The sequence below is a fragment of the Callionymus lyra genome, chromosome 4 (genome assembly GCF_982586985.1).
Source record: "Callionymus lyra chromosome 4, fCalLyr1.hap1.1, whole genome shotgun sequence".
Lineage (NCBI taxonomy): Eukaryota > Metazoa > Chordata > Actinopteri > Syngnathiformes > Callionymidae > Callionymus > Callionymus lyra.
Genome location: NC_141821.1, coordinates 32,052,657 through 32,196,835, shown reverse-complemented (window position 1 = coordinate 32,196,835; position 144,179 = coordinate 32,052,657). Strand labels below are relative to the sequence as shown.

At 39.6% G+C, this 144,179-nt stretch overlaps 8 protein-coding genes, 1 long non-coding RNA gene and 1 pseudogene across 18 annotated transcripts in view; 4 read left to right on the top strand and 6 right to left on the bottom strand.

Annotated features, from left to right (window-relative positions):
* Positions 1-26,954, bottom strand: part of cacnb2a (calcium channel, voltage-dependent, beta 2a) — a 48,390-nt gene extending 21,436 nt beyond the window's left edge. For 2 of the 6 annotated variants that reach the window (XM_087789839.1, XM_087789841.1), the window contains exons 1-2: positions 26,799-26,954; positions 25,328-25,420 (exon numbers count right to left, since the gene is read on the bottom strand). In XM_087789839.1, coding sequence (XP_087645965.1) covers positions 25,328-25,420; positions 26,799-26,879 — 174 coding nt within the window. In that variant the 5' untranslated portion in view covers positions 26,880-26,954. Of the gene's footprint in view, positions 1-4,804; positions 5,161-8,952; positions 9,016-10,191; positions 10,377-12,684; positions 12,751-25,327; positions 25,421-26,798 lie in introns of those variants that run through there. The other 4 variants (XM_087789844.1, XM_087789846.1, XM_087789842.1 and 1 more) reach the window with 4 other exon arrangements.
* A 5,454-nt stretch (positions 26,955-32,408) lies between these two features.
* Positions 32,409-40,465, bottom strand: LOC148082607 (zinc transporter ZIP12-like). Of its 3 annotated transcripts, none has more exons than XM_087788240.1 (12): positions 39,987-40,465; positions 37,924-38,235; positions 37,660-37,867; positions 36,483-36,625; positions 36,242-36,416; positions 35,804-35,976; positions 35,587-35,742; positions 35,435-35,515; positions 34,225-34,297; positions 33,959-34,117; positions 33,687-33,874; positions 32,409-32,896 (listed from the first exon to the last, which is right to left on the bottom strand). In XM_087788240.1, the coding sequence occupies exons 1-12, from the start codon at positions 40,212-40,214 to the stop codon at positions 32,768-32,770; spliced, it is 2,025 nt and encodes a 674-aa protein (XP_087644366.1). In that variant the 5' UTR covers positions 40,215-40,465; the 3' UTR covers positions 32,409-32,767. The 3 variants fall into 3 exon arrangements, with proteins under 3 accessions (XP_087644366.1, XP_087644367.1, XP_087644369.1); XM_087788241.1 differs by having other exon boundaries at positions 36,242-36,413; XM_087788243.1 differs by having other exon boundaries at positions 36,483-36,619.
* An 803-nt stretch (positions 40,466-41,268) lies between these two features.
* Positions 41,269-44,358, bottom strand: LOC148082606 (transmembrane protein 236). Its single transcript, XM_087788239.1, has 4 exons — positions 44,099-44,358; positions 43,939-44,011; positions 42,212-42,335; positions 41,269-41,921 (listed from the first exon to the last, which is right to left on the bottom strand). The coding sequence occupies exons 1-4, from the start codon at positions 44,356-44,358 to the stop codon at positions 41,269-41,271; spliced, it is 1,110 nt and encodes a 369-aa protein (XP_087644365.1).
* Positions 44,359-59,310: 14,952 nt separating this feature from the next.
* Positions 59,311-70,027, bottom strand: LOC148082605 (macrophage mannose receptor 1-like). The gene is made up of 30 exons (XM_087789838.1): positions 69,885-70,027; positions 69,418-69,819; positions 67,983-68,156; positions 67,434-67,589; positions 67,061-67,174; positions 66,853-66,993; positions 66,609-66,791; positions 66,092-66,249; positions 65,912-66,028; positions 65,732-65,847; positions 65,516-65,664; positions 64,858-65,057; positions 64,684-64,796; positions 64,530-64,611; positions 64,318-64,459; positions 64,133-64,171; positions 63,749-63,912; positions 63,382-63,446; positions 63,210-63,310; positions 63,002-63,141; positions 62,428-62,539; positions 62,173-62,342; positions 61,569-61,674; positions 61,154-61,386; positions 60,919-61,084; positions 60,689-60,838; positions 60,498-60,614; positions 59,880-60,038; positions 59,776-59,808; positions 59,311-59,711 (listed from the first exon to the last, which is right to left on the bottom strand). The coding sequence occupies exons 1-30, from the start codon at positions 69,949-69,951 to the stop codon at positions 59,455-59,457; spliced, it is 4,326 nt and encodes a 1,441-aa protein (XP_087645964.1). The 5' UTR covers positions 69,952-70,027; the 3' UTR covers positions 59,311-59,454.
* A 7,083-nt stretch (positions 70,028-77,110) lies between these two features.
* LOC148082604 (very-long-chain (3R)-3-hydroxyacyl-CoA dehydratase 1-like) lies at positions 77,111-84,102 on the bottom strand. Its single transcript, XM_087789837.1, has 7 exons — positions 83,856-84,102; positions 82,263-82,380; positions 81,975-81,993; positions 81,084-81,172; positions 79,664-79,785; positions 78,444-78,622; positions 77,111-77,668 (listed from the first exon to the last, which is right to left on the bottom strand). Exons 1-7 carry the CDS (start codon positions 83,972-83,974, stop codon positions 77,586-77,588), a joined length of 729 nt encoding a protein of 242 aa, XP_087645963.1. The 5' UTR covers positions 83,975-84,102; the 3' UTR covers positions 77,111-77,585.
* Positions 84,103-87,059: 2,957 nt separating this feature from the next.
* Positions 87,060-102,542, top strand: LOC148082602 (macrophage mannose receptor 1-like; annotated as a pseudogene). The gene is made up of 26 exons (XR_015710951.1): positions 87,060-87,190; positions 87,256-87,649; positions 88,978-88,985; positions 94,148-94,321; positions 94,720-94,875; positions 95,135-95,438; positions 95,809-95,966; positions 96,030-96,146; positions 96,211-96,326; positions 96,394-96,542; positions 97,001-97,203; positions 97,265-97,377; positions 97,450-97,531; positions 97,599-97,740; positions 98,175-98,182; positions 98,247-98,311; positions 98,383-98,483; positions 98,565-98,700; positions 99,651-99,762; positions 99,848-100,017; positions 100,547-100,652; positions 100,835-101,067; positions 101,137-101,302; positions 101,383-101,560; positions 102,088-102,285; positions 102,346-102,542. The product of XR_015710951.1 is annotated as a macrophage mannose receptor 1-like (transcript).
* On the top strand, positions 89,314-90,337 carry LOC148082603 (uncharacterized). Its single transcript, XR_015710841.1, has 5 exons — positions 89,314-89,441; positions 89,545-89,613; positions 89,694-89,756; positions 89,846-90,006; positions 90,085-90,337. It is a non-coding gene; the product is annotated as an uncharacterized LOC148082603 (long non-coding RNA).
* A 1,849-nt stretch (positions 102,543-104,391) lies between the features above and the next one.
* On the top strand, positions 104,392-109,651 carry LOC148082601 (very-long-chain (3R)-3-hydroxyacyl-CoA dehydratase 1-like). Its single transcript, XM_087790221.1, has 7 exons — positions 104,392-104,405; positions 104,549-104,666; positions 104,943-104,961; positions 105,757-105,845; positions 107,150-107,271; positions 108,319-108,497; positions 109,521-109,651. Exons 1-7 carry the CDS (start codon positions 104,392-104,394, stop codon positions 109,601-109,603), a joined length of 624 nt encoding a protein of 207 aa, XP_087646347.1. The 3' UTR covers positions 109,604-109,651.
* Positions 109,652-111,578: 1,927 nt separating this feature from the next.
* On the bottom strand, positions 111,579-136,808 carry LOC148082600 (collectin-12-like). Of its 2 annotated transcripts, XM_087789835.1 has the most exons (10): positions 136,513-136,807; positions 135,777-135,827; positions 120,559-120,681; positions 115,226-115,312; positions 114,114-115,157; positions 113,559-114,053; positions 113,337-113,473; positions 113,168-113,277; positions 112,196-112,341; positions 111,579-112,113 (listed from the first exon to the last, which is right to left on the bottom strand). In XM_087789835.1, the coding sequence occupies exons 1-10, from the start codon at positions 136,517-136,519 to the stop codon at positions 112,103-112,105; spliced, it is 2,211 nt and encodes a 736-aa protein (XP_087645961.1). In that variant the 5' UTR covers positions 136,520-136,807; the 3' UTR covers positions 111,579-112,102. The 2 variants fall into 2 exon arrangements, with proteins under 2 accessions (XP_087645961.1, XP_087645962.1); XM_087789836.1 differs by lacking the exons at positions 111,579-112,113; positions 112,196-112,341 and having other exon boundaries at positions 113,164-113,277; positions 136,513-136,808.
* Positions 136,809-139,356: 2,548 nt separating this feature from the next.
* The window catches only part of tyms (thymidylate synthetase), a 7,523-nt gene continuing 2,700 nt past the window's right edge, over positions 139,357-144,179 (top strand). The window contains exons 1-5 of the mRNA XM_087788238.1: positions 139,357-139,602; positions 139,924-139,997; positions 140,590-140,764; positions 140,921-141,022; positions 141,346-141,521. Coding sequence (XP_087644364.1) covers positions 139,395-139,602; positions 139,924-139,997; positions 140,590-140,764; positions 140,921-141,022; positions 141,346-141,521 — 735 coding nt within the window. The 5' untranslated portion in view covers positions 139,357-139,394. The remainder of the gene's footprint in view (positions 139,603-139,923; positions 139,998-140,589; positions 140,765-140,920; positions 141,023-141,345; positions 141,522-144,179) is intronic.

The following is a 144,179-nucleotide window of genomic DNA, read 5'->3' as shown; positions in this document are numbered from 1 at the left end:
TCCACAGACCTCAGAGCCAGAGCTGGGGTGTAAGGCTGGATCAGATCACTGATGTAAGGAGGAGCCTGACCATGAATAGATCTGAAAGTAAGAACCAGAATTTTAAAGTTGATCCTGAAAGAAACTGGAAGCCAGTGAAGAGTTTTAAGGATCGGAGAAATGTGAGTTCTTCTACTTGAGCGGGTTAGAATTCTCGCTGCAGAGTTCTGAATCAACTGCAGGCGAGACAGCTCCTTCTTGTTAAGACATGAAAACAAACTGTTTTACAGACTACAAAATAAACAATAGTCCAGACGAGAAGAAACAAACGCATGGATTACAAGCTCCAGATCATGTTCCGACAACATTTTCCTAAGTTTAGAGATTTTTCTCAGTTGAAGGAAACAGATTCTGGTCAGTTTTCTGCAGTGTTGAACAAGAGACATGTCTTTATCAAATACAACACCCAGGTTTCTCAGGCTCAGTTTGACAGACTGACCTAAGTCACCCAAGTACTGACTCAACCCTGGAACCATATCATCAGGAGCAATAACCAGTGTTTCAGTTTTGTCCACATTTAGCTGTAGAGTGTTTTCACTCAGCCATTGTTTGATTTCTAGCAAACAATTGACTAAGCTGTTCAGCTTTTGGGGCTCAGTTGGAGAAAAAAAAGAGCAGTAGAGCTGGATGTCATCAGCAAAAATGTGATAAGATACAGTTTAAGATACAGTTTAGAGATTATAAAAAATGTGCCAACAAAACCATGACGCCACACTACGCTATTAAGTAACTAAGACTAGTCTCTACAATAATGTATTTAACTTCTGAGTCTGTTGCTATTTTAAAAGCGATCGACAGCTGTGATTGGTTGGCTGGGCGGCAAAGCATTGTGGGTGCTGTTCAGATCAGCGTTGCTGCGGGCACCTCATATGCAAGGTTGAGTTTGCAAATCTTCCTAAATACTTGTTGTTACCCTAAACAAGTGAAAAGTGAGATGGTCACTTCTTCTTGGACTTTGTAAAACACACAAACTTAAGCTGGACTGAGCATCTGGCATCAGAACATTCACTACATAATCCATCAAATGCAAAGGTCTCATATGCTGGGAGAAAAAGTTGAATGTGGAGCGTGGGGGGCTGGACACAGATGCTGAGGATGAGAAGATCAAGATCACACTGACTGGCCTACGTGACCCGCCTCTGACTATACAAGGATACTTAAAGCAGCATCTATGATACTAACTTTCCTTTCATGCGTCTGCACTGAAACTATACATCCTTACAACTACTTTTCATTTCATTACATCAACTATTGTGACCTAAAAGTGTGGCTATACAAAAAAAAAAATCATTCGATCACCTCTTGAAATTTATCCGAAGTAAAACTCTTATTGTAATGGACAGAACAGATGAGAGAGGAGGGTAAAACCGTGGTTGTTCCAAAACCAAATACTGGGAAAACGTTTGGCTCCTATTGGTGTGTTCTGGCCATAACTCAAGTGACGAGATGACTTAACCAGAAACTGAATCTTCATTGCCAGATATTTTCAACAATAACATAATGCATCAGAATAAAACCAGCAGGTTTGTATTATAAAGTATTAAGTCGGAAAATATGGAATGAAATCCTTAAGATTTAGCCTGTCACCATAGTCAGGAAAGACGTTCAATGAGTATTTCTAAGGCTGTAGCATTACCTGAACGCTCGAAGGACAACGCTCGCTCGTAATGTGCGCTGACCTCATTGATTCATTCAGACAGAGTAGCTTTCCGTGGGACCACCAATGACCTCTGCAGGCAGCTGTGACGTTGTGATCATTATATTAGAACGTAACAAATCACTGTGGCTGCAACCGCAGTGAGCTGTGAGTTAGTCACTGTAGCCTTTAATATCTGAAGCAATCACATGCTTCATGAAGGATCCCTGCGTGAGCCCAAGCTTTTCTTGTCCTCTCTTACTCAACCTTGTCTGTGCATATCTACGGTATAAAGTCAGCTTTACAGCATTTCTGAGGAGATACAACCATGTCTTCTACAAAGTGCACTTAAAATCATGCAGACAATCCTACATTAACTTTCCGGCCACAATCCCACTTTATTGTCACCTTTTCCACCCTCTTGCATTCATTCCCTTCCATCACAACCACTTTCGCCTTCCCTCTCATCGGTTGTCTCCTCTGGGAGTTCTGGCAGTGCTCTGCCTCCATGGCTGAGTCGAGGAAGGAAAAGGACAAGGACATGCCTCACTTTCATTTTCTTCAAATTGATCTTCAGCACACAATGTTAGCTTCATTTTTCTTCTTTCACTTCCATCAATATGGACACAATTTTTTAAATAAACGTATAGGGTAACTTACATTAGAATCTCTTTATTGTTCCTTAAGATATATTACAGGTACAATCTGCATTTTCTCTATTTTTAATCCTTGTGTTATCTCTAGGTCAAGGTGACCCGAAGGTCCAAAAACAAATGGGTTTGTGGTATCCCTTGTGTTATCTCTATGTCAAAGTGAACGACCGCCACCACTGCATATTTATTTATGGAGGGGGTCACCTTGATCCAGAGACAACACAAGGGATTCATCAAGCACATTTGTTTTTAGGCCTTCAGGTCAACTTGACCCCGAGATAATACAAGGGTTATCGATTAAATAAAGAAATGCATATTCAACCATTTAATAAATATCACACTGGGCTCTGTTTATTTTTCATTTAAATGGGGACAAAGAAACTGTTAATCCATGATTTAAGGAAATCAAAATATATTGATTTAAGGTTTTTGTATTTTCTAAACCTTTCCTTGAGGTTTTGCGATGACTGCTCTTTAAAACTAAGAAGTGTTAGAAGGTGACTCTGTTTTTTTTTAGGATTCAATTCAAATACAATAAATCACCTTCAGTAAAACGTTGATACCATGGAACCTTTTTCCATTCAGCAATTTGCAATAAACGTATTAACAGAAATCTAAGCAAATGTTGAGAAAACACGATTCGCATGAAAACATACATAAAAATATTTCCCACCACAACTAAGCCTTCACAAGGACAACAGCTAACAAACAATAGCACTCTCATAAAAAGCTAGCATAGATGACTCCAGGACAGAAGCAAATTATGGGTTAATCCCAAACTTGCAGTAAATGTCGCCTGCACCGGCAACAGTGGGACCGAACATGGTGAGAGCTCTCATTACCAGTGATCCTCTCACAGCCAGAGCCCGTTTATCTCACAGCTCATTCCCTCGGAGGGATCTCTAATAGGATGACGGCTGATGAAGGGGATACTGCGAGGGGAGGGGAGGGCCAATGCTATTTTCTGCCTGCGTCATCAATATTCCGCCTTCCTAGAGTATGAAGTCGCACGTGGATGATGGATGAGATCTGGTGCAGAGAGCAGATCGAGCTGCAAACCTTCTTCGGCGGAGCACGTCACACAACTCTATAAATGGGACGGCCGCAGACGAAGCCTCATTTGTACCGTTTGAACACACAGTAGAGCATGATTGCTGTCAAGTCCAATACTATCAATTAAAATCATTTAGGAGAGATGATGGCCTGCAAAGGACCAGTATGGATGACCACATAGCTTTGGTTATTTCTACGAAAACCTTGATGATCGGTTGAAATTTACCCTTACTAATTTCTGAGAGAGTTTTTGTCAGACCAAACTTATAAGCCATGTTTTGGTTTTCATGGCAGCCATGTAGGGATGCTTCTGCTGCTATAGTAGTAAGTACACAAGTTTAAAGTGTGATTTAACAGCTTCAATTACATGTTGCCTTCTTTCTTTTTGAGTTTCAAACTGTATATCAATATCAGGAAAATCTTTTAATGCAGATATATTTTGGTTGTTCATCAGGTGTTTTTTACTTTAAGCATTCAGCTTCTGTTGATCAATTACATCGCTATATAATGTGAACATTAATATTGATTAATTTTATACAATGTTATGCAAAGGTCAAAAAAAGATTAAGGAATTATCGTTATCTTTGCACAGCCATATTATTAACATGGGATTATTTCAATTTATTCAAACTAAAACAGCAGAAGGTCATACATATTGTGCGAATCACCTGGGAAATCAAAAGCAACTTCGGTCAATGTTCAGAACCTGCAACATAGCTAAATCAATAAGTTTATGGAGTGTACAGGCCAGTAACTTGTAGTTGAGTTACATGCACACATACTACATTGTACCTCTCTCTCCAAAATACATTCATTTGTTGCACAGAACCATTGCAAACTGAAACAAAAGACAGCAACAGAAGATACATTTTCCACCGGTTCACAGGTATGTGGTGCTTTAACACACCGGTAAAGCTAAGATGTGTATCACTTTGCGCTAAAGCCAGTAGGTCTTAGTTAATCAGACTAACTTCTTTGGTAGAAACCGTAACACCGTTAAAAGGGTAAGTAAAGACCATCTTATAAACTGTAGTTTAGTCAGGAATACAGACATGCGGTTTTTACACAGGCCAAGTAAAACATTAAAACAAGAGCCATAAAACAAATGACCCAGAAGTTGGTAATAATTAGGCGGTTTTTAGGAAGACAAAACACAGCAAGAAGTTTCGAGAAGTTTAAATTCACAGACAGATTTGAAAAAAAACAACATATTTACTAAAACCTTAGTGAATGTTAAACAATAATAATTGCTAATTGTCTTAATAGCTTAAGTCAACTTATAAACTTTCATTAGGAACTGCATGATTAGTCACATTTAAATCTGCAGCAATAACCTCCCTGCTTGCTCACTCTTTGTCCAGTTTGAGTTACAAACAGGCTCCAAAAAGTCTGACAAAGTTGAAGCATGATTGCTGAAACTTACCAAATCTGACTCCTCACTGCCAGAGTAAAACATTTCTTTTCGAACAGACTTTGCTGTTCTGTCCGGCTCGTAGCAAATATCCTCAGCTGCTGCCCATCTCCGCCCAGAGTACAGGAACCTCTACCACCCAGATGCCTTCACTTCCACAAATCTCTCCTCCGCCGAGGAGTAGATTTGTCCCTCTTGCCAACTCAAGTCAGACTTGAGGACTTTAACCTTCTCTCTGGCCTACTTTTCTTCCGGAGAGGCAAAGAAAAGCCAATCGTCTTTCCCACGCTGGGAAAACACTCCTTCACTCCACAACCGTCCTCCTGCCCCCAAAAAACAAACCCCCCTACCTCCTTCACCCCTCCCACAGACTCTCTCGCTGCCTCACACACACACACACACACACACACACACACACACACACACACACACACACACACACACACACACACACACACACACACACACACACACACACACACACACCCACACACACACACACACACACACACACACACACACACACACACAGTTAGGAAGTACAATCTCTGGCCAACAGGGTTGAACTAGAAATTCCAGAAAGCACCAAAAGCAGCTGCAGAGGCTTTTCATGTCTGTTGAAGAGTGTGTGATCTCGGAAGTTTACATGTGTTCCACTTTGCCATGAAAGGGGTTCTGAGGCGAGGATTGAATCTCGGCGACTCGTCTCGACACATGTTGTATGAGACAGGAGTTACAGGAAGTCATTATCTTGACAACACAATCCTCCTCATACTCAACCATCTAAAGTCAATGAAACTTGAGCCGGCTTTACCCTATGTTTATATTACAAGTGACACCGTTTACGAACCCTGGCGCCGGCTAGTGAACTCTTTCATTTCTAATATAAAAGTCAGTGAACCAATGGAGTGACATGTGTCCATTAGCAGGCAGCACTGGTGTGATGCAGCTGGTATGCATCTGTATAACACAGCCAAGTGGTTACTGTAACGTTGCACATTCACCTCTGAGACATTCATTCATTTCTTCGTGGTCAGAGGGTTAGTCATGACCTTGATGATAACAACAACAACATATGAGTCAAAGAATGACTGAAGGCCTTCATGGTTTCATTAGAATACTCCAAGAAATAATGATCCTCTCATCCTTCAGTTTTCTTTAGACCAGCATAGACTGGATCAATTCCATGAAAGCAGCTTTAATAAATATGTATTTTGTTTAAGAAATCTATACATTTATAACTTTTTATACAGTACATTATTTTTTGTAACAGAACAGCTTGGAGCAGAAATTTACAAAAGTTGAAGAATTAAACTCAAGATTAGCACAATGTGTAATTTAATCTTTTTTGATAGAATTGATGATATTTTAGATACCCAGCCCTAATTGCATGTGCTAATGTAATTTTAATAATATATAACTTCATGATTATTGTTTTTTTTAAACTTATTTCTTCTTTTAAATGTGTTTTTATAATGTATAAAATGGAAATGTTACAATTTACACACAATTACATTACATTAAACGTCTGTCAAAAAGCTAAATTTAAGGGTAGGGAAATAAATGAAGATGTTAACAGACCATTTCCAAGGTCATAAATGCATGATATTAGGCAAAAAATACCTTAGTAAATAAAGATACAATTTTATTCTAGCAAAAAGGTACAGCTTTTATGTATTTTCTATAGTCTGTATAAAAGAATGATTGTCATTATCAGTAAAAGGAAAACTTCTATCTCTAAAGACCACTATGGCAGCAGGTAGGACAACAGAGCAATAAATGCACACGTCCGGTACTACAACCTGACAGCATCACTCATCCCTTTAAAGCCCAGATTTGTATTTTTTCAGAGCGAGAAAATGTTTTCTGGACAGACCATCCTAAATCCTAGATTATATTGTGTTTCATCTGAGTTAACCCGTATCTGAGGATTATAGTCTTGTTCGTGTGCGTGGCACGTGAGGAACTGTAGTAACACTACCTCCGTAGAACACACTTTGCGATGGATGTAAAGGTACTACTGGTTACCTTCAATTTCAATATTCACTGTTTGTTCTTGCTACATTTATTTAGTCGCAAATCACTTTATTTCTCTCATCATCTCTTTATCTGCAACATACAGACACAACTGATGAGAAATGGGAGCCTCTTTATTTCTAATGAAAATGGATAATGGCTTATTGAAAAAAAATACACAATCTTGCTTAACACGTTTTTGATGTTTAAACAGTCAAAGAAATGGTTATTTTTAAGTAATTCAATTGTTGGTTTTGATAAGAACAACTTAAAACAATGGTTCTTCCAATCATACCCTTTTTTTTTGCTTCTCGTTGGTTTCACCGTCTTCATGAATTAAAAGTGAATGAAGCTGAAAGTCAGACTCTAATTAAAGTTCAAGCCCTGGGGAACGAAGCTCTTCCTGCTGAGCCTGATGACTCTCGACTCAGAAGTGAGAGCTGGTGTCTGTGCCCCGATAATATCATTCTATGATTAACAATTTGCATGTATTTATCGTCTCACAAAGCATAAGTGACAAAGTATCCAACATTTTATTATTTATCTACTCAAATGATACTACTTAGAATCAACCATGACATTATAAGCAGCTTCAAAGCTCAACATTTAGACTTAAATACCAAACAAAATCAACTGTTTTCAATTTTATGAATGATATTAAACTTGCATCTATTTTGAGAGGAACGCCTTTCTTATTTAATTGGAATGCCCCGGTTACCTAACAAAATAGTTGAGTAAATAAAAGGTAACAGAACAGAATCCTTCCGTGCCAAATGAGAATCAGTGATTTAATGGTCTGCTATTGTCTTATACCAGATTGAACTGGTACAGGTAGTGGCAGGCTACAAATAAACTACTAATTCACATAGGTAAAAATATACAAAGAAATACTAGAATGCATCTTATTCGTATGCATGTGTTCTAAAAAATATACAACATACTTTTCCAATGCACTTCTAATGTAATTCCAATATCCACATTGCTGTTTGAATGACAATGGTTTGTCCTGTGAAACTGAAGTAAAAAGGTGTGAATAGAAAAAAATATACATATACAACTTGATTTTTGGTAATACTAAGAAGTTTACTCTTTTCTAATACTACAGCTATGTGACTTACTTCATTGCCAACAATATGCTGCAAATGGGCAGCAGGTCTGAATGTGTCCAGATTAGAGACATCGATTTGTAGAGCGAGTGCCTGTGGTGCCTCTGGCTTATCGATTGGAAAACATGTGCAGTGACGTCAGCAGCCATTCACACTGACAGGTCAGCCAGCGCTGCTAACAAAACCAGCACTTAGTAATTGGTACCGCAAGAGGAAATCAATTAAACTTCCCCACGTGTCAACAATTGTTGCTTTCAGGATCAAGACATGGCTAAAAGGTCACCTTGTTCCACTACAAAGGGCTACAATTTAAACAGAGTTCCACCGGACTATTAATCCAGATTCACAGTCAGTTATACAAAGTCAGAAGATGTTTTTCACATAATTTGTAAACCATTGGAATTGGTTCTGACACCGGACAATGCAAGTTAAACAGAAAAACTATTAAATAGAAAGTTGATAACCTTGCAAAAGTATAATATTTGTTTTGGTCCATCCAACATTGAAAAATATTAGCCAGCTCTGTCAGTAACAAATGTATACTTTTAAATAAAAGGACAAACACAGTGGGAAAAAGTTTCAGTATATCACTAAACGCACAAGAGCATTTACATGAGCACACGCCACAGTTAAGATAAGTGCCCTTAAACTTCTTCCGCTATATCAAACATGCAACAATTCATAATCGAATGGATTATATAATCGGTGTATCTGAATGTACATAATTAGTTTAAATATTTAAGACAACGTTAGATGGACCATTTTTAAAAATTGGAAATGAAAAATCTTCTTTTTAAGAGGATGAAAAAACCTACCTCACCAAGCTAGAACACATTGAAGGTGACTATCTGCCCCATAAGCCCAAGGAACATTTAAAAGAGGTAAGAAGTGTTAGATAAGAGCCAGCTGTTCACTGCATGACACCAAAGGGCATTTTGTCAGTTAGTCACCAAAGAGAAACAGGAAACATTCATTGAAACATATTTTAAGAAATACTGTTAATCAGATAAAAATCTTAAAATGTATACTATTGCTCACCCCTCCATTGATGTAAAGAGCTTGTGGAGAGAATTTGTCCAGCAGTCCCATGGGAATAAAGATCATGATTTCGGGGTTAACGCACAACTCACACTTCAGCCGAAGCGCTGAAGTGCACAACAGTGGGTTGGTAGTGTGTGTGTGGTGGCTGATAACTCACTGGCTTCACGCGTTGTGGGCACGTCAACCCCCTCGACTGTCCCACACAGACCGAGAAGATAAACCTCTCAGTCCACAAATAGTGACCAAAACAGTCAATCACAGGGATACACACAGTAAGTCTCTCATCATGACCATGTTTTTAGGGTTATTACTTTATAAAGATCTCCCCCGTCTGAAATCTTGGCGAACGAGAGGTTACGAGAGCGGAGACCATTATGACGTAATAATGGCTTCACTACTCCTTCAGCCAGATGTAATCACAGCCTGCTTTGTTTATACAATGAGTCCCTTGCAGGTGGATTGATGACACGCGGTGACAAACTCTGATTTTTGACCAATTACATCAGAGTGGGTGTGGTTATGGTAAACAAGATGTCATCCTTTAATTTAGTCCATCTCTTTTAGCTGAACATGATTATATCTTAAGTCCTCCTAGAAGTTTATGTTGAGGACTCCAACACTTGGGGGAAAAGACAGCTCTACATGTCTCTGTCAAAGCAGCACATTGTATATAATTTGATTTGGTTGCATGAATAACTATACAACATACAGAAAACAGAAACAGAAAATAAACAAACAATCTGTATGACTCAAATTTTAGCGAGAAATTGATGGTACTATTTGTAAACCCATGTAAAATGTAACGCTAAATCATTGAAAATCAACTTTATTTCCCATCAAGATGTGGGTCGGGTCTAGACAAACAAGAACACCTTCACCATGAAATGAATAACATGAACAACAGCCAAGCTCAGGAACAATGTCTTCCCAGCAGACGTGCTGAAGGATTAGTGAAAGATGAACCAGCCGGCAGATCGTCTTTCACCTCCCGAGCCTTGAAGTCATTCAACCAAATAAAAGTAAATCGAATACATAAAAGAAACCACACTCAGATCTTATTCACAGTGGAAGTGGGTCCAGATGGTGGTAGGCACAAGATAACTGAGTCAAGACTATCATCTTCGACAAGACTTAACTTGTAAAAATGTCCAAAACAAACCACTAAACTGTCTACCACGAGGTGACAAGGAGCAATTAACAAAGAACAATAACAACAGTTTGTCTGTTTTGTTTTACCTTTGGCTTCTTAGGCATGCTCGTCCTCCCACGACACCTGTGAGGCTCGTACTCTCCACTGCCACTGTAATGAATTATTTAAATCCCCAGGTTTTGTTTAGCGGACCATGACCCAAGAGTGCCAGCGACACAGAATAAAAGGGATAAACACTGACTTTCACGCTGCCAGGCAAGTTTCTGTAAAACACAACCACGGCAGGGGGGGTGACATCGGAAGGACTAGAAACTAGATGTGACCATCCTGAAGAGCACTTTCACTGCAAATGTCATGCGACATGTGGAGAGAAGCTGGCGGATCACCCACACTGGCGTGAGAACGTGCTCTCGTAGACACGCAGTGTTTAAGCTGCACAGTTTCGGCATTTTCATGCAGCATAGAAATTAAACTTTCACGTACAACTCTGGCTTGGAAACATCTGTTAACAGCTACATGACAACATTTAAAACATTTTTCTTTCCCCGTGGTTAGTCTAATGTAGCAGTTACGACACTATTCACTGTCACAGACCATGTGACCTCCTGCAGCTTTACGTCCAGACAGTCAGTAGCCGCTCCATCTGGACCTTAATCTGTACGCTGATGATGACCACATCTCTGATTATAATATTCAACTCTTGGCCATTTGGTTTATTGGATTCTCAATAACATACCTGGTTCACAACCTGAGATGTAGCATGAAAAAGAGACATATATGAGACTCGGATTCATCCGACCAAGGATTGGACAGGGTAGAAATGCAACAGGGATCAAAGCCAAAAAAGAAAATACCGGATCTGGTATGTGTAACAGAAACGTGAGGCTGGATCAATCTATTAGCCTGAAAACTTTGTCTGGTAAAAACCCACTCCAAATACAACACTTATTCACAGCCATTACTGACTGTAAATGAGTGTTTATACTAATTCACTATATTTAATAAAACATTTGTTGTTTTCTGTATTAACAGGGATAAACATAAAACATTATTTTGACAACTTATAGCACCAAATTAATTCAAACTTAGACTAACTAGAAAATATATCATCTAATTGAAATAAGCAACGTCTTCTTAAGGAGAATTATCGGTTGCTATTAAAAAGCTTATAATACTCTACTCTATAAGTATTTTAAACACGAGATATTCTCCATCTCTGCATGCACATCAGGTTCAGGGTGAGGATGGCGGCAGCAGCATGACATATGTGCCATATGGCCAGTTTAAGGAGAAGTGGAGCAGCTTTTCCCTCCGGAGGAAATCAGACTATTTATGAACTTGTGCCCGTGTAGAATCTAAAAGTTGGTGAACATTGGTTCTTGTTTAAGGGGATTTGTCCATGAAACATGTTTGTATATATTAGACACCTTTAAATTGATCTATTGTTTGTACAAATACAATGCAAACACATCCATCTAAAAATAAGTACACAGGTGAAATCATTATTTAACTTTCTTTACTCGGTTTTAATTTAAATCATTTCTGAAATTCAAATATAACTGTTAGACCACTTTTGTAAAAAATTGAGGCACTGGGGCCAAAAATCTTGACCCTTGCAATGTGTTTGAATGAGACTTTAAGCAGGTGCTGAGATACTGAGAAATACTGCTTCAAATAATCGTGGCGAGGCTTCAATACAAGATTTTCTTTACAGCCAAACACCACGAAGGGAATTTGGATGTTTTAAGTGTGTCTTTTGGACGAAGATGACGAAGACGAAAATGTAGCTCCAGCTGTTACATTAAAATGAAGATACATTTTTGTCTATAACTCTTAAAAGGAACGGAATACTCTGAAAATAATCACAACCTTTGGGTAAAATGAGGGTGAGGAGAAAATTAGAAATTTGAATGTTGGTTGAACAATCACTTTAGCAGAGTAAAGATAGGATACCCTCCACAAAGTGATGATTTTATAGCAGCGTAATGAATGAGCATATAAAGGATGGACCTGCCATTGGCAAAAGGTTAAAAGTAGAATATTTTGCACACAGTTTACCTAATAAAGCACTATGCAGGGTAGAAAAAATAACTAAATAAATGGGAGGCAGACTCGTAGTAAAAGTCCAACTCCACCCTTCCCCAGCCCCCACCCACAGCTGGGAAGTAGCTGATTTCATCCTCGCAAAGCCACTGTCACGCTAATCTCCCTTGATCCGCCAGCACTGGCAAAGAGTCAGATGTCAAACTCATACAAACCTCACAGTGAACACTGATAGGTCGCTTGATATATTGCTGTTGACATATAGCGTCGTCTTGTGTCTTTCATGCGTCAAAATATTTTCATCTGATTTTACAAATAATTTGGAGCTACAAGAGGAAATAAAGTAGTTTGTTGTTATATAAAAGAAAAAACCACTAAGCCCTGATTAGGATATTCCACCAAACAAGAAAAGTGAAAATTTGAAAAAAAGGAAATACTGCCATCGTCCTCTATGATCTGACAAAAGAGGTGATGTCACCATCAGGGTTACGTCAGCTCTGATGAGTTGTTAGCAAAGTTTGAGGCACAACACTTACCCACGAGACATTTTTGTTCTTGGTGTGTTTCATGGTAGCGACAGTGGACAGGCAACATCCATAGAGACAGAGAGTGAGGAGCCCCCCTCCTCAGTAGGTCTCAACCCTCAGCAGGTCTTGGTGAGTTTAGAAAGGATGTCCAAAGTGTTGCCCTGTAGCAAGTCATAAGCTTGACAGCCCAATCAGCCAGTTCATCTGCCAAGTCCAGCATCGGAAGAAGAGTCTGGTCAGACTTAGGAAGAAGTTCTGACAGTGGTCCAAAGTCAAGAAATGTCAGGAGCAATATCCATCCCAGCGCCAGAGTTTTCCTCCCGACAGGACTCAGTGACCTGATGGACTGATTATGTATTCATGCGTGAGTATGAATATGAAACATCACAGCAGGTTTAACCCCGCCTTGCTGAGCCTCTGCCCGCGCCCAATCATGCAGCAGATCTTTGTGGCCGGGTCCCGAGGGTGAGCTTATAGAAGCGTTGGGATGATTCCCAGGAGGAGAAAGGATCTTCACTAAAACAGCAGGTCAGGTCTCACTCTGAATCTACCAACAAGCCGCAGCCTGAAGAGAATTGAACGCCTCACTTTCCTGACAAGTTCTGTTTCTATGTCCATCTCTGTGGGGACGTGTCCTCTTGCCGGGTTAGTAACGGTCGTTATGGCACCTCTCTGTACCGAGACACACTTCCTCTCTCTGCCACCACCTCTCCGCACTCTGTTTACACCAGTCCGTTTGGATTACACGCAAGTGATCTAAAAGTTGTTTTGCAGCAACCTTTGTTAATTTTAGTGGCTGCGCTCAAACAGAATTGGGCCAAAGATCCAGAGTTCAGCATCTGGTAGGGTATGACTCAAGTCAAAGAAAACAAAAACACACAAAATTGCCAGCGCATTTACTCATCTTGAAAACAAGCTACGTATGAATATGTCAGTTGGATCTGACATTTTGTCGTTCAATAAAGCATGTAAAGGTTATGAACAAAAGATTTATTTTATGTGGGCACTTCCTTATGTTTTTTTTACGATACTACTGGTTTATATATGCGCTTATATACACCTTTTTGATCCAGAATGAGTTATTTCTGCCCTGTTATGATCCAACTTTTATGTGTGTTGCTTGAATTAATTGCGTACTTCCATACGGGCCAGACGCCCTCCTCCGGAGAACTCGGTTGTCTTCCTCCCTTTAGCTGCCAATTAGCCTGCAAGAACATCTGCTTCAGCTTTAAGTGATTCTCTGTTCAAGCTTTCGAGTCCTGCCACTTCACGACGCCTGCACACTATTGTGGCACCATCACGACATGAACTCATTTTCCGGCAGATTTGGAGCCACTAATGTGCCATTCATTTTGGTCTTCTGTGAGGTGAAGAAGCAGGTGTTTGGTACACCATCACGAATGCGTCACTTGTATTGTGTTCAAGTCTTTGCAGAGGTGTGAAATGAAGGCAGTCAAGAGTTGTATTAAATGAGGCTTTAATGAAAAGCATCAGTTAAGTTAACAGTGTGTGCAGTATTTTCTCATCTGCAGCCAAATAAATCAAATTACCAAGTAGATTGTCGGTTTAACAAAATAGAGGAAAGCACTTATAGAGCAGCTGCATTCAACCCGGAGCATAATGATGTGTTGAGGGAGGGAACAGACTTACAGTCTGCAGAATGAACAAATTACTTCATGAGCCTGAAGCAGGTGGTAGTAAAACAACTATTGATTCTTCATACAAATGCATCAGAGGCTATTGATGACATAGTTTTAGTTCTCTATATTATATATTTGACCCCGTTTTAGATGTTTGTTAACTGGCCAATGTCAGAAATATATAGTAAGAAACGCACATAGTATGAAATCAAATGCATTGAAATACTCCCATGATTCAATAATGTTCCTGTCTCACTGAAACTTGATGGTTTATAGCACCGTCTTGACCACTGCCCCACCAGTCACTTGAACTCTGCTACATTCCAGAGTCCCTAAAGCTAAACCAACTCCTAGCAGACTGAGAAACTAGAGACTGAAAATGTCACAGTTTTATCTTTGGCTTTGACTGGTTGAAAGGATGAGGCTTGCTTTATAGCTCTTCCGAAATTAAAGACAGACTTACTTTACTTAATTTTGGAAGACCTGGTTCTTCTCATTCAAGATTTACGTCAGGTGGTCTTTTTTTCCAGACTCCAAGTCCAGTTGAATCTGAACTTTATTCAGTCGGAACCATCTGCACAAACATTTTCTGACATCATTGTTTCCAGTCAAGCGATACTCTACATTGGCTCTCTCTGATATAAATCACACTTTCCAGTCTATGATTGAAGTGGAGGATTATGTAAATCCAGTAAAAGTCCACCTAAATCCAAGACATTCCTAAAAGCCTCTGGTGCTAATTAGCCGCTCCATTTCAGGACATTTCCACATTCCCCGGAAAAGTGAAAGTCCAGTGACTGCTGCCAAAGGAACCCTGCACCAGTCTGCTCAGCATTGGCCAGACACTTCCTCTCCGGGCGTGCGTCCCAAAGCCTGGAAAACTGGGAATGCCATATGTACTTTAGCCAGAGATTAGCTCACACAAACACAGATACGCAGTAATTTCTCAGAAAAGTATTGTGTTCACCTGAATTAGTTCTTACGTTAGTTTATGCTTGTACTCACCGGGAACTAGATTGATCTCAACAACTGAATTCTGTGTTCTATATTGAAACAACAGCACCTGGACTTGTCTTTTATATCATCTACTAAAGACTATGTTGATCCTGAGCCATTACTGTACTATCTCTATTGTGTTTCGAAAAATACTTCTCATTCTCGACTCAAAAATGTAATCATCTATAAAGGATTTTTTTTTTTAAAGCTCATTTTATGACACAAACAATTCTGAATCTTCATCTTAATCATCTACATAAAGAGAATAAGAGTCGTGTGGACATTGTTTTCTTAGCCACAAATATTTTGGAACATAAAACACTGGAAAGGTTGGGTTGCCAATGAAAAAAAGATAAGTCACCATAGCAAATGGAAATTAAATGAATGACAGCATACAAATACAATATTTTAACAAAAAATGGGAAAACCAATATATTAATCCAAACAAACACAGTTTCAAATCATACAATATCAATATGTTTTGCCAGGAAAGATTGATGTGAAAAAATAAAGTCAGGTGATCCTTAAGCACGGAAAAACAGTATGTTACAACAACAACAACAAATATTCTTAGTCACAACATCAGGTCAGTTTTAAATGGACTTATAATCAAATATAATGTGAATAGTGTCAAATAGAAGATAATTTTGACGTTCATGTTTTTTTCAGGATCAACCTTCATTAACATTATACAGGCATCAAATTTCCACCAAAAATAATAAATAGGCTGAAATCTAATATAATTTCCTACATTATTCATACAATTTTTTTTCATCTGTATAATAATGCAAAAAAATAAAAATTGTATTTGTAGATGGGCCTCCTGTTATTGATTAAGAGTTTCCATGACAAGAAGTCTGCCTCCTTAGTTCAGTCCCATCCAGCAGGAACGTCATGCTCCACATTCCTTCTTGAACGGAATGATGCCCCGTCTCCATGCAGACGTAAAAATAAAAACGGAGGAACAGGAAGCAGCTTGGCTCTTACCAGGGTTGTTTTTTACAGGGTCTATTTTCTTTTCTAATTGTGGCTGAACACTGTGGCTAGTGTTCGTGTCAGAGAACAGGTCGATGTCATGTGCACCTTACACATGAGGCGTAAGAGAGGGAAACATTGAGTATCAACAGCTGGCTCCGAACAAATCCACTCATCAGTTAAATTAAAGCTTACTGGCTTGTCCTGTGAATGTTGGTCCAGCTGGCTGCAGACACACATTTAATCCATTTAATTAGAATCAGTGGAAGAGTTCATCTTTTCTTTTGCAAGAATTGGGTGGACAATATCTGACCCCTTCTCTACTGAGCATTTTCAGATGGAAACATTTAAGAACATTTATTTTGGATGAATTAAAACATCATTTGATAATTTCGAAAAGAAAAAAAAAATGATATCCGCATTATTCATTTTCTGGTCCAAACAAACACTTTACTTTATGCTGTCTTGACACTGATCATTCACAAATTCACCAAATATCAAATGTCCCTGAAATGTTTCAATAATCATTTGTCTATTTAAAAAAGTTATTTTAAGTAACTCTGTACCCCAATGTTCCACTCCATAGCGCCATTAAATACCTGCCAAGATTTAAGTATTTCACTCTGCTCTAGAAGAGACAGAAACTCACAAGAAACAAAAAGCTCAGAGTGGCCGAGGGCTGGAATTGGGTAGAAATAAACTGACAAGTTTGAATTTGCTAACTATAATGGGTTACACTAACATGGAGAGAACTCCTGCAGAAGACATAAAGGTTCTGATCACTGGACCAGAAACCTGTTGTGTTCACACCAGCACCGGGATGTGGGGGGATTCATTCTTCTATGATACCCTGAAGCATGAACATCTGGAATAAAACATTAGGAAACTTGTTATGTTGCGTCAATAATATGACTTTGCACGGCAGTCAGTGACACCAATACCTCTAGTTGCTGATCTCCATGACTTCAAAGCTGGGCTTGAAAATGTAATTCAAATAATAAATACAGAGGCTGAAGATTTTTTTTTTCTATTTAGAAAGCATTTTAATAAGTTTATGTTTCAGAAACCACTTTTAACTTAAATAATTGTATGAGGATTTGTTGTCTACATGTTTTGTGGGACAAGAAGAACTGAAATAAGAAGTTTACAAGTATAAGGCGGAATTTAAGGAAATAATATATATAATGTTTGAAAAAAAACCTTGACTTAATATTTTTTCACCGCATAACAGGTTTGTTTTTAAAGTTTATACAACGTATGCATTTGAGACGCTTCCTCAGTATCAAATTCAGTTTACCATGGCCATCTAGTGGTCAAATATGAGGAGATTTTTATCTGCAGTGATGAAGGCTGTTCGATGTATGACTGAAGTGGACTGAAAGACCACAAAGTCCACCTCAGATGAATGAAAGGATGCAAGACTGTGTCTTGAACCGTTTAGATCAGATTGTTAACCAGTGTTTGATGAAGTATTGATCTGATTGTTCCGCTACAAGATGTCAGATCCCATTAATTTATCCACCTTATAAATGTCAACACAGCATGCAGCAACAATGTGGACTGACCACAGCATAAAAACCTCTGTGTGAAGCCCAGATTCAACATGAGCTGTTCTGCAGACCAACTATCAGTGTAACGGCATTAATTCTGATAATGCATGAATTCATGAATTGCTGCAGTGGTGTTAGGAGAGATGCGAAGTGGATGTCAAGTTTGAAGTAGTGCAAAAACATCTGCATGCTGCCATCATCAATGAAAGCATGTTTACTCACATAAGGAAGCTGTGCTCTCCGACGATGGCCCAGCCCACAGCACGGCATGAAGGGGACCAGGGCGAGGAGGGACAGACTGCCGTCTCGCAGACCTACAGTCGGGCATCCACTCAGCCTCGGTCCATCCCTGCACTTTCGGCACTAACTGGTGTAATCACCAAGATATGTTTCAAGACAGGGGGCTTTCAGTGATCCCCTACTTCCACATTCCAAACTACAGAAACTGCAAAGCTCTCATCTTCAGCTCTCTCGCTCACCTCAGTGAATCTGCACACTGTTGCAGGGATATTGGGGGAGAACTCTCCCTTCACTCCACCCAGAATGTCAGCGTGTGGACAGATCCTGTGGGCTTCCAAATTCTCTGCAGTAGTGCTGCGCCATGGCAGAGGTACAGTGGCAGGCTGCCACGCTGGTTCAGCTGCTGGTGAATTTACACACCCTCGTCATCACACACAAGTTGTCAGCACAGGGAGGAGCTGGAGTGTCCTTTATTGACCGCTGTCTCTCTCTTCCTTACGGGGAGCCCCGCCTCTTCACCCCATTTCACTCTGTTCAATCTTCTCGCTGCATGTTTTCACCCCTGCATGGTTATTGCTCACATCCCACATTCATGCATCATCCATGTCTAAGGCACGATTTGCCGTCAGAGGTGCAGTGCTGCTGCTCGGAGGAGATTCGATGCAGAGAGAGCCGTCACTGTGATGCACAGTCACTCTGAGCTACTGAAAACATGATTGTCACTCTCGATTGTCCCCTAGTGTCCTTTCTAAGGCACTCAGGTGATTGAGTCTTGACTGACATCGTCGCATTGTACCTGATGAATAGACATAGAATGCTGACTGTGCACTCGCTCTAGCAGATGACACGCTGCAGGACAACTGAGTTTGTCATATTTTTCAGTGTAAAAAACCCCAATTATATATAGAATATTTAGAAATTCAAAATAGAAAGTATATTTACCTTGAACTGGCATTTCACATTTGACAAGTCCTTACTTAAGAGCATGCATATGTTTAAATAAGGATTTGACATCACAATAAGTGACAATACTTTGCGTTTCTGTTGACTCATAGATATTGTCAAATGCTTTTAATTTGAACAAAAAAGACACAAATAAAAAAATATTAAATCTGCAGTTTACCTCCATCTAGATTTATTTTATCACGACTGTGACTGACCGAATTTATATTTGTAGAGCGCTTTTCCAGACCAGAGTCACAAAGCACTTAAACAATCAAAACAATACTCAATAAAATATATGCTTAAAAGGTAAAGACAACACTGAGACAAATACAGGGGTCTCAGAAAATCAAGGAAAAGCCTGAACAAATAAAAACGTCTTAAGATGTTTCTTGAAGGAGTCAGTAGAGTCCATCAAACACAAAGGGAGAGGACAATCGTTCCAAAGCTTAGGAGCAACAGCCTGGAAGGATTTTTCTCCTCTGGTCCGGAACCATGTACGTGGAACCATGAGTAGATTCTGATCCACAGACCTAAGAGCCCGAACCGAGTGTGTAAGGCTGGATCAGATCAGTGATGTAAGGAGGAGCTTGACCATGAATAGTTATGAAGTAAGAACCAGAATTTTAAAGTTGATCCTGAAACTGGCAGCCAGTGTGAAACCACAATATAGGCAATTTAGTACAAGCTCCAACATAGCCTTGCATAGAAAAACAAAACTGGTAAAAATGATGTATTCCAGAAGAAAACAGTATGTATCAAAAAAAATTAAGCTAAGTAATTTACCTTGTTTAACCAAAATACAGTATATCTAAGTAAAATGGCTATTATTAGATAAACTACAACATGCAATTGCTGTTTTAGTCCACTAGATGGAAGACTAGTGGTGCTGAGACGACTGACTTTCTTTTACAACTGATATGCTGGTTTATTACCTAGACTAATTAAACTACATTCACAGCTTGTTCCAAAAGTAGTTGGGATATATACTACTATCAATATTATATATCATCAGGTTTTCCTAAAAACAGTAAGGAGGCCCGACATCATGTCACCGATCTACAGCATGTAATGGTCAGTGCATGGTCAGATCTGATAAATATCCAATCAAGGGTTTATGGCGTCACCCCTCCTCATTAGCTGGACTTCAGAACTCATTCAGAGAGTGGTCCGCAATCAGGGAGCGCATGAGACACCGTTTCCTGCCCTTGTCTGTCTTTCATCAGCGCTTGTTTTTGAGCAGCAGGAGCAGGACAATCCAAGAGGTACTCCGGTGTTTAGCAGCAGCCGACGAAAGGAATCTGAGCGTGAGTGGGTCTGGTTCTCACACTTATATAAGGAGACGAAGGTTATTGTCAAATCATTCTTTGAGGAAACTAGTCAAAGCAAAACTCATGACATAACAGGACAAAGTGCACCTTCCACCTCCATAAATTTCAAAGAAAGTCTTGGACATGTCACAAACTTGAAGAACTTGAAGATGGATGAAATTGTAACTACGCTTTGAACGTGATTTTTTTTTTTTTTAAGACTTCTATATTCCACTGAGTAACACAGTAACATTTATTCGCACTTGTTATCAACATGCATCTTGACCAACAATACCTGTGCTATTTTATTTCATTATTTTATCCTCAACTGGCACCACAAAAAATCCCTTGTTGTGTTTATAACACTGGCAATAAAAGTTTCTGACTCCGATATTTAGATCAAATTCTTCCCTTCCCAGAACCTGTAAAAACCTTTTATCCTGTAGTTATAATTCAAGACAATTCAAGCTCAATTCTGAAGCATTACCAGATGAAGAGCACCTTATAAGGACTGTTCATGAAAACAGTAACATAAGATTATTTTCAGATTGACACCACACAACATGGCAATACACAAACATAATCTACTCACAGTAGTTCAGGTGGTTTTTATCCAGTCTGGCAACAGTGAGAGGTGTCGAAACACAAGGCTAATATTAATATTGTGAATTAACACCACGTAAACACAACACTGACACTTCAAAAAATGGATTCCACACACAACAATATCGATTTCTCATGTGGCTTGATTAAAAAAGGAACCAACGTTTTTGACAACCATAAAAATTCAATACTCTGGCATAATACTTGACACTCTTGGTCGTGATGAGTCAAATCCTTTTGGGGACACAATGAGGTGGAGTGGTTGAGCAATTCCTCGTTCAAGTGTTTGATGGTGCCGTCTCTCTCAACTGTTTTTAGAAACGTGCTATATAAAGACCGTTTATTATTACTCAGGGTCATGTGGGGCCTTGGATGGTTTCCCAGGATGCATTAGACAGGAGGCAGATAGTCTAAATACAGAGTGTCTACAAAGTGACAAACACATTTACACAGTTACTGACAATATGACCATAATAGTTACATTCTTTGCTGTACAGGAATGGAGGAGCACTTTCTCGGCAGGCCTCAGGATTGGGAAACACATGTGAAGTTTGGATTTTTTTTAATCAAGCTAGGTGGTGTCAGGGGACTGCTGGGCTGAACGATCTTCCTCTCTCACTGTGTTTGATGGATCTACTGATTCCTTCAAGAAACATCTTAATACACTTTTATTTGTGCAGGCTTTTCCTTGTTATTCTGGAACTCCTGTGTTGTTCTGTGTTAACTTGACCTTTTAAGTATATATTTTTTGAGTTTTGTTTTGATTGTTTAAGCGCTTTGTGACCCTGGTCTGGAAAAGCGCTATATAAAAAATAATTACTTACTTATTTACTTACTTAATAACACTCACATACACCTCACTTTCTCTCCCCCCTTACTCTCCTCTGTATCTTGAGTCTATTTACCTGTGTATTATATACATTTGCAATCGGCCTGATCAGTTGTGAAGGAGACTGCCTGCCGGGAGCCTGGTCCTTTCAAGGTTTCTGCCTCCTAGAGGCATTTTTCCCTTGCCACAGTGATGTTGTTATCATAAGCTCTTGGCAGGGAACTAGAGCTGCACTGGTAGCATAGAGCAAGTTTAAACTAACAATGTAAATGATAAACAATGAATTGCACAGATTAAATCTTAGTAAATAATACAAAGATTACTCACTTATAAACATTTAAATGTAGACTGTCCAATATTTAATGAACCACAATAACAACTAAGCTCAAATTTGCTATCTATGAAAAACTGTTGTTGGACAATGGATACCTCACCACAGGATGAACACAATACTATTATACCTTGTGATTGTTATTTTTCTTTCTTATCTGTTTATAACTCATGAAGGTATGCTAATAAAAAATAAATACATTAAAAAAATGAAAAAAATAAAAAAATAATTACTGAAACGTCAATAGCCTGAACCCAGTTTACATACTTTATTTTTTACAGTCTTCTTACTGCATCTTGGTTATGACATACATTAGAAACAAACTGTCCTGTATTGTTACAATGTCTCAATTATATTTAAAAGGATCATAACTGTTGATTGAAGTGTTGAGGTTTGCAAATGTTCATATATATTCAAAGACTATGTAAAAAGCGTTGACGATGCCCTTTCAAAATAGTCTATAAAACCTTTGTGAGACTCATTTACTCCATAATGAACCACATTTAAGAAATGCTAAAAACAACTTGAAATATCAAAGCCTCGTATTCTAGTAAGATGCTCTAATACGACAATATTATTAAATGAACTGGGTTCTTTTGAGCACCTTTGAGCTGGACGTCTCTTTGATGAACGGAGAAAGTTATGTCTGGACTGTAAAAGGAAATGCACACAGAGGCAAAGAGATGATCTAAGGCATGATTGTGATCTCCATTTATATGTGTCTGTGACCTCCATCGGTGAGAACATTTCTTTGCTTGCGCAGCGGACCACCTCCGCACCAACATAAATAAACATCAACCCCGGGTTCAAGTTTCATGACGTGTCCACATCAATTCAGTTCCTGTTGCCTCTCAATGGAGTGGTGAGCTCCATTTGAACAGCGGCTCGCTACTCCCACGGCCGAGCGCCGGGCCGGACCATGGTCCTCCTCCGCACTCCACCTAAGGCACCAGGCCAACGTTTCTCCCACTTTTCTCATTGTCTGCACTCTTAAGCATTTGTCTTCCTGTGAGAGTAACTCCAATGTTTCTAATGCCGACAGAGAAAGCCTATGGAACAAATCATACTTTCTGGAAACAAGATAAATGGAAAAAGGCGAATATATTTAAAATGGTTTGTGAGCTTCGATTGGAAATAGATACTGTATTTAGAGTGCCTTATTCTGATCTTGAATGTTTTATCTTCCATCTTTCGCTTGTTTTGTTTGTCAGTTTGTGATTAGAGAAGGTTTCAATCAACTGGGTCTCTTTATTTCTAAAGCTGGTCAACAAAATAGGCAAATATTAACTGTTATGAACCAATGTCTGTTCTGTTCAACGGTATGTTGCAAATCCCTTGAGTAAAATATCAGAAGATATAAAACTGATGCAACATAGGTCAGATTAACCCTGTAACTTCTTTAAATACACTTGTATACATTATTATTCCAACAAAAGAGTAGACCCTGCAAACTTGGCTATTTCTGGGGCCCCCTTGTGGCAAACATCCCTCGGAGGATATTTCTGTCCTGCATGTTGAGGCCTCAGTGACCCAGAATCCCAACTCTCCTCTGTCTGCTACATGAATGGCTCATATGAATCTTCAGGTCGTGGTGTCGGAGCGTATATATCGTTGTTCTCTCGGGATAATTATCTGCGTGTCTCAGACGACGGGGGAACTCCTCACTCTGGTACTGGACTGTGGGAATGGGAACGGGCTCCCACGGGTGGCTGTAAAACCGGACCCTGTTGCGCTTATTCAGAACTTCTTTGTTGCGACGAGATAAAAGCACGACACAAGCTTTGCTCTGATCTGTTGGCTCCTCTGCTGCCAAACACAAGTCCATTTAGGACTGCTCCAAAAAAGGGAGAAACATTTCAAGCAGGGCGTGCATCCTTTACCCAGCCTGTCTCATCCCATGCAGGTCCTGTGAACAAAGACCAGACTTGGAGAGTGTGTACCTTGCAGTGTCTGCTTTATAACAACGCTACGTTATGGAGGCTCTCACGTGGAGGATGCAGTGCAACTTCTGAAAACGCAAACCCACTCGAGTCTCACTGCCCTGCACGACAAATCCCTGTTGGGTGATGACGATGATGATGATGATGAAGGGACTTTGAATTTACTGTCAGGGATTGACACGCACATTCCTGAGTGACGCAACAGCCAGGAAATGATTCCTCACCGATTCTGGTAACTTCTCAGAGCAGTCCATCAAAGGGTTTGAAGCCAAAGACAATATTTATTAACTTGTCTCAAGACCTATTTATTTATTTGGGAGCCTGAAAAGCCTCACACTGCTGTTGGAGAATGATTTGCGATGAACCTTGGAACATGTGCCAAAGTTAATGGAATTGATAGAACGATGAAATTGAATGTCCTCTCTGATCATGATAGATCATAAGAGAAAGTTGAAGGTGATACCAAATGTCTTGTGCTTTTAAGATTGATCTGTGATAATGAAGGGAAGAGTAAAAATGAATCGTGCCTTTCTCTTCTTTGACATCACATACATGTTCCTCATGAGTCTGACAAGAAGATGGAGAAACAGAGAATGATAGAACAATTGATGGAGACCCGTGTCACTATTACGTCACGACAGCATCAAATACAAATCAAACCAATCAATAGATTGGAATTAAAAACTAAGATGATTCTTTTCAAAATGGAAAAGTACACTGAGAACAGCACAAATCATGAACATGCTTAAAAAAAGACTCAATGAGGTATTAGGATGAACGCGGTAAAACTAAAATGCCAGAAAATAATTGAAACAAAGTTGAAAGAATCCAGTTAAACGATGACATTACATAAAAAGTACCTAAAGCAGGGCTAACACAAGAACCATGCTATGGTACATAGAGGACCTCCACAACTCAGAGCTAAAATCCACTGACATGTGCTAAGTGCAGTCAAAGTTCATACATTCAAGAAAGGTTTTTTGATAAGGAAAAGTTTCCTTAACAACACCTTAACAGCAGTTTCTTTATGAAGTTCAAATGTACCTGAAGTAAGTGTACAAAATATCGATCTACATCAAAGGCTAAATTCAATATTCTAGCAAGGCAAGTAGACATATAAACACTTAAAAACAAATAGCAAATAGTGACATCAAGTTAGTTGTGGAGAAAAAGTATGAGTAAAATATATTTTCTCTAAGTATCTGATGTAAATTAAAATAGACATATGTGTGCCACAGTTTATTTGCCAAAAAAGCAATCATTGAATGCCTCAATAAAACAAGTATAAACACTTACCTGTCGTATTAGACTGTTGGTGGTGGTGTCAGAGGAAGTGCTGCCATCAGAGCCTTTGAACCGGCCTTTCCTACGAGCTCCTCTGCTCTGAGACTATAGAAAATAATCAGTAGTCATAAAGTTCTGAACTTCAAATGAATTAAAGTTAGAGCAAAACTATTAGATGTGAAACTGTTACATCGACAATGATTCAGTTCAATTACATAATTGCAGTGTTGGGTTTGAACTGAGATGTAGTGTCAGGTGTCATGAGGAGAGGACACACATGTGGGTGGTTTCAATATTGCCGGCTGATAAGATGAGGTACAGAGATGTGATGAAAGCTCAAACAGAAACTGTTGCTAATGGCAACAGAGGAAAACATAAAAATGTATTGCATTTATGTTAATGCTTCTTGTATAATACCACAGCAGGATTATAAAGTGCTTCTGCAGATTTAAGTAGTGTAATGGATCTATGTGTGCACACATTTATGTTGTGATTTCCTAACACTTGGATACAAACACTGAATCTACCCTATTTTAAATGTCTATGTTAATAAACTGAATAAAAATAAATCAAATCAAAGAAATCAGGTTTACATAAATTGTCACAGACTAAAATATATGTTAATAATCTGTGTATTTGGACATACTTGGAAGATATTTGGAAAGATTGTAATGATTACAGTGCACACTGTAGATATTCTTCTTTTTTTTTAATCCAACTTGATATTTTTTATGTTTTAATTGAAACTAAATACTTTTTGCTAGAACAAGATTTACAATTTTGAAACAAAGTCAAGCAAGCAAGAAATCTGAGATATTATGTAATAGATATTATTAAGCTTTTTTTTAATATACTTTTTGCAATTGATTATTATGTAACAGAATACATCCCATGATATAAGTATAAAATATAAGACAAAAGAGGTGATTACTGACTTACATACTGAACATAAAAGCAGGTAAATTAAACTGAATTAGGTTAGAAATTTGTGTTGGTTATATTTTGGAACTTCCATTAAATATCATGTGCTCAATAACAAATGTTCCATAAATTAATTGCATTTATTTAAAAAAAACCTTGAACAGAACATGAACCTTGAAATACAACTAATATAATATTTAAATATAATTTAAAATAATATTAAAAATGTGTTAACACAAGGTGCTCAGCATGAAGACTAGAATCTTGGTTGAGTTAAACCTGCTCGTGGAGGTTTAAAAGCAATTCGAGTAAATGGATGTTCAATTAACGCTAGCTTGTTAATAATATTAATAACGCGGAAGAAAAAACAAATAGCACTATTAACAAAACGAATGTATATGATATCAATATTATTAAACAAGTGTTTTAAAGTGCAAAACGTATAACACCTGAAGGTAAAATCCAAACGCAGTTCAATCCAACACGTTGCGTCACGTGACTCCTCACCTGCTAACTTTCTGCTAACTACTCCAGATGCTACTTCATCTCAACACCGACTTACTTGCAACAACGAGTGTTCTAGCGAGTCCATGTGCGCGTCCAGAGGTGCGGCTCTTGTCTCCGGAGAGTTAGTGGAAACCATTACTCCACTTCATGAGAGAGAAGCAATAAAGCTGAGCTCCAAACGCACAGTAGAACAGCTTCAGTCATTGAGGCAGAGAAGCTGCTGCTGCTGCTGCTGCAGGGAAGATAGACTCGAGGAGGAGCTTGATGGAGCACTTTTATGGTTCGGATGTTTATGTTTTCGAGGAAGTTTCGGGCTGTTTCATCACCATCTTCACCAGCATCATCATCATCATCATCATCATCCTCCGTGAACCTTCAGCCCACACTGGCTGAAAGCTCTCCTGGACCAGGCGCTCTCATCCACCGCCAACTCACCTGCCTCCTCACTGCAGGAGGGAAGAGAACCATGTTGTCACGAAGGTGATCACATCAGCACAGGGACCTGGTGTACACAGTCCTCCGCCAAGGATCACACTTTTGAAGAGCGCAGAAGAAATATCTTAAGGATCATTTAATTAATTAATTGACTACCCTTTTATAGGAATGGTTGAGAGAAAAACATTGCAGATTCAGAGAAATATAAATGATTAACTAAATCTCCAGATGAATTTGGGGGGCAAACCCAGTGATGCAGCTGCCCCACTAAGTAGAAGAAATAAGACATTTATTAGTATTCTGAAAAATGCTTTTTGTTATCTTTTGATCAAGGCAACATATTTGATACATTAAAAAAATTGACCTTATTGCAAAGATTATAAAATGATCTTTTATAGCCAAAACTTTGTCAAACTTTTAACCCCTAACTTTTAACTATTTAAGGTTAAAGTTCGTTTCGGACATGAACTTTCAATATGTTTTTCTTTTGTCTAAATAAAATAAAGGAATGCTCTCAATGATTACCCTGCTACACAGTGGTATGGTGGGACGCTCTCTAGTGGCCCATACTGGTATTGCACCTTTAACTTACGTAAGTCTCTTTCCGAAGTTTAAAAACATGTTCAGCTATTAACTACTGAAAATATGTGGACGATAGCAGAACTGCAATAATGTCTCGTTTCTTATGGATACATTATTATATTTTAAAATAGATATAAGAATAATGATAAATATGTCTGTCTTGTTGTTTCCTGTTTCGATTTTAAAAATGGTCGACATTGTTGTGACACTAATCCATTGGAGAAAAACAACACATTTGCTCCAGGGGACGATGATGAGTCACATATTAAAACCCAGATATCTGCTGTAGTCCCTCCAGTCAATGTACTGTGTTAATCATCATCGTTTTGTTTGAAACTTCTTTTCACTGTAGATGCTTAAACAGTGTTTTTGTCTGCAGACAAGAGTATTTCAATTGTTGATTGTTTTTGCAACTGTATTTAATTTTTTTATAATCAAGGAACTTATAAAGACTATCATTTTACGACTATTTTACTATCTGTTTGTATTTCAAGGTTAGCGTCAAGCAGTAGCTTCAATATATCTGCTAATATTTGATATTATTGAACTATAATTGATGTTATTGTGTGCTTTAAATGTAACTAAATGCATTTGTTTCCTGTTCTGTTCATTTGTTTCATTTACAATAATAAAGCACACAGAGTGAACTTCTATCATGTGTCAGTTAAAAGGGTAAAAAGATCAACTCCTTTCTGGAAATACCATGGTTTTCTTTTTATTGAGATTTTTTGAATTATTACCATAAAAAACAACAAATGAAAAAAAAACACAAAGCACTGCACTCTGCATTCTGCATTCAGTACAATAGTAACACACATTCATATATTTTGTTGTCCTTAATTGTTTTTTGTGAGATATTCAAGAAAATCTTTCTTTGCTGGTAGTCACGCAACTTCTATCGGAGCTGCGAAACTTTCGCCCTCCAGAGACTGCAACAAACTTTGACGCAGAGAAGTTGTAGCGGCTCGCCGTGGACACTTCCAGGGATCGTCATCGTTTGGCTAAGTACCAACTTTCTTATATCATTGAATATCAGTACAACCTGTTGTACTCGCTTTTGGTTGTATTTTGATTTCTTTCGGTGACAGAAGTGTGTTCGCTCCCTCTCTCGACATTGTACTCTATATTTATATATCATTGAATATCAGTACAACCTGTTGTACTCGCTTGTGGTTGTATTTTGATTTATTTTGGTGACGGAAGTGTATTCGCTCTCTCTCCCAACATTGTAAACTAAATATTTATATATCAGTACAACCTGTTGTACTCGCTTTTGGTTGTATTTTGATTTCTTTTGGTGACGGCAGTGTTTTCGCTCCCTCTCCCGACATTCATACCGCTGATATACAACTACCGTTTGAGTGCCGGTGCAACCTATTGCACTCTCTTAGTTATTTTTTACATTTGTTGGTCACGGCAGTGTTTTCGCTCCCTCTCCCGACATTTGTAGTGCTGTTTTTCAGCTATTGAAGTGGATTCTTTTCTATTTGTTGGTGACAACTGCGTATTCGCTTCCTCTCCCAGCATTTGTGCTACTTCTATCTAATATGTGTAACACTCGTTGGTGAAGGCTGTGTTTTCGCTCCCTTCAAGTCTGGGACTGGTGAAAGAGAGTTGGGTGATCCTGCTCCTCCTCCAGCCATCTTGGAACCGGAGGAAAATGTAATCTCCATGGCAGCTTAAGCCACTGAGTTCGCGGAATATGGAGAGGAGGTGGTACCACAGCATGTAGCCTCCTACGCCTCCAGCGCCCACGTCCACAGCCTGCTTAGCAGGTGGAACAGACCTTTCGAGCCCCTGAGCTGGCTGAGGTTTGCCTTTCAGGGACGTCATTTTCAGTTCAGGGTGCTCCCGTTCGGCCTCTCCCTTTCACCGCGGGTATTTACCAGGGTTGTGATGGCAGCCCTCTCGCCCCTGCAGTCGCAGGGCATGAAGATCCTGCCCTACCTAGACGATTGGCTCATCTGTGCTTCGTCCCGGTCAACCCTGGACACCACAAGCCTTCTTTCCCATGTGTCTCGACTAGGTCTCAGGGTGAACTCTACAAAGAGTTGCCTAGTTCCCTCACAGAGCACAATTTTTCTCGGGATGACACTCGATACAGTCTCAATGAAGGCCTGGCCTTCACCACAGCGGGTGGACCAAATCCTCTGCCTCCTTCCCCTCTTTTGCAGGGGCATGTGGTTGCATTACGTGGAGTTTCTGCAACTCCTAGGCAAACTGACGGCTGCCGCCACCGTGGTCCCTTTGGGGCTGTTGTCGCTACGCCCCTTCAGAGGTGGCTGAACAACTTTCATTTGGATGTCAGGTGGCACCGGCACAGGAGACTCAAGGTGTCAGACCGTTGCCTCCTAGCTCTGGCTCCGTGGAGAGAGAGACGTTTTCTTCTCCAAGGCATGCAGATGGGTTCGGTTGCATTCCATCGAGAGGCCATCACAACAGACGCCTCCCTCTCAGGGTGGGTTGCAGTGTGGCAAAACCGTACAGCCCAGGGGCTGTGGTCTGCTTGAGACTGCTCGGAGCACATCAATGTTCTAGAGCTACGAGCTGTGTATATGGCCCTGCAGTACTTTCTTCCCTTCCTGAGAGGGCGACATGTGCTTGTGCGGTCAATGTGTCGAACATATCGCATATAAACCAATAGGGGGGGAACCAGGTCTGCACAGCTGTTGCAAGCATCCCTGGACCTCCTGCTGTGGGCGGCTCCACGCCTGGCCAGCCTGAGAGCAATGTATTTGCCCGGGGACCGGAACCCAACCCGCTTCTGACGGAGTGTTCAGATGCTGTCTGCGATACTATATTAAACTCCATTAGGTGTGGTCCTGTTGCCTGACTCTGTTGCTTCCCCTCAATGTATGAGGTATGTACTGGGATTCTTCGTGACCTTGTTGTTATGGGTCATCCAGTGCTTGAAGCACCGCCTCTGGCGGTCAGTAGGGACGAAATAGAACGAATGTTACATATGTAACTACAGTTCTATGAGTCCCGGATGACCGCCAGAGCGTTCTGTCACTCAGAATCCTTGTGACTTCGCGAGAAGATTCTGCAGGAACAGATCCTCTGATGTCACCGGAAGATATACCCTATCCGGGGTCATCAGGGGTCACAGGTGACTTTGTTGGTATTAAACTCACACGGATGGATACATTCAGTGCTTGAAGCATCGCCTCTGGCGGTCATCCGGGACACATAGAACCGTAGTTACATACGTAACTTTCGATTCCTTGCAACCAGCAACCAATACTGGGTCCAGTGCTCCTCTTCCACGTCACTGCGATACATTTTTTTGGCTTGTAATAGGCACAGAACGATAAAAACAATTTCACTCTTTTTTGTGTAGTTTTGTATTTCTGGATACACACCAAGGATACATAATGAAGGGTCACCTTTAATGCTAATATTTAACATTTTCCCCAATTCAGAAACCACTCACTCCAAAATCAGAGAATGTTTGGACACTCCCATACACAATAAAAAAATGTTCATTTTTCTACTTGGCATATATTGCATAGGTCTAGGATATTTTAACTTATTTAGTTTATACTATATGCATTGAAGACATTTCAAAGGATGTTAGCTGATGGTTTATGGGTCATTTTATATGTATTTTCCCAGGTTCTAACAGACACTTCTATTGCTAGATCCTTGTTCTAAGTCCTCAATTTGGTCTCTGCAGATTCTGATGATAACTGTTCATAAAATATTATAGATTTCTTAAATATTTCCTCCTTTTATTGCCATTTCTTCCAAAAAGGATAGTTTAATTTTACTTTTCTGGGTCCAACCTGCTTAAATCGAATAAAATGCACTAACTGTAAATACTTAATTATTGTTGGTGTGGGGTGTGTATCATTTTTAGTTCCATAAATTTTTGAATGTGATCATTTACTGATGCATACTAATCCTTAAATTGACTTATTCCCTTCTCATTCCATGACTTAAATCCCCCATCTTTACAGCCTGGAACAAAGAGATGACTGCCCCAAATTGGGCTATATTGTGACAAATTGGGGGTCGCATTCAGATATTTCTGGACCTTATACCATACATCAATCACATTTTTTACATTTGGATTAATTAATTTCTTTTTCAAACTTTTGGGGCAGTCAGAGTAAATACTATTTATGCTGGCAACTGATATTCAACAGAGTTTGATTCAGTATTTTTAAGTTGGGTTATTACTGGAAGAGAAGTAAAACCTCTTTTTTTTTAGGTGTGTGGCCCATTAATACAGTAACAGTGAACATTTCAGCATACCTATGTTAAATGGCATTGCTGTCTACTTTTAATACTAAAAAATATAAAGAATCATTTCTGGGACATAAAGTGAAAGAAATCCTTGATTTGCCTTCTCTATCAATTTATTAAATGTACATTTAGCTCATCTCCCGATGAGCTGGCTGCATCATCTTCCACCTCCAGGTTCAGTTCCACTGGCTGCCGAAGAGCATGTTTGCTGTGTGGGCGGTTGTTTGACACCATGAACGAGAGTCATCCAGGTTGGTGTATGAGCAGAACAAGTGGCTCCAGTGGGCGAAGAAACCCACTCGTAGTTAGGAGACAAAACTTGAATATCCAAGAACAGAACCTCAGAGACAATAAAAACAATGCCTTGGAAAACAATAAACAGTTTTTCTGAAGCAGTCAGTGAATGTGAAGAAAACAGCCCTTTAATAGAAGAGAATAGAAAGATCAATTGAAAATGTAGAAAACAGATAAAACATCTTGTACATTTGTAGAAGATAGCTGCAGTAGATCACATTTTCTTTATAATTAACCAGTTTTAACAATGATAAACATTCATAAGTATGTTTATATGGCACATGTGAATAGTTTAGTCTAGAGAACTTTTACTGAAGATAATGAATGTTTTAAAATCATCCAGTAATTTACAGCAACACTGTGGATCACTTCAAATGACCAAAAGTGTATCATATAAAATCATGGGCCAGTAAAGGGCATTTTTTTTAAATGCTATTTAAAATAATATTTTTTAATTGGCTTAACTCAGAATTTGAGTTTGTGTTCAAACAATGCCAGCAGTACGAGACAGGCCCAGCCCATCAGCAGGCCCAGGTTCTGCAAGAGGAACATCACACACGGCCGACTGGACTTCACTCGACTCATCTCAGGAAGCTGAAATGAAAAGGTCCACGAATTAAATGACTTAAAAAAAGCTGCCTTCCTTCTGCATTCAAATGTTGATCCTTCAATCTAACATATTTATGATTAAAAGCTTCTCTTATACCAAAATAAAAACACATTTAATACAGTTCATATGCATACAATTATCTGCTTTATTAGCATTTAAATATATATTGAATTCTAATAACAGTTTGCATTTATATAGATGTATTATTTATATTTAATTATATGTTTTTGTTCAGGGGTCCCCAACCTTTTTTGCACCTGGGACCGTTTTAATGTAGGCCTTTTATTCACAGATGGACCTTCATCTATTAAAAACAATTCACACTAGTTTATGGAGTAAACCTGACTGAAACTAGGAAATCTTTTTTCAAAACAGAAAAAACTTTTAATACAGTAATAATCTATAGAACAGAATAGAATAGAATTTCTTTATTTTTCTGCTCCACGGACCAGTGGTTAGGACAAATTTAATGATTTAAAATAGGTGAAAGTAATGATTATGTTTATTTTCATTGAATGGTATTAACACTATATTTCTGGTAAGTTTAAGAAAACATTTCAGTCTCAAAGTGAAAAGCATCTTTAAATGATCAAATATCGACTCTACTAGCTTGTACGGTTCTGTATCAGCTTGAAGAAGTACACAGTTCAGGACGTTCTGTTCCAACAACAGTTACATGGACAATTGTATATCCGTCCTTCACACACAATGTTTTAGTAAACCAGATTCCAGCTATCAAATTCACAGTGACCCGTGCTCTTATCGAGGACTCACCATTTCAACCAGTGAAATGTAAAGGAAAATCCCGGCTGTGACCGTGAAGATCCACTGTTGAACTTCTGCCTCGGCAGAAACAAACAGTCCGATGTAAAGGCCCAGGAAGGCTGTGAGAGCGCTGAGGAAGTTCATCAACATGGCGATTTTAATACTCAGTCCAGAGCTCAGCAGCACAGCAAAGTCTCCTGAGACACACATGAGTACATCAACCACTCATTCATTCATTTATTTTTTTAAATGACTTTGACTTAATCACATGGACCTCTCACCCATCTCGTGTGGTATCTCGTGGCACAGGATAGCCACTGTGGTTGCCATGCCGGTCTCTGCAGAGGAGGAGAAGGCCGCGCCGATGACCAGGCCATCTGCAAAGTTATGAAGGCTGTCGCCTACGATTACCATCACGGCCAGCAAAGGGACGCCTCGTCCTGGGAACGCGACAGAGATGATGAAACAAAGAGCCACTCGCCAAAACGTGACGACTCATTATGATGCTCGTCACATTCCTATGTGTGCGGCGGTTCATTCCACTTACGCTCCTCAGAGCTGCTCTGCGTGTCCGCCGGCTCGGGAGATATTTCTGTACACTCCATCTCGTCCACGGGCCCCTGTAAGATGGTTGATTGGAAATGCAATCATCTCTTTAGATCCTGGTGATCCTCTGTTTTACTGAGAATGAGTGTGTGGATCACAGACTTTGACCTCAATTTGTGAAGAGAATGGTGCCCACCAGAAAACCATCCATTTAGGTAGTCAGTAAACAAGAGCCTGTTATTTTGGGGAGCAGGGACCCCCCCTTTTTCCTTTGGCCTCTACAAAAACTATGGGTTTCTTAAGGTTCCTTTACATCCAAGATGTCTCTGGGCTGTCAACTTCTATAGCGAAACGTTTGTATGTTGAAAACAAACTCAAAACATATTCTGATGAAACAAGAAGGTCCTGGTTTTGTTTGCCTTAATCCGTCTATAGGCACTTTTTCAAAACAGTAAGAAATTGAGTTTCATGGATAGATGATTTAATATTTAATATTAGTGGTGATAAAAAAAAAAAAAAAAGATTAATTTAACCCTAAAGTTAACTTAGTATCTATGGGTCAAGATGACCCAAAGGTCCGAAAACAGGTGAACCACCTAGACCACTGCATATGTATTTCTGGAAGCCAGGGAGGTCGTTCACGTTGACCCAGAGATAACACAAGGGATACCACAAACACATTTGTTGTCTGGCCTTCAGCTCACCTTGACCCTGAGATAACACAAGGGTTAAAATTGCACAGTATATTAAATAAAAACCCAGTCGTGATAACGATATGATAATAGACATGATCAATTCAAAACAAGATATCAGAGTAAAACCTTGTAGGATGTCTTAGATAAAACACATGTTTTAATCCAGGCAAGGGTTGTATCACATTTTATTTTTGAATTCATTCGACGCTGCTCAAAGGTTGCTGGGTAGGATTGGTAGAAAGTTCAGTAAAGCAACAGAGGTCATGTTAATCGTGGCACAGAGGTTAAGATAATGCATTCAACCAATCATTTCTGGGTTTCAATCCCTTAGAAGATCGAATCATTGGATGTGATCAAAGACATGCTCCAAATGAGCTCCCTGGCTGAGGTATGCTATATCTACTATTTCCTTTTCAAAAAATATTATCCTGCTTTTATTTTCATTTAAAATCCTGTCAGTGCTTCAATTTGAAAACTATCAATGCAGCCTTATAGACTCAACGTGATGAGACTCACCAGCTGGACTGTGGAGATGGACTTTCCTCTCTGTGAATGTCTGTTGCCTCTGAGCTCAGAGGGAAGACCTTTGTGGTGACCCTGGTGGAGGACACATGCCACAGTCAGAAACAATAGAAAGCACAAAAGTAGCTCAGCAGGACAGTTCTTACATGTCCGTGACCAGGAACCAAGAAGGAGAAGAATCTCTCGATCAGGAAGAAGCTGTAGATGCCAGCGATGCAGCCCAGAATCTTCCACAAATACTCTTTTCCTTCTGCAGAGTGCTGGTCATGGGGGCTATGAGAGTGATCGTGAAGGCCGAGGATCTTGAACCAAAACAAGCAGGTTTGTTTGTGAAGTCACCGCTGACAGGGGTTGCAGTTCTACCTGAGGTATGAGGTGCAGCAGGGCGTCTCCTGACAGGGTTCCCACCGCTAAACCCACAAACAGCTGCAGGATGAGGGTGTAGGTTTCTCTGCAGGAGTTGAAGCAGATGAGGCAGATGCCCAGCATGGAGCCCAGTGTGACCAGCAGCACCGCGAACGTGCTGTAGCCATACTCTGAGATAGAAATCAAACACGTGAATATTTATGTTCAACAATGGGAACCATAGGAACCACCAGTATTTAAAATTAGATCACATTTACTCTAGCTCCTTACAACTATCAGTTCTTAGTGAGTTGCTTAGAACAAAACAGCTTCTCATGTAGAAACACTTACAAAAGTTACTAAATGTTCTATTTTCATGTTCAAGAATTTCCTGAATTGGCCGCAATCCAGAAGTGAAGAGGATTTTTAGTATTTGAATATTTGAAAATGTCTCACTTTCAAGGTTAGTTGGTTGAACTCCTCCTGTTTTCTCTTCAACCAGCCCACAGGCGTTGCCCAGCAACTGCTGAATGATGGCGGGACAAACTTGTCTGAAGTGTTCTATGGAAATTGGCAAAAGGGGATCCAGCGCAAAAATATCCACAAGCTGATTGGCCGAAAAGCAAACCTGCTTATAGTGAAAAGAATAAATAAAAAAGAATGACTGATGAATTATTGCAAACTTTTTGTGTCATACCTGTGCCCACTCATTGCTCAAAGTTTCCTGGTCCTTTCCGCCCTGGAGAGGATTCAAACTGTCCGTGCTTCTTTTCCTCTTCTTGTGCGAGTGTTCCTCTTCCTCGTGTCCAACTCCCAGCTGATGAAGCAGCTCCTCTAAATCTCAGAGATGTTCCACACGTCATATTAGAACTTCATTCATTTATTCCAAATATTCAATCAATTACTCTTTTTATTTAATTGTGAATCAATTTCATCCAGCCGGTCACCTGCTTCTTGCAATAACTTGTCAATGTTGTTTTTATTATGATGTCACTCTTCTGTCGCTGCTCAAGTTTTGCCATGTTGTCTGAAAGGTTACGCAGCATATTTGATGTTATAAAAACACGTGCGCGTGCACTGTAAACCTGTGTCTCCGGTTAGGAGAAACACAAAATGATTGGTAAGCGCTTTTATGATGGTTGATGGTTTAATATCAGTGTTGTAAAGGAATGCATCAAATCTTCACATGTCCTGTTTAATTGACAGAAGGAATAAAAGGAGGACTGACAAGGAGGAAATACATAAAAAGTTAAAAGAACAGTTGATAAAAGAGTTCTTGGGAATACACTTTTTCAAAAAATTGCAGAAAATAAATAGGAAATATGCATGTCCTTATTTATGTGCACTTTATTTGTGGGTTCATTTCCCCTTAGCTATTTAAATGAGTAAATTTATATCAATTTTAAAGTATTTCCGTATATACCTATACCTTTTTCATGTCTATCTCTCTTGATTTTCAGTGAATTATTTACTACTTCTCACATTCCATGAAACACTTTAGGATCCAGATGGTTCATTAAAAGCTACCGAAATGTACTCCCCTGTTTCTTGACCCGTTATCAGTATTTTATGAACATTTTACTTCAAGGTTATCGAACAGATGAACACAGACAAACACATGACCTTATTGGCAGAGGTACAGATGAAGTTAACATTTACGGTGAATTTTTTACTGAGGAACTGGGAAAACGAAACTTTGAATGCTCATTCCTTAAAAGAACATTATTCTCAATCACATGATTTAAATGTCAAACAAGCGATGGTGACTTCTGCTGCATGTTATCTGTAAAATGTCTGATAAATACATGATATCTGTAAAATGTCTGATAAATAAAGGCAGCAATAATAGAGAGCGATAACGTGGAACAACTTACCGATGATTTGCAGGTTATTGGTTCGGTTGAATGACTGAAAGATGTAGTCGGTGAAGAAAGCTGGGGATGGAAGGTTCCTCCATTTGAAACAGTGACCCTCTAGGATGTGACTGATGACGGCTGTAGCTAGTTTTGGCACAGAGGCCACATCAGCACCAGGCCTCTCTGTCGCACCAACATCTTTGAAGAGGTGGGCAGCATCAACACACTGAGAGAAAAGCATCAGATTAGGCTGAGAGTTAAATGTTGTTTAACGTGTCATACTTCAGAGGACTCTTCTCTGGACGGGTCCTGGTGTCTGTTTACGAGCTGCAGTATCACCTCAGCTTCACCTACAGACAGGAAGTTGTCGTCCTCGTTTGGATGCACACTTGTGAGTGCGGAAAGATAGAACTGATATTTCTTTGTTGGCGATGAGCTAGTGAGGTAGGATGAAGATCCAGGTGAGGCACACAGGTTTTTCCAGTTGATGATGTAGTAGAGCAAGACAGTGGCCACGCGCTGGAAGTTGTCCTCTGAAAGGTACGATTTCCCATCATCCACCAGCACTGAGAGAGCCACCTCCGGTGTCAGGCACTGTCATAGGATCACAGTACCAGAACAAAATTAAAGTGACTCATTGATGAACTTCCTTTAAACAGGCAGATTGCTTTGTGGTTTGTTTTATTTTAGATAAAGTTTATTTTATTGGATACGTCATTTTGTTTATTATTTAAATTCAATTTGCTTTTTAACTATGTATTTTCAGATTTTTTTTTAATTCTCTGCAATAATGGTATAGATTAGAGGTACATCTTCAATAACAGGCAAAATTAAAAACAACAGATGTATCAATAATAACACAGTTTCTATCAAGATAATCTTGTTATTTCTACTAAGGTGGCATGCCTCTCAATCACTTCCAAATATGTGAAGAGTGTTAAAGAGGTTTTTGTGTTATTAATTTCCACTGCAGGCTCGACACACACTCACACACACAAATCAACCAGAACGGTGAAATAGGTCTAGGTCAGTTTATTATGTCAAACAGAGGGACGTCTGAAGGCACTCAGCATGAACTCCTTCATCAAGGTCAAGAACTTAAGCCTCCCTTTTCACCAACATTCCAAACATTGTTGATTGTAGCTGTACGAAGGCAAGTGTTTCCAAAAACAAGGCTAATCTTGCTTCATTTCTTGAGAACTTGTAATTATCAGTTCGCCAGAAAGTGTTGACTTTTTTTGAGGGGGAAACAGTTTATAAATAATCAGTTTGAGTTGTTACTGTATATTTTAGGGTGTGGTTGAACTGCTGACCAGTCCAGGTGTTACAACCAAACACAGCTTAACTGGGCAGAGTTCATTCAAATCAAACAGGTGGACAAATACTTGTTTTCCAAATATGTCAATAAGTATACATTTTCATTATTAATAAATACATTGTAGTCTTCCTTTTCAGTGGATGCCAAATATGAGTATAATTTATCGATATGAATCAATATTCTTTGGAAAACACAACAAGATAACAAGCTTAAAGACACATTTCTACTACGTATATACTACTTAAATATAATATGAAACAATGATTGTGTTTGTTGGGAATGTTCAATTTGATGTTGCATTTATTCTCTAAGCAAAGATTGATCCATGAGAGTTAATGCTTTGTTTTTCTGGAATGGTAGACTCCGAAGAAGGCGGCTTATGAAATTACATTTTCTTTTTTAAAAACATCATCAACCTAACTTATGTGTTTGGCTATTATAATGTTAACTGATCAACTTTTGCAGTGCATTACTGAACTTAAAATAAGTTTGGAATGCTTAGTTTCTGGTCATCTATAAAGACACATTCAACAGAATATCATTGACCATTAATAGTTATTTAGTGGGATGTGCATAGCTGGCAGAACTTTGTTAACAATGAATTCTATTGATTCATTTTCAATCTATGAAGTAATCATTGCCTTTATATTGATATAGACATACATTAAAAAACAGGATTTAGACTGCAATAATGATATTGTCAAGTTCTAAAATGAAACACTAGTATGACACACACATGGTCCACAAGCTTCAAGCCTGCAATGGCATCAGCCTGACCGTGTCTGACTCCAACGAACTAACAAAGGCTGTTGATTTTTCAACCGGGTCAAAATGAGTTCATCCAGGATACACGGACTGATCAAGAATATGGAGTCGTTCAAACACACTTTTTTTAGGCTTGTCATTTTAGAATAGACTTATCTATATTTCTATATTTGACTGCTCAGTTTTAAATTGTTATTTTTGCTGCGATGCATATTTGGAATCAGTATTTGAAAAAACAAAGATTAGCCAGTTAATAACTCACCTTGTCACAGTTTTCTGTCCACTCTCGACAGTGTAGCTGACGGAGCAGTGTAGAGATCAGGACTCCAACGTCGTTCTTCTGAAAATAAGGCTTGTTGTTGCCTGCTGGGAGATCCAAGGCCCTGAGAACATCCTGAATACGTCCTTGTTCGTGCCCTTGTGCCTTTTGGACCCCGAGCAGCAGACAGGGGAGCAACAGAAAAGACGACACGACTCTCCTAGAGCACATGCTTTCAACCTCTGAGAACTTCCAGGACGGGAATAGGAGTGGAATAATTGAGATATGAAAAAGATTAAAACAGTTGAGAGAGAGTTTGGAAAGAAAGTTTGGAGAGTTTTGTGGGCATCAATCCAGCATGAACAAGCCGTTACAGTGCAGTCATCTACAGCCTGGGCCTCTTAGTCCACAACAAAAGGATTAGAGCCGACAAGTGAGAGAGCAGGGGCAGAGTGGAGAGGGGGGTGGAGGGCATTATTAACAGCACAATTAGAGTATGAAGAGAACTATAAGACTCACACACAAACATCCCTGTGGTAACAGTGTCCAGTTGATTCAATATTTCATTCAAAAGTTGTGAAATACAATCCAGGAGATGGATTTTTAAAACTTACAACACAATGTTGAACTTACAAGATAAGAGTAAGAAATGCTGTCGTAAGAACGTCAACATAACATAACATTACAATGAGACAGAACTTTACAATAAGTTAAATAAGTATATTCAACTATTATTAACCACTTTACCTAAATATATATTTGTGATTATAGCAATGACAATATACATTTTCTCAGATGGATGAAGCAGCAATCTTTTTTTAATCAACCACTTTTTTTAGGTTTTTTATTTTTGCAAAATTAGGTCTTTGGTTTACAAACGGACTTCATCACTATAACAGGTTGTCTTGGAAGTAAAGGAACACATTATTCTGTTGACAGTTACAATTTCGTATGAAGAAAATTTGGTCAGTACAAACATTATTTCAGTACTATTACAGGGAAAGAGTCTATAACACTAAGAAAATATATCTTTGTAACATGTTTTTCGTCTTTTTTCCAAATTACAATTTTTACATTTATTTACATTTAACTGGATTCTGCTGTTGGTCAGGTCTCAGTTCTGCAACATTGTCTGTCCATACAATGAGGTCATTTAGGACCATGTGACTGATCTTCCATTTTTTTGTGAGGTCCATGACACCTGGAGAGGTTTTAAGACGTCAGAGTCCAACTAGTTATAATCTTATAGACTTAACCGTAGAAACTTAGAGGGGGAATCTTGGGTTTAAAAGTATAACCTCACTGTATTAAAGACTCTCAGTTTGGTCATGAAGTTGAAGTAGATGAAGGCCAGACACACCAACAGGTTCTTCATCAGGTAGAGGAGGGGTGTGACGTAGCCAAATAAAGCGACAAGGCAAACACGCACGAAGAAGAATGGAAAGTCTTGCAGGGCGACTCCTAATGTGGAGAGCAGTGGACTGTGGGGCATCACCACCACTCGCAGGCAGGACAGGTAGCTCAACACATAAATGGGACAAGCCCACCCGGAGTAACAGATCAAGGGATCTCCTGCCACTCTGGTCATCTCCACAGTGTCCAACCAGAAGATAAAGCCATCTACAAAAGCCTCTGCACGGCTGTCACTGGCACAAAGAAATCTCAGGGGACCCTCGTAAGAAGACGTCTTTTGTTCAGCAGTGTCCATCAAGTTCAGTCCAGATATGCAAAATGGTCTTCCAGTGTTTCCTGGCAGCTGAGCTGCAGTTCCATTAGCCTGTGGTCGGCTGGTTCTGTTCTGGTTTGGATCATTGATCTGGTTTTCTGGTGGAGATGCAGCAACAGGCTGCCCGGGCACAGCAGGCCGGACAGAGGTTACCTGCTCCACATGTGTGAAGCTCGAGGATGGGATGTCAGGATCTCTGCAGCCACCACTAGCTGGAAAGAAACGACAAAAATGTAATATTATTTATGTTTTACACACTCAATCGTACTGCCTAATATGTTTCTGACCCTGAACTTTCATTTTAAAATTGATCCTGAAAAAAACTGGCAGCCAGTGAAGAGTTTTATGGTTCGGGGAAATGTGAGTTCTTCTACTAGAGCAGGTCAGAATTCTCGCTGCAGAGTTCTGTATCAACTGCAGGCGAGACAGTTCCTTCTTTGTTAGACACGAAAATAGACTGTTACAATAGTCTGAAGGATTAAAAGGATTTAAGGTTGCTTACCGTGTCCGGTTAGAGTGCAGTGTCGTATTCTTTCCACCACATCGATACAGATGAGAGAGAAGAGGACAAGGGATACTGGGAGCTCTGTGAATGTGTCGTGCTTCAAGTTGTTATTTATCTGAACCTAAATAAACACACAGGAGTGTACTATTTTAAAATATTAAAACATTTGAAATGTGTCAATGTAAAACTCTTTCTTTAAAAACACACAGAAAGAATGTTATTTGCAAAAAAAAAATGACAGAATGGACTATGTTACATAAAACTGACAATGAGACCTTAACTGATGCTAGTCGGGAAGCTACTCTACACATCATAATGAAGTGAAACTGGAAGCTGGGAATAAAACGTTTTCATAACATTTTTCTTTTGATTTGATTAACAAACTGCTTGATGTATACCGTATAATGAATTCGTGTTTCTATTTACAGATTATATAAAAATTAAATACAATGTATATTTCATTCATTTTTACCATTTAAAATAAAATGCATATGTACAAACTTTTGTCACCCTAAAAGTCAGGCTGATGACTATAAATTGTACTTTAGGCGTGCCCTGCCCTCTACAGGCTGTTGCTATGGGTTACCACCCTGCCTTGTCTCTGAGAAAGACCAGTGCATTTTCCACCCAGCTGGGGGCAGTAGAGTGTCTCTCTCTATACTCGCCGTCAGTATAGCAGACTAAAGTACATCACTTAAAACTCCACAAGGCGGAACAGAAAAAATACATATTGTACTATTGTAAGGAACATTGGCAAAAGCGTTGTTTGGAAGAAGAAATGTGGGTAATCCAAAAACAATTAGGATAAGTGAGAATCACAACAAGAACCAGAAGAGAGTAACCCATTATAGCCATGTTAAGATTTGACACATGGGACTGAACAGCACAATATTAAAAATTAAAGCATGAATCAGAACAGAAACAACTAAAATATGTACTCCTAAAAATGGGTTATTTATGTGTAGCCTTTACCATAGTTTATTTGTGAAACCTATGAGTGAAAATAAAGGGGAAAATTAGGTTCCGATACACATTCCATATCGGTAGATGGCGCTAGAGGAGGAGGAGGAGGACCGAGCCATCTACGAGCCTGAGCCCGCGTCACACTTCGATCCTTCTGACCAGCGTGTCAGTGAGTGGAGGACGAGGAGGGGAAGAGTGAAGATGGGACAGTTTCGGGTCCTCCTCCTCCTCCTACACCTGCTCGCTGTCGAAATGAAAGACCGAGAACTTGCATGGAGTGTTTCTTGTTCCCAACTGTTGAGGTTGAGACACAAACACACAAACTGATCTTTTTTATAGCTACAAACAAAAGCTACACCTACTGTTAACCATGTATAGTGCTCCACATAAAATTATTATAATAATTAATAATAATTTTAGGAAAAATTCACCCAATTTTATAATTTGCCATGCCAAATAATTGAATGAAACACTATCTTTATATCAGTTTCTTATTTATACAGATCTTTTTCAAATTAAAGCACTAACTTTTTTACTAAAGGTGAGAATAAAATGTCTAATCACCATATTCTGTTTACAGTAAATATGAGTTAGACACAAGAAGCAAAGTAAGTAAGTCATTTATATTTGTAGAGGGCTTCTCCAGACCAGGATCACAAAGCGCTTAGTGGTCTATACATTTATATGAACTAAACGTTCTTTGCAGGACGAATCCATTCCTGTATGTTGGTGTAAGTGTGATTGAAATTAATGAAATGTACCTCAGAGCTTGCAATGAGGAAGCTGAAACAGGGCAGCGTAGAGAGGATCACGTACACGAGCGCCACAGGCCTCCTGAATGAAAAGAAACTTGAGAAATGTGTCGACTGCAACGTAGATTCACCTGCTAAAAATCAAACTTGCTCAACGAGGAGATCTCACCATTTTTTTCTTCCAACGAGAAACTTCTTCTTGGCGAACACCATGAACTTGAGGGGCACCCAGACCAGCAGAGCGGTGGTGGTGACGTAGGCAACAGAGGCAGCCACGATCAACCAGTAGGCGGTGTTTCCCTCACCAGCACTTTTCACCTTAGCTACGACGACTGCAAACCTCTGCATGATGATGAGGAGTGGTACACTGAGGCCTGCAAACTGCAGGACCTCACACACGGCGAACTTCAGCGTCCTCCCGGAGCCCATGATGCTGCCATTTGGAAAAACAAAATAACCTGAAGAAGCCCGGTTCTGACTCGCGGTCAGACTGTCCCTCTGAGGCCAGGGCAGGTTTTGAGCGATGTATTGTCTGCTCCCGCTGGCATGTTCTACACACCAGTGCTTACACTGCAGTAGTTATTGTTGTTGTCACGTGTGAAGCCTGAACCTAGGCAACTGATCGTCATCGGTACAATTACAGAGTTTTAGTATCTCTACTAAAATGAAGACAATTGAAAAATGAGGAATGATTCTGGAACTTGTGTTTTCACATTTCTGGGGTCCCCTTGTGGCAAACATCCCTCGGAGGATATTTCTGTCCTGCATGTTGAGGCCTCAGTGACCCAGAATCCCAACTCTCCTCTGTCTGCTACATGAATGGCTCATATGAATCTTCAGGTTGTGGTGTCGGAGCGTATATATCGTTGTTCTCTCGGGATAATTATCTGCGTGTCTCAGACGACGGGGGAACTCCTCACTCTGGTACTGGACTGTGGGAATGGGAACGGGCTCCCACGGGTGGCTGTAAAACCGGACCCTGTTGCGCTTATTCAGAACTTCTTTGTTGCGACGAGATAAAAGCACGACACAAGCTTTGCTCTGATCTGTTGGCTCCTCTGCTGCCAAACACAAGTCCATTTAGGACTGCTCCAAAAAAGGGAGAAACATTTCAAGCAGGGCGTGCATCCTTTACCCAGCCTGTCTCATCCCATGCAGGTCCTGTGAACAAAGACCAGACTTGGAGAGTGTGTACCTTGCAGTGTCTGCTTTATAACAACGCCACGTTATGGAGGCTCTCACGTGGAGGATGCAGTGCAACTTCTGAAACCACAAACCCACTCGAGTCTCACTGCCCTGCACGACAAATCCCTGTTGGGTGATGACGATGATGATGATGAAGGGACTTTGAATCGACTGTCAGGGATTGACACGCACATTCTTGAGTGACTTTACGGGCGAGGAAATTTAATATTGACCTTCATTATTGTTCTCCAGTTCATTGGCTCAACCAAAAATGTTTTTGAAAAACGTTTCCATCTCACTCGCTTTTTCACTATTTAATCTTTTTATCATGATCAGTTCCAGGAGCCCCTTTCTGCCTTACAACTCTTATCAAGTTCTTGCCTCAGACTCAAAGAGTCAGCAGAGCATTACTTTGACTCACATATGTGATTAATTCCAGTAGAACAACTTCACACATATTTCACACAAAAACAGCCTTATTCTGTCGCCTCAATGTCCTCTAGTGATTGATTATGATATCCTGCCAAAGGAGACCTCGAGAGGGATCAATAAAGTCTCTATATAACAATAATCTATCTGTCAGTCCGTCCATCCACCCATTCATCCATCTTATGCAGGAAACAGTTGGCGATTCCGCTTCGCTTTAATTAAAATATTTTCTTTTGAGCTCCATTTGAGACATAATTCAAACATTTATTTGAAAACATTCAAGATACTAAAAACTACAAGTTACATTCATTTTTATGGTTTCTTTCATTTATGTTTTACAGTACAAATAAGCAAATCAAGCATACATTTTGAGTGGGAACCTTCTGTTTGAGTTTGAGCGATGCCATTGGCTCAGACTTTATCAAAATAAATCATATTTGTAATAGTCAATATGAAAGCCAGGCTAGGTGGTATTTAAAACTACAGGAGAGCCCTACATTATGATTTCTGTTTAATAAAGGATACTTTTCAAAGACATACGATTAAATAAAATATTTTGATTTATATGTCAACGCTCATTTTGAGCAGCAGTTTCTAGACATTTGGAAATAATCCATATTTTGATAAAGTAAATATTTATTTTACAATAACATGCATTACACCATTTGGAACATTTAATCAACAGATGTAAATTATAATTTCTAATGCATTTTGGAACATTTGAGTTAATTCATCCTACAAACCAGTTTTTACTTGTAGTCGTGGGTTCAAACTTCTTCATATATTCATTTTAAAAGACTTGTTGTATTTAAGAGAAACTCAAACAAAAATTGTTACAGAGATCACGATACAATCTGATGCTGATATAAAGCTTCTGCAGCAGGGGGCGGTATTGAGTCTGTTTTACGCGACCAGATTCTTTGTTGAAGAGTCAGAGAAGAAAGTTGAGTTGAATTCTATTGGTTATTTGGCTGTATTTGTGTGTGTTCCTGGCAGGTCAAGCGGAGAAGATGCTGCAGAATAAGACCATGGAACTAAATCAGATTGTGGATTCTGGCATGTATGGTGGATTCACTCACTACCGGTAGGAGAATTATGTTGGGCCCAAAACATAAATACTCATAAGCCATTCATTAAAACAAAAAGTGTTTTGTGTGCTGCATAAACAAAGCTTTTACCTAAACATATGATCTGTATGACCTTTATTTGTAACATCTTAAGGTGTTTCCACCAGCCAAGTGAAATCAGTAGAATTCAGTAGTAATATGTCTATTATGTAGGAGTAAGTTAAGATGACTGAATTCTTGCAAGTAGTAAACATATAAATGGTGCAAAGATGATGTTTTTAACATATATACTAATTGAAAATGATTTCCGATTATATGTTCCACATGGAATTAAAAAGAATAAAGATTTCAAGTGAATTCTGTGCTGTTCGCCTTCAACTTCTAGTCATCCGTCTGCTCTGCTGACCCCATGACCCTGCAGCAGAGCACTTCTGTGGACTGGTGAGGATGCCACTGCTTCACACTCACACAGCAGCAGATAAAAAGCATTTCCTTCCTCCAGCCTGACAGCAGCTGCCTTGAAAAGACACACGCTTGCAAGACTTTAATCCGAAAAGCAGATTTACAAGCACAAAGAAAGTTCACAGCTTTCCTGGAAATGCCAGAGTGAGAGGCATTTCCAAAACAACAGAAAAAATGCTAGAATAAGAGAAAAAGTGTTCGACTTCCTTCTTTTGTTTCCAGCCTGCTGGTCAGGCCAGTGTTTTTTGCTGCTGACAGTCAAACAATCCCACAAAGATTCTATTGACTCCTTTAGAAAAATAACTTTATAGATAAAGGCATCTTATTAAACCAATGAATGAGTATTTCATACATTTAAGGTGGTTTCTGAAGTTTCATATGGAGTTAAGATGTTTTTTTTATTGACGATTTGTCAACACAGCACACAATGAAATTGCTAAAACAAATTCCATGTAACAAAATGTGTAGTGATTGTTAAAACATAGTGCTTGACTTACAGGTGAGTTGGGAATACTGCAAAGTTGACGCTGTTTGATGTTCAATCCCTGGTTAAGCTAGTTGTTTTCATTGGTGTGTTCCTTGATTCATGGACATTTTATTTTTGAATTGAGCTTTCTTGAAGGTCATTTATGGCTCCTTGGTGGAGGATTGGGTATTGTGAGTGCCTTTGTAAAAGTGACCATGTTCTCACGGGGGGACATGGTGGTGCAGTGGTAAGCACGATCTCCTCACAGCAAGAAGGTTGCTGGTTCGCTTCTCCCTGTGTTGCGTGGGTTGACTAACGTCCCCAGGTTGATTGGGAACTTAAGGGATTGTCCGTAGGTATGAGTGAGTGTGAATGGTTACACGTCCTGTCCAGGGTGTGACCCGCCTCTTGCCCGAAGAAGCTGGGATAGGTTTATGACCCCCCCCCTGCGATCACCATTAGGGATTAAGCGGTACAATGAATGAATGTTCTCACGCTCGATACAAGGCAGAACCCAAGCACAAATCAGAGTAACCAGCAGAAAAAGTACACTGATGGAATAAATATAATTTAATAAATAGCACAGTTCAATCAATACAATACAATAAAAATATTCCAAACAAACAAAAACAGGGTCAAATAACTAAGGAGACTTGGAAAACAGAAAATAAAAACAAAGGTCAAAATCTTCGCAAAATACAACTTAATGAACTCGCCACCCAGCTGGGTGCAGTCCACTTCCTATAAAGGCTGGAAATACCCGCCGCACTTCCTCCAACTGAAAAGTCAGCGAGAAAGGCGACTGCTTGGCGACGAGGTTAGTGGGCATCGCACCAATTCGTAGAACCTGATGATAACTCAGGGGTTCTACGTCATTTGGTGCTCCGCCCTCTAACCGCTTCGCTATTGGTTTAAACCCAAGGCTACGGGATCAATGTACCCCCAGCTAGACGCCACTCCTGACAACAGCATCACTAGGGCCCCGCCGGCCCAGGATCCAAATCCAATAGGGCCACGGGCCTCGGGGGAATGGAATTGCTCAAAAACAGTATGAGCTACTGATCCTGTCGCCATGTCAAGGACATAGGCTCTAGCGAAGGTGAGGTGAGATGGAAGCCCAAGAAGCGCCCAAGAAAACACCCCACGAAAGAGCCACTGAAGCTTCCTCACCACGGGTGAAATGTGCCCCTAATTCGCTATGAGCAGATCCACCCGCTGCCTGGTAGGCCTGGATAACTGCCGATCTCACCCAATGGAGCCCTCTGAGGGGAGACCGGCTCACCCAGCCAACATCTATCGTGGCAGGTGAACAGGTGAAGACGATCTTGACCCAGGTCAAAGTGGAGTGGCGGTTGGAAGGCCCGCAGCACGAGAGTTGTTGCCCGGAAGGAGGAGTTAAGAACCTTCGGACGACGAAACACTGGGTTCAGACTCAGACTCGCGCCTTAGCACCCGACGTGCCTTGTTGCTATGGCTGATGCAAACACTCAGTGTCGCCACAGTTCGTCCTGTACCCAGCAATGTTGCAGGAAAAACAGGACAGCAGAGACCAATCAGGAGCTGTGGTCAAGGGACCTGTCTGCACACCAGCGAGAGAACATCCTTCATTTGGAGGCATAAAGCATACGTGTAGACGGGTAGCGTGTGTGGAGAATGTCCGGGTCCAGAGTCCCGCTCAGCTCGTCCCGTGAAAGAGCCACACTTTGAGAGGCAGGCCCGACGACGGGGGGGCCGTCAGAGTCCCCCTTGCCCGGGGAGTCTGGCGCCACCACTATTAACCCCAGACTATCCCGCTTCGCTCACCAAACCAAGGGGAGGAGTCGCCGCGGAGGAGGGTAGGCGAACAGTAGCAGGCCGGCCAACTCAAGTTGGCCAAAGTGCCACGCCAAGTGGAGGGCAATCAGAGGCACTGAGGGAGAACCAAAGATGACATTTGAAGTTCTCCTTGTTGGCGTAGAAGACCACATCTTGGCAGCCACGACTCGGACAGACCGCATTCGTCCTGGACAGCCCCCCTTGAAAGTCTGTCTACTACTACATTCAGCGCGCCCGGCACATGCTGAGCCCTGTAAGAGAGCAGGTGACGGTCTGCCCACAGCCAAATCTTCTTTGCCACACTTAGAAGGGCTGGGTATCTGAATCCACTCTGGGGATTCACGTATGCCATCGGTGGAGCTGAGTGACAGTTGGACTGTGACAGTTGGGGATGAGAGGTGAAGCAGGACGTTGTGAATTGCTTTTAACACCAGCCAGTTGATGTGTCTGTACACCAGTCTGTTCCAGACACTGCTGGCGTAGTTCCGACCCGAGGTTTCTCCCCAACCTGTCAGAGATGCGTCTGTGAACACCTGGGTGTAATGAAGGACACAACCTAATGGAACTCTCCGTCTGAGGTTGGCTAGAGAGTTCCAAAAAACGTGATGTCCTGCAAAACCAAAGCAGCAAGGCTCACTTTTCAACCTTGATCCCGCTTAGGGTCTAGCTTGAGATGGCCAAACCATCTCTGGAGCTCCCTCATATGCAGCAAGCCCAGCCGCACTGCCATGTGAGCTGCTGCCATGAGCCTCAGGAGGGACATAACAGCACCTGCTGTCGTCACATGACGCTGAGCTTCCAGTAACTGTGTTTTTAGTCGGAGAATGGGCTGGATACGCGTGTCCGGGAGGCATGCATATCCTTCCTCCCTCTTCAGCAGTAGCCCCAGGTAAACTAACTGCTGGACTGGAGTCAGAGCGCCCTTGCTGAGGTTCACCATGAACCCCAGGGTGGCAATATGGCTCAACACCTTCTGTGTGTAATTGTGACTTTCTGCCTCTGACCTGGCAAGGATCAACCAATCGTCCAAATGCTCTCATTGGTTCCAGTGCTGCCTCCACACACTTGGTGAAGGTCCTGGGTGCCAGAGAGTAGCCGAACCGGAGTCGAGTGTACTGACACACTCGATCATAGAGGGGGAGATGCAAGTACTTCTGATGTCTCTTGACTATAAGAACGCGTCGGTCAGGTCTATAGATGTCATCCAATCTCCTGCACTTACACTTGTCAGCAGTCGTTTTACCGTCAACATACGAAACGGCTGGGTGGCTATATACTTAATAGTTGAGGTCCAGTATGGGCCCCCATCCACCAGAAGACCGGTGGATGGAGGTCCACACTGGACCCCAGGCACAAGGAAGTAACGGGAGTCTTCTGCAGCATAGTAAAGACCTTGTTTCTTAGACAGGATAACTTCTCCTGTTCCACCACATGCGTCCTGAAAATTCCTGAAAAACGCGGGGTTGACGGTCAAACTGGAGCGCATAGCCCCGCCTGATTACTTCTCTCTGCCATCTGGAATGAAATAAAACCCGGCGACTCCAAGCCGAATAATGTTCCGTCAGAACTAAAGCTCTGATGAACGTCGGGTTGTCCCTCGGCCCGCCACCGTGGCTGTCCCGCGACGAACCGATGACAAAGGGCATCACATGAGCCGCGTCTCTATCTCTTGAATCAACAGCATGTACTCGAGCCGGATTCACTAGAACCCCCACTCTCATACATATAATCCAGCTCTGTGGGAGAAACGCGTGAGGAACCTCAGATACACATTGCCCTTGTACCCTATCCCCCCTTGACGCCTCCCCAGCTACCAGAGCACTCCTTAGTGTCACAGGAGCTGAGGAAGCTGGTAAGATAAGTGGAGAAATGTGCTGGAGAATTTTTACGGAGCTGATGCAAGTTGAGAACAGATTGTGCGCGCTCCGGCACCACCTCACCCCGTCTCGTACATTCTGCAGCTCCGCTGGCGGTCCTGACCTGCTCACTTGTGAGATCCAACCGCCACGCACCTCTCCAGCTGCCTGACCAGCAGTGGCAGTAGCTCCTCACCCTCGTCTGGTCTCGGAACGGCGGGAAACCCAGTGCTCAAAGGTTCCATGGTTCGTGAATGTCTTGACAACGCTGTGAGGGAAGGAACAACCTCCGGTCAACATAGACATGTCCGGTCTATTTTCACTTACTTCATCAGCTGTCAAACCCCGTCAGATCAGCGCTCGTCAACACAGAAGTAAAGTAAACACACCTGATTAAGCCTGTCTTGCGTATCTGTATCTTAAAGGGCAATAAAAGACATTGATCTGGGTCAGTCCCTTATCTGTGTGGACAGACCCTATGAAAGAACGGACTACGGTGTTAGACAACACTTTAAGTTATGTGGTGAGAGAAACCTACATTGTAGCTTAGCATTAGCAGACTTCAAAGCATGCGAGTAACTTCTTGTCACAGGCTTGAATCTGCACGCTCTGCCAAAAACACTCTCATAATGAACCACAGAAGAATCATCTGTTTCATGTCCTCTATTGACATAAAGTGTATTTTATAGAAGAAGGAGATCGCTCAGCCACAGTTGCTGCACGATCTGTGAACGCGCTGCCGATGTCTGGGCGTCTGAAACACTCAGCTAAAATGACAGCTGCTGAGCGACATCACTTCAGACGTCCGTGTCCAAGAGATTATGGGAAAACTCCCATACCAGATCTCCTGGGATATTCCTGAAAAAAATTGACAAACTCACCAAAGATGCCAATGTTTCAGCCGAGCAGTGTCCCGGAACCTCCTCCAGGATATTAAAGATGGAACCAAGAGGTTGTCGACTGGAAATTAGTGAACCCAGACCAGGTCAACGGGATGTTTCCCAATCTCATTGCATAAGATGTTTGTCTCTCATTGTGTGTGTGTATTTAGCTTCTCCTGTAGCTGGACAAGCCTCTAGGATGATGTCAGTGATCTTGGACCAATAACCCTTTATCCCACCACATATCCACCCGTTGTTAGTTTCAACTAACACTACTGATAATGTTTTTATTGGTCTTAGATTATATATATGTTATATGACCAAGAGTAACTGTCTGTAGGTTGTAACCTTAAATGTGTGTATGCTCAAAGACTAGCTTTGAGTAGTTTTGTAGATTACCTTTAAATGTGTGTGTATGTTAAAGACTAGCTTTGAGTAGTTTTGTAGATTACCTTTAAATGTGTGTGTATGTTAAAGACTAGCTTTGAGTAGGTTTGTGGATTACTTCTTTTGTGTATACCCCATAGGACCCGTCGCAAGAAAATTTAGTAGGTCACTTCCGGAAGTGCTGAAGACAAAAAATTAATTCCGTGATGTACGACTTAACAAGGAAATGATTAGCAGTTAGCTCATATTTTAGCATATTCAACTTATATATAGCTTGTAATAGTTTTTCAAACACTTGATACACATGATATAACACACGAACGAACACTTGAAATTCAATAGAATAACTGCAGGTACATATAATTCAAGGAATGATGAACATAAACATGAATATTCAAAAACACAGGAACATATACTTGTCATTTCATGGTTCAAATAATGCACAATATCAGTTTCATAATGTCACAACTTTCAGGAATACTTTCATAATGTCACAATTTTCAGGAATACTTTCATTCTGTCACAATGCCATAGCATCATAGCGGGTGTATACTCCACCCTTTTTTCTTTCTTTTTTTTCACAAACACTTAGTATCATCAATCAAGCCTACGATACTTACTACTACTTACATAAGTAACTTAAGCAAGTTGTTCATTCGTCATCATTTGTATCATCCCCGCGTGTCGAGCCCCAGTCACGATGTCTACCCGTTTGCCAATGTTTCTTAACAACAGCCTCCTCATCATGGGTACGAAAAAACAAGCCAAAAAGAAAATAACAATTAGTAATATTGCTGCAGTCATTCCTATTTTAGCAAATAAACCTCCCCATTTGCCTGATCTTTCGTCTAACCAATCCCAGGCCCAACTATCTGCTCCTGCATTCTTCTTTAATTCCTCTTTTAAGTTTTTAATCTTTTTCATGGCTACTGAAAATACACCTCTTGGTGCAGTGTTATTTGGATTGTATGTGCAACACTCTTCCCCAAACATTTGACATACTCCTCCCTTTTCTGCTATCATCCAATCTAAAACATCTCTGTTCTGTCTTGTCATAATGCCAGTCTCATGTAATTTTTCGCAAGTAATTTGAGTGCCTCATGTGTGAAGTTAGTACATCTTTGTACATTGTAGTAGATGCAGTTAATCCTATCGACATTTTTATCAATCTGGACCCACGGTATTATCGACTTGAGCCCTGCTCTTGTCTGGTCTTGTGCTTTGAATTCTTGTGGAACACCCCATGCTAATTCCGCCCAGTTCATATATGCTTCTGGAAGTGTGTTCTCATCAACCTCCCTTTTCTGTCTTGTTAAAGTTTATACTTGGCCAGTTATTTTTATTGCAACCTTATTCCACCATACACAACCTTTGCAGACATTCTGAGTCGAACTAGTGCACATAATCCCACCAAGTAAAGTGGCAACGCATTGAGCAAAATGTTGTCTCCACACATCCAATAACTGTCCGCAATCGCTATCATGAATAATGGTATCGGGTTAATCATTGTTATCTTTTCACCACTTTGGTCTAATTTTGGGCGATTCTCATACCATTCCGGGGTTGCTAAAAGTGTTTGAATGCTCGAACCATGATATTACCCATGTGATTTTACAATGAACCTTTGTGTATCCTACTCTTACTGCACGCTTATCCTTCTCGTATCTTCCACTCGCGTAGCATTCATACTCGAGTAACTCATTTACCTCATCATTTACAGGTGGTTCTTTCTGTGTCTTCTGAATTTTGAATTCCTGGCACTTGTCTCTAATTTCCTCATCTAACTCAAAATACTCAGGACTTCGATCAGATCTGTACAATATTCTACATCTTATTCCACACATTGGAAGTTTCCACATTGAGTGAAGTACTGTGTCTCTCTTGTGTCGGTTTTACGAACAAATTTACCATCCGCACACTGTTGTTGTTGTGTTTTGGCACATTCTTGTGCTGTGTACTTTTCTGGGACTACATCCGGTAGTTTTGTTGGCGCATGTGTACAAATTATGCTTTCTTTGTTTGTCATTTCCTTTACCGTGTACCATGCCCACTTGTACCAACCATTTAGATGTGCCTTTCCCCACAGTTAATCATTAACTGGTCTGATACTTCTTTGTTTTGAAATAAAATGTTTAGTTAGTGTAATGCCTTCCTCTTTTATTTCCTCTTCTGAGTTATCATAGTCGTCATACATGAAATTACATTTTTCCTTATTTACCCTTGTAGTTACTGTTCTTGCTGTTGTCGTTGTGATTGGTTTAGTTATTATCGTTGGTTTTATTTCCTTTATTACAGTTCTTGGTCGTAGAATAGGTACTGTCTTTTTTCCTGCACTTTCCTTCTGTGTTTTTTCTCTCATTGTTTGTGTTTTTGGTTTAATTGTAGTTACCTGTGCTACTTTGGTTGTTGATTCAATCGTTGTTGTAAGTATTGGTTTAGAGGTTGACTTAACTGTTGTTATCAATGTTCTTTTAGTGCTTTGTATAGTCGTTGTTATAAATGCTTCTTTAGTGGTTGACTTAACCTAACTTAACTTGACTGTCGGAGGCGCTAGTATTACCTTAGCTACCGGAGCCATTGTTGTTAGCTTAGCTATCGGTGTTGTATTTATACTGTTAGTATTTTGACTGCTGGAGGTGTCGTTGTTTGTTTCGATATTTCCGTATCTATTTTATTGGTGGACCATAATGGGTCCCAATATGGTACGTCCGTTTTTAACGTCCTGTCTGGATATGTTCTGGTGAAATCAATTGTGTATTGTTTTGATGGACTCAATGCACTCGCCTTAATGCACATTATCCACCCCTTTTGATCGTTATCTAATGTTAACTCACACTGCATGTGTTGTATTTCGAACCTCTTCTCTCTCTCTCCTAACTATGGTGGGATTGGCAGCCCTGCTTTCTGATTGTAACCGGATGGTTATTTTTTGATATTAATATGATAAAGTTTACATTCTCTTGGTTAAGCCACGCCCTTCTCATTACCGGTGGCCTCACCTGTTTACGGAGCGGAGAATATAAAGGGGTGTGTCATTCAGCCTGCCCCTCTCCTGTGCTGTTCCCTGGTATGCGGGCCGTAATTCGCCCTCATAAAATCAGGTAGCGCGACCTAAATGAGTTTATTTTTTTCTCTTTCCTTCACGATTTGGTTCTTTCTTTTTTTCAGGGCTGTACATAAAAGATTTAAAAAGCAGCGACTAGTGGGAGTTGAAGTCCACCGTTACTCCCCGGGCCAGTGTTAAGGAACGGTTACCCCCCCCTCTGTCTCTTGCTTCCACCGCTTGAGTTGCTTGGTGAGATAGGCTGCTGCGTTCTCATCATCTCTGATGGGGTCCCCCTTTAGCTCTTTGGGGTCAATATTTGTGGGATATTCATCCCTCAATGCCTTCAATAGCATTGGTCGGTAGGCATTGAATTCAGTCCCATCTGAAATGGCCTCTACCATCCACTCGTTTCTACTTTGGTACAGAACGTTCTCCATGGCAGGTAGTCCAAAGCTTTGTGCCCAGACTGCTTTTACGTCCCCAATGGAAACCATCTTCCCCACAATTTGTTCTTCAAACTTCTTTATCCACTTTCCTGCTCCTTCGTGGATGTCTGGAAGTCGGTTCACCAACCTAGTCAGATCCTGGGTCTGCCAAGGAATGTAGTGGGCTTTTGATCCCTTAATCAAATTTGGATATTTACCAGGGTCGGTATACCTGTCTGGTGGTTTGATATTGGGTCTATATCTTGGATCAAAGTTTTTCTCCTTCTGACCTAATCTTACCCTTTTTGTTTCTGCCCCATCTCCACCAATTGTCCTCTTGTGTTTTTCGTCTATTTCATCTTCTGGCTCCTCAATGGCTTTCCAGTCAAATCATACGTGTTTTCTTCTCCTACCTTGTCTAGTTTGATCCAGTAGGACTCACCACCTGTTTTTTGATTTATCATTTCGTTTCGTTCGACATAACAATCAAGGATTCTTAACTTTTGGTTTTCACCTCTTTTCCTTCCTGTGCTACAGTAATTCGGACCCGGGTTATGCTCTAGGCTCGGCCTCTTCCCCTTTACACCACCACAAGGAAAGCAAATGCAAGCGTCATCCTGAGGAGAGCAGCTTCTGTAGTTCTCCTCTACCTCATCTGCAGTACACTGTAGAAGTGAGCCTGTCAATTGCACTGCAGGAGGCCATGTTGACTACAAGAGATACTTACCTCAATGGCTCTTGCATACCTCATGGCCAATCTCCATGCAGAAAGCCAGTCGTCGTCCTATTCGCAGTCTGTTCACGATCGAGGGACGACTCAGCATTACTCATCAGGGCCCAACAACCTTTTTCTTCTCATCATATTGGAAAGTGAGCTTGTCAAGTGTACCGCACAGGAATGCCATGTCGTTTGCGAGGGAGAATCTTATTAAACAACATTGCGTTAACCTGTATCGATTATAATCATGATCTCTCATGAGGCGTGGGTCGACAATCCACGATTGTTCCTAACACTGTCAAGAGACGTGGGAAGTGCTCGACAGGCCACACAATAGGTCATTATGTGATTTGGGCTTAGGCAAACGAAGTAGACATGTGTGTCCCCCCATCTCCAGGAAGGCTAAGCACTTCATGCACACACAATTGTCCACTTCAATATTTATGCACCATCATTACATTCCACTGTCAGGAGCTTTCTGCTGAGTTGTAAAGGAGGAAGTGCACCGTGTATTTCCCAACTTTATAGGAAGTGGACTCCACTCAGCTGGGTGGCCAGTTCATTAAGCTTTCTCAGAGACGAGGAAGGGCCTCGAGGTTAAAGCAATAGTGAAGCAGTTAGAGGGTGGAGCACCAAATGATGTAGAACCCAAAACAATAAAACATTACTGAGCAGGATAATCTTCTATCTGGCTCACAGGTCTGGACAGTGTTAGAAGTAGGTTAGGTTCTTGATGACTGATGAGATTCAGCCGCATGCCTTCAGTCAACTCGAAAACAACAGAACAAGATAACAGGAATTGAGAGAATAAAATAACTCCAACAATAAAGTGGAACATGGCCGCTGTATTTCATTTACTTTTGGTTCCATTTTGTTCAGTTAATGATCACGTTTGCTGTCAATTTCTAAACGGACATAATCATCTATTTATGTCAGGCTCCATCAGTCTTGGCAAAAACCCACTCCATAAATGTCATGTGAACACAGAACACTTTTCTGATGACTTTGAAAGGAGAACCAAGGAAGCCGGTGTATGGTTAAAGGTGAACGACACTTGATCAATGAATGTATAACATGCAAAGGTATCCTAAATGATGAAATGTTCTCTCATTGTCCAGAACCACTCACCAGCAGCAGTTCATGGCGCGCTGCTGTCCTCGTGGGCCGACACTGTCCGTGTGACTCACTCGGCTTGGAGGATGAACAGAACAAGAGGCCCAGGTGGGAGGAGAAGCTAAATCACAGTTGAAAATCCAAGCACAGAAACTCACACAGTTGAAAGAAATACAACAACAATAAATATCTATTGCAGAGAAGTGTTGGTCTGACACAAGTAGGAGAAAATTCAAAGAAAAGGGATCTTGAAATGGATTGAAATAGAAGTGTATCCAAGCCAGAAAACGGGGAGGTTAAGAAAGTCAACCCCTCGACTCATGTCGGCCAAGTACCCACCATGAGACACTTCAAACTCCAGGAGAAATAGTGATTGACGTTACCTGAGGCGAGAATATAGGAGAGTGAAAAAAACAGTTGCCCTGTTGCTAGGATTGTTCTTCCTGATTTTATCTGTAATTAAATGTAATAATTTGTACCTTCACCCAGGATTTCCTGTTATTAATCTGTTAAAATCTTTTCATAAAAACATGTGTAAATAAGATTATTAACATACACAAGATTTTCAATACTTCTTTCATTAACAATAAATCTTGAACAGCGAAATATGTAAATAATAAAACAGTTTTGAAGAAAAAAAAAAAAACTATCTGAAGTAAATAAATAAACAATGTCAATTAATAATAGAAATAGTATAAGAATCTAAAAGAACATTTGATTCTATTTTAAAAAAGAGGATATTGACTGCTTATGCGAGACAAGAAGATAAACAACTATATATTTAATTACAAATTGATAAACATAAAATATGAAAATGTTCAGGCAAAGGAGAAATAGTTGAATAAAGTAGGAGAAGTATTTCATTTAATTTTTATTATAGCTCATTTTATGATCAAATGGAGAAAAGAAAATCATTAAATATTTGTAAAAATATTTGCAGAAATATGTGTTGAGATAATAAAGACTAATAGCAGAAGTGTTTGAAAAACTGGAGTTTAAAAGTTGCCTTTTACCTCACAAACAGTTATTGTGTTGAAGCCTGACCACATCTGATCTTTATTCAGCTCCAGATGAGTTTGTGTTGTTGTATCCCTGGATAACTTAACCCTGATTGCCACTGATGGCTACATGTTTAAAAAAACACAAATAAATAATTTTCAAAAGAAATGTACTGTATACATTTACCAAAAGGTCAAGTTATTATATGATCATGAAGTATAACTTTATTACATATTACTGAAATATCACGGAATTACCTGACATGGAAGTCTCTTGTTATTATGTTATGATGAAGTATTGTGTGAGTACATGATACATTTCTACGTTTGCAGCTCAACGCTTTGTAGAAATTCTCCTTCTTCGACAAAAGCAAAATCAGAAGTTATTTTGACATTTTGATAATTTATTCACAGATTTATTTATTCATACTTTTATGTATTTATACATTTCTTTCTTTATAATTTTGTTATTGGTCTTCCTTCATATAACCCTTCCAGCTATTTTCATGGTCATTCATCTCATGGTAAAAAGCTTTATTGGATCATTTTATTGACAGACAAATATACAGACCTGTACATAAATCACACAATCATGTCACCAGTATTCGTCGTCATTAATTATTATTAATTATCCAAGGTATTATTATTAACTGGAACCTTAGATATCTTCCAGTAGATCAGAATGGATTTGCAGCGTCTCCCGCTTGTTCGTTCTCCTCGATGTTGGGCACCAGCCCTTTGGTGTCGACTGCGGCTCGGATGGGATTGTTGAAGTACAGTCTGTTAACAAAAGTGGACTCGCCCAAACTTGGGGTGGGAATTTTCTTGCGGAAAAGAAGGAAGATGCCAAGTCCAAGAGCGGCTATGACTACTAGAACTACTGTCACGGTGACTCCAGGCGATCCATGTAAGGTAATCTCCTCAATCGCATGAGCTGCAGAAGAAAACATTTGTTAATTTGCATCTTTCATCGTCACCTAACTGCTTTCACGACTTACCGATAAGTGCAGGCCTCTCTGTTGGAACAACAACTGTTGAAGAAAAACATGTCAGCAACTGGGTCGGTGAGTCGCTCAACATGCCAACTCTGTTCAGGACCAACCTTTGGGTGTTTTGCAGATGAATGAAATGTATTTGTGGCACTTAAGCGTGGTCCATTGTCCAGATTCAGAAGAAATAATGACACAAGAATCAGACCTTTTAGCGTTGGGCATCCAGTTAGTGAAGTCAACCACGGAGCCATCAATCCACATCCAGGTATCTAAAAAGAGAATCTCATTTAAACATGAATCTTCATGTGAATAAAAATACAAAATTCAGAAAAGCTTTTTAATTATACGTGACAAGGAGTGGTCTACTTCAACAAAAACTGCAAAACATGAAGATGAACTAAATATTTGAACAGTTTGAGTTTTGAGGTAACTTTAACATGTTCATGTATTATGCTGTATGTAGTAATTTAGAATGTTTATACAGACAGTACATCCTTTAAACATGTTTTCTATTTTTTTGATTTTTTCATTTTCCAAAACAGAAAAATAAAAATAACGTATGACAGTGGTAGAACAACAATAATTAAATAATGATAAATATAATAATAATATCAGTACTATGAGTATAATAATAATACATACTAATCATAGCAAATATACTATACTAATAATAACAACCAAGGCTAATGAGCAACTCCGATCTTTAGTGAGTTGGAATTTGAACTCACCTTCGTGGGTTTTAATCAGCCCTATCCAGAAGGAATTTGCTTCATCATAAAGCTGCTCCACGTTGTGTTTTATGAAATATGATTCTTCAGGATCTTTGATACTCACAAGAGACGCCCCTGACGAAGCACGAAAGAAGGCGTAAAACGTTTACTGTCGGGATGGAATGTGGAAACTACTGTCATCAACGTACCTATTTTCATGCATTCAAGGGAAGCGTGTGCCCAATTCTGACGACCTGAGGTTACAAAGCTGTAACAGAACCCTCGGAAAGGAATCCAGCCAACTTTGGTGCTCTCAGGACATTTCCCGGGAAGTTGTGGTGGATCAATAGGAGGCGTGACTGAAACATATCATCCAAGACTAAGTATTCAATATCATCATCCATGTAACACATTCCTGGATGTTTGGGGAAATTCCAACCTGTTGAGATCTTGCAGAAAGAGTAGTAGGTGTTGGTGCAGGGCGCTGTCTTCCAGGTTTTGTCCAGGTCCATGTACACACAGGCATAATTGTCTACGGGTTCAGACCTACCCCATTTTGTGAACGATAGCATCCAGTTATCGACCCACTTGTAGCGACCAGCGGTCTGTCGAACACAAGAGACTTGTTTCTTCTGCAGTAGCTTTGCTTCGATCATTAACTGTCAGTTATTTACCACATTGCTGTTGAGTCCAATCCACACTGGCTCGTTGTACTTATCGATCTGCAGGGCCAGGTAAGACTGGACCACCGGGCTCAGGACACTGACCAGATCCGCGTCATCGGCCTGGCACTGCCGCCTCGCCTCTTCCCATCTCATCTTCTGTGCCACCAGTTTGTAAGAGGCGTTTCCGAACTTGAAGAAGGATTTTGTCAAATCGGTCGGGGGCGGGATTGCGATCTGTGAATCTTACACAATAGTTGCAAGATCATGTTAGATGTTTCTCCAACTCACTTATTCTACAACTGTTGATTAACTCTCCATCTGACTGCCCAACAAAAGTGTGATATGATGGAAGACAGAAACCAGCTCATCATACACAAACTCACAATCTATGTTTTGAATTCTTTATAATTGGCCATGAACTCACCAATGTTTCTTTTACAAATGTAGTTCAAAGTCAAGTCACACTCTTCAACCTTCCAGAGACCCTTTTGATTCGAGCCGGTGCTGGTCATCCTGACACAATCGAAATCCTGCAACACAGATTTAGTTCACATTGATCAGTTAGCGAATAAGACATTGATTTCGAGATGAGTGAACCCAGGATATTACAATGACTTTTTTTTAAATAAAACCCTGTAAACCCTGCTGATGCTGCTGCATCACTTCACTAATTTGATACAACGCTGCAACTTTTACTTCTACACAACCAACAAAAAAATTCTTACTACAAAATATGTGACACACAATTATTGTGAGAAAAATATACCTTCTATGTTATTTCTTCTATTAATATAAATGTAAACAAGTTATTTATTTATTCAGCCATCATTTAGATCTTGCTGACTCTCACTCATCATTAGGTAAGACAACAGATGAGATTTGACTTTCGCAGTCTACAAGCTGCTACAAAAGGCTCATTTTATGTGGAAGTGCATCCCCTCACAACAGGATTCTAGTATGATAGTCTCGTTTCTAATAAATATGAAGATTCATCCATCCGTTTTTCATTCAAAACTCTTTGATAGTACCCCATGTTCAAACAAATAGACATCTGGATTGTTTTTTGGTTGTCCTTTTGCCCAGTTGGTGAAGGAAATCCTTTTTCCATCAGTCCATACAAAGTGCATGTCCCAGTTGATGTCATTCATGCCAATCCAGAAGTCTTCAGCGGCATTCCCCAACCGTGACGTTATGAATGCTGAGAAAAGGAAACGAAGGAGAAACGTCTGGTGAATTCCAAACTCAAACTTGCCTTTGAAAATGAAAAGGATCCCAATGCTCACCTTGCTCCTTCTCATTCACGATGGAAACCAGATTTCCTCCTTGATCCATGCATTTAGTTCGGGCTCCCTTCCAGGTAGCCTTAGTGTCTTCGCCCACAGTGAATTTATAGCACTATAACAACAATTGAGGGAATATACTGTATGTGCATCATACTGAGGCAGTATTCAACTGAAGGAGACGAGAGCGATGGACAGAGATGAAGGGAGGTGAAGAGAAGAGTGGAAATGGTGGTGAGGACTTTTTTGTTTCCCAGCTACCAGGTTAACTTAGACACAACTCAGCCATTAAAATACATCTATCTTTACTTTTATAGTTGGAAATTATTCTAATTAAAACCCTTGTACACAAAACAAATGGTATATTTATTGTAGAATATACACATATTTGGTATAAAATATTTAGTTGTAAAAATTAGATTAGTTGTAAACATTATCTGTTTTTTAAATGAATGGTAGATGCGCCAGTGAGTGGGGTCTAGCAGCATCAGTGCAAACACTCATTCATGGTGCAGCTAATATAATATTAATTGAAGCATTTAAAGTTCCCAACAGTTTTCTCTAGCATGATTCTTACCTTGCCGTGGAAAGCCATCCACCCTGGAGCACACCCTCCTCTCGGGACAGTGGTCGGTGTCATAGTTGTGTTGATGAAATTGTTGCTTCTTTTACAAACAGACGGAAGATTCATGCCACAGTTGATATCGTTCCAGAACCCTGAAGGATTAACAAAGACATGTATCTGTATACTTTTCTAACCCATTCTCAGACAGCTATTGTCTCACCCATGTTCTTGTAAATGGACACACAGTTTTCATCGTTGTTGGCAAAGTTAGGCTCGTTACGTTCCCACGCAGTGTATGTTACTGGCGTGCCGTCCAGCCAGCTAGATGGTTTGAAACTTTTTTTAACAACAAATCCTGAACATGTGACGCTTTCTGCTGAGGTTACACGTACCTAAATGACTTGTCAAGGTTCACGATCATTCCTATGTAGTACTGACCTTCGCTTCCACTGTGTATCTATTAAACACAAAACTCTGGTCAACTACTGACAGAAAACAAGTGTTTCAGTATATATGACATACAGCCTTTTCTTAAAAAATAATTTGACTCAAGTGCAATTATCAGTAAACTTTAACTGGTTAAGTTTATTGGATTAACCTGGGATTCTCCAAATATTTTTCTTCATCAAAACTTGAAAAAATGCTTCAATTACTAAGCTTATCTCGGTCCAGATTTCTAAACGTGCAGAGAAACTCTTAAATATTTTTAAAATAGTGCAAGGAATATACAAATTTTATGAAATAAACAGATGACATTACCTGTCGCCAAATGAACTTCCTTTCACTGTTACTTTCAATGACAGCGAGGTCACTAAATTTGCTTTTGCAGAAGGCTCTTGCGTCCTCCATGGCCATTTTTTCAAAATTGATGTAGTACTGGGTGTCGTTGTAAATAACCCATCCGTCTGCGGTTCTGTTGTATACTGTAAGAAAATCGACAGATATGTTTAAAACACACACGCTTTCTAAAGCTATAATTCCCAGTTTTCGTATAAATGAAAAAAATAATGGATTGCAGTACATCATAAAAACAATCAAATTTATATTAAAAAGAGACTTTGGTTTCAATTCCATTTTAGAGGGCAAATTCTTTTACCAAAAAACCTCTAGAGGGTATCAGGCTATAACTATCAACCTTCTCACCTTTCTGACTATGAACCGGCTCAGGTTTTGGAGTGTGACCTGAAAAGGAAACACAGAACAAATGAACTTGGAAACATGAGCCAATGCTAATGAACAAACTCTTCCTGCTACAACTGTCCTCACATTATTTCTGGATGCCACGATCACAAACTAAAGGCAACACATATATTTTCATAACAAGTTACCTTTCCGTATCTGGCAGATCCAGTCATTGGGAGTGTCGCAGAAACGATCGTTCCACCTTCCATGATAAGTTGCGAGCTCCACACAATGTTCATCTTCATTGTGGTTATTTGGTTCTCCATAATTCCAGTTGTTGTAGCTGAACTGCATCATAGTATTGACAACATTAGTACACAAAAAAAACATGATGTCTTAAAGAATCTTTTTCTCTTACAGACGATCCATCAGACCATGTGAAGCCTTCATTGGGCCCTTTCATCCTGAGGCCGATCCACAATTGGTCATCAGAACGAAACCTATTATTGTAAAAATGGAGTCAATGTACTGTCACAGTTCAATCCAGCTCACTATTTTCTTTTTCCACATACGGCTCACTTATGTCCTGGTGGCGTTGGATACTCGCAAGTTCCCCACCTACAGCCCGGCAAAAGCTTTGTGCTTCAGACCAGGTCTTCTTGTTACTCTTTGCTTTTCTGTAGATCTTTAAAATGATATATTGTATTTACTGGGACTTTAGTGGAATAACGAAAGGCACGTCTTACTTTGTAGCAGAGGCTTCTTTTACTAACAGGCCTCCAGCCTGAATAACAGTACAGGGTGGGCGTAGTGGGAGGCATCGCTGTTGTCGTGATGTCGCCCGATAGACGTTTGCAGATGAAGTTCTGAAAACTGTTGCAGGTGATGATGTCCCACAGTCCAGCATGGATTCCAGTAGTAAATGCAACACACCCTTGTCTTCTGTCTTTTATAAAAAATAAGATGGAAATACATGTTTATAAAAAGATTGAAACATGTTAGTGATCCCTACGTCTTACCCTAACTAGCCTCTCACTCTCACCTGCCAAGTCATAAACCCGTCCTCAAAGGGCCGAGATGGTGCAAGTTTTGGATCCAACCAGTCAAGCAGGTATAGATGAACCAATCAGACGTCTGAAGACTGTAATCAGCTGATTGTTAGGTGCTGCTGGTTTAAGCTCACACCTGATTCGTTAACTCATGTGTGCTTGACTGGTTGCAACAATATTCTGCACCATCTCAACCCTTTTCTGGACCAGTTTGATGCCCCTGATCTTAACCATACACCTTATTGACACTCACACATCAGTCCCCGACCTGTCACTCTCTGTCTATTGCTGTTATAGGTTTGGTGACTCTGACAACATCGCATTAGTTTTGTTTAGTACGAAGGGTGTGTTGTACCTGGCAGCCCAACGTTGAAATGCGTAAATGTCACTTTCCTTCGGGTAAACCACCGAAAAATGCGTGGATCATCTGTGTTGGAAAATCCAGTCCAGAAATATTTCTCTGGCCTCGTCCCCACCAGACTGATCAAGAAGGCGTTTTCGTACCTGCATAAAGATTTGTTCAAATTCTGTCTAATCATCATCCTGAGAGTAAAACTCAAAACATACGCACCTGTCATTGATATCAACCAAGTTTGCCCCAAAACTTGAGCATTCCCTTTGAGCTCCATCAAAAGTATTCATTTCAGTTCCAATGCTGTAACAGTGCGATCGGAACCTCATGGCACCCTGCAGATGTCATGATGGAAACGTTTGTGATTTGATCAATTCCCAGTGAGATGCCAGCACTCACGGGTTTGCATCCGGTGTTGCTCGGCTTCTGAGCGCCATCAGCTGCTTTTTTGGAAGCCTTCTTCTTGCAGATATAACCGAATGACTTGTCACACCTGTGGTCCGCCCAGCCGCCGTCCTGTGGAGCAGACAAGTACCACGGTTACGGTTGGTGTCATCGTGTTGTCATCATCCGTGTCACCTGTCCTTGGAGGAGAACACAGTCCTCTTGAAGATTGTCAGCATGAGAGGGCTCATCAGTGTCCCATTGTGCGAAAGTGACTGGAGACCGATCCGACCATTCAAATAACAGCTGAATCCTTTGATCGTTCATCCCGATCCACAGCTGATCTGTCGGTACTGATGTTCACAGGCAGACACAGATACTTTTGCGTCAGTTAATAATTTAAAAATAAAGAGTTGCTCTTTGCCAAAGATGCTCATAGATAACGTCATAACTTCTATTTAGATGTTTAAAACTGTATCTTGGAGAACTTTACAAGCTATTTTCCCTATTTTAACTATTTCTTTGAAATATAAGTTTTTTTTTGGAATAATGTATGATTCAATCCAAGTTTTTGTCTGTTTTTTTATTTTTAGTTTGATAAAGACATTTTAAAATAATAAAATAATGATGTTATTTTTTTTAACGACTAAATCCCTTGGTCCACAATAGCAGACCTGAGTTGGTGCCCAATGAATTGGAATGTGCGACTTACAATATCCAGACCGTGAGATGATGAAGCTCTGCTCTTCAATGTTGTTAATGCTGGCCAGATCTCCTCCTTCCTTGCGACAGAGGTTCAAGGCATCTTTCCACATGTGTTTGGATCTTTCCAGGAAGTAACAGTGACCAGCGAACGGAACCCAGAGATTTGGACAAAAGCTTGGCTGGTCCTTGGCTGTGGACAGGTGATATTGGATTTATAAAAAGCCACAAGGACATGGTGGATGTTCTCTTACTTGTGACAGGCAACTGTTTAATAGGATTTTCCTTGCGGCAGATATAACCAAGCTTCTTTGAGCATTCTTTGCTTTCCCATTTTGATGCTTTCGCAGAGTTTAGTGTAGCACAGTCACTTAAAAGGTCAGACGAAGGGCTACCTGTTGGGCAAATTAATTGAAAATACTTTTTCTTTTGTTTATGTGTCGATATTTTAAATATACAGACCTGGAGCCCAGTTCAAATATCTGAACGGATGTCCATTGCTCCACTCCCATCCACCCCCAGAACTTAAGCTGTTGAGCCCGATCCACAAAGTTGATCCCAAGTTGTCAACCAATCCTGTTTAAATGTCAAAGTTATAATTAAAATAAAATTCAATGCACGAAGGCAGGAATATCACAGCAACCTTGACAAGAGCGAAAAAACGAATAAATAATAAATGAATCAAACAATTAAAGTCACTACACATAACATCAGTGGTGCATCGTCTTGTGGCGTCAAGGCTGATTGAGGAAAATTATTCACAGAGACCAAGAGCGGTTAAAGTATAGAGAGAAAAATTGAAGCAACACAAATAAATGCTCTCTTTCAGAAGCACCTGCAATGAAAGACTGCTCGTGCAGCTCCACGATGCTGAGGAGGTCAGCGTCCTGCTGCTGGCAGCTCTTCCTTGCTTGATGCCAGCTCAATGCTGACTGCAGGTTCCTCTGATACTGAACGCCTGTGACCGGGTCAGTGGTCCAGTCTTTGGTCCCTGCATTGTAAAAGAGCATTACCAATGAGCGCAGCAGTATATTAAGGCGAGTCATCAGTGTATTTGGGATTGATATGGAGGAACTTTAAGATTGTTTTTTTGTGTAAAATAGTAATCTACAATTTCCATCCCCTATAGCATCAATGTATGTAATGCAAAAGAGATGAGGAAAAAAAAGTTTTTAAATTACTCGATTGATTATTGGTGAATATGTTTAAGAAAATACGGTGGAAAAGGGAGACAATAAAAGCCTGTTAACTGGATGGAAACGCTTTATTTTACAAGTAACTATCATTCTTACCATAACAAATATATCAAGCCAAAAAAACAAGTACAACAAAATGACTTGAAGAAAACAAGAAAGCAAAGGTGCGGGACTTATTTGTAACTTACCTTTGGTCGGACAGAAGCCCCATTTATTGGATTTATTATAATCTGCTTCTGTTGAACACCAAAGCTGTCCGTCTGAGCGTCCTTCGATCGTGCACTCAGAGTACCACTTGTCGTTGAACTTGAATGGGAACTGGCACGGTGAGCCAAAAGAATTGCCTCCAATGGTGAAGGTTTCTGGGACGAGACACCAGGTAGACACAAGAGCAACATCATTATCATATAATAGTTTGCTTCTCATAGCAATCACTGGACATTTCATGAAACCTTTTCTACGCAGTTTTATACGTTGTGTTGAAAGACAAAATGTAAAACTGAACTAAGACACAAATGCATACACAAGATGTAGCTGGAGTACAAACATGTCAAGATGAGGATCTCTCTCATGTGGAGCCACATTTGGACACCAAAAGCAAAAATCAACTATTTATTAAATGATCAAAATACAATTAAAATATCAATCACTTAGTAAAACCATTTGTTTATGAATGAAAACAGGATCTTAACTCAATCATTAGGAAGTTATTAGAGATCATTTTAGTCATGTTCGCAGTTTATTTTTTTAATGTGAGATGTTTTTCTCTGAAAGACCAGAGAAGAACGATGAATGAATTCAAGAAGCAATTGAAAGTACGGATTGTTATATTATTATTTAATTTATTATTATTATATTACACATTTGATTCATTATAATATGTAAATTACTTTACACAGTAAATGTATGTATACAAATGTGTTTTTTTAATATTCCCGATAAACTCTCTCCTTATATTAATAAAATATGTTTTCCTGTGCAACTGCATTATATTATTAAATTCTGTCTGAACTTTTCTTGAACAAGTATTGTTGAAAGAAATGTTGAAACTCAAATAAACACAAGTTCAATATTCTTCTTTTGTATTCCTCTACTAACATTCTGATTGTAATGTGTGTTTTTATGTTACACTTTCATTACATTTAGATTCTAGTGCTCAGTACTCAGGGCTGAGTACTTTTATATACATTTTCTTTTAGAAAGGCTTGAATTATGTTATTTGCTTTTACCAAAAAGGTTCAAGCACCTCAACGAAAGCAATCAATTACATTTTAAGTTTTTCACATTAGGAGCCAGATGTTCTGTTCTTCCAGGTGTGTTACGATATTATATATATATCATGTTCAAAGTGCTAGCTTTAAATTCTGAAATGTCAAGTGAGTAAGTTAGCTCATCATGAAATCAAGACTTTGATATCCAGCCCTTTATTTTAACGTTTACTAGTCTTGCTGCAACGGCACTTATCCCATCACATGTCAAGTGTCATGACAATACAAAAGCTGGTCCTGCATATCAGTCAACAGTGACATTATATTGAGTCCAATAGGTTCCCTATAGTTGTGGTATGGTTCTGAATAAAGCCAAAGTACGCTGTTCTGTGAGAGTGAATTAAGAAAAACCTACCTTGATACCCTTTGGTGCAAATGTCAACTTTGGTACCATATGCCCTCCAACGACTCCATAGCCCAGAACCTTTATAAACCATAATGTTCCTCTCATTTTTGTTTCCCCAGTTGAAGTACAGTTCCTGGTCCTTGAGGCCAAAGAGTGTGTCGTTCTTGCAATCCCAGTGCTGCAGTTGACTGTTCTCATCACATTCAAAGAGCAGAACTTTAACCCAGTCCTTTATCTCGGTGGCTCCCAAACAGAGGTTCAGTGACAGGCTGAGGAGACGAGACTCCGAAGCCCAACGAAACTGCTGGGATTTGGAATTAGGGTCACAGGGGGCCACCGTCATCGAGGTGGCACTTTCTACCCTCACGCATTTGTTGTGGTTCTCGTTGAAGATCAGGAAGGAGCCGCTGTCTGGAGCGGAACAGAACAAATCAGCAGCAGGTCCTTCTCTTGTGACCAGGTGTAGAAATACATACCTATATCTGCGGTGATGCAGAAAGCATGCAGGAGACAGAGCAACACCGGCAGAGAACACAGAAACATTGCTCCTGATGCTCCACGTCAAGTCATGAGAGATGTGAGGTTGGTGTGAACCAACTGACATGCTGTTTTCCTTCCTTAATAGCACCAATGGATATCCTGTCACATGACTGCTTGGCATTGGTCACCGGACGGCAATTTGGTGGAGCATCCACTTACCTTTGTCACAAATACGGAGATGAGGGAGAATCAGAATCAATTTGTTAAAATTACATTTTAACAAGGGTAAAGTTAAAGATTTTTTTTGATGAAAATATAATACGGTTTCCAAAAGTAAATGGTAAATGGATTTTACTTATTTATTCCTTTCACTTCTTGTCAGCACTAAAAGCGTCTTTAACTGTCACTCACACGATCACACACAGGTGGGAGTAGGCTGCAGCGCACCAGATGACTTACCAGAGCAAATGATGTTAAGTGTCTTTCTGAGGTACACAATCATATCCAGAGCTGGGATTGAACCTGCAACTTCTTGGCCATGAGCCAATTACTCGTTCAAGCTTCATCACCCATCTGAGGGTCTGAGGGGTCTTAAGAAAATATATGGTACAAGAAAGAGGAAATCCTGCTTCCTAATGCAAGGTGATCGCTCGGGATGACCCACATTTTCTTTTGATATCTATGCATGTTTACCAGGTGTTCATAAAAACACTTTTAATTATGAGGTGCCTTGTTTATTTAATCCATTAACCATACAGATGAATCGATATAGGTATGGTGAAGATGCATTATACCCAAATATAGATCTACATCATAATTCATAAAGCTTTTTAGTTGATGTAAAACTCTTAAAATGGTTAATCCAAAACCAGTAAATAAACATTTGTGTCGATAAATGTCATGTTCTGAAATATCCGTGTCAGCACAGAACAAAGACAAACCTGGTCCTTCTAGCAGTCATAGGACTCTTATGTAAAAGACCCCAGATAAGCCGAGCAGAAAGGTCAGGTTGGTCTTTAGGAAATACCAGATGAAACAGCAAATGAAAGCTAAACTGCAGCCAGCAAGGAAGTGAAAAAGTGCCTGGTGGACAGTTGAATTGACAAGCCAAGCTCAGACAGGAAAAGAGATGCAGCTGCTTATCAGAGGTCCCTTAGCACTTGGGTTAGTGAGAAAAAAAAAAGGTCCTCACAAGTCATCACTTTGTGCTCATTTTTTATTTGCTACTTATATCCTGTTTCTGGTTGTAATAACAGAGGGGTCTGCAATAACAATGTTGCTTTTTCAAAGGTCTGCTATAACCTTATCAAATAAAACAAACAACAGGCAAGTTGCACCTCAAGGGACGTGAGACACATGCCAGCAGAGGGAAAATCAAAGTGAGAAAGAGGTGTGACTGCGAGCTCAGTAAGAAACAATGTATTGTTGACACATCAAATCTTTGCCAGAAGAACGCCACTCAAACCGAAGGTGCAAAGAAAATGATGTTATGTAGACTGAGCATGGACTGCAGTGACAAAAAGATGAGAAAAAACAGAAACCTTGAAAAAAGAATGAAATAGTTTGAATAAGGTTATTCATTGTTTACAGATAATTTACCAATATATTTTATGAACCATTAACTACATTAACAGCAATTACTTTAATACATCCATCACTTTCAGTAAGTAAATATATATATATTTTATTCTTTAACAACAGTCTATGAAATAAAGTAAAACAATCCCGTTGCCAAACTGTTGTTTTTTGTCTTGCTCTACTTAGAGAGTTCCATCTAGCGGCACGAAAAAAAACTACGTTTGAGGAAAACGTTAAAAAAATCGTCTATAAAAAAAATCCAGCAAACAAAAAATATATATATATAAAAAAAGAACCTGGAACAAATACATAATTTTCATTTTCTAAACAAAAACATATTTGTAAAATTGATAATTATATTTCTGATATGAGATTCACATTTGTGGTTCAAAGTTTAAGTAGCCTTCAGTTTAACATGCACAGTCAGAGCAAGTAACGATGTTATGAGCATTGACAAGCGAGGACACAACACCATCGATAGATAGTTGCATGGATGGATGGATGGACACTTTATTGATCCTCCGGAGGAGAAATTATTTTGTCTAGCTGCAATTAAACATCTATCCAAAGAAATAAATACAATAAATACAAACATATACAAAAACATTTATAAATAATTCAAAAATTGCCCAAAAAAAGGAAAAAGCATGTTAAGCATGAAGTAGAGGAACAAAGGACATCTTAAAGCGTTCAGTTCTGCAGTGCATGGAGAGGAGCCTTTGGCTGCAGTTACTCTTCTGAGCCGCCATAGTAACATGCAGAGGGTGTCGAGGGTTTCTCCGGATGCTCTTCATAAGTGCCTTCATCATTTTCTCCAGCACATTTCCTGATCAGCCAGTTACTGTCTCTCCAGGTCATGCCTCCGCCCCAACACACAACCAAAAAGAACAGGGCACTAGCTACAACAGACTGATACATGACAAGAAAGATTTGACTGTCAACATCACGCAGTGTCAAATTTTTGTTTTATGTTTGAAAATGAAAAACTTTTCGCTTGATGAAGATCAAAATAAAAGTTATTAATACTATATTTACATTCCTGGATACAAGTCTGGATATCAAAACCATTAGCTATTTGTAGATCCCACTTATTAACAATGAAGTGATGGTTGACCCAAGATTCAAACTTCACTCATTTTCTACTCACCCTCATGTCGACCAAGTGTTGGGATTATTTTCTGAGTAATCTGCTCCTTTTTAGAGTCATAGTTAAAACTGTACGTCCATGTAGCGACTGAGTGCTGAGGGAATAGAAGAATTGTTTCAGAAAAAGACAAAATAAGTCCATATTTTACCCTTCATTTAAAGAATGACAAGCGATATAAACAGGAAGTACTAAAGTATTAAATATCGCGGGTGCTTCCAGTGTAGACAGTAGACTGTATGCACTCTGGAAGGGCCTCATCCACTCTGCTGTGATTGGTCAGACATCAAGATTTGTCACTGCGTGTCATCAATCCCAGAGGTCTCCACCTCCAAGGGACTTGTTGTGTAAACAAAGCAGGGTGTAATTACAGCTGGCTCTAGGAGGAGTGAAGCCATTATTACTCCGCCCTTGTGACCTCTCATTCGCCTATATTTCAGATAGGGGGCGACCTTTATAAAGTAATAACTTCAAAACATGATGAGAGACTTACTGCATCTTGGAGAGGAAGAGGATCATTGTAATAAGCCAAATAACAAATGGCAATCTTTGTTTTGGGCTTGCAAAGTTTCTCTTATTTGATTTGCAAAAATGTAAGATCGTTACAAATGCGACTGGCTCAGATCCACCGACAAGCCACGCACTGCAGCAGTGCCACTTCAGCTCGCTCGATATAGCAGCGGCGCGTCACACTGACCGAACTGTAGACACCGCAGACACAACTCACAGCAGCAGGTCATCCTGGTTTTCTGTAAATGAATGGAGTTTAGAGAATCTAAGTGTGGCTCCAAAGCGTGTCCTAATAGGGCCGGGTGTGCGGGGTCGAGGCCGTTGTGCGGGCGACACTTGTGGGGATAAGTATAGCCATGGAGCCTTCACACCAGGAACTTCTCGATGAGCACATTCAATAACAATATTTGGACAACAAAACCCTTGTGGAGTCAGTGATCTCTGAAGATCTAAAACCTCTAAAGGACCCAAGTAAACATTTATTTATTTGTCTGCTGTTTCCCTAAGTATACGCGAAGGTAAATATATCAGGTATATTTAAGCATATGTGTACTAAGATATATGTACTTGTAGTGTACTAGAGGTATAGTCATTTTAGATACTTTTCAGACTAAATATGTACATTTAAAGTTTACATAATTATATTTTCAAGTAAAATCATCTGTATTTGTGTATTAGATATACACTCCGATTCTATAGTTTTGTTTGCAGAAGTATACTGTTGAAGGTATACTCAAAATACACTATTCTCCACACTACTAATGTAGGTTCATAATTCTGCATCACCACAATAGCACGGTTGCCAAAAGAAAAAATAAGTACGTAAACGTCAGTGTTATACTTAAAATCAGGGGTCCCTAACGATACGGTACCGGTCCGTGGGTCAGTAGGTACCGGCCCGCGGAGAAAGGAAAAAACATTTGCATTATCTCGGATTTTTTTATTATCCGAATCGCGATGTTTTCTTTTGAAAAGTTACCGGATTCTCTTCTCGCATCTGGGTCACGTGATATTTTCGCGGCGTTATGGTGAGTAAAACATGCACTTTATACTCGTTTCATGGCGCATCGGTATTTTACCAGTATCATCTTATTTTGAAGGTACGTTTACACGTTACCATAGCGACCAGAGAGCACGCGGAAGAGCATGATAAACACAACAGAGTGGATGTTACGTTCTGTTATGTTTTGGGCGTGATCGGCGACCAATGGTACAAACAAGGTTGGGGATACCTTATCTAGATAAAGGATACATGTGCAGCATCATAATCCACCATTAAGTGGGGTTCTTTTTGTTTACTAAATAACGTCACAAATGAAGAATAATAACACAAATGTATGTATTATTTGTCTAAGAAATACAAGAGTTTAAATAAAGGTCAGAAAACATTTTTGTCTTCACTGTTTATCCCAACGGTACAACAAAAAGATCTAGAGTTTACAGTAACCTTCATACTTGTGAAAAGTTCCATCCGTGCTTCCTATCATGCGTTAAACTTAAAAAAAGCAAAGTATTTGTTCTCTTCCTCTGCTGAGTCTCACCTGATCCAAACAGATTACATTAACCTGGGTCCACTATTATTACATGTCCACAAGACATGCAGACATAACTGACAGACTTGCAGTGGTTTCCTCTCTGATCCCTGGTATATACCACGTCTGTGGCTGCAGGCTACTCTTATTTGTTATTGAGGGAAAGACTCTCAATCCTTTTCTACCTGTTGTATGTTGCAGTTGTGCAGCGGGTCGACAGTGTGTCTGAAGGGATCGCAAACTATGGAGGAAAGATAGTAGAAGTGGAAACTGACTTGAAGAAGCTGGGTAGGTTGAGGTCGAAAATTGGAATGAATTCAATATTTGTCATGCTTGAACAGATTTTGTTTCTTCAGATGATCAGACTGGAGAGAAGTCAGAGAACACCACGACAGAGATCCAGGCGTTCAAGAACAACATCTGGGTCCTTCAGAAGCAGCTGTCTGAGGTGGAGGATCGTATCCACAGCGATCAACTTCAGCTGAGTCAGCTGCAGAACATTGGCTCAGACATCCAGAGCAGCCACGGAAGCATCCAGGGGCTGCTGTACAGCAACACATAAACGGCACCTTGCACTCCCATGGAGGTGCGATCGGAGGTCTACAGGATGATACGGCGAGGCTGCAGCGGGAGCTCCAGCAGCAGGTGAAACTCCAGAACCAGGCTCTGCTCAGTATCAGCAGCCTGAACTTGACGCAGGCCCAGCAGCGCGGCCTCATCGCAGCCCTGCACCGGTCGGTGGACGACACCAGTGTTACGATACAACAGATTCGAAGTGACTATCAAAGCCAGGCGACCCGGCAGACACACTCGGACGTCGCTTGGCTTCGGAATAAAGTGGAAAACCTGCAGGTTTTGGCCAGTAACGCCTCGATTCTGGCCAAGGCCAACAATGACAGTCTGGAGGAGGCGGGCTCTCAACTCACCTTGATGACCGGTCAGCTGCAAAACGCCAGCAGCCTCGCCGAGTCACATGACCAGACCCTCAGGGAGCTCCTTGTTACTTGTTTGCTGTAATGTGGTGCATTGGGAAAGTGAGTTTGACCAACCCTGGCCCAGAACATGTTCGTGAGTTGAGTTTGAGCTATGATCCAGTGTCTGGCATTTGTAGAAAGTTTTTTGGGAAAAGTAAGTCTTTACCTTTTTACTTCTACTGTTTTGTCATCATAATTATCAGTTTATTTGATGTGACCGAACTAAGATAAACTATGTCAACTGTAACAAGAGGCGTCGCAATAAGTCCAAGTCTTGCGGTCAAAAAACAACATGATGGAAGATAAAGAAGAGGAAGTGTTACACGAAGGATTTACTAAAATATCTTTCAACTTTCTAGATAGTAACTGATTTTAAACAAATGTTCGCAACTCTGTCTTTGATTCAAATGTGGCCTTTATTCTTTTCCTGCAACTTGCAAATGTTGGATTTAATTCATCAGTCAACATGACCTTTCTACCATTCACATTCGTCTGCCCTACTCAAGGATTCACTGCCACCCGCTCAACACAAAGATCACATATGATCGCACAATAGCACCATAGTTCAACAAGGGGGTCTGGGAGGAATTTACGGGTTTTTTGTGTCAATGAACAAACAGTTACTGATGCAGAAACAGTAAACATTAAAAGCAACATGAAAAAAAGAAGCATGGGAGAGGATGGTGGGGCTGAGCTGCTTAAGAGATCAATAACTTAAGAACAGAAGTCGGAGCAGCACGTTGATAGTTGAGGTACGACATGGTTATGCTTGTTTTCAACAGGCACAACCATCTGAAAATGTTTTAATAGGACTAGAAAAAAACTTTAGACTTCATCATTATGTGCTTCACTTCCCCCCAAAACCTTCCTTTTGTTTTCAGTTGCCATACAATGTTTTTTTTTTACATTTCTAAAGACATTAAATTGTGTTCAGTAATTGCTTTTTAGGCTAAGAGAGTTTCAATTTTCTTTTTTACACATTATGTCCTGAAAGTTAAAATAATCTAATGTTTTGTTTTTGAAAGAAAGCAGAATTAATATTTTTATTTTTCTTATATATATAAACTGTATATATAAAGTACATGTCTCATCATGTCTGTTTCTGTTTCTCATTTATGCACAATCTTTTCTTTCTTCCAAATATGTCTTCTGACTCGATGAGGTCACAGGTTTAGATTCTTTTAGTAAACAATGTCCTCACTTTAAAAACATCAGAGTCAATGTAGACTTGACTGGACCTTCAAATGTGATTGTACATCCTCAACCTTCTTTTTTGTGTTGTGACCCCTAAATCGTGTCTTTATGATTCAGTGTGTGTAACTTGAAACCTAAAACAGTCTAACTCTTGCCTTCTCAGGTGCAGATAAAAAAGTAAGAATCCGCTAACCTCTGATTCTTCAGCATCACCGACATGATCCATACGAGCTGCTAGCTTTGGTTTAGTCTATAGGGGGCGCTGCTACGCACAGTTGTGAAAGACGGAATAACATGTCTGAATTTATTTGACACGGATTCAAACTCATATCTCTGCACCAGTACACACACACTGTGTATTTGAGGATCGAAATACATCCTTGGAGGTTCATTCTTTCATTGAAATTACACATTCAAGGAGACAATTGATGTTTTGTTCCGTCTTTAAGCATCAATATGTGGGTCATTCTAGCAAATGTGTGCCTGAAGTCGGAAGTTCCAATAACAAATTAACCAGAAACAGCACTTTTTAAAACCATCATTACAATAAGTTATACTGACGTGAAGCCTGGTGAGAATTAAACATCTTAATTTCAGCCTCTGACTCTCCGTCGTGGTGGTGTTGATCCTAGTTCCATGTGATGGAGGTCTTAACTTCCACTGGGGTTGTAAACAAGTTGTCCCCGGGGAGTAGAACACAGTTCAGATGAAGAGGGGGAGATGGAAGCGGGTGACTGGGTGAGGTGGCGTAAGGGATCAGTGGGTCTAATCATCTTTCTCGACGATGACTTCTCCGTGGAGAACTCGTCTTCTCTGCCGCAGCATGTGGAAGAAGAGCTGAGGAAACACTGGAAACAACAAGACACTGGTTAAGATGAGGAGCAAGAATGATGTCATACCTGAGAAGAAAATTCCTCTTGAACACACCTGTGGGTTACACCAGGCGCATGTACATCCTTAACTTGACGGCAGTGACATCTAGTGGTAGTTTTAGGTACATTGACAAGGTGATATTGTAATACTGAGGAAAATGAAACTAAACACAGATTTTGACATAAACTGTACCAACTGAAAAAAATGTAAATGGTCTAAGAAAATGTAAATTCTGGTAGAATACGGAAACATTTGAACCCCAAAATATTACATATCAGATCAAAGGACAGACGTAATGTATGTATGATGTATGATGTAAAAATACTTAACTGTACTTTGTTGTCATTACAGGAATATCATTTTGGTAAAGTTTAATGAAAAACAGAGAAAATGGAAACATGTTTTAAATCATTTAAGCATCATCATGGTCACTGCTTGTTGTTATTCTCTGTATTAAAATCTGACCCACACTGGAGATCGCAGCTTTAATATAGTTATTGGTGTATTTAAAAAATCCTTGGACAATATTTTGAAGGAAACGCGTAACATACGAATTAAGATGATGAACAACTAAATCTGTATTTTCAATGCTGCAAAGGAAGATGCAGAAATAAAGATAACATCTATTTTTCAGCCAAAGAAACATTTTAATTTTTATCAGATTTATCGTTCAGATATTTTATGCGCGCAAAATATGTACTGAATGGAGAATAAAATCTAAAATGTTGGTGCTTTGAAGACGTATCTTACGTGGGATGTAGGACAGCATAATGATGATGAGACAGTAGTAGTAGTCGAAGGACACGTTGTACTTGTTGGGGAGCCTCATGGAGTACATTCCAGTTCTACGTACGAACGGCAGAGCAGCATAAATGGTTAGCAGCTCCCCGACCACGCCCAGAGGATACAAGACGATGAAGAAGTTGTATCTGTGTCAGAGAAAGATGTTGAATTAAAGTCCAAGAAAAGAATCGGAGCACACTCAAAGACAACTGTTATGCAAAAATCCATCAGCAAACATCGAACAATGTTAAACTAAAGATACATGTATTAATCATCAAATGAGTAGGACTACAACATTAAAAGTAGCATCACAAGAATTAACTCCCATTGTGCTGATGAGATTGTTAGTTAGTTTACATGCATTAAAACGCATCTTAATGAATAATTTCAAATGTATCGCTTCATTTTTGAGGTGTAGATTATCGTATTTGTGCATGTGACTCGTGATGCCTGCCTGACTGAAGATAAAAAGACGAGATCAAACCCCCTCACGTGGGACCACACTCTCACCCAGCTGTGACTCAGCATTACAAAGACACGTAGAGGAGTGGATGTGAGAGAAACGCTGGTGAAACATTCCATGACCAAAACAGATGCTCTTAAAAAGAGGAGCAGCTGAACATGAGACCTCCTCCGGGGGCCTAGAGTCCCCTCCACACTTCAAGATGTCGAAGAGTGGGGGCTGGGAGCTCAGAGGTTCTGAATCAACCTGAAGCAGACGGAGGTCCGCTCACATAAGACCAGTGGTTCCGTGGCATTCAGTCTTCCAAGGCTGTAAGGTGCCAGGAGTGTGAGTGGGGGTCCAGCTGACGGCTCCAGTTACGCTGGACTGCAGCGTCACAGGCACCTTTCCCACTGTAGTGTGCATGACATCACATTACAAATGACAAACAGCTCGTTTACTTTCACGTTTAACCTCGGCAAGTAAGATCTTGTGTGACCTATAAGATGTCATAATACAGTTGTTTATTTACTTTGACCGTTGTTAGCAAAAACTTTCACACATCATCTTAAACCTCAGAGTAATCTGGCGTGTTAGTGACGGACGGTTTGAACAGCAGTTCTTGATGACCATTATTAAACACATGCTCATCAGTGTAATCCAGTCATCAAGCGGACACACTGCGATCTCCGGCAGTTGGAGCCGTAAAGTCATGCTACACCACATAACCAAGACACGTCTCCACCTGGCCCATTTGATGAAGTACGGCAGGTGGTGGAGCAGTTTGAATGTGTAGTAGGAATATCTGGTAATCTCTGTCACCGTCCACACCACCAGGAATAGGATTACGCTTTCCTCACTCTGGATCTAGAGTCGGGTCATAGGATTGGTAAATACACAAGAAATATTGACCACAAGACCACACATGTACACCCTTATGTACACCTTATTTACCCAAACATTATTTTCCTGTGTTCATTTCAAGAAGATAACAATAGCTTTTGAAGCATTGAAAATATCCTCCATAGCAAAAAGCGTAGTTTGATAAAAGATGGTGATATTGGGAGTAAATTAAAGTGCTACAGCTTTCTTTAAGAAAATGGATGCACCCTTCAAAATACTTGTGGGTTCAGATGGTAATCCAGAACACTACATACTGGATTTGATTTAGTTTTGAGCTATTATACACCCAGTGTCATGTGACCATCAAACTACTTCACTATTTACTTCAAGTTTTGAAGTTATAAGAAGATAAAACAATAAACGGACCCAAAATGAGTTTATCAGAAGACTTCCCCACTGAGAAACATGTAAAATGGCGAGTGTGTAAGAAAGAATTCACAATGTTTCAATTCCACTATTCCACTATGGAGAACCAGAAACACTATTAAAAGTTTTTTAAAGACTCTGTAACAGAAATATTTAATAGAGTTGAGTAACGAATAATGGACTGAAATTAAGTTTATTAATTCCAGTAATTTGCTCCAAAACAAATCTGTTATTCTGAAGAACAAGAATTGTTATTCTGCTCGTAAAACTCGACATGTAAAATCAATATTCATACTCACTTGTCTTTTATACAAAATTATGTTTATGGAGGAAGTTGTGTCTTTAGTTGAAACTAAATCATATTTACATAAAACAAGTGTTAACAACACATGCACTTGTGACAGCAGGAGAAAGACAAGAAGAAAACATCCTGTTTGAATCGAGCTACACCTGACATCAGGGGAAGTACATTCTTTTAGTTCTTTGTTTTGAGTTGATTTAAGTTCCATGCATCTTCATATCTATTGGAAATATAAAGTCCACTTAACACTTCTTTCTGAGCATTAAATCTGTGGTCCATTCTTTTAAGCAACAGTCTAAAAATGATTGAATAATCCATGTGGTGTGTCAGCGGAAGCTCTCGCCTAACAGATCCAAACTAGTAAAACTACATTTGACTTAAAGATTCTTTTGACCCAAATACAGTCGTCTGTCATTCATGCTCTTCATGTCCGTAGTGGAAATGTAATCGTCTCAACACTCTGTTGCTGTTTTAGTTTTGGACAGAACAATCATGTGATCAGGATCATTTGGGTGTTCAGCACAAATCTGTAACTCACGGTAGAACAACTGCTAACTCTTCAGCTCTGGAGTCCAGAGTTGAGCAGCTCACTCACCTGTCTGATGCTGCTGGTGACGAACCAAACCATGAAAATCCTTGAGCACACTTGAACCCCAGTAACAATCACAGACGTCCTCACGATTCCTGTCAAAGAGTTGAGCTAGTAAATAATTTAAACCTCTTATTAAAGCATGATCATGATTGTAAACTTGTCATAGATTCTTCATCTCAACATGCCTCACTGTCGCCTGAATGACCCGTTGTGTCACTTTGAAAAACTCTTATAGGATCCTAAGACAGACTTCCATGGTTTTGATCATAATCCAGATCACTGATATGATAGTAGCAACAACAAACATACGGTTACCAGGACTAGCTGCTTTGTTCAGTACATGTGAGAGATAATCTAAATAACCATGTTTTGTCATTTTTTTTCCCCCCCAAGTCCATTATTATTCTTGGACAAATCCAGTCGAGAGTTTTCTCTGTTTAAAAAAGATGATATCCATTAATATTGTTTCAATATATAAGATAATAATGTATTGTATATCTTAAAATGTCACTCATTCTTATCAAATAAGATTATATTATATATATATTTTTTGTTTTGGCATTTTGTTAATCATCAATACTTTAAACAGGTCATTTAAATCATTTAGATTTTCCTATGTTCATTTCTTTTACTGAGTAAAGTACTATTATCAAAATAAACTTAAACCTCTTCAGGTTCAAGTGGTTGTTTAAGGGTCCACGTACACAAGGATTTGTGTATTGAACATGGACCGATGAGAAAACATATTTAGAGATTTGCTGAAATTGCAGTGAAGCTTGGTTTTTAATTCTAGAGGACAAATTAACTGGTCCTGGTTTGTATAACAGGGTTAGTTAAGGTTTATGTGTATTTATTACTAAAGCTAAAGAATCATGACCATGAGTGACAACCCACCTATAGCGCAGTGTCCCACCTGTAAAATAAGAAAGAGAAAATGTCAGTGGAGCTTCATCCTCTTTTCGTCAGTTTCTCTCTTTCATATGATATTGTGTTGTTTACCGTGATGAGTTAATTCAGAAAAACTAACTGCAGTTACTTATTTTCTACTCATATACTCATGGCTACAGCTGGGTGACACACAGACCCTTTCAACTCTAGTTCATATGTGACCCTGCACTGAGGGAGGAAACCAGAGTTTGGGGAACAAAAACAACTTCACGTAATAAGCAAAAATAGTCTCACCTCAACTAAAGCAAAAGTCTGAAAGAACTTGAGGGTCCTGGCTATACTTCTGTACAGACCCTTGTGTGTTCCTTTTTGGATGTAGAAACGCATCATCGCCATTGCCAGAACCAGCCACCTGAGGCAGACATAAGAACTTCATCAGTGCATGGATCCAGTTCACATCCATAGAGATCATTGCTGCGAGTGCTTTGTCGTGAACATGAGTCTGGTCAACTCCCAAAGGGATGAACTTAATGTTAATGTTTAAAAGGTACAGACAAGTCTTCATCCATGTGTCGAGGTCCAAGAAATTAGATCAGGAAGAATGGAGGCCGGGCTGTCGTTCTTAAAGAAACCAATAGCAAATAGAAGTAAACTCAAGTGTGCTATCAGTACACTTGTTTTATACCAAAATTAAAGCAGTATTCTAAGTAAATAGTAGTATATTCAAATGTACTAGGAGTTTACTCATTATATTATTTTATTATATAAAGAACATTAAATTAGTATAATGGAACACTAAGACAATTTAAGTATATTAAAGTATACTATAAGTATGATACTTTATACTCAAATTTAAGTTGTATACTGGAAGTCTACTTTTGACACCCCTTAGCAAATAAAAGTATATTCAAATGTACTATGAGTTTACCTGTTTTATACTAAAATTGAGGTAGAACACTGCAAGTTTTACTTTTGACATACTATACTTCAAAGTATTACACTTATGTATATGTATTTCTTTTTCCTTATGGCAACCGTGTTATTGCGGTGATGCAGAAGTAAACAGTTCAAATGATGGGTAATGCTAGAGAAGCAGGGTTGCTTATTTGCATACTTTGTGAGTCAGGTAAATGTAGTACACTTTACTAAGGTACACACTAGGATTATGAACCTACATTAGTAGTGTAGAGAATAGTGTATTTTGAGTATACCTTCAACAGTATACTTCTGCAAACAAAACTATAGACTCAGAGTGTATATCTAATACACAAATACAGATCATTTTACTTGAAAATATAATTATGTAAACTTTAAATGTACAAATTTAGTCTGAAAAGTATCTAAAATGACTATACCTCTAGTACACTACAAGTACATATATCTTAGTACACATATGCTTAAATATACCTGATATATTTACCTTCGCGTATACTTAGGGAAACAGCAGACAAATAAATAAATGTTTACTTGGGTCCTTTAGAGGTTTTAGATCTTCAGAGATCACTGACTCCACAAGGGTTTTGTTGTCCAAATATTGTTATTGAATGTGCTCATCGAGAAGTTCCGGGTGTGAAGGCTCCATGGCTATACTTATCCCCACAAGTGTCGCCCGCACAACGGCCTCGACCCCGCACCCCCGGCCCTATTAGGACACGCTTTGGAGCCACACTTGGATTCTCTAAACTCCATTCATTTACAGAAAAGCAGGACGAGCTGCTGCTGTGAGTTGTGTCTGCGGTGTCTACGGTTCGGTCAGTGTGACGCGCCGCTGCTATATCGAGCGAGCTGAAGTGGCACTTTCGAGTGACACGGTCCTAAAAACAGCAACAGTGTTTCAGGGAGCGGCGAACTTTACAGGCGGTTCTGGTTCGAGCGGACGACACCTACCCGGCCGTCATGGCGATGTTGTAGAAGGTCAGCCATGCGGTGGCGATGGCGCTTTTCGTTCTCTTCTTGTTGTTGTTTTCCTTCTCCTCCACCGTGCCGTCCTCCTCGCTGGACGCCATGGTGCCGGGGGCAGGGTGGGCAAGTCAGGAAGAGAGCTGACAGCTGGGGCCGGTGGGGCGGGGGGTTGCGGGGTCATCCATCCATCTATCCGCCCACGGCGCCCCCCTCTCTCCCCCGGGACGAATGCTGCGACAAGTGCGTGGCTTGTCGGTGGATGTGAGCCAGTAGCATTTGTATTTTGAAGTTATTACTTTATAAATGTCGCCCCCTATCTGAAATATCGGCGAATGAGAGGTTACGAGGGCTGCGTAATAATGGCTTCACTATCCTACAGCTGTAATCACACCCTGCCTGTTTACACAACGAGTCCCTTGGAGGTGGAGACCTCTGGGATTTATGACACGCAGTGACAAATCTTGATGTCTGACCAATCACAGCAGAGTGGATGAGGCCCTTCCAGAGTGCATACAGTCTACTGTCTACACTGGAAGCACCCGTGATCTTTAATACTTTAGTACGTCCTGTTTATATTGCTTGTCATTCTTTAAATGAAGGGTAAACAAGGGTAAAATATGGACTTATTTTGTCATTTTCTGAAACAATTCTTCTATTCCCTCGGCACTCAGTCGCTACATGGACGTACAGTTTTAACTATGACTCTAAAAAGGAACAGATTACTCAGAAAATAATCCCAACACTTGGTCGACATGAGGGTGAGTAGAAAATGAGTGAAGTTTGAATCTTGGGTCAACCATCACTTCATTGTTAATAAGTGGGATCTACAAATAGCTAATGGTTTTGATATCCAGACTTGTATCCAGGAATGTAAATATAGTATTAATAACTTTTATTTTGATCTTCATCAAGCAAAACTTTTTTCATTTTCAAAACATAAAAAAAAAATGTTGACACTGCGTGATGTTGACAGTCAAATCTTTCTTGTCATGTATCAGTCTGTTGTAGCTAGTGCCCTGTTCTTTTTGGTTGTGTGTTGGGGCGGAGGCATGACCTGGAGAGACAGTAACTGGCTGATCAGGAAATGTGCTGGAGAAAATGATGAAGGCACTTATGAAGAGCATCCGGAGAAACCCTCGACACCCTCTGCATGTTACTATGGCGGCTCAGAAGAGTAACTGCAGCCAAAGGCTCCTCTCCATGCACTGCAGAACTGAACGCTTTAAGATGTCCTTTGTTCCTCTACTTCATGCTTAACATGCTTTTTCCTTTTTTTGGGCAATTTTTGAATTATTTATAAATGTTTTTGTATATGTTTGTATTTATTGTATTTATTTCTTTGGATAGATGTTTAATTGCAGCTAGACAAAATAATTTCTCCTCCGGAGGATCAATAAAGTGTCCATCCATCCATCCATGCAACTATCTATCGATGGTGTTGTGTCCTCGCTTGTCAATGCTCATAACATCGTTACTTGCTCTAACTGTGCATGTTAAACTGTAGGCTACTTGTTAAACTGTGAAGCATTTGTGGATTTGAACCACAAATGTGAATCTCATTTCAGAAACATAATTATAAATTTGACAAATATGTTTTTCTTTAGAAAATTAAAATTATGTATTTGTTCTAGGTTATTTTATTTTTTTAAAATATTTTTTGTTTGCTGGATTTTTTTATAGACGCATCTTTTAACGTTTTCCTCAAACGTACTTTTTTTTCGTGCCGCTAGATGGCACTCTCTAAGTAGAGCAAAACAAAAAAACAACAGCTTGGCAACGGGATTGTTTTACTTTATTTCATAGACTGTTGTTAACGAATAAAAAATATATAAATATTTACTCACTGAAAGTGATGGATGTATTAAAGTAATTGCTGTTAATGTAGTTGATGGTTCAACAAATATATTGATAAATTATCTGTAAACAAAGAATAACCTTATTCAAACTATTTCATACTTCTGTGAAGGTTTCTGTTTTTTCTCATCTTTTTGTCACTGCAGTCCATGTTCAGTCTACATAACGTCATTTTCTTTGCACCTTCGGTTTGAGGTGACCCAAGTGCTAAGGGACTTCTGATAAGCAGCTGCATCTCTTTTCCTGTCTGAGCTTGGCTTGTCAATTCAACTGTTCACCAGGCACTTCTTCACTTCCTTACTGGCTGCAGTTTAGCTTTCATTTGCTGTTTCATCTGGTATTTCATAAAGACCCATCTGACCTTTATGCTCGGCTCATCTGTCTTCTCAGAGTCTTTTACATAAGAGTCCTATGACTGCTAGAAGGACCCGTTTGTCTTTGTTCTGTGCTAAAGTGCTGACACGGATATTTCAGAACATGAGATTTATCGACAAAAATGTTTATTTACTGGTTTTGGATTAACCATTTTAAGAGTTTTACATCAGCTTAAAAGCTTTATGAATTATGACGTAGATCTGTATTTGGGTATAATGCATCTTCACCTTAACTATATCGATTCATCTGTATGGTTAATGGATAAAATAAACAAGGCACCTCACAATTAAAAGTGATTTTATGAACACCTGGTAAGCATGCATAGATATTAAAAGAAAATGTGGGTCATCCCGAGCGATCACCTTGCATTAGGAAGCAGGATTTCCTCTTTCTTGTACCATATATTTTCTTAAGACCCCTCAGACCCTCAGATGGGTGATGAAGCTCGAACGAGTAATTGGCTCATGGCCAAGAAGTTGCAGGTTCAATCCCAGCTCTGGATATGATTGTGTACCTCAGAAAGACACTTAACCCCAATTGCTCTGGTAAGTAATCTGGTGCGCTGCAGCCTACTCCCACCTGTGTGTGATCGTGTGAGTGACAGTTAAAGACGCTTTTAGTGCTGACAACAAGAAAAAGGAATAAATAAGTTAAATCCATTTACCATTTACTTCTGGAAACCGTATTATATTTTCATCAAAAACAATATTTAACTTTAACCTTGTTTAAATTTAATTTTAACAAATTGATTCTGATTCCATTTATATGGATTTTTAAAAAGTTATATTTTGAAGGAAATTTGTCAACGTTCAATACATCCACACACAGGTTCAGGTTCCAAGAGAAAATGTGTTTTCTCTGTCTGTGGATGCTCGTCAATGCTGAGCAGTCATGTGACAGGATATCCATCGGTGCTATTAAGGAAGGAAAACAGCATGTTCTCTTGTCATTGCTGATCACGTTTAACACTTTGGTTCACACCAACCTCACATCTCTCATGACTTGACGTGGAGCATCAGGAGCAATGTTTCTGTGTTCTCTGCCGGTGTTGCTCTGTCTCCTGCATGCTTTCTGCATCACCGCAGATATAGGTATGTATTTCTACACCTGGTCACAAGAGAAGGACCTGCTGCTGATTTGTTCTGTTCCGCTCCAGACAGCGGCTCCTTCCTGATCTTCAACAAGAACCACAACAAATGCGTGAGTGTAGAAAGTGCCACCTCGGTGACGGTGGCCCCCTGTGACCCTAATTCCAAATCCCAGCAGTTTCGTTGGGCTTCGGAGTCTCGTCTCCTCAGCCTGTCACTGAACCTCTGTGTGGGAGCCACCGAGATAAAGGACTGGGTTAAAGTTCTGCTCTTTGAATGTGATGAGAACAGTCAACTGCAGCACTGGGATTGCAAGAACGACACACTCTTTGGCCTCAAGGACCAGGAACTGTACTTCAACTGGGGAAACAAAAATGAGAGGAACATTATGGTTTATAAAGGTTCTGGGCTATTGAGTCGTTGGAGGGCATTTGGTACCAAAGTTGACATTTGCACCAAAGGGTAGGTTTTTCTTAACTCACTCTCACAGAACAGCATACTTTGGCTTTATTCAGGACCATTCCACAACTATAGGGAACCTATTGGACTCAATATAATGTCACTGATGACTGACCAACACGTCCTCACACCCGAGGCGTCGTACCGTCCGACGCCATGTAATTCCCCCTAGGTGTCACTAGGGTGACGTTATAGGGGGGACAAAAACGTCGGTTTTAGCCCACCCGGGTCACCCAGTAATATACAGAGCATTCCCCGACGGCAGATTCAAACGACCTGGGTTACATTTGACGCGTCGCCTAACTCGTCGTTGCCATGGTAACGTGACGTGACGTGTCGCTGTTGCCATTTGGCTACCGTAATTCTAAAACTATGAAGCGCACTTGAAATGTTTAATATCAAAATGCGATTCTACCCCCGATTGTGCTTAACGACCTCGAACCACTTTGAGGTCATACACGACGACCGTAAATTGGTAAAAAAAATGCTTGATTTTAATTTTTTTAAGCTTGGATTGTTCACGCATCGCGGAAGTCAAGAGGTTCTTGCTGATTAATACATGCTTAAAAGGTCCTGTAAAAGTGACTATATTGTATATTTTTAGGTGTTTCAACTCCATAATGTTGACATTGACAATGAAATTGTTTTATGAATGAGTAAAATAAAGTCTGGATGTGCTATTTCGCTTGATCCACTTTATAATCCGGTGCGCTTTTCTATAAAAATAGAACCTTTCATTGAGATTGTGTTTATGGACATATGTTTTCTTTTTATTTAGCTGCGATTATGAGCGTCTACGTGACGTTTGTCAACAGTAATCGCGATCCTGCAGAGGTGACGTCACACGCTAATAAACTGATCGTGCAGGAATGTAGAGCCGTCACACCACATGAATAAAATGAGATATTGTGCTTGTTTGTTTAAAAGCGCCATGGAATAAAGATGTAAACACCGAGTTAAGTTCTGTAGTTTAAGCGTTAGCTAAAAAGTTTTCAAATTGCACACACGCAACTTCCGCCAAACCTCCGGATGTTGACGTCAGACTTGTTGTTACTCGTCCCAGAACATGCGTTTTTGTCCTCACGTTTGTGCAGTAACTTGACGGAACCAGGTGCACGTCACTCGTCTATTGAGGTAAGATATAATTTTTGCTTTAAGTCGACTCAGAAATAATTTTTCATTGCGTGTAATGTAACTTTCTGTGTGGTGTTAACACGAGAGCTAGTTCGCTAAAACTTAGCTTTTTAAATTATAATGTAACTCACACACATATTTTGTTTGTTATTTTGAAAAATTCGAAAAAATATATTTATATTCCAATAAAAAGTTAGCTATATTGGTAGGTCATGGTAGGCGATCTATTTTATGAATATTCAAGATATTGATTTCATTTATCACTTCCACATATTAATACAGATAACAAATTTAACGTATTTAAGTTTATAAGTATACGTTTATTTTAACCCTTTTGGATGAGGGATTTGATCTGTTGTAGTTTTCTTTAAATGAATTAATATATATAAAATAATAATGAAAAGTATTTTAAATTCCAGCATAAAGAGGTAAACCAGATGGAAAGACCATAAAGGAATGAAGGAAACATGGAGAGCTTATCTCTGAATGATCAAGTATACTTGCTTGTATTTATTGATTAATTATATTTAAAAGGGAGCACTTGTATGTTTTTGTTTTGTTTTTGCATGGAAGTGACCTGCAAGAACTGCCCAGAACTCCAGACCTGCTTGACATGAAACCTTTCTCTCTGTGGTTCCTGCCAAATGATTTCAAATGTGAAGTAAGTGAGTAATATTTGTAAGCATAGTGAACACAAACTTGTAAACCTACAGCACATCCCATCATGGAAATAATCTAAAATGCAATTCTTTGTTCTTTTCTAGGTGAGTGCTGCATATCAGGTGCTGGACTAACCATCGGAGGTGGAAGCGGTCAACACATGTCAAAAGCAGGTGAGATGGTTACATCGTACACACTTTGGTCATTAAAATAGTCATGTTTGGTAATAATGTTAAATCCATTTCTGTGGCAGTACGCACTGACAAGGTTTTCTGGCTTCTGTTGTTGGAAACACTTTGTCGTGCCCGTCAAGGTGGTAGGTACCAGACTGAAGAATATTTTTCAATAGATTTTACACTTCAAATGATCAGAATCATACGACTTCATTAATACAATGTTTTCCAGGTTCTGTTGACTTTCGGACAAAGAGGATTCGACGTTGTTATGGCAATAAGGAGACGGCAGGAAGTGAAAGATTCTTGAGAAAGAGATGAACCAACACTGGTCCCTGTCAAGTCGTTGTGATTCCATGAAAGAGATGTCTCGCATGGCAGCGTCACAGCAAGGTAAGAGTTTATTTAGCAAGTGAAGAACAGAAATAGTCCAAGTACAGCTGCTCATTCTTATTGTCTTATTCTTTTAAGATGCACCATGGCCTTGACTGGTGAGGCTTTGAAGGATCTTCAGAGCATTTTAGGAGCAGCAGCAAGTCAGCGTGACGTCACTCGAACCATGACTTGGACCAGAAACTATTACACACAAGTCTACGCTGAGGATGAGAACCATCAACGTCGTGCAGATTCACTCTGATGGTTACTCGTGACATTTGTGACGATCTGTGAACAATTGTTTGATATGAAACCTGTAATAAAGCACAATTTGATATCATTTTGAATAATGCCCCCATAGTATTCATCCCAACCTGATCAATGCAGTTGTAACTTCAGAGATGCCTATAATTGATACCAATGAATGCTTAAAAAATTAAAATAAAGTTTTTATGATAACAGTTCATATCTTTTATTGTGACAGGGTGATAAAAAGCAGTTCATGTACAATATTCATATTGGAGTTAATAGCTTATCAAGCGTCAAAAGTTAAAAGTTTACTACTATTGGAATAATTACATCTATAATCACACGTAATCAATAATATGTATTGCATAAGTACAAACATAATCATACATTAGTAATCAATAACATGTACATTAATTAACAGAGGCTTGATATTGAGTCTAGTTTGAACATCATGCTCATTTTCAGACCCCCATGGGCCGCTGGGAATTAACTGGGGCCAAAAACGTGTTTTTCATGACTGATGCTCTTTTGCTCTTATTTGATCTCTGTGACCCTCAGACATATGAAACTTGGTCTGTGTGACCCCTGACACCTCTCAAATCATATGCTGGTGGAACCATAATGATAACTCCTCCCAAACCGGAAGTAGCTTCAGGAAGCACCTAAAGAAACGCCCTTGAAAACATACGTGTATAAATGGAACATGAAGAACCTCTAAAAGTTACCGGATACCATGGGGCACAGGAAGTTCATAGCAACATCAAACCACCACAGTTCAACTCAGAATGGAATCTAGTATAACATATCCAAATATCAGCTCTGCGGTCCAAGTAGAAAAAAGTTCCCAAATCCATTCCTTCCGGTTTACTGCTTACTCATATCACATGGAATGACAAAATTATGAAATTATGAAAGTTATTGCAAGTGTGGTGATTTCAAGAAAGCAGTGGTTTATGTCTATTTATATCTTAAATATCTCCACTTTGTTTTGCTGAATGTTTGTTTGTTTATGTTTGTATTTTGTTGATGTACTTTCGGTGTTGATGGTTAATAATTGAGTAGTGAAGGTGTAGGTATAGACGAGCTTATACTTCATCCTTCTTACTTTTTCGACATGTTGGGTAAATATTATTGTTTTGACTTTAATTATTGTTTGACTAATGTCATTGGTTTTGTTTGTTTGTCTTAAGTTTACTTTCTTATGTAACATGTTCGAAATAAAGCATTCATTCATTCATGATTCATTAACATATGATGTCTGCTTTGCCTGAATATTGTTCATGTTGAACTCTATGTCGATCTCAAACTAGGGTAAACAGAGACCTTTTTACAACTTTTAAATCACCAATAGTCATTTTCACAACACATTACCTGCAGTGATGATGAATACTATGGGACGTTATTTAAAATTACATCAAATTGTGCTTTATTACAGGTTTCATATCAAACAATTGTTCACAGATCGTCACAAATGTCACGAGTAACCATCAAAATCAATCTGCACGACGTTGATGGTCTCATCCTCAGCGAAGACTTGTGTGCAGTAGTTTGTGGTCTGAGTCAAAAATCTTTCTCTTCCTGCCGTCTCCTTACTGCCATAACAACGTTGAGTCCTCTTTGTTTGAAAGTCAACAGAACCTGGAAAACATTGTATTAATGAAGTCGTATGATTCCAATCATTTGAAGTGTAAAATCTATTGAAAAAGACTCTTCAGTCTGGTACCTACCACCTTAACAGGCACGACCAAGTGTTTCCAACAACTGAAGCCAGAAAACCTTGGCCAGAAGCATCAGCATCTCAGTGCGTCCTGCCACAGAAATGTATTTATCATTATTACCAAACATTTTAATGACCAAAGTGTGTACAATGTAACCACCTCACCTGCTTTTGACATGTTGACCCCTTCCACCTCCGATGGTTAGTCAAGCACCTGATATGCAGCACTCCATCTCACCTAGAAAGGAACATAGAATTGCATTTTAGATTATTTCCATGATAGGATTTGGTAGGTTTACAAGTTTTTTTGTTCACTATGCTTACAAATATTACTTACTCACTTACTTCACATTTAAAATCATTTGGCAGGAACCACAGAGAGAAAGGTTTCATGTCAGGTCTGGAGTTCTGGGCAGTTCTTGCAGGTCACTTCCATGTAAAAACGTACAAGTGCTCCCTTTTAAATATAATAAATCAATAAATACAAGCAAGTATTCTTGATCATTCAGAGATAAGCTCTCCATGTTTCCATGTTGATAAATGAAATCAATATCTTGAATATTAATAAAATAAATCGCCTACCATGACCTACCAATATAGCAAACTTTTTATTTGAATATACATATATTTTCTTCCTTTCAAAATAACAAACAAAATACGTGTGTGAGTTACATTATAATTTAAAAAGCTAAGTTTTAGCGAACTAGCTCTCGTGTTAACGCACCACAGAAAGTTACATTACAGGCAATGAAACATTATTTCTGAGTCGACTTAAAGCAATAATTATATCTTACCTCAATAGACGAGTGACGCGCACCTGGTTCCGTCAAGTTACTGCACAAACGTGGGCAACAAAAATCGGTCTTTATACAAGCAGACATCTACAATTGTATTCCATAGCGCTTTTAAACAAACAAGCACAATATCTCATTTTATTCCTGTGGTGTGACGGCTCTACATTCCTACACGATCAGTTTATTAGCGTGTGTGACGTCACCTCTGCAGGATTGCGATTACTGTTGACAAACGTCACGTAGATCGCTCATAATCGCAGCTAAATAAAAAGAAAACATATGTCCATAAACGCAATCTCAATGAAAGGTTCTATTTTCATAGAAAAGCGCACAGGATTATAAAGACGATCAAGCGAAATAGCACATCCAGACTTTATTTTACTCATTCATAAAACAATGTCAACATTGTGGAGTTGTAACACCTAAAAATATACAATATAGTCACTTTTACAGGACCTTTTAAGCATGTATTACTCTGCGAGAGCCTCTTGACTTCCGCGATGCGTGAACAATCAAAGCTTCAAAAAATACAAATGAAGCATTTTTTACCAATTTATGGTCATCAAGTACGACCTCAAAGTGGATCGAGGTCGTTAAGCACAATCGGGGGTAGAATTGCACTGTTGACATTAAACATTTCAAGTGCGCTTCATAGTTTTAGAATTACAGTAGCCAAATGACAACAGTGTTAAGTCACATCACGTTACCATGGCAACGAATAGTTGGGCGACGCGTCAAATGTTACCCGGGTCGTTTGAATCCGACGTCGGGGATTGCTCTGTATAATACCGGGTGACCCGGGTAGGCTAAAACCGACGTTTTTGTCCCCACTCTAACGTCACCCTAGTGACGCCTGGTATCTGACTTGTGATGGGATAAGTTTAGCTGCAGCAAGACTAGTAAACGTTAAAATAAAGGGCTATATATAATATGATATAATAATCTGTTCTTTCAATTGCTTCTTGAATTCATTCATTGTTCTTCTCTGGTCTGAGAAAAACATCTCACAATAAAAAAATAAACTGCGAACATGACTAAAATGATCTCTAATAGCTTCCTAATGATTGAGTTAAGATCCTGTATTCATTCATAAACAAATTGGTTTTATTAAGTGACTGATCTTTTAATTGTATTTTGATCATTTAATAAATAGTTAATTTTTGCTTTTGGTGTCCATATGTGGCTCCACATGAGAGAGATCTTCATCTTGACATGTTTGTACTCCAGCTACATATTGTGTATGCATTTGAGTCTTAGTTCAGTTTTACATTTTGTCTTTCAACACAACGTATAAAACTGCGTAGAAAAGGTTTCATGAAATGTCCAGTGATTGCTATGAGAAGCAAACTATTATATGATAATGATGTTGCTCTTGTGTCTACCTGGTGTCTCATCCCAGAAACCTTCACCATTGGAGGCAATTCTTTTGGCTCACCGTGCCAGTTCCCATTCAAGTTCAACGACAAGTGGTACTCTGAGTGCACGATGGAAGGACGCTCAGACGGACAGCTTTGGTGTTCAACAGATGCAGATTATAATAAATCCAATAAATGGGGCTTCTGTCCGACCAAAGGTAAGTTACAAATAAGTCCCGCACCTTTGCGTTCTTGTTTTCTTCAAGTCATTTTGTTGTTCTTGTTTTTTTGGCTTGATATATTTGTTATGGTAAGAATGATAGTTACTTGTAAAATAAAGTGTTTCCATCCAGTTAACAGGCTTTTATTGTCTCCCTTTTCCTCCGTATTTTCTCAAACATATTCACCAATAATCAATCGAGTAATTTAAAAACTAAAAACGTTTTTTCCTCATCTCTGTTGCATCACATACATTGATGCTATAAGAGATGGAAATTGTAGATTGCTATTTTACACAAAAAACAACATTAAAGTTCCTCCATATCGATCCCAAATACACTGATGACTCAACTTAATATACAGCTGCGCTCATTGGTAATGCTCTTTTACAATGCAGGGACCAAAGACTGGACCACTGACCCGGTCACAGGCGTTCAGTATCAGAGGAACCTGCAGTCAGCATTGAGCTGGCATCAAGCAAGGAAGAGCTGCCAGCAGCAGGACGCTGACCTCCTCAGCATCCTGGAGCTGCACGAGCAGTCTTTCATTGCAGGTGCTTCTGAAAGAGAGCATTTATTTGTGTTGCTTCAATTTTTCTCTCTATACTTTAACCGCTCTTGGTCTCTGTGAATAATTTTCCTCAATCAGCCTTGACGCCACAAGACGATGCTCCACTGATGTTATGTGTAGTGACTTTAATTGTTTGATTCATTTATTATTTATTCGTTTTTTCGCTCTTGTCAAGGTTGCCGTGATATTCCTGCCTTCGTGCATTGAATTTTATTTTAATTATAACTTTGACATTTAAACAGGATTGGTTGACAACTTGGGATCAACTTTTTGGATCGGGCTCAACAGCTTAAGTTCTGGGGGTGGATGGGAGTGGAGCAATGGACATCCGTTCAGATATTTGAACCTGTCACCTGTCCACAGCCAAGGACCAGCCAAGCTTTTGTCCAAATCTCTGGGTTCCCTTCGCTGGTCACTGTAACTTCCTGGAAAGATCCAAACACATGTGGAAAGATGCCTTGAACCTCTGTCGCAAGGAAGGAGGAGATCTGGCCAGCATTAACAACATTGAAGAGCAGAGCTTTATCATCTCACGGTCTGGATATTGTGAGTCGCACATTCCAATTCACTGGGCACCAACTCAGGTCTTCTATTGTGGACCAAGGGATTTAGTCGTTAAAAAAAAATCATCATTATTTTATTATTTTAAAATGTCTTTATCAAAATAAAAATAAAAACAACAGACAAAAACTTGGATTGAATAACACATTTTTCCAAAAAAAAACGTATTTTTCAAGGAAATAGTTAAAATCACAAAAATCAAGGGAAAATAGCTTGTAAAGTTCCCCAAGATACAGTTTTAAACATCTAAATAGACGGTATGACGTTATTTATGAGCTTCTTTGGCAAAGAGCAACAATTTAGTTTTCAATTATTAACTGACGCAAAAGTATCTTTGTCTGCCTGTGAACATCAGTACCGACAGATCAGCTGTGGATCGGGATGAACGATCAAAGGATTCAGCTGTTATTTGAATGGTCGGATCGGTCTCTAGTCACTTTCGCACAATGGGACACTGATGAGCCCTCTCATGCTGACAATCTTCAAGAGGACTGTGTTCTCCTCCAAGGACAGGTGACACGGATGATGACAACACGATGACACCAACCGTAACCGTGGTACTTGTCTGCTCCACAGGACGGCGGCTGGGCGGACCACAGGTGTGACAAGTCATTCGGTTATATCTGCAAGAAGAAGGCTTCCAAAAAAGCAGCTGATGGCGCTCAGAAGCCGAGCAACACCGGATGCAAACCCGTGAGTGCTGGCATCTCACTGGGAATTGATCAAACCACAAACGTTTCCATCATGACATCTGCAGGGTGCCATGAGATTCCGATCGCACTGTTACAGCATTGGAACTGAAATGAATACTTTTGATGGAGCTCAAAGGGAATGCTCAAGTTTTGGGGCAAACTTGGTTGATATCAATGACATGTGCGTATGTTTTGAGTTTTACTCTCAGAATGATGATTGAACAGAATTTGAACAAATCTTTATGCAGGTACGAAAACGCCTTCTTGATCAGGCTGGTGGGGACGAGGCCAGAGAAATATTTCTGGACTGGATTTTCCAACACAGATGATCCACGCATTTTTCGGTGGTTTACCCGAAGGAAAGTGACATTTACACATTTCAACGTTGGGCTGCCAGGTACAACACACCCTTCGTACTAAACAAAACTAATGCGATGTTGTCAGAGTCACCAAACCTATAACAGCAATAGACAGAGAGTGACAGGTCGGGGACTGATGTGTGAGTGTCAATAAGGTGTATGGTTAAGATCAGGGGCATCAAACTGGTCCAGAAAAGGGTCGAGATGGTGCAGAATATTGTTGCAACCAGTCAAGCACACATGAGTTAACGAATCAGGTGTGAGCTTAAACCAGCAGCACCTAACAATCAGCTGATTACAGTCTTCAGACGTCTGATTGGTTCATCTATACCTGCTTGACTGCTTGGATCCAAAACTTGCACCATCTCGGCCCTTTGAGGACTGGTTTATAACTTGGCAGGTTAGAGTGAGAGGCTAGTTAGGGTAAGACGTAGGGATCAAAAACATGTTTCAATCTTTTTACAAACATGTATTTCCATCTTATTTTTTATAAAAGACAGAAGACAAGGGTGTGTTGCCTTTACTACTGGAATCCATGCTGGACTGTGGGACATCATCACCTGCAACAGTTTTCAGAACTTCATCTGCAAACGTCTATCGGACGAAATCACGACAACAGCGATGCCTCCCACTACGCCCACCCTGTACTGTCATTCAGGCTGGACCCCTTTTAAATTTAAAAGAAGCCTCTGCTACAAAGTGAGACGTGCCTTATGTTATTCGTCTAAAGTTACAGCAAATACAATATATCATTTTAAAGATCTACAGAAAAGCAAAGAGTTACAAGAAGACCTGGTCTGAAGCACAAAGCTTTTGCCGGGCTGTAGGTGGGGAACTTGCGAGTATCCAACGCCACCAGGACATAAGTGAGCCGTATGTGGAAAAAGAAAATAGTGAGCTGGATTGAACTGTGACAGTACATTGACTCCATTTTTACAATAATAGGTTTCATTCTGATGACCAATTGTGGATCGGCCTCAGGATGAAAGGGCCCAATGAAGGCTTCACATGGTCTGATGGATCGTCTGTAAGAGAAAAACATTATTTAAGACATGTTTGTTTTGTGTCCTAATGTTGTCAGTACTATGATGCAGTTCAGCTACAACAACTGGAATTACGGAGAACCAAATAACCACAATGAAGATGAACATTGTGTGGAGCTCGCAACTTATCGAGGAAGGTGGAACGATCGTTTCTGCGACATTCCCAATGACTGGATCTGCCAGATACGGAAAGGTAACTTGTTATGAAAATATATGTGTTGCCTTTAGTTTGTAATCGTGGCATCCAGAAATAATGTGAGGACAGTTGTAGCAGGAAGAGTTTGTTCATTAGCATTGGCTCATGTTTCCAAGTTAATTTGTTCTATAAGCTAAAAGCAAATTTAGTGACCTCGCTGTCATTGAAAGTAACAGTGAAAGGAAGTTCATTTGGCGACAGGTAATGTCATCCGTTTATTTCATAGAAATTTGTATATTCCTTGCACTATTTTTTAAATATTTAAGAGTTTCTCTGCACGTTTAGAAATCTGGACCGAGATAAGCTTAGTAATTGAAGCATTTTTTCAAGTTTTGATGAAGAAAGATATTTGGAGAATCCCAGGTTAATCCAATAAACTTAACCAGTTAAAGTTTACTGATAATTGCACTTGAGTCAAATTATTTTTTAAGAAAAGGCTGTATGTCATATATACTGAAACACTTGTTTTCTGTCAGTAGTAGACCAAATTGTGTGTTTAATAGATACACAGTGGAAGCGAAATTCAGTACTACATAGGAATGATCGTGAACCTTGACAAGTCATTTAGGTACGTGTAACCTCAGCAGAAAGCGTCACATGTTCAGGATTTGTTGTTAAAAAAAGTTTCAAACCATCTAGCTGGCTGGACGGCACGCCAGTAACATACACTGCGTGGGAACGTAACGAGCCTAACTTTGCCAACAACGATGAAAACTGTGTGTCCATTTACAAGAACATGGGTGAGACAATAGCTGTCTGAGAATGGTGTTGGTGTATGGATTAGAAAAGTACACAGATACATGTCTTTGTTAATCCTTCAGGGTTCTGGAACGATATCAACTGTGGCATGAATCTTGCGTCTGTTTGTAAAAGAAGAAACAATTTCATCAACACAACTATGTCACCACTGTCCCGAGAGGAGGGTGTGCTCCAGGGTGGATGGCTTTCCACGGCAAGGTAAGAATCATGCTAGAGAAAACTGTTGGGAACTTTAAATGCTTCAATTAATATTATATTAGCTGCACCATGAATGAGTGTTTGCACTGATGCTGCCAGACCCCACTCACTGGCTCATTTACCATTCATTTAAAAAACATAATGTTACGGGTGTCATTTGAAGAGATGAATTTTCTGTAGACAAAAATAATCTTTAACTAAATTTTCCTCCTTCTTTCTCTTTTTTCCCACGAGGGGTTGCCACAGTAACTAAGATAAGTGCACCTAATCCTCCCTAGTCACATCTCTCTTGTTCTTGTCGGCTTTGAATCAACAAACCTGACTCTTAGACGAAGTAGCACTTTTGTTTTAACTAAAATATATATTTTTTATTTATTCTTAACAACTTTTGGCATGAAATCTAATTTTTACAACTAAATATTTTAAACCAAATATGTGTATATACTACAATCAATATACCATTTCTTTTTTGTACAAAGGTTTTAATTAGAATAATTCCCACCTATAAAAGTAAAGTTAGATGTATTTTAATGGCTGAGTTGTGTCTAAGTTAACCTGGTAGCGGGGCAACAAAAAACCCCACATATTTACTTTCTTGTTCAACATTTCTCATAATCTTTCGCAATTTATCAACCTTTCCTCCCGGTCTTCGTCTTCATACTTTTTTACACTTGTGACCCCTGTAAAACACTCTTTAAAAAAGAAAAAGCTTTCCTTACTCAGTTAAAAGTGAGCATCTTAGACTCTGACTCTTCTTACTCTGAGTCTTGTCTTTGTGTAAAAGATTCTATCTCTGAACCAAATATCAACTAAGTCAGTCCTCACCACCATTTCCACCCAGCCTGCACTCTCCTCTTCACCTCCCTTCATCTCTGTCTATCGCTCTCGTCTCCTTCAGTTGAATACTGCCTCAGTATGATGCACATATATTCCCTCAATTGTTGTTATAGTGCTATAAATTCACTGTGGGCGAAGACACTAAAGCTACCTGGAAGGGAGCCCGAACTAAATGCATGGATCAAGGAGGAAATCTGGTTTCCATCGTGAATGAGAAGGAGCAAGGTGAGCATTGGGATCCTTTTCATTTTCAAAGGCAAGTTTGAGTGTGGAATTCACCAGACGTTTCTCCTTTGTTTCCTTTTCTCAGCATTCATAACGTCACGGTTGGGGAATGCCGCTGAAGACTTCTGGATTGGCATGAATGACATCAACTGGGACATGCACTTTGTATGGACTGATGGAAAAGGGATTTCCTTCACCAACTGGGCAAAAGGAGAACCAAAAAAGAATCCAGATGTCTATTTGTTTGGATATGGGGTACTATCAAAGAGTTTTGAATGAAAAACAATTGATGAATCTACATATTTATTAGAAACGAGACAATCATACTAGAATCCTGTTGTGAGGGGATGCACTTCCACATAAAATGAGCCTTTTTTAGCAGCTTGCAGACTGCGAAACTCAAATCTTATCTGTTGTCTTACCTAATGATGAGTGAGAGTCAGCAAGATCCAAATGATGGCTGAATAAATAAATAACTTGTTTATATTTATATCAATAGAAGAAATAATATAGAAGGTATATTTTTCTCACATTGATTGCAGATTAATTATTACCATTCAAAGGCAATGCAGGTGTCACATATTTTGTAGTAAGAATTTCTTTGTTGGTTGTGTAGAAGTAAAAGTTGCAGAGGTGTATCAATTTAGTGAAGTGATGCAGCAGCATCAGCAGGGTTTACAGGGTTTTATTTAAAAAAAAAAAATTGTAATATCCTGGCGTCACTCATCTCGAAATCAACATCTTATTCACTCACTGATCAATGTGAACTAAATCTGTGTTGCAGGATTTCGATTGTGTCATGATGACCAGCACCGGCTCGAATCAAAAGGGACTCTGGAAGGTTGAAGAGTGTGACTTGACTTTGAACTACATTTGTAAAAGAAACATTGGTGAGTTCATGGCCAATTATAAAGAATTCAAAACATAGATCGTGAGTTGGTGTATGATGAGCTGGTTTCTGTCTTCCATTATATCACACTATTGTTGGGCAGTCAGATGGAGAGTTAATCAACAGTTGTAGAATAAGTGAGCTGGAGAAACATCTAACATGATCTTGAAACTATTGTGTAAGATTCACAGATCGCAATCCCACCCCCGACCGATTTGACAAAATCCTTCTTCAAGTTCGGAAACGACTCTTACAAACTGGTGGCACAGAAGATGAGATGGGAAGAGGCGAGGCGGCAGTGCCAGGCCGATGACGCGGATCTGGTCAGTGTCCTGAGCCCGGTGGTCCAGTCTTACCTGGCCCTGCAGATCGATAAGTACAACGAGCCAGTGTGGATTGGACTCAACAGCAATGTGGTAAATAACTGACAGTTAACGATCGAAGCAAAGCTACTGCAGAAGAAACAAGTCTCTTGTGTTCGACAGACCGCTGGTCGCTACAAGTGGGTCGATAACTGGATGCTATCGTTCACAAAATGGGGTAGGTCTGAACCCGTAGACAATTATGCCTGTGTGTACATGGACCTGGACAAAACCTGGAAGACAGCGCCCTGCACCAACACCTACTACTCTTTCTGCAAGATCTCAACAGGTTGGAATTTCCCCAAACATCCAGGAATGTGTTGCATAGATGACGATATTGAATACTTAGTCTTGGATGATATGTTTCAGTCACGCCTCCTATTGATCCACCACAACTACCCGGGAAATGCCTTCTTTCGTGCTTCGTCAGGGGGGTCTCTTGTGAGTATCAAAGATCCTGAAGAATCATATTTCATAAAACACAACGTGGAGCAGCTTTATGATGAAGCAAATTCCTTCTGGATAGGGCTGATTAAAACCCACGAAGGTGAGTTCAAATTCCAACTCACTAAAGATCGGAGTTGCTCATTGGCGCATAAGCAATGCCTGTGCTTTGCTATGCTTGGCCTTTAATGGTGCATCGTGCTAGTGTAGGTGGGTCTTTCATGACAAGTTTGTGCTGTTTGGACGGTGCCTTGGTTGTTATTATTATACTCATAGTAATCATATTATTATTATATTTATCATTATTTAATTATTGTTGTTCTACCACTGTCATACATTATTTTTATTTTTCTGTTTTGGAAAATGAAAAAAACTAAAAAATAGAAAACATGTTTAAAAAGGATGTAGTGTCTGTATAAACATTCTAAATTACTACATACAGCATAATACATGAACATGTTAAAGGTACCACAAAACTCGGAAACTGTTCAAATATTTAGTTCATCTTCATGTTTTGCAGTTTTTGTTGAACTAGACCACTCCTTGTCACGTATAATTAAAAAGCTTTTCTGAATTTTGTATTTTTATTCTCATTGAAGATTCATGTTTAAAATGAGATTCTCTTTTTAGATACCTGGATGTGGATTGATGGCTCCGTGGTTGACTTCACTAACTGGATGCCCAACGCTAAAAGGTCTGATTCTTGTGTCAGTATTTCTTCTGAATCTGGACAATGGACCACGCTTAAGTGCCACAAATACATTTCATTCATCTGCAAAATACCCAAAGGTTGGTCCTGAACAGAGTTGGCATGTTGAGCGATGTTGAGTCGTGAAAGCAGTTAGGTGACGATGAAAGATGCAAATTAACAAATGTTTTCTTCTGCAGCTCATGCGATTGAGGAGATTACCTTACATGGATCGCCTGGAGTCACCGTGACAGTATTTCTAGTAGTCATAGCCGCTCTTGGACTTGGCATCTTCCTTCTTTTCCGCAAGACACCAAAGGGCTGGTGCCCAACATCGAGGAGAACGAACAAGCGGGAGACGCTGCAAATCCATTCTGATCTACTGGAAGATATCTAAGGTTCCACTTAATAATAATACCTTGGATAATTAATAATAATTAATGACGACGAATACTGGTGACATGATTGTGTGATTTATGTACAGGTCTGTATATTTGTCTGTCAATAAAATGATCCAATAAAGCTTTTTTTACCATGAGATGAATGACCATGAAAATAGCTGGAAGGGTTATATGAAGGAAGACAAATAACATAATTATAAAGAAAGAAATGTATAAATACATAAAAGTATGAATAAATAAATCTGTGAATAAATCATCAAAATGTCAAAATAAATAAATAACTTTTGTCGAAGAATGGAGAATTTCTACAAAGCGTGCAGCTGCAAACGTAGAAATGTATCATGTAATCACACAATACTTCAGCATAACATAATAACGCGAGACTTCCATGTCAGGTAATACCGTGATATTCCTATTTTTTAAATATAATCCAATATTCTTTCATATTGTTATACCATTTTAATTGACACTGTTTATTTATTTACTTCAGATTATTATTATTTTTTTCTTTCACTTTTTTATTTACATATTTCCCTGTTCAAGATTTATTGTTTATGAAAGAAATATTGAAAATCCTGTTAATGTTAATAATGTTATCTTATTTACACATGTGAGGTTTTGCTTAAATGTTTTTTTGAAAAGATTTGAACAGACAGGAAATCCTGGGTGAAGGTACAAATTATTACATTTAATTCAAGACCAATCCTAGCAACAGGGCAACCAGCAACCTCCCTGCGTTCTAGCTTGGATACACTTCTATTTCAATCCATTTCAAGATCCTTTTTCTTTGAATTCTCTCCTACTTGTGTCAGACTTTCACACATAGATATTTATTGCTGTTGTATTTCTTTCAACTGTGTGAGTTTCTGTGCTTGGATTTTCAACTGTGATTTACCTTCTCCTCCCACCTGGGCCACTTGTTCTTTTCATCCTCGAAGCCGAGTGAGTCACACGGACAGTGTCGGCCCCCGAGGACAGCAGCGCGACACAAACTGGTACTAGTAAGAGGTTTTGGACAATGAGAGAACCTTTCATCATTTAAGATACCTTTGCATGTTATACATTCATTGATCAAGTATCGTTAACCTTTAACCATCCACTTGCTTCCTTGATTCTCCTCTTAAAGTCACCATAAAAGTGTTTTTGCCAAGACTGATGGAGCCTGACAGGAGCCTGACATAAATAGGTGATTATGTCCCTTTAGAAATTGACAGCAAATGTGATCATTAACTGAACAAAATGGAACCAAAAGGAAATTAAATACAGCGGTCATGTTCCACTTTATTGCCTATAAGCCTATCCCAGTTTCTTCGGGCAAGAGGCGGGGGACACCCTGGACAGGACATGAAACCTTTCACACACGGTCATACCTACAGACAATCCCTTAAGTTCCCAATCAACCTCTGTATGTAAGTTAAAGTATAGTATGTCAAAAGTAAAACCTGCAGTGTTCTACCTCAATTTTAGTATAAAACAAGTATATGCGTAGTACATTTGAATATACTTTTATTTGCTAAGGGGTGTCAAAAGTAGACTTCAAATATACAACTTAAATTTAAGTATAAGGTATCATTCTTATAATACACTTTAATATACTTCAATTTTCTTAGTGTTCCATTATACTAATTTAATTTTCTTATATAGTGAGTATACTCCTAGTACATTTGAATATACTACTATTTACTTAGGGATGTATAAAGTAAACTTTCAGTATACTACTTTAATTTTGGTATAAAACAAGTTTACTGATAGCACACTTGAGTTTACTTCTATTTGCTATTGGTTTCTTTAAGAACGAAAACCCGGCCTCCATTCTTCCTGATCTAATTTCTTGGACCTCGACACATGGATGAAGACTTGTCTGTACCTTTTAAACATTAACATTAAGTTCATCCCTTTGGGAGTTGACCAGACTCATGTTCACGACAAAGCAATCGCAGCAATGATCTCTATGGATGTGAACTGGATCCATGCACTGATGAAGTTCTTATGTCTGCCTCAGGTGGCTGGTTCTGGCAATGGCGATGATGCGTTTCTACGTACAAAAAGGAACACACAAGGGTCTGTACAGAAGTATAGCCAGGACCCTCAAGTTCTTTCAGACTTTTGCTTTAGTTGAGGTGAGACTATTTTTGCTCATTGTGTGAAGTTGTTTTTGTTCCCCAAACTCTGGTTTCCTCCCTCAGTGGGTCCCTCAGGGTCACATATGAACTAGAGTTGAAAGTGTCCGTGTGTCACCCAGCTGTAGCCATGAGTATATGAGTAGAAAATAAGTAACTGCAGTTAGTTTTTCTGAATTAACTCATCACGGTAAACAACACAATATCATATGAAAGAGAGAAACTGACGAAAAGAGGATGAAGCTCCACTGACATTTTCTCTTTCTTATTTTACAGGTGGGACACTGCGCTATAGGTGGGTTGTCACTCATGGTCATGATTCTTTAGCTTTAGTAATAAATACACATAAACCTTAACTAACCCTGTTATACAAACCAGGACCAGTTAATTTGTCCTCTAGAATTAAAAACCAAGCTTCACTGCAATTTCAGCAAATCTCTAAATATTTTTTCTCATCGGTCCATGTTCAATACACAAATCCTTTTGTACGTGGACCCTTAAACGACCACTTGAACCTGAAGAGGTTTAAGTTTATTTTGAGGATAATACTTAATCTGTTTGCTCTGTAAACGAGATGAACATAGGGAAATCTAAATGATATCTGTTTAAAGTATTGATGATTAACAAAATGCCAAAACAAAAAATACAAATGTAATCTTATTTGATAAGACTGAGTGACATTTTTAGATATAAAATACATTATTATCTTATATATTGAAACAATATTGATGGATATCATGTTTTTTAAACAGAGAAAGCTCTGAACTGGATTTGTCCAAGAATAATAATGGACTTGGGGAAAAAAAAAGACAAAACAAGGTTATTTAGATTATCTCTCACATGTACTGAACAAAGCAGCTAGTCCTGGTAACCGTATGTTTGTTGTTGCTACTATCATATCAGTGATCTGGATTATGATCAAAACCATGGAAATCTGTCTTAGGATCCTATAAGAGTTTGTCATAGTGACACAACGGGTCATTCAGGCGACAGTGAGGCATGTTGAGATGAAGAATCTATGACAAGTTTACAATCATGATCATGCTTTAATAAGAGGTTTAAATTATTTACTAGCTCAACTCTTTGACAGGAATCGTGAGGACGTCTGTGATTGTTACTGGGGTTCAAGTGTGCTCAAGGATTTTCATGGTTTGGTTCGTCACCAGCAGCATCAGACAGGTGAGTGAGCTGCTCAACTCTGGACTCCAGAGCTGAAGAGTTAGCAGTTGTTCTACCGTGAGTTACAGATTTGTGCTGAACACCCAAATGATCCTGATCATATGATTGTTCTGTCCAAAGCTAAAATAGCAACAGAGTGTTGAGACGATTACATTTCCACTACGGACATGAAGAGCATGAATGACAGACGACTGTATTTGGGTCAAAAGAATCTTTAAGTCAAATGTAGTTTTACTAGTTTGGATCTGTTAGGCGAGAGCTTCCGCTGACACACCACATGGATTATTCAATCATTTTTAGACTGTTGCCTCAAAGAATGGACCACAGATTAAATTCTCAGAATGAAGTGTTAAGTGGACTTTATATTTCCAATAGATATGAAGATGCATGGAACTTAAATCAACTCAAAACAAAGAACTAAAAGAATGAACTTCCCCTGATGTCAGGTGTAGCTCGATTCAAACAGGATGTTTTCTTCTTGTCTTTCTCCTGCTGTCACAAGTGCATGTGTTGTTAACACTTGTTTTATGTAAATATGATTTAGTTTCAACTAAAGACACAACTTCCTCCATAAACATAATTTTGTATAAAAGACAAGTGAGCATGAATATTGATTTTACATGTCGAGTTTTACGAGCAGAATAACAATTCTTGTTCTTCAGAATAACAGATTTGTTTTGGAGCAAATTACTGGAATTAATAAACTTAATTTCAGTCCATTATTCGTTACTCAACTCTATTAAATATTTCTGTAACAGAGTCTTTAAAAAACTTTTAATAGTGTTTCTGGTTCCCCCTAGTGGAATAGTGGAATTGAAACATTGTGAATTCTTTCTTACACACTCGCCATTTTACATGTTTCTCAGTGGGGAGGTTTTTTGATAAACTCATGTTGGGTCCGTTTATTGTTTTATCTTCTTATAACTTCAAACACACTCTCGGTGTGTTGTCCTGACAAAGTTACGCAGTAAAGAGCTTCATCAAAATAATAGCTCAAAACTAAATCAAATCCAGTATGTAGTGTTCTGGATTACCATCTGAACCCACAAGTATTTTGAAGGGTGCATCCATTTTTTTAAAGAAAGCTGTAGCACTTTAATTTACTCCCAATATCACCATCTTTTATCAAACTACGCTTTTTGCTATGGAGGATATTTTCAATGCTTCAAAAGCTATTGTTATCTACTTGAAATGAACACAGGAAAATAATGTTTGGGTAAATAAGGTGTACATAAGGGTGTACATGTGTGGTCTTGTAGGTCAATATTTCTTGTGTATTTACCAATCCTATGACCCGACTCTAGATCCAGAGTGAGGAAAGCGTAATCCTATTCCTGGTGGTGTGGACGGTGACAGAGATTACCAGATATTCATACTACACATTCAAACTGCTCCACCACCTGCCGTACTTCATCAAATGGGCCAGGTGGAGACGAGTCTTGGTTATGTGGTGTAGCATGACTTTACGGCTCCAACTGCCGGAGATGGCAGTGTGTCCGCTTGATGACTGGATTACACTGATGAGCATGTTTTTGATAATGGTTATCAAGAACTGCTGTTCAAACCGTCTGTCACTAACACGCCAGATTACTCTGAGGTTTAAGATGATGTGTGAAAGTTTTTGCTAACAACGGTCAAAGTAAATAAACAACTGTATTATGACATCTTATAGGTCACACAAGATCTTACTTGCCGAGGTTAAACGTGAAAGTAAACGAGCTGTTTGTCATTTGTAAAGTGATGTCATGCACACTACAGTGGGAAAGGTGCCTGTGACGCTGCAGTCCAGCGTAACTGGAGCCGTCAGCTGGACCCCCACTCACACTCCTGGCACCTTACAGCCTTGGAAGACTGAATGCCACGGAACCACTGGTCTTATGTGAGCGGACCTCCGTCTGCTTCAGGTTGATTCAGAACCTCTGAGCTCCCAGCCCCCACTCTTCGACATCTTGAAGTGTGGAGGGGACTCTAGGCCCCCGGAGGAGGTCTCATGTTCAGCTGCTCCTCTTTTTAAGAGCATCTGTTTTGGTCATGGAATGTTTCACCAGCGTTTCTCTCACATCCACTCCTCTACGTGTCTTTGTAATGCTGAGTCACAGCTGGGTGAGAGTGTGGTCCCACGTGAGGGGGTTTGATCTCGTCTTTTTATCTTCAGTCAGGCAGGCATCACGAGTCACATGCACAAATACGATAATCGACACCTCAAAAATGAAGCGATACATTTGAAATTATTCATTAAGATGCGTTTTAATGCATGTAAACTAACTAACAAACTCATCAGCACAATGGGAGTTCATTCTTGTGATACTACTTTTAATGTTGTAGTCCTACTTATTTGATGATTAATACATGTATCTTTAGTTTAACATTGTTCGATGTTTGCTGATGGATTTTTGCATAACAGTTGTCTTTGAGTGTGATTGAGCTCCGATTCTTTTCTTGGACTTTAATTCAACATCTTTCTCTGACACAGATACAACTTCTTCATCGTCTTGTATCCTCTGGGCGTGGTCGGGGAGCTGCTAACCATTTATGCTGCTCTGCCGTTCGTACGTAGAACTGGAATGTACTCCATGAGGCTCCCCAACAAGTACAACGTGTCCTTCGACTACTACTACTGTCTCATCATCATTATGCTGTCCTACATCCCACGTAAGATACGTCTTCAAAGCACCAACATTTTCGATTTTATTCCGCATTCAGTACATATTTTGCGCGCATAAAATATCTGAACGATAAATCTGATAAAAATGATTTTTTTTCTTTGGTGACAAAGAGATGTTGTCTTTATTTCCGCATCTTCCTTTGCAGCATTGAAAATACAGATTTAGTTGTTCATCATCGTAAATCATATATTACGCGTTTCCTTCAAACTATTGTCCAAGTATTTATTTAAATACACCAATAACTATATTAAAGCTGAGATCTCCAGTGTGGGTCAGATTTTAATACAGAGAATAACAACAAGCAGTGACCATGATGATGCTTAAATGATTTAAAACATGTTTCCATTTTCTCTGTTTTTCATGAAACTCTACCAAAGTGATATTCCTGTAATGTCAACAAAGTACAATTAAGTATTTTTACATCATACATCATATATACATTACGTCTGTCCTTTGATCTTATCAGTAACATTTGGGGGTTACAATGTTTCCGTATTCTACCAGAATTTACATTTTCTTAGACCATTTACGTTTTTTTTCAGTTAGTACAGTTTATGTCAAAATCTGTGTTTAGTTTCATTTTTCTCAGTCTCCTAAGCTTTGGAACGATCTTCCTCTCTCTTTGAGCTTGATGGAGTCTACTGACTCCTTTAAGAAACATCTTAAGACGTTTTTATTTATTCAGGCTTTTCCTTGATTTTCTGGAACTACTGTTGTGTTATCAGTTTTATCTTGATCTTAAAATATATACTTTATTGAATATTGTTTTGATTGTTTAAGCGTTTTGTGACCCTGGTCTGGAAAAGCGCTATACAAAAAAAATGACTTACTTACTTACTTACACTATCACCTTGTCAATGTACCTAAAACTACCACTAGATGTCACTGCCGTCAAGTTAAGGATGTACATGCGCCTGGTGTAACCCACAGGTGTGTTCAAGAGGAATTTTCTTCTCAGGTATGACATCATTCTTGCTCCTCATCTTAACCAGTGTCTTGTTGTTTCCAGTGTTTCCTCAGCTCTTCTTCCACATGCTGCGGCAGAGAAGACGAGTTCTCCACGGAGAAGTCATCGTCGAGAAAGATGATTAGACCCACTGATCCCTTACGCCACCTCACCCAGTCACCCACTTCCATCTCCCCCTCTTCATCTGAACTGTGTTCTACTCCCCGGGGACAACTTGTTTACAACCCCAGTGGAAGTTAAGACCTCCATCACATGGAACTAGGATCAACACCACCACGACGGAGAGTCAGAGGCTGAAATTAAGATGTTTAATTCTCACCAGGCTTCACGTCAGTATAACTTCTTGTAATGATGGTTTTAAAAAGTGCTGTTTCTGGTTGATTTTTTATTGGATCTTCCAACTTCAGGCACACATTTGCTAGAATGACCCACATTTTGATGCTTAAAGACGGAACAAAACATCAATTGTCTCCTTGAATGTGTAATTTCAATGAAAGAATGAACCTCCAAGGATGTATTTCGATCCTCAAATACACAGTGTGTGTGTACTGGTGCAGAGATATGAGTTTGAATCCGTGTCAAATAAATTCAGACATGTTATTCCGTCTTTCACAACTGTGCGTAGCAGCGCCCCCTATAGACTAAACCAAAGCTAGCAGCTCGTTTGGATCATGTCGGTGATGCTGAAGAATCAGAGGTTAGCGGATTCTTACTTTTTTATCTGCACCTGAGAAGGCAAGAGTTAGACTGTTTTAGGTTTCAAGTTACACACACTGAATCATAAAGACACGATTTAGGGGTCACAACACAAAAAAGAAGGTTGAAGATGTACAATCACATTTGAAGGTCCAGTCGAGTCTACATTGACTCTGATGTTTTTAAAGTGAGGACATTGTTTACTAAAATAATCTAAACCTGTGACCTCATCGAGTCAGAAGATATTGTTTGAAGAAAGAAAAGATTGTGCATAAATGAGAAACAGAAACAGACATGATGAGACATGTACGTTATATATACAGTTTATATATATAAGAAAAATAAAAATAAAAATATGAATTCTGCTTTCTTTCAACAACAAAATATTAGATTATTTTACTTTCAGGACATAATGTGTAAAACGAAAATTGAAACTCTCTTAGCCTAAAAAGCAATTACTGAACACAATGTAATGTCTTTAGAAATGTAAACAAAAAAAACACTGTGTGGCAACTGAAAACAAAAGGAAGGTTTTGGTGAAGTACATAATGGTGAAGTCTAAAGTTTTTTTCTAGTCCAATTAAAACAACTTCAGATGGTTGTGCCTGTTGAAAACAAGCATAACCATGTCGTACCTCAACTATCAATGTGCTGCTCCGACTTCTGTTCTTAAGTTATTGATCTCTTAAGCAGCTCAGCCCCACCATCCTCTCCCATGCTTCTTTTTTTCATGTTGCTTTTAATGTTTACTGTGTCTGCATCAGTAACTGTTTGTTCATTGACACAAAAAAAACGTAGATTCCTCCCAGACCCCCTTGTTGAACTATGGTGCTATTGTGCGATCATATGTGATCTTTGTGTTGAGCAGGTGGCAGTGAATCCTTGAGTAGGGCAGACGAATGTGAATGGCAGAAAGGTCATGTTGACTGATGAATTAAATCTAACATTTGCAAGTTGCAGGAAAAAAATAAAGGCCACATTTGAATCAAAGACAGAGTTGCGAACATTTGTTTAAAATCAGTTACTATCTAGAAAGTTGAAAGATATTTTAGTAAATCCTTCGTGTAACACTTCCTCTTCTTTATCTTCCATCATGTTGTTTTTTGACCTCAAGACTTGGACTTATTGCGACGCCTCTTGTTACAGTTGACATAGTTTATCTCAGTCTGGTCACATCAAATAAACTGATAATTATGATGAAAAAACAGTAGAAGTAAAAAGGTAAAGACTTACTTTTCCCAAAAAACTTTCTACAAATGCCAGACACTGGATCATAGCTCAAACTCAACTCACGAACATGTTCTGGGCCAGGGTTGGTCAAACTCACTTTCCCAATGCACCACATTACAGCAAACAAGTAACAAAATGCTGCAGCCTTGTGTTTTTACATTTTTATTCCCTTCATTGTCAACAGTTTGTACCTGAGTGCAGTTAATGTCAACGTGTTTCTCTTTCATTGAAACACATCTGGGAATGTGTTGAAATGTCTCACAGACTCGTCATACATGAGAACTTTATGCGGCGATTAAGGGATTAAATGGAGATTCTGTAAAGCACATTCAAGATGATCTGAAGTACAAGAAGGTCCCTTGGGATTCATAGAAATATAAACTTGTAATAATAAAATATACATTCATATATTCACTTGCACGTAGTATAGAGTTTTACAAAAAAAAGTATTTTCAACATATGAGAACTATGTTAAAAATGTAGTGATTGGTTTATCTTGAAAAAATATATAAAACAGATCCCTCTTTGGTTGCCCTGCTCTCATTGCACTTGCTGGTGAGTTGGTGCTCCGTGAACACCTGCAGGAGGAGACTCTTGCTGTCTCGGTTCGTCCACTTTGAATTCTGTCAGTACCAGGTGGACCAGTGCCATGTGGTTTCTTCTTAGCTGCTCTAAACAAGACCGCTTTCTGGACAGTGCTACGATCCTGCTGTGGAAGATGAACAAATCATTTTATAAATGGCAGAAAGAGGGAGAGGATTGATTTTTTGAATTTTTAAATTGACACTTACAGGTCTTTATTTCCTGCTCACAGATAAAGCTTATTAGGTCTTCACAGAAGAAATCATTCCATAATCCGTCATGGACCAGACCTACACAGTCCTCTCCCAACTCATGACCGTGGCTCCAGTTGTCCGGCTGACCGGGCTTCCACTTCCTGTAAGAAAACAACAGAGGGCAGTCAACTATTGACCAAATGCCCACGTTTTGAGACACTGCCATATTGTGGTGATAATCGCAACACTGCATCCATTCCCGGGAAAACAAGACGGTAGGAATGTTAGCAAAAGACTTATATAGCAGTTGTCAGAATTCCAGTTTCATACGACATAAACCTTTTACACAATATGGATAATATAATAAGTATCGATCGGCTACCGATTGTTGTATTACGTTATAAACACGTAGTTGTGTTTTTTTTCAAAAACGCACAAAACATGACGATATAATCATAATAGCTGATCATTTGTTTGAATGAAACTTGGACTGTACACTTTATTATTTGAAATTATTCAATCTCGGTAATGCTGCGAGATATTTTGCCTATTTTATTTTAATTTCTAAACGATATAGCCTATTGAGAGCCTTAATATTGTAGTCTGTTAAAGATTATGTTACTGAGCAGGTCCATTTAAGTGTTATTTAGTCATTGACTGAAATAGTTTTTCCATTGTGTCGGCCAATGTCTTTCTGTAAAGAAGTAAAACATGTGTTTGTCTTACTTGAGGTCATTAAATGTTGTTGTTTTTCATCATGTAGCCGCAAATCCTCAAACGCAACTAAATAAAAAATAGATCGCAACCTAAATGATCATTATCGGTGATCGGCAGCATCAAACCTGATCGGAGCATTTGTAATTATTAGTATAGAAAAAAATCCATTCCATTTTTGAAGTTGCAAAAACTTGTAGAATGTAGAAATAGAAAATTGTCAAGGAAAATTATCTCAAGATTAAGTGGTTGAAAAGTTGAATCCCAACTTACGTGAAAGGAGGTTGAGTTCCATCCAGCCAGCGCCACACGTTCTCCTCCTCCTTGTCAGTAAGACCCATCCAGAAGTAACCCTTTCCATGGATTTGCTTTTTCACCCATTTCTGAGGCGTGACAAGACCAGATCAAGCTCATTTAACGACATGGAACCACTGTAACGTACCTGCTCTTCCACATCGTTGATGATCAGCAGAGAAGAAGATTTGGAGGCGCACGTTGTTTTTGCATCATCAAAGCTGTGAAGGTCTTTGGAGAAGAAGTAGCACTTGTCTCTGTAGTTGAGCCACTCAGGAGGACAACCTTCAGACAGACATTACATGGTCAGTCTGGGGAAGAGACTGAACCAGGTGTGTCTTGACTGGACTACCCTGATCAAGAAACCTACCTGGGGCCCACAGTGTTGGTGCTGCTGCCTCATCCTGGAGAGACACAGGACCTAAAGGAACCGGAATTCGTACTACCATTCCTGGTTGCCCGGGAGGACCAGTCGGTCCTGGAGCACCGACTGGTCCCGGCAATCCCCTTGGCCCCTGCTCCCCAAGTGGTCCCAACAAGCCTCTCATACCTGGCGGACCCATTGCCCCTTCAGTACCAGGCAGTCCGTCTCGTCCTGGTAAACCAGCAGTGCCAGGCTCCCCCTTAGCTCCCGCAGGTCCAATCCTGCCTCCCGAACCTCGAGGGCCCTTTGATCCAGGATTACCAGGTACTCCTGGGAAACCCTTCATTCCTGTTAGACCTGGTGGTCCTGGAGCACCCTGTTCTCCTTTAAGTCCACGTAAACCTGCTGGACCTTTCTCCCCCTTTTCTCCCTTCTGGCCTGGTTGACCTGTTGGTCCCTGGAGACCTTTGTCCCCCCTTGGTCCTCTTGGACCCGGAGGACCTGAAACAAAAAAAGACTTTTAACCAGAAGCCTAGTTTAAAGAACCCTCTGAGATCTCACCTTGAAGAATTGTGAAGTTGGTGATGAGTTGAGAGTGTTTATTGTCGACCAGCTTCATCTCCTCCATGACTATAGAGAGGTTGGTGACCTCCTTGTCTAGACGAGACGACAGGTCCTCTTGTTGGGATTTCAAACCTTCAGAGTCTGTCCTCACATCCAGCAAAGTGTTGTTCAGGTTAAGTAGGAAATCGGAGTGTCGGCCAACCGTCTCGGAACAAGAACGCAAGTCGTTGAGGTTCAGGTTGATGGAACCGAGAAGCTGCGTGGTGAAGCTGATGTTCCCAGTGACCCGGTCGATGCTGTGCTCTGATTGGTCCAGTCGAACCTCCAGTCGGTCGAATTTTAAGGATGTTAGGTTGCTGAAGTCTCTCTGATGCTCCAGGAGCTCCCTGAGGGTCTGGTCATGTGACTCGGCGAGGCTGCTGGCGTTCTGCAGCTGACCGGTCATCAAGGTGAGCTGAGAGCCCGCCTCCTCCAGACTGTCATTGTTGGCCTTGGCCAGAATCGAGGCGTTACTGGCCAAAACCTGCAGGTTTTCCACTTTATTCCGAAGCCAAGCGACGTCCGAGCGTGTCTGCCGGGTCGCCTGCTCCAGGCTTTGATAGTCACTTCGAATCTGTTGTATCGTAACACTGGTGTCGTCCACCGACCGGTGCAGGGCTGCGATGAGGCCGCGCTGCTGGGCCTGCGTCAAGTTCAGGCTGCTGATACTGAGCAGAGCCTGGTTCTGGAGTTTCACCTGCTGCTGGAGCTCCCGCTGCAGCCTCGCCGTAACATCCTGTAGACCTCCGATCGCACCTCCATGGGAGTGCAAGGTGCCGTTTATGAAGCCCAAGGTGGCCGTGTTGCTGTCCAGCAGCCCCTGGATGCTTCCGTGGCTGCTCTGGATGTCTGAGCCAATGTTCTGCAGCTGACTCAGCTGAAGTTGATCGCTGTGGATACGATCCTCCACCTCAGACAGCTGCTTCTGAAGGACCCAGATGTTGTTCTTGAACGCCTGGATCTCTGTCGTGGTGTTCTCTGACTTCTCTCCAGTCTGATCATCTGAAGAAACAAAATCTGTTCAAGCATGACAAATATTGAATTCATTCCAATTTTCGACCTCAACCTACCCAGCTTCTTCAAGTCAGTTTCCACTTCTACTATCTTTCCTCCATAGTTTGCGATCCCTTCAGACACACTGTCGACCCGCTGCACAACTGCAACATACAACAGGTAGAAAAGGATTGAGAGTCTTTCCCTCAATAACAAATAAGACTAGCCTGCAGCCACAGACGTGGTATATACCAGGGATCAGAGAGGAAACCACTGCAAGTCTGTCAGTTATGTCTGCATGTCTTGTGGACATGTAATAATAGTGGACCCAGGTTAATGTAATCTGTTTGGATCAGGTGAGACTCAGCAGAGAATATTTTGCTTATTTTAAGTTTAACGCATGATAGGAAGCACGGATGGAACTTTTCACATTGTTTATATACTCTAGATCTGTTTGTTGTACCGTTGGGATAAACAGTGAACACAATTTTTTTTCTTAAACTCTTGTATTTCTTAGTAAAATAATACATAGATTTGTGTCATTATTCTTCATTTGTGACATTATATAGTAAACAAAAACAACCCCACTTTAAAAATGGATTCAGCAAACTTCCAGGAAGTGATAAGAGGGCAAGAAACAGATGGTTACAGATTGAAGGTTTTATCTGGTAATTGTTCAAAACCTAAAATCATAGCTAAAATAAATCTCAAGAAACAGGACAAACTGTGTTCTATAGTTCATTTGAATTAGTTAGAAGTGGTATATCAAATAGGTAATGTTAATGGTGGCCAAGTGGTTATGATGCTGCACCTCTATCCTTTATCAAGATGACACAGGAAATCCTCTACAGGTTGCCCGTCCTCAGACATAGTGAAGTAAAAGTGATCATTTGGCAGAACTGTCATTAAACCGTCGACACGTTGGTGTTACAAGTCATACAGTGTGTTATAAAACACCAGAGACCAGTTTCTGCAATTATCACATCATTTAAACAAAAACGATGTCACAAGGGAAAGTTGACCACATGTCCCTAAATCATGATGTGGGTGGTCACACAGGGCGAGACCGAGGCTTGAGGTACGCAGGGACACACTGATGAGAGCCCATGGGGACAGGAAGTGACCTGGGGGTGGGAGGGGGTCTCCAGTAAACAGACGGATCAAAGAGCCCAGAGGAGGCAGATGCTGTGGCAAAAGGCTCTTCACGCCCCCACAGGCGACACTAGTCTTCATTTCCTCTGGAATGTGTCTGGGATTTCAGGGATTCAACCAACTACTATTACCAGCCTCGCCAGAGGGACACATCCTCAAACTGGCGGTGGGACAGACGGTCCGGAACACAGTTTTGTTCCGAGGCTCTTACCTTTAGTCCACAAGAACGATGGGATATTTTTAGCCTGTCTGTTCCCTCAAGCCAACAAGCAACTGCTAGCCCTTGTTTCACCTTTGAACTACCACAACTCTGCGGGTGGAAATCATCTGAACTTGTCTCGTCTTCTTCCGTCTGGGTCAGGTCGTGGGGGCACCAGCTTCCTCAGGGTGGCCCAGATTTTCCTTACTCCAGCTTCATTGTCCAGATCTTCCCGGGGGACCCCCAGGTCTTCCCCGTGGACTCCTGTTTCTCTCCTACAGATGGGCCCTGAACACCTCAGCAGAAAGAAGTCCAGGAGGCCTCATAATCAGATGTTCAAGCCTTATCAACTGACTTCTCTCTACGCCAGGCAGCAGCTGCCATACTCTTGGCCTCCCCGGATGGTCATGCTTCTCAACCAATCTATGATGCCCATCCATCCCATGGAAAAACACATTTAAAAAAAATCAAAAAATTCACCACTGCATATGTATTTCTGGAAGTCAGGGAAGTCGTTCAACTTGACTTAGAGACAACACAAGGGATAAAACAATTACATTTGTTCCGGGATTTTGGGTCACCTTGACCCGAAGATAACACAAGGGTTGAAGAAGCGTATTAAACTGTTAAATTGGAGTCAATATAATGTATATAATATAATAATAAAGCTCCTGAACCAGGACAGAATTGCAGCCACATTTTAATCGTGACCCAAGGGTTCATTATCGTTGTATAGTTGCATCTTCAGAAATACAAAATGTTTATACCGCCTAAGGATCACACTTTCTCAGTTCTCCTACTGTTCTTTCCCCAGATCTATCTTTGGACTGCGTTTTTGTTATGTTTCTGTTAATAAACAGCAAGGGTTACATCTGGGTTACATCTGTCTTCACAGTTGAATCTTCAAATGTCGTTTACTTCCTACCATCTTGGCAAATCAAAAGGCTAATAACACACAAAGCTTAACTAAATCCTGCTAATAAATGGATCTAGAATGTTGAACTTTACACAGCCTTACTTAGAGACACAGGAAGCCCAGCTGTATAATGTTTGCTAATTTTAAAGCTGAGCCAAAGGCAGAATCTCTACAATGCAGTGGTTCCCTCTAACACTTGCAAACACACTTGACTCCAATCAAGCAGGAATTCCTCATTTCTGGAACTTTTCCACATGTTTTGTCCAAGTGGCGGCCCCTGGAGACATTAATTGCATCACAATGTGGCAGAATTAACAAAAACACAGACTTCTAAGGAGTCTCCTGAGGAAATATTAGGTCCCAGAAATTACAATGCTTCAGATTTAAATGTTGTTTTGTCGTGGTCTCAGTTTGAACTCTTTAATGTTTCACTAGAGTTTTTCTTTAAACAATATATTAAATTATATTTATTAACTTTTCTTTACATTCTTATTACTTGATGAACTGAAATACATTGATATGAGGCCAACTTACCGACATCTAGTATGAGAAAGAGGTTGTTTTATCAATTATTACGGATGATTCAACCATCCATTCATTTATAGCTTTTTTTCATTTGAAAACACTTCTCTTCACTCTCTTCTTTAGTCATTTTTGGACAAACAAGCTCAAACATGATGTCTTGCTAGTCCAAGCCAAAAGTTAAAGATAGAAGGTCTGAGAGGCATCACACATATATGAACTGCACATTTTTTGCTTTAGAATTTACAAAATTCCTCATACATAGAGCTCAGTGGGCAGTCATTTGTATTATTACCTGCCTCCCCTGAGATTATTCATTGTGTGTTATATACAGTACATGTCTCTGAAACCTGTAAACTGATGCTCAGACGGACTGACACAGGTTGTGTCCTCTCCATGACACTTTTAAATGTGTTTAAGGTTTAATGATTTGGTTTAAATCCTCCAGCATCCGACAACTGACCTCAAAATACCTTTCAATCTGTCAATCAAGACAGCAGGCGGTCAGGTCGCTTCCATGATGGACTGTGTAAAACAAACGAGCCACATAGCTCGTGTGGGTCAGCGACATGGGGAGGGAGAACTCGGGGTCACAGCATAAAACCATCTGGGTCTGAGCAGCAGTTCCTTGACAGAGTAGGACGTACAGTGCCAGTAAAAACCCAATGTTATAAGGGTCTGCCAAGCTGTTCATGTGGAATCAATTAGATCTGCATGAAAACATGCAGCAGTGACGGAATGGAGCTACGAGAGGGAGAACATCATAATTTAAACGCACATGGACAACCAGAAAGCTGTTAGCATGTATTTAATCTTTGATACATTAGATTATTAAAGAAACACTCAACATACAGTACAAGTAATAAACAAATGTAAACCAGCCAACCCTGAAATGTAACTCCACAAAACCCAACGCCCTTTCCTGGAGGTGTGAGCTTTGTGGTTTTGGGTAAAATAAACCACGAGAAGCTAAAGTGAAGAAAGACAGAAGAGATTCATGGTATTCAGTTGTACCTCGGACAGTTTTGGGACGTTTTGGTACATTTTATTAAACAAAGTAATAAAATAACTTTTTCAAATGTGTTTTCTTCTATAGTTTAATTGTAATTAAATGAATATATGTCTAAAGGGTGTCGTCTAAAAGGAGATCTAAATATGAATACCTGCTGCTATTTGTCGGCTTTCATACCTTCAAACTACAAAACCGACCCTGTAGAAACGTTTCTGAAAGCTAGAAAAGGCTGTTATTAATGGCCTTTGCATTTGCATTTGTATTAGCCATTCTTGTTTAAATTCCAAATAAAGCTGTTTTAGGGCGTGCTTTTCTTCTTTTTCTTTCATTTGTCATGTCTGTCTTTCTTCCCATACAACCCAATGTGCAATTTTTCTTCAACAAGTTGTATATTGTTATTCATAATTTTGTGGAAATGTATTGCCCTTTAAAAATAAGTGGAATTTGTGTATATTTACCCGCATTTTACAAATTACTTTTACCATGTTATGGCAAGATCCAAACTTTTAATATACTTATTTACATCATTTATCAATTATCGTTTTATTTCCCCCATATTTCATATTCTCCTGTTTTCTTTCTTTTGGCTTCCAATCACTATATGTGGCACCTTGGTAAATATAATCACTCACCAGAGCTTCAGAATTGAATGAACTTCTAATCTAAAGTGTATAAAAATACTATTATACTATTGACTATTAACCTGTTCAACTAATTGTAAGTAAGTAAGTAAGTAATTTTTATTTGTATAGCGCTTTTCCAGACCAGGGTCACAAAGCGCTTAAACAATCAAAACAATATTCAATAAAGTATATACTTTAAAGGGCAAGATACAACTGATAACACAACAGGAGTTCCAGAAAATCAAGGAAAAGCCTGAACAAATAAAAACGTCTTAAGATGTTTCTTAAAGGAGTCAGTAGACTCCATCAAGAAACGTCTTAAGATGTTTCTTAAAGGAGTCAGTAGACTCCATCAAGCGCAAAGAGAGAGGAAGATCGTTCCATAGATTAGAAGCAACAGCCTGGAAGGATTTCTCTCCTCTGGTCCTGAACCGTGTGCGAGGAACCATCAGTAGATTTTGATCCACAGACCTCAGAGCCCGAGCTGGGGTGTAAGGCTGGATCAGATCAGTGATGTAAGGAGGAGCCTGACCATGAATAGCTCTGAAAGTAAGAACCAGAAATTTAAAGTTGATCCTGAAAAAAACTGGAAGCTAGTGAAGAGTTTTAAGGATCGGAGAAATGTGAGTTCTTCTACTTTAAATTGTCCTTCAGGTTTTCAATGAATCTGGATAAAGAATTATATGAAATGGGATGTAAGAAGCATTTACGATTGAGCCTTATGGACAGTATCTTGTAAGATAGTTTCGGCCAGTGACATGGACTGTGTTTAAACCTTTCGTCCATTGCATGACTATGTTTGACAACAGTGGCTAAAACCATTTGACATTCCCAACATAACGATTTTACCACCTTAACTGTCTCCTGGATGACATGGATGTTGATTGATTGGCCCTTATAGGGGAAAAGATGTTTACTACTAAAAACCAGATGAATCAAACCAACCACTTGGATGATGACGATGGAGAAAATAATAACAAACGTACCTTTATATCCGAGGACAGCAACAGCGATGGTGAGGAGGGTACACAGCACATAGAGCAGGGCTATAGAAGCTTTCAGTGTCCATTCGTTCTTACACTTGGTGCACTGGGTGCTCTCCTGGATTCCTGTGTGCACAGAGAGAGTCCTCATGAGCCGGTGCAGTACAATAAACAGAAAGATTTTCTTCCATTCTGTCATTATTTGTGAGCAGAAATAACAATGAATATATTTGGCACCAGATAGGCACTCTTTAGGTTGAGAACCGAAACCCCACATCTGGACAAACAAGCCTTACGTCTATACTAGCCATTCCCTACAGGCCCAGGTGGTGAATGGCTAGAGGACACAAAAACAATCCCCCCGTGGACTTGTTTACACTCAGTGAGTTGCTTATTTTCCTGAACTCAGCAAACTACCTCATAAGCTCAGAGGTTTTCCTCAAGCAGCCTACAAATGTTGCACCAGAGTAAATCATATTTAATGTACCCTGGGGCGAACGCCACCTCTTTCGTAAGGCGTCACAAGTAAGATATTTCTTTCAGTGGAAATCTTTCATGACAAATGAGATCCAATCGCTGACGGGAAAACAGCTGCAGTTCATTTTCTGTTCAGGAAGTGTGTGTCTGTAAGCGTGTATGTGTGTACGTATGTTTTCACAGTGGGGTCTGGTTTTCAAGCACCTGAATGAAAGTCAGATGTCTAAATATTCAGCTTTGTGCAGAATACATCTCTATAGTAAAATCACTTCAACTTGTTTCATAACTTACCTGCATCTTGCAGGTATAATTAGAGTTTTCAGAAGAGGACGAGCAAGGATTACATGTTCTTAAAATCCTGTTGCCCTTGTCTGATTAGGAGTGAGGGATGACTCATCATTCTTCATATACAGAATATAATCAAACTTATACTTGTTGTAGAAACAACAGAAACAGTATGGCAAGTCAAACAATTTGTTAGCATGTCTTTCTTGTGCATCATTGCACTGAAGAAAGAGTCGGAGGGCAGCCAAACAGAATCTCAGCAAGGGATGATAATTGCCAATTTATGCTAGTCTGTCAATGTCAAACAAGGGCCGAACATGAAACCTAGTACAGACGGCAGAATGGTGTCTACACAAACAACATTCTCAGTCGACCAGTCCAAACTTCAGGAAAAGAAAATACACCCAACCCTAAACTCTTTTGTTCGCAGATTGAACATGTGTGATTTGGTTAGCTTTGTTGTGGCCGCCAACTATTAAATCAGACACTATTATGTCAGTCAAAGTCTCTATGATCTTGACCACAGGCAGAATTGTGTTTGGAGATGCACAAACCACACGTTCAAGCACTCTCAACACATACAAGAGAAATGAAACAATGATTCAAGCACTCTATCTGAGATACAGGGAGCATAAACAAGTCACGACTTAGTTTATTCTCCAATGTGGATTGTTTTCCTTGGTAACTCGGTGTGTTTTGGTTGGAGAAGTCAGCCATTGTTACTGTAAAACCTCAAAATGAAATCCTGACCGTGTCAGTCTCGATGTCTCCAGTCCTGTTGTCATCAACTTCACAAAGATTAACACAAAGTTTTCATCCCAACAGTCAAAACCAATAGATCCCACTTATTAAAAAAACAAAGGAAAGCACAAGTAGGGCGCCATAGCAACGGGGGAAAAGATCAGACTGAGAGCTTGAATTACTTAAAGCCTGATTTGGAACCAGGCATCCCGTAACTCACCCAAACACTTCAGGAAAAGGGATATGTTCTTTAAACGAGCAGGAAGTTTAGTTTTGACAAAGATTGTTAAATAGAGACGTATACACCATATGATGCTTAAACATGTTTTTAATTAGAATTCAAACATTTCAGAGGAATCATATTTCCTTTTCAAAGTAATATATACTAATATACATACAATCTTCAGAAAATGTTTTTTTGACGCTGCTGCAGACACAAAGTCACACACTGAAACAGGACAAAGTATATTATCATTTATAAACAAATCCCCTAGATGGTAGCTAGCATATAACATATAACTTTGTCTTTAACATCTAAGGATTAGCTGATTAAAATGTATTACAAACTGTATACAATATAAAGCTTAATTAGATCACATTAATTGTGTATTGGTGTGGAAAGCGATAGCCTTACTCAAATTTAAACTAAACATTACTTTGTGTTGTTTGTTTTGTTCAATTAGCAGTATCTTGAAGGTTTAGTTACACATAAAGTCTGGGTTTACAGTGAGAAGAGGTGACTTGTAAAGCAGGATTACTCCTTGAACCACAGCGGGAGGATGATGCATAAAGATGTAACCCCTGATAATCAACTACCAAACAAACTCCAGATGTTTTACAGACTCTCCAGAACATATTAAAGTATCCTCTGATGGAAGACGCTTCTTTCTAACAAAGAATAAGAATGGAGAACAAAAAACAATTGAAGTTTTAATCATACATATTTAAGAATTTAATTGAGACGTCAATCCGCCGAAATGGTAGCCTAAAGTAATCCAGATGACACGATAGCTTCACGTTGATGTAAAGCTCTGCATTAGAGGTCATATCATTTTTTGTTGATCCTGCACAACGTCCCGCACTTCATCGGCTTTTGATGAATCAAACAGAAATAAGGCATTTAACGACATCGCTGCTGAGCTTCAGGCCAAGTCCTGATGTTTAACAGTCCTCTCCAAGATAATGGCTCCGTGAATGACTCATGCACGGTTACATTTCACAACCACTGTTGGAGTGGCCTGGGCTGACTCAGGTCCTTTCATGATATATCCAAGTGCACTGGCTCATGACTTTCTTTGTTTATGGACATTAATCAGTTACTTTCAGCAACTTCTTCATCCAGCCTTGGATCCTGTCACACTCAAACCAATATGGGTGGATGGCATTTGATGCACGCCATGAGTCTCTTTGTGGTATTTTAAGATGGATCGAGTTTCTCCTCAGCGGGCCCTGGAGTCATTTAACTCAGCTGGACATTTCCTACTGCAAGTGTTGCTAGAGTGAATCAAATATAGACCACATGAATTGAAGATAAGATCAAGGATACCAAAGGGATCCCCACTGAGGAAAGTTTGGTCTCACTGCCAAGAGCTGGGATGAAAAAGTCATTGTTGTCCACAAACCCAACGACACAGAGGTGAAGAGTTTTACTCTTCAACCGACACAGTTATACTTGTTGGTAGGTAGAACTATTATTAAATTAGCAAGAGGCACAACATATGGGGATGTTGTTCAAGGTGATAGCTACACTTATAAACTCATCTTGTGTAAGAAGTGAAGATCATTCTGGTGTAATATCCAGACTAAATGACTAAATGCTGACAGACGTCTTGCTCATATGAAGTCCTTTTCTGCCCGATAAATTACTATGGAAAATCTAGCTAATGATGACCTGTAAATAGTGTCATTCAAATCTTATATGCATCTTTTAAAGTCTAGTCCAACTGTAAATTCTCCTTGTAAAGTGGCGTATTTGAAAGTTCTCTGCTCTGACCACCATACTTGACTTGGCAATGATGCAATCATAAGAGGCCCAATGAAACTAACACCGTCGCAGCTTCATGTGTGGCCTCTTTTTGTTGAAATTTGGATGAGATAAGTGTACGGCTGCTTAGGTCACTAAAGATCAATTATAGGGTATAAAAATGGAGAGAGAAGTGCAGTTAAGATTTTTTTAAAGAGCCCCTAGTTTTAAAAAGAAAAGAAAAAAAAAGCATTGCATTGAGACTGAACATGACACATATGTACAGACATTTGTGAGAGCAAATATCCAGCAGGCATCGCATACCCATCCAAAAAGATGACAGCATCCAGCATCGGCCGTCATCTCCTCCTCTATATCAAGGCTCTTTTATCAAACATTATTGTCATTTTTAAGATGTCCTTTTTCTTGACTGGTGGAAATGGATGTCAAGAATTATTCAGAAACTTGATGGGAAATTGATACTCCCAGTTAAAGACAGTTTGGTGAATATAAAAATAGTTTGGGCCACGACCAAAAGTGCTTAAACATTTTGGCCCCTTGTCTGATTGAGTTTGACAAAACTACTTTAAAGCTAGAGTGGACCCTGGCGCCGAACTAGTTGGGTCTTCCATCAAGAGCGCAAAAGTCTTCTCTGAAATAACATCGACATCTGAGTCAAGACTTGCTTAGCAATTGAATTAGTAACCCAAAAGAGCTGCTGCTGTAGTTAGAAGGAAAAACAAACAAGCCAAAGGAAGAACAACGATCATAGGCCAGTGAACATCCAGCTCAAGGGTCTTCACCAGAGCTAAATACATATTACTAGCCTCAAAGGTTTCAGGCCCTTACTGAAGCTAGTCAGCATAACACCCATGTGGAAAATGGAAAAGATCTTGAATATTACATGAAGACTGCAAAACAATAATTCAATAGTCATACATCTTCTGTGGAAATCATTCAAGTGAAAAAAAGAATCTACCACATCAAGCGAAACACATCGCCTGGTGATTGAACCTAACTCCTAAATCTCCTGCTGGCTGCGACAAGTGCCAATTAAAACCTAGCAACTCCAACATAGACCCCCAAGTAGAGAACATGAGCACAGACCGAGCTTCAAAGCAAAACAAACAGTAAAATGTCACTAGTCAGAAAAAAACTCAAATAAACCCCTTTGCTCTGATCAGCAGCTGGCATAATAAACCACTGAATGGAATTTGGAACGTGTATTTGGAAATGTTGGGTGAGAACGTAGATGCATAGGATATCTTTCAACTTTCTTCAAACACATCTGATTTCCCACTGAAAAAATATCTATGTCAGCATGTAAGTCGTCGTCTGGGTCTGTGTGGTATTCTCTGTATTTCAGCAGCTAACAGAGACATAATAAATCATCTAATTCTTCATTCCATTCTTAGTTTTGGTTCATAGTGTCTTCAGTGCACACGAAATACAGTGAAATGCAACAAAGTACTTCAACTAGATGCAAACCTAAATGAAAAACAAGCATAGTAGTGTATTGATTTGTCCTTTTTTTATCACAAAGGGATTATCAGAATGTTCTCTGCACAGAGACACACGGTCTACGAAAGTACAGGCCAAGTCGTCACGACACGTCACGTTTTCATTGGAATTTCATTAAGAATGTTTTGTGCGCAAACTGTTGATGACAAAGAAAAAGAATGGAATAGATTTGGACGTGGAATTCATGCTAAAATTATCTCATTGATAAAATTTGTTTGATGCATGCTCTGACTAAAGGGAAGTTATAATAACTCGTTGCAAATAAACCTCATAATTCGATGAAAAGGAAGGTGAGTTCATGACCTAACATCACTGCACTAGTCATTATATTAGTACAGAAGTAGGCTGGCTACCAATAGCTTTGCCAGTGAATACAAGACATCTCAGGATGTGGTGTACAAAAGTAAAGCCTAATTGTTTACAAAATTTACAATAGTACATAACAGAAAAAGTAAAACACATTCCTGTATTTGCCGGATAAGTGTGTTGTTCTAAATTGGTACATAAACATCCTTCTCCTTATCTTGATGAGAATAAATGTATTTTTGTCTTATTAATGAAGTATCATCTGTCCATATATTGTATATTAAAGGCATATTGAGAACTTAACACTATAATGTATTGTGCGTCTCCTTGATCTGTACAACACACACGGAATGTTATCTTATATGGTGAAGAGTATAAGCTTGACCCAAAGTTGATGAGCACATTGGAGCATCTGGAGGTGAAGTGTGAATGATAACAACAACTGCCAGAATGAAGTCATTGTCCAATTAGGTCATAACAGGGAGTGACCATGAAACCCGGTCTACCTCTCTATTAGAAAATAATTGTTTTTCATCTGCAATCAAAAGAAAAATATATACTGGTCTGTTTACACAGTGGACGTATTTGATTTTAGATTCGACATATCGAAGCTGGGTGAGCATTTCTTGTCTGGATTTTATATAATGTTTGACACAAGCAAAAAGACAGCATACCTATTGTTATATAACAAAACTGACAGGTACATGTGGGATGAGAAAATATGGAAGTGCTATGTTTGGACGGCCAATGTCAGTGTGGTTAGAGGGATACAGCTAGTTGACAGGCAATCTGATAATGAAGGCACAATTAAACAAGATGGCTGCCAATCCTGTAAAGGCTAAACCCTCAAGAGCACATATAAATTAAATCACTCTCACATTACTTCTGGGCTTAAGCTAAAATTTCCATTTCATGTCTAGTATTGATCACACAGGAGGATCCTTTCCTGGAAAGTTATCAGAGCAGAAAGAAACATGACTGAAGTTCAACAACTGTTAAGTCAAAATAAGTGTATTTGAATGACTCAAATATTCACATGTCCTCCAAAACCAACAAAGCAGCCAGTTGAGAGGCAAAGAGGTGAGCAACAATGGAAATATCTTAAGTGCACATCCTGGGTGTTGGTGTTCCTTCTGGGTGGCCGATAAAGCTGTGGTCGGATGCGTAGGTGTCAGTCAAGGTAACACACAGCGATCGTTTGCTGCCACTGATGGGGATGAAGCTTTGAATCTTCAGCCAGCTCAGACGATCTCAGATCTTCGTGACATCTGGCTTACGAATTACACAAATGTTACTGTTTGAAATCTGCAATAGACAGCAGAAATTGAGTGACTCAGAGCCTCAGAGACACATTCAGGGTGGCTTTTACATTGTGAATATTCATCTTAATACCTTATAGACTCCTAAACTGCTTGACAAAATTGCTTGAAAATTAGCTTGTAGACTGCTGACCTCTCAGTGAAGGGTTTAAAGTAGGGAGTAGGTACATTATAAAATAACCTCTCTCGCAATGGTCTAATCCCAGGTCACGTTCTATATTAGTGGGTGAACAACCCAACACTTGAGATGAATCCAGCTTCACAATGATCGGAAGAGTCGACATCGAAGGATCAAAAAGAGACCTCACTATGAAAGCCCGGCAGCCACAAGACCCTCATGACATTTTAAACATGTCCAATTTAGATTACATTGAAAATGTAAATATTATGCATCAAGTAAGAGACACTACTTGAATGTCAGCCCCTTTTCTTAATGGCTAGGGGGCGCAAAGGGAGGCAGGATACCTTCCCAAATATGAGGTTCCGAACCCCTGGTGCAGGGACCGGTATTTCTTGACGGGCATTAAAGAATCTGTTTTATTGATTATTACTGCCTGTAATGTGTTTTATTTAGAAAAAAAAAACCCACCAGATGTTCTCTTAAATACCATTAGCATGTAACTCTTGAATAGAAAAAAATTGTAAAACACAAAATATTTAGAAACAAAACTTATTTTTCAGTGTCCTCATTCCATTAATAATGCTAAAAGACCAACTCACACATTTCGTGTCAGCATATAATCAAATATACATACTGTAGATGCAAATACACAAACATCTTGTTGTAACCAGTCCAGAGCTCTTGCTGATTCAACGTCATGGTGAAATGTATTTTTCATGCACTTTGCAGTTCTTTTGCAGGTCATGCTGTTGTATTATTACTTCTCCTATCTGAACGTCGTTCCGTGAATATACAGTAATCCTGACATTTAACCGGTCTGCTGTAGGAAAAAGGTTGGGGACCCCAGAATTAAATGTATTCCATATTATAAACACATTTATTTTTGGCTATTGTGGGCCTTACAATAGCCAAAAATGAATGTGTTTATAATATGGCATACATTTAAGTCCTGGCATAGAGTAACATACATGATGTATACAAAAGAAAACCAGGTATGAAGTATACAATTGTATAAAAATGAATGTAAGATGAGACTGAAATACTTTTTTTTTCTTCTGTCCTTTATATGTGGGTATGAATACAGTCAAGTGTGAAAGGTAAAGCAAGGTACATTAATTCACAGAGGAGAACTAAACTGAAAATGTCATCAGCCATGAGCATTACAGACATTCAATGGATGAATTTAGCACATTTTCACAGTCGGCAGACTTGGTCACGCGTGGAAAATGTGATAGTCATTATGTGTCTGACAGTGTTTTGGAGCAATACTCTCTGCTTCACCTCCCTTTAGCAAACCAGGAAACTCTCGGTTGATCTTGGCAACAAACACTGTGCTTTTTCACTCCTTCATTAACATTTTGTATTTGAAAAAAACGATGGCACGCACACACACACACACACACACACACACACACTGTAGGAGGAAAATTAGAACCCCTGTGTTGTTCACCGATATGGAGCAATTTCGCAACCGATGAGAAGGTGCTGCTTACGGAAGAAAAACAAGAGAGTATACATTTGAAGTACAAAGTTAAGTGGGGTGTGTTGTTTTTGGCACAAGCACAGAGAGCACTGGAAACAATCAGCTGGTGAGAGTTGATGTAGAAGATCTTAAGGTGTTTCAAGTTAAGCTTTCAAAGGGAAATAATAATGTTTTGTCAAGAAACAAAGTATATCTCATTGATAAAATTGGCTATTTTCTCCAGGCTTCTAGGCATAACAGTACACCATAAACTGCTACTAGAGGTTTCAAATGATGGAAACTTACAACACTGCTGTAATAGATCAAAGAGAGCAGGACATTGACACTTTAAAAGCTTATTACAAGCTTCAGATTTGCAAACAACATTTTTTTTACAATACAACATTTACTTCCACTCTCAATTGATTTCTAAAGAAAACCGATTGGATTAAAAATGCGAAACTAAACAAACACTTTGGTTTCTGGTGTTTCCAGGTCCCTAAAAACCTGAAAGAGAAAGTCCTTAAATCTTTGACAGATGTTTCGGAGACTTGTCAAGGACACCAAGGTTATTATACTTGGCTAAAAGAGGGGAAGCGTACAATTGCTGCTTCTCCTCACTTTCAAAAGGTGAGTCAAAGAGGCATACGCTTGCAGGTTGGATTTAAAATAGCAGTAAACTTACAACACACGTTTTCATCTAGTGAAAATATAAGTGATAGAGCACTGCGGCTACAAGTTCAGGAGTCATGTTACAACTCCTTTTATTAAACCAGGGACGTCACTGAATGCAGGGAGGGAGAAAGTGGTTTCATAACTTCATCTTAAGAATGTACTGATTTAGGGCAATAAACAAAGAAAGTAGTGATTTAAGCAAAACATGGAAAACAAAAAGAATGTAAATATCAACAGATCCAATTAAACCAACAACATGTTCGAGTGGAGCAATAACAAAGTCAGGTTGAGGATAAATGTATTGTGTTCTAGACTCTCAATTGAATTGCTTTTTCAAGGACTCTTGAGGCTTGGAATGGAGTTGACTTCGGATGTTGAAAGCAGGAGTTTTCATTAAGAATGTGCATGCCATACTTCCCTTTTGTTCAATCGAAATGATTGTCAGTACAGGACAACATCAACAAACAGAGTTTGAAAATTTCAACCCTGGCATGCCTGACCATTAAGTCGTTGACAACAATCTGAAAGTTGCTTCAAATTTACTGCATATTGTCTCTTATGTGTGCTTTGAAATTCAGTGACCAAGACGCTTATATTTCTCTGGAGGTTTTTTTTTTGCAGTTTAATCCATGTGTTTGAAGAGCTTCACATTAGTTAGGTTTTTCATCTCAGTAGGTAGAGAGTTCCATATCTTCACTGTTTTTACGGCTTTTTAAATGTTCATGTTCATGTTCATGTGTAGTCCACACATATGGAAGATACAAAAAAGCCAGAAATGTGCCTGGGAATGTGAACTGTGAACGTCAAGCATAGTGATTTATGCTGCCTTAACAAATGACCGTAAAAACACTACATATTTTTACTGTATGGATGTATGTGTATGTTTGAATAATGAGCTGAGCCAGATGAGGCCTTGACCTTAACATGTGTCTCCTTTTTAAACTACTTGACAGCTTTCAAGATAGCTATGTTGAGGTGAGAAAGCAAGCCGATATCTTACATTCTTATCTGAACATGGCAAACTCCTCTCTTGCTTCTCCAAACAGATCCATCAGCCTCCCGTCTCTCACTGTTACCAGCTGCATCTCTTCCAAACTTCCCCCGTGTTTCCTCGGCAGTGTTAATGGTATCTCTAACTTAGATATGACGCGACTGATGATCTGTACATCACCTATGCATCTAGCCAACCTCCTCAGCTTTATTCTCCCTCATGCAGAACCCAAGTCTACCAGATACTTGGTTGTAATCTTAATAAAAGTGTGTTTGTCACATATTAACTTCTCTCACAGCTTCATAAACATTGACTTTACAACACTTTACTGGTAAATAAATGGTATGCAGTAATGTTGCGTACGTGGGTATGAATCCTAGTCTATAATGTTCATGCATAGCTGCATTTATTTATTGTCATTATAATTGTTCATGCCATATAATGGTAAGGTTTTCTACATTCATAAACATTTTTTAATCGCATCAATTGTTATGAATGTATTGTACTGAGAAGCCATAACAATTATTTTAGGATGTAACAAGTATATCTAGTCGTTTTTGATGGGCTACTATAGCAACAAAATATTAGCCAGAAGCCCTGTTTTTTTACTTACAAATTCTGAATATTTGGGTGTAAATCTTCACGTTATTTTTTAAGTGTGCATGTCCAAAACTGTTTGGCTGCAACATAAAAAGTTACATGTGCTTAAGAATCTGATCGCCTCAACTGTGTGGGACTACCTAAAAATGTAAATGACAATATCCGTTCAATATCAACTAACTAAGTGTCAACCTTAAAAATAATCAGAAGTCTTGCAACCTCTGTTATACACATCTACTCTTCATGGCCTCCAGATTTCCTTTCCTTTTCCTTTCATTTCTCCACCCACGCAATTTCACGCTACCTTACACAAGTATCTCAAAAGTGATTTACTGTACATAAAACATTTGTTGTGCAGGCTTCAGCATCAACCCAGAATACTTTATCGATATGTTTTGACAGTTAAACGAGACGATGGGTTGTGAAAACTTGTCTAATCACATAACCAGGAGACTTCACTAAGTTATTTTCCACACCAGAATCCTTCTCCTGGGCAGAATGTGAGAACAACAGACAAAGGGTAAGCTCAGGTCAAGACCAGCCATGTCTACGTGTGAAGTGACAACTGAGAGGGAAGTTAAACTTTTCAAATAAACACACCAATTGAAATACCTTTGTGACGTCTGGGATAAGGCTGAGAAACTATCGAGGTCTAAAACTTTGTTTAAAAACCTCCAGTGACACAAAGAAACCCACAGAGTTAATGGTGAACAGGTCTATCTGTCAGTGAAATGTCAAAACCAATTAATTTGGACCAGAATTGCTATGGCTGTGTGCAAAATTGTCAACTATTATTTCAGCATTTTTTCCAGTGAGACCTAGTGGACCTAGCTGTGGCACTCTGCTGACTCAGCTGGTTTTAAGAACAGATAATAAAATCAGAGCTTTACTTTTTTGGACCTTGTGAAACCGTAACAAGCCCAGGAAATTCAGTTTGGGTTCAACACCAACCACAAACCTCCTGAGCATTGCCAAACCGGCATGTGGGAGCGTAAGGTGAAGGAGGGATGGGTTTCGACCATTGAGTTCAATGTTACCAATAAACTCTGATTAAATTGGAATCTTGAAGCTTGTTTCTCGTTTTTTTAGCAAAACCTTTGGACCCTCAAACCAGACTCACTATGAAAACTCTAGCACCACTCTTTAGTTTTAGTTGGACACAGGTCGGATGTAAAAAGCTACAAAGAGGTGTTGACCTCAAGAATGCCAAACAACAAAGTGCTACAAATAACTGCAAATGTGTCTGTTTCATGATAGTGCCCAAACAAATGTCTGTTTTTCCAATTCCCACTTGAAATTAGATTTGCACTTTAACAAAGACTTTGAGTTGGCAATGTGATCAGAAATCCTGCCAGTGAATTTTGTTGTAGCAGAAAAGCAACTCAATCCCCCAAACAATCTACTAAACACACTCTTCCAACCCACTTGTGTTACCAGAAACTCACTCAGGCAAATATATTCAATAAAATATATTGAATTTTGCTGAAGAGGTAATGCCAAATGGTCAGAATATGAAAAAGGATGTTATTGTTTTAAGAGTGGGTCACCTCTGATCAAAAAACAAAACGTCTTCTTCGATGCTACAACCTCTATCCAAGACCTACACAACTGGAGCCAAACAGTGGAAAGTCCCGACTAACAATGTTCACGGGCGGCCAGAAAAATACCTAAACATGTGTGATATGTTTTGAATGTGGTTGCTTTCCACAGAGAGAAGAGTCCGAAGGCAGATTAAAGATGTTTATTCTTGCTGTGTGTGTGGTCAGTAGAGGAGCTAAAATAGGTGTGTATTAAGTTTTTACCAAGGATACTTTTTTTTTGTTGTTTATTTTCTTGATCATATTTGCATTTAGTCAGCTTAAAGTCAAGCACTGATGGTAAACTAAAGACCTCTCTGGACAGATAAAATATTTGTATGTAAGCAACAATCAGGATAGCAATTAGGGGTGTGAAAGAAAAATCTACACAGCGATATATATATATATATTTCTTTCACCAGACTATGTTGATATTCAACAGGACTGTATTGATTAAAAAATAATAATAAAATAGTAATAATACAATTAAAAAAATAATTCCTATTTTACATTCAAATCATATTCAATTAAGTGTATGTAAAATAAAATAACTCGATTTTATTTTAGTTTCTTTATTTACAATTGTCATGCAAATATTCACATCGCGTTTGTTCATTTTGATGTTGCAATTTAATCTCCTGCCGCTAGATGGCAGCAGTCAGTACGTCCTCCACAGCTGAAAGAACAATGAAATCCTGTGTAATTGTGGCGATGACTGGGAACGAGATGATGGTTTACAGACAGCTCCCCCTGCTTTTAAAGCTGATGTTTGGACATATTATGACTTTCTGTTCCATCAATTCAACCAAAAAAGTGTAACAATCACAAGATGTGTGTCAGTTTCAGCTAAAAGAAAATTGAAATGTATGTGAACGAACAGTATCATGAGCTGAATAAATCAAATAATATCATGAGATTAATGTATCTCTACAGCCTTCATAGAAATCGTAATACATTTCCGATATGCTGACATGTTTGTATTAATACAGTTAAAGTTCAACTTGTTCACCTCAGATTCATGTGTTTCACAATATTTTCTACTCTCTAGGAAAATAAGTGTTAACACCGTGAGCACTGTTTAAATCTGGCTTTAACCACAATGGTATTACCATCTGATTTCACTCAGTGAGCGACTGCTTAGCATTTACATTTGTATATGAAAAGAGTAGAAAAATGTGTCTATGAGTGTAAACATACATCACTGATGCATGCCTTCTGGATGATGTTTGTTTAAGATAGCGAATAAGAAACAGCAAACCCAGCTTGACATGTGTGTGCATGTGTGTGTAATTGTGTGTAATCATTTGGCTCTTTCTGACCTTCGGACAACTCTCTCCCCTTAAAATGAACGTCGGATAAATGGAAACATTCCCCCAAGGTGCCTTTAGAGATCTTTTTACACACGGTCAAAAGTTTTTTTTTTATAAATAACTGCTTTAAGTTAACGCATGTTTCTACTCAACAGTTCAGTTTGTTCAGAAACCTGATTAAGTCGAAAACAAAGTGACCCTCGCCCAAAACATGTGTGTGTCTCTGTAACTTGTGTCCATTGGTACATATAAAAAAATGTACATTTGTACAATCTTTATTTAATGTTTTTTCACCAAAGTCATATACACTGTATCGTGTAAAGCTTGTGATGATATAGTGATGTGTAGTGATCGACAGAGGATCGAAGACGAGAATGCAGGCACGGTGGAACAGGTGGAGACGGGGCAGAAACTGAGGTTTTGATTGGATTCTAGATGGTATTTGAAATAAAGAATCATAAGTAAAGAAAGACTTCTGACTCGCATTAACATTTTAATATAAACCTAAATTGTTACCTGACGAAAACACAAAAGCAAAAATATTAACTGCCTAATGTTGTTCATTTCCTGCTAACAATTAGAGATACACAGGTGATGTTTATTTATTTGAGTGTCATATGTTCTGCATGTCTTTGACATCACTGCAATATTATTCCCATAACAGACAAGCAATAATTGATTCGCTTGCTTTAAGAGGTGGAGACTGTTTTTTTCTTGCTGCTTGTTTGTCAGTATCATAAATAAGTAAAGGTTGATAATTGATACTCACAATATGTACAGGATTAGTTAGATATTGCAGTTACACGTGGATTAAAGGTTTAGCCTTTCGCACGACTATCTGACATGGTTCCTCTCATAAACAAAACATCCTCCTTTGGCGGAGGCCATCAGAACCAAACAGACAAGGAAGAAAGTAGTACTACTGAGAAGCACTAATCGTGAAGGACGAGTGTTGTCGAGAGTCTACATGAATCCACTTCTGGCGCATGAAAACCTCTGGAGAGGTGAGACAGGCCTTCACAGAGAAACAGCTGCCTGGACCTGCACAGCAACAACAGCTCATCATTCAGCTGTTCTCCTCCTACTTCTCCGAGTGTCAAAAGTTCACTTGAAGACAAGTTAAAAGTGAGCTGGGCTTGATTCCCCATAGTCTCCATGTGCAACCCATCAGTGCGACTCACACGCGTGCTCGGCAAACAGCAACAGGATGACGCTGCTGCACTGACATGGATAAGAGGTTTCTGGGACTTTGAATTTGTCCACACTCGTCTGGGATTTTAAAGGGATATAAACTGCTCTTATGAACCGACGATGAACTGAACAACTGTATACTAGTGTTGGGTCAAGAACCGGCCACAGAGTTTATTATTTTGAATTGTGTTGGAGAGAGGAGCTGAAAAAATATAATGAAAATAAATCAGATACGTTTGTTATTAACAGTTGTTCATCAAATGTAGATCTGATGCCTCCCATCATGTTAAGGAGACATCCAAAGAATGATTTGTTTGTCAGCAGCATACATAAAAAAAGGTGCCATTTTCAGGAATGATTAGATATTGGCTAGGCTAGTTATATGAATCCCATTTAACTGTACTCTTAAAAAAGTTACTCTATTATCGCTTATATTATAGTAGGTGATCCAGAGTACTATTACTACATTTCACTCTAGAACAGAAACTAAGTTGAAAGACTTTTTATTTCAATTTCATAATTAGATATGTCTTTGTCTCTCTCTTACTAAACTATAAAATGTTTTCTATTTACTTAAATGATTGACAAACACTGTACTTTTTGCTTTTCCTCGCCCAAGCTTTAAATGTCACTCAAACTTAATTTGTCATTAAGAGCAAAAAGTAGTTCAAAGTCGACTCACCAAACCTCTTGTATCCAAAAGACTGTACTTCCTCCTCGTCTGCGAAGTCGTCTGCATGACATAATCAGATAAACACAACATCAGGGGGGGTTGCTCGCACAACATGGGGTACTTAAAGCAGTGCATGGGGTCTTTATGAACATCGTGGACTTACAAGAGGCATCTTCCCAGTTCAAATTATTCATGTCAAGTCAAGATTGGCAGGATGAGACTGCAGTGTCACGGCGTGTGTGTACATGTGTGTACATGTGTGTGTCTGTGTGTAGTGTGCCCTAGGTGTGTTGAGATAGGAGGTCCGCTTTACTGCCACAGGCTGCGGTTTCTCTGGGTTGTTGACAGTAAACCCTAATTACACTCAGATCCACTCCACCGAAGACTGGAACCAGAGCAGTGGAACATCAGGACTAATGGTAAACAGATGGACTGAGGGGGGCGTCATGTATGGGGGGGTCTGGGGTAGATCAGGAGTAGATCATGATGAGCAGTTTACACACGAGTGTCAGAAGACTACTCCATGACATCTGTAAATTCACCAAGGTAACGAATCATGCTTTGGAGACAAAGAGACATCAAGCAGAGCATCAAGCTGCACAGAAAAACACATTCAACTTTGCAAGAATGATTGATGGAGAGAGAATTATCCTTCACGCCACTAATGTTCACCAGATGTGGCTAAAAGCAGAAGTGCAACTTAAAGTTTGGTTCTAAATTTAAAAAAAAAAGTCAATACCGTTACCTTTCATGGCGTTTTATAACTCGGTGAGGACTGAAGGAAAAGCTGTCACTCTCTGCACATCTCAGCATCCAGTGCTAACAAAAAAAACGCTTTGTTTCCTTTTAGAAGTAAAGACAGTTAAAAGTGCTCAAATCAAGTTTCGTCCTGTGTGAAAATTAATGTCCCATCGTTTCCTTCCTGCGTTCTTAGTTGCTCAGTCGTGGTTTTAGCAGCAGTGATGGGAAGTTTTCAGCCAAAGTTGTGATGGGATGAGTCTGAGAGTCTCGTCTCTTCACTCCCTACCGCTGATGTCGTCAAGCTACCCACTCCCATCCCGGCGGAACCTACAGAATAAAAGCCTTGCAAATACATCATATCCGGTAGATGTTAACTTTTGTCTTCGAATATAATGTTTTGCACATGATTTCTGGAAATAGTCTCAGGTAAAAATAAAAATGGCTTTAATTATAACGAATTCTATACAAGAAGAATCAAACAACATTACTAACTACAGTTTTTTCCGAGCATTTTTATTTAGACATTATTTGGGATAAAAGGTGCCTTACAAATGGAACCTAATGACTTACTTAGTATAAAAAAAACCTTTCAGTAGTTTGATCTAAACTTCTGTCAGCATGGTGCTTGATTTGGCAGCAGTTCTAATGCCATAAATTTAAGAAGATATCATGTCCCCTTTTTACTATTCCAGATGCTGCGATGAAACCAAACCCAGGGTCCCTAATCTCTTGGACCTCATGGATCGCCGATCAAAGACAGACGACGGCTACATCCTTCCAGGCTAATGAGAAACATCAAAGTATCTGAGTGAACGGGTCAATCCTCACTGTAGGTCTCTGTCACTGCACTGATCTTAGCCATTATATGGCGCCGCTATCACTGCAGATAATAGCCACGTCCTCTTACCATTGGAGAGGTCGACCTCTATGTTAGAGAAGGAAGATGTGGATTGTAGGTTTAAACCCTAGTCCAGTGCTTATAGGTTCCAGACCTGCATCATAAATTCACTAATTACTTGTTTTCCTAAAGTCTCCAGAACGGTTGTTTTACCGAAATCTGTAATTGGAGCAGCGGCCTGACATTAGGGCTCAGATATGGATCGTGGCGAGCTGATAAAAAGCAGCTGAGGGGTCAGGTATTTAGCAGCCAGCCCCATGCTGGTCTTCATTCTGAGGCAGGAGACCTCATTTGCTGGGTCAAGGCTTTTTCTGCAGTGGGCTCAGATTATCAGAGGATTTAGAAAACACACAGGAATTCCAGATTTACCACAGTGCTGCTGCAATGTTTAGATGGGCAGATAAGAATAACAACAGCTCAAATCACTCAGCAACAGCGACAGGAAGCAATACAGAGACCCTCAGGAGTTCCCTTTCTTTTCTCTTTCTAAATTGGCTCTTTTGCTAATCTACCCTTTCTTTGTTCTATTTTACCAACCAAATTTTAAGGTTGCTCCAAATTATTTAAACCATGAGACTGAGGAGTTAAATAAAAATACAGGGCAGAATTATTATCTCTGATATGTTAAAAAAAAAAGAAAAGAAAATAAGACTGAAAGTTTGTGCATCACGTACTTAAATACTGTTGGGTTAATATATGTGTTTAAAAGAATATAATGCACATGCATCATATGGATCCCATTCCAAACATGGTTGTGTTGTTTGTTTACTGGGGCTCAAGCAGAGGTTCACACTGCAAATATCCAAGAGTTTGAATTACCAAAATGGTGGATTAAGATAGATGAGGGGATTACGGAATTTAATGGCAATTTATTGAGACAGACTCATAAATATCAGGGTACTAAAGACATTAAAAGCTCATGTTGACCAATACACGGTGCAGAAGACTTCCTAGCAAGAGTCGCAAGTTGCAAACACTGCTGAGTGAATCCTATCAAATATAATTTGCAGACACAATTATTTTCTTTTTCATCTTTTTATTTCACCCACAGGAGCCTGGAGACTTCCATGTAATATTTAAGTTGCAAATAAATTCACAATAGAAATTGTGTGTATGTGTTATCATTAAAATAAAATCGTTTTATCACCGGCACCACTGTGTTGTGTTTCACTTCTTCAGTACTAAGATAGATAGAGAGGTTCGGTTTCATCAGAAATTGGGGGAATTATTTTTGAGCAGTCAAACCATTGTGTTGTTGACGCATGTCAAGATTGCAATAAAGAGAAATCAACTCGAAAACCAGCACAAATGTATTTAAATAGAACATTAGCTTTCTTTAACCAGATCATATCATGTCAATATTGTGCTTTCGAATTGAGCTGCAAATGCGCTAGAATAATGGTTACAACATGCAGAACTATCTGCTGTCTGCCTATGAACAATTTAACAAGTAACAGTTTGGTGATGATCAAAACCAGTTTAAAATTAAACAAGGGGGTGAAATATTACCTCTTAACATACCGAAAATAAAATTTGATAAATTCTCTATTTATAATTTACCTTTACTTCTAATCTTTTTCTTAATTATTATTATTTATTTATTTATTTTGCTCTTCTTTGGAAATGGTGACACCTAGTGTTGCTCTTAATTTTTTTGAAAACATTTATATTTTCTTTTTTTGCTTTATATAGTTTATACAAAAGTATGCATGATTATGTTAAATATATATTTTAGTTTATCTTTATAAAGCTTGCTAATAGGTGATTGTTTTGAGACCGTTGTGTCTCCTTACTTTCTTGTTGGCGCCTGAACGAACCGAACAGGATGTCGCGATACTTGGAGACGAGACTATGTTGATTGGCTGTTCGCTTACGAAAGATGGGCTGGACTAATTTGAAATTGCCGGGTTTTGTTTTGTTGTCGTTACTTTTCAGTCGTAAATAGGTGAACGAGGTCCTCGTAAGAGTCGCAGAGCGCACCTTGTAAAATGCTTGCAACTTCTGAAATCTCTCTCCAGAAGGTTCCAGAGATGACGACAAATGAGGAGCGGAAATGCAGTTCTGGTCTTTTCTGTGATGAACTTGGGTACCTGAACCAGGTCCAGTACATTCTGGATCACGGCCACACGAAGGGGGACAGAACCGGGACTGGGGTCATCTCAGTGTTCGGAAGTCAAGCTCGGTACAGCCTGCGTGGTAAGAACGAATTTTACATGCATATTGTTGATCAAAACAAACGATTAATAAAACAATTTCAAAATGCTACAGCGTCAGTAAAGCAATGCACTGGGCACGTCACAAAATATATTGACAACAAACTATTTAAGGAAGAAGGGATTTCGGTAAAAATCTGGCTTTTTTTTATTTACCTATTTAACAACAATATATCCATTTATAATTATAATAAATGTTTTAATTCGTCTTCACTGGGACTGTGTAAAAAGGTTTGAAATAGCAGCTTTTCAAGTTTAGCCTGTTCAATAGTAGTGTATTTGCAATAATCTTGTTTTCTTAAAGATCAATTTCCCTTGTTGACGACAAAGAAGGTGTTCTGGAAAGGAATTCTGGAGGAGTTGCTCTGGTTTATAAAGGTGGGCTTCATTTGATACTTTTGCTTCGAGCAAGATGTTCATTTTCAAGAAAAAAAAACGCAGATGGATACAAGGATGATGAATTATGTTTTAATATCTGTTTGTTTATTTACACAATGGATGCTTTGGTTTTAAGGAAATATCCAACTGTCAAATCTAGAAAGACACCAGTGAGTGAAGTTGTCAGTTTTCAATATAACTTAATTCATAATGGGTTAATTCTTCTAGAGCTGTTGAGAATCTGATGAAAACAAAAAGGAAGCCAGTTTGTCCTGATAGTTAACGATATTCACAAATTAACTTTAAATATTCAATCATGAAATTATAATATTAAAAATAACCTGATGTTTGTAGAGTACACAGTACTATAAGAAAAGCTGTTTTAGTCCATACATATCCCATTACAACTTCTCTGCAATCATTTTTAAATACTAATGCTATGGTAGATAGTGTTGTAAAGGTGCTTCACTCATTGTGCTCATATTGACAAACAATTCTGATAATTTATTCTGTAGAAATGACATGTGCTCATCTGACTTTGTCTTGGGGACTACATGTTTCAACAAAATGACTATAAATAATGTTTTTGCAGGGATCGACAAATTCTAAAGAGCTCTCTGAAAAAGGGGTGAAGATTTGGGATGCCAACGGTTCAAGGAGCTTCCTGGACAAGTGTGGTTTCACAGACAGAGAAGAGGGTGACCTGGGACCCGTGTATGGATTCCAGTGGAGGCATTTTGGGGCAGAATATACTAACATGCATGCAGGTATGAACACAAATGCATTGGAACAGAATTTATAATGCCGGATGTAGAGTTTTAAACTACAGCTCTGACTTCAACTCTTTTTTACCCTTAAAAATACTAAAATGAGACTTCAGCACCACTAGAGTATAGAAAAAACTAAATTGAGAATTTTCTCAGATTACACCGGACAAGGTGTGGACCAGCTGCAGAATGTCATTGAAACCATCAAAAAGAATCCAGAGGACAGAAGGATCATCATGTGTGCATGGAATCTTAAAGGTATGCCTCAACCTATTAAGTTCTTAAATCAGCAGGAATGTTATAAAACTTGAAAAACAAAAAGACAAACTGTGACGATGACAAGACTTGAAAGAGTAGATTCCTAATAATGGTGCACAATAAACATCTGCTACTCGTTGGAGTCATTGAATCTGCTTCCAACATGTATGAAAAAAAATTAAGAAACCAGTTTGATAATTGGTATCTACCTTATTCTTCCTGTCAAAACTGCTTTTTATGGTTTAAAACAGGTCATTATCCTCACCTCAAACTGGTTTGATTTACGCGTGTGCTTGAAATCTTAACCTCTGCTGTATCCGCAGACTTGCCCCTGATGGCTCTGCCTCCGTGCCACGCTCTCTGTCAGTTCTACGTGTGCGACGGCGAGCTTTCGTGTCAGCTGTACCAGCGCTCGGGCGACATGGGTCTGGGTGTGCCCTTCAACGTGGCCAGCTATGCCCTCCTCACATACATGATCGCTCACGTCACGGGGCTGAAGGTGAGAATCTTATGACATCCCATGGGCTTCCTAGAACCTCCGCTTCCGGTGAGCCTTTGATCGGCCTGAAAGTAAGCTCCTGCAATAATTGCCAAAAACAGTCGTTTTAACAACTACTTGTCCTGATATTATCCGGAGAGGAAGAGTTTATTCATCTGAACGAACTCTGTCCAGTAGGGAGCGCTGTCCTGGGGAAGCCTCGCCTCTCTGGTCGTGGGGGTGGTCTTGCTACTGTTTTTAGGGAGAGTTGTTCTTGCAAAGTGATTCAGACACAGGAATTCACTTCTTTTGAGTCTCAGATGAACTTGGTTGGTTCTACAAGACCTTTCTATTGTGTGTCAATCTACCGCCCGCCTGGTCCTGCGGCGGTGTTCTTGAAAGACTTTAGTGACTTCTTATCTTCCATTATTCAGATGGAATCTGTTCTTATTCTTGGAGACTTTAATCTTCATGTTGATGACGTCACATCTTGTTCTGCTAAAGAACTTTTAACTTTAACAGAAGCCTTTAATTTTGAGCAACATGTTTCCCACTCATCAAAAAGGCCACATTTTAGACTTAGTTTTTACTCTTGGCCTGGCCATTTCTAATGTATCTGTATATGATGTCCATCTGAGTGATCATTCTCTTGTATTGTTTAACCTGGACTTCATCCCTGAACCTAAGCCTTTGAAAGTTAGGTCTCAGAGGCGTGTCATCTCAGCCGATACTGCAGACAGTTTTTCTGCTATGTTTGACCGTCTTTCCTTTGATGACTGCCCAGACGTGGACAGTTTGATTCACTGTTTCACTGGTCATTGTGTTGAAATACTGGATCAAGTGGCACCTGTTAAATCGAACTTGAAAATTCAGAAAAAAAGGTGCCCTTGGACAAATGAAGATCTCCTGAGTCTGAAGAGACTTTGTCGAAAGACTGAGCATCTCTGGAAGTCCACTAAACTTGAGGTACATAGACTTCACCTCAGGGATCTGATGACTTCTTACAATGAGATGGTAGAAACTGCTAGATCTGATTACATCAGAAAACTGGTAGCAGCAAATAGGAATAACCCCAAAGTTTTGTTTGACACGATTAATTCTCTCGTGTCTCCTGCTCCTCAAATCACGCCTGTCTTCTGTGAAGCTGACAGCAATGCATTGTTGAGATTTTTCATTGACAAAATTAAATTGATCAAAGAGAAAATCTCTCCCCCTTTGTTTGGAACCCCTACTGTCTCTGAGCCCCTCTCCTCCTCTTGGTCCTCCTTCACTGCTGTATCTTTGGGTGATATTTCGGCACTAGTGAACAAGATGAAACCCTCCTCTTTCTCAGATGACGTCCTTCCTTGTAGGCTTTTTATCAAAGTATTTGATGTAATTGGCTCCTGGGTTACCAATATGGTGAACCTCTCCCTTTCCACAGGGGTTTTTCCCAATGCATTTAAACATGCCATTGTGGAGCCTCTGCTCAAAAAACCAGGCTTAGACCCAACTGACCTCAGTAATTTCAGGCCTATTTCTAAGCTCCCTTTCTTGTCCAAGATCTTGGAGAAGGTGGTGTCTGAGCAGCTGTCTTTGTTCCTGGATCAGAGCGACATCCATGAGAAGTTTCAGTCTGGCTTCCGTAAACATCACTTTACGGAGACAGCTTTATTGAAAGTGTCCAGTGACATCATGATGTCGGATGTCTCTGGTAAATCCACCGTTCTGGTTCTCTTGGATCTGTCCTCAGCCTTTACAGTTGATCACCAGATCCTGCTGAGAAGACTGAGGGATGAAGTGGGACTGTCTGGGTCTGTGTTAGAATGGTTCTCATCTTACCTTTCTGGGCGCAGTTTTAGTGTATCTGCCAATCAAATGAGGTCTGAATCGGCAGGTCTGTTGTGTGGAGTCCCTCAAGGTTCTGTTCTGGGTCCTTTATTGTTTTTACTGTACTTGATTCCCCTCGGTAAAATCATTCAGAGATTTCCTGATGTTTCTTATCACATTTTTGCTGATGACATCCAGCTCTACTGCTCTTTTGATCCAACTGAGCCCCAAAGGCTGAACAGCTTAGTCAATTGTTTGCTAGAAATCAAACAATGGCTGAGTGAAAACACTCTACAGCTAAATGTGGACAAAACTGAAACACTGGTGATTGCTCCTGATGATATGGTTCCAGGGTTGAGTCAGTACTTGGGCGACTTAGGTCAGTCTTTCAAACTGAGCCTGAGAAACCTGGGTGTTGTATTTGATAAAGACATGTCTCTTGTTCAACACTGCAGAAAACTGACCAGAAACTGTTTCCTTCAACTGAGAAAAATCTCTAAACTTAGGAAAATGTTGTCGGAACATGATCTGGAGCTTGTAATCCATGCGTTTGTTTCTTCACGTCTGGACTATTGTAACAGTTTTTTTTCATGTCTTAACAAGAAGGAGCTGTCTCGCCTGCAGTTGATTCAGAACTCTGCAGCGAGAATTCTAACCCGCTCAAGTAGAAGAACTCGCATTTCTCAGATCCTAAAACTCTTCACTGGCTTCCAGTTTCTTTCAGGATCAACTTTAAAATTCTGGTTCTTACTTTCAGAGCTATTCATTGTCAGGCTCCTCCTTACATCAGTGATCTGATCCAGCCTTACACCCCAGCTCGGGCTCTGAGGTCTGTGGATCAGAATCTACTTATGGTTCCACGCACACGAC

Bases quoted from the DNA above. Each gene is read 5' to 3' on its own strand.
- LOC148082607 (XM_087788240.1), bottom strand. From the start codon at position 40,214: ATGTGCTCTAGGAGAGTCGTGTCGTCTTTTCTGTTGCTCCCCTGTCTG. The intron at 35,516-35,586 runs GTAAGAACTGTC...GTCCTCCACCAG, and splicing joins TGGTTCCTGGTCACGGACAT to GGTCACCACAAAGGTCTTCC. The intron at 32,897-33,686 runs GTGAGTCCTCGA...TTTTCATTTCAG, and splicing joins ACATTTCACTGGTTGAAATG to CTTCCTGAGATGAGTCGAGT.
- LOC148082606 (XM_087788239.1), bottom strand. From the start codon at position 44,358: ATGGGCTCCGGGAGGACGCTGAAGTTCGCCGTGTGTGAGGTCCTGCAG. The intron at 44,012-44,098 runs GTGAGATCTCCT...CTTTTCATTCAG, and splicing joins CTCGTTGGAAGAAAAAAATG to GAGGCCTGTGGCGCTCGTGT. The intron at 41,922-42,211 runs GTAAGCAACCTT...GTTTCTTTCCAG, and splicing joins CTGCACTCTAACCGGACACG to CTAGTGGTGGCTGCAGAGAT.
- LOC148082605 (XM_087789838.1), bottom strand. From the start codon at position 69,951: ATGTTTCTGTGTTCTCTGCCGGTGTTGCTCTGTCTCCTGCATGCTTTC. The intron at 63,311-63,381 runs GTACGTGTAACC...CAAACCATCTAG, and splicing joins AACCTTGACAAGTCATTTAG to CTGGCTGGACGGCACGCCAG. The intron at 62,343-62,427 runs GTGAGCATTGGG...TCCTTTTCTCAG, and splicing joins CGTGAATGAGAAGGAGCAAG to CATTCATAACGTCACGGTTG.
- LOC148082604 (XM_087789837.1), bottom strand. From the start codon at position 83,974: ATGGCGTCCAGCGAGGAGGACGGCACGGTGGAGGAGAAGGAAAACAAC. The intron at 82,381-83,855 runs GTAGGTGTCGTC...TGTCTGCCTCAG, and splicing joins AACATCGCCATGACGGCCGG to GTGGCTGGTTCTGGCAATGG. The intron at 78,623-79,663 runs GTGGAGACGTGT...TCTCTGACACAG, and splicing joins TACTTCATCAAATGGGCCAG to ATACAACTTCTTCATCGTCT.
- LOC148082601 (XM_087790221.1), top strand. The intron at 105,846-107,149 runs GTGAGTGAGCTG...ACCCGACTCTAG, and splicing joins TCACCAGCAGCATCAGACAG to ATCCAGAGTGAGGAAAGCGT. The intron at 108,498-109,520 runs GTAAGATACGTC...TGTTGTTTCCAG, and splicing joins TATGCTGTCCTACATCCCAC to TGTTTCCTCAGCTCTTCTTC.
- LOC148082600 (XM_087789835.1), bottom strand. The intron at 115,313-120,558 runs GTACGTTTGTTA...TGTATGTTGCAG, and splicing joins TGCTGTCCTCGGATATAAAG to TTGTGCAGCGGGTCGACAGT. The intron at 113,474-113,558 runs GTAGGTTTCTTG...GTCTGTCTGAAG, and splicing joins ACCAACACTGTGGGCCCCAG to GTTGTCCTCCTGAGTGGCTC.